The following is a 144179-nucleotide window of genomic DNA, read 5'->3' as shown; positions in this document are numbered from 1 at the left end:
TTTTCAGCCAATTTTCAGAATGTTTGAAAATTTCACTTTTTTGTGAAAATATCCAGTAAATGAGGGAATAATATGTGTGAGGGTACCCCAGGAGAGTTCCAAATGTGTATGGGTAGAATATATATCCCACGGGGGTAAAATTGAAAAAAGATGAAAAAATTTTTTTTTTGGACTTAGTCATTTTTCCGGCGTTTATCAGACTTTCAGATAGGTGAAATGTCAGTGAGCGTTCCGATTTCAGTTCCAGAGCAATTCGCCCGATAAGTCCTTCATATTTAGTCGTTTTCAGCCAATTTTCTGAATTTTTGAAAATTTCACTTTTTTGTAAAAAAATATCCACTAAATTAGGGAATAATATGTGTGAGGGTACCCCAGGAGAGTTCCAAATGTGTGTGGGTAGAATATATATCCCACAGGGGTAAAATTGAAAAAAGGTGAAAAAATTTTTTTTTTGGACTTAGTCATTTTTTCAGCGTTTATCAGACTTTCAGATAGGGGAAATGTCAGTGAGCGTTCCGATTTCAGTTCCATAGCGATTTGCCCGATGAGTCCTTCATATTTAGTTGTTTTCAGCCAATTTTCAGAATTTTTGAAAATTTCACTTTTTTGTGAAAATATCCACTAAATGAGGGAATAATATGTGTGAGGGTACGCCAGGAGAGTTCCAAACGTGTGTGGGTAGAATATATATCCCACGGGGGTAAAATTGAAAAAGGTGAAAAAAAATTTTTTTTTGACTTAGTCATTTTTCCGGCGTTTATCAGAGTTTCAGATAGAGGAAATGTCAGTGAGCGTTCCAAATTCAGTTCCAGAGCATTTCGCCCGATGAGTCCTTCATATTTAGTCGTTTTCAGCCAATTTTCAGAATTTTTGAAAATTTCACTTTTTTGTGAAAATATCCACTAAATGAGGGAATAATATGTGTGAGGGTACCCAAGGACAGTTCCAAATGTGTGTGGGTAGAATATATATCCCACGGGGGTAAAATTGAAAAAAGATGAAAACATTTTTTTTTTTACTTAGTCATTTTTCCGTCGTTTATCAGACTTTCAGATAGGGGAAATGTCAGTGAGCGTTCCGATTTCAGTTCCAGAGCGATTCGCCCGATGAGTCCTTCATATTTAGTCGTTTTCAGCCAATTTTCTGAATTTTTGAAAATTTCACTTTTTTGTAAAAAAATATCCACTAAATTAGGGAATAATATGTGTGAGGGTACCCCAGGAGAGTTCCAAATGTGTGTGGGTAGAATATATATCCCACAGGGGTAAAATTGAAAAAAGGTGAAAAAATTTTTTTTTTGGACTTAGTCATTTTTTCAGCGTTTATCAGACTTTCAGATAGGGGAAATGTCAGTGAGCGTTCCGATTTCAGTTCCATAGCGATTCGCCCGATGACTCCTTCATATTTAGTTGTTTTCAGCCAATTTTCAGAATTTTTGAAAATTTCACTTTTTTGTGAAATATCCACTAAATGAGGGAATAATATGTGTGAGGGTACCCCAGGAGAGTTCCAAATGTGTGTGGGTAGAATATATATCCCACGGGGGTAAAATTGAAAAAAGGTAAAAAAAAAATTTTTTTTGACTTTGTCATTTTTCCGGCGTTTATCAGACTTTCAGATAGGGGAAATGTCAGTGAGCGTTCCAAATTCAGTTCCAGAGCATTTCGCCCGATGAGTCCTTCATATTTAGTCGTTTTCAGCCAATTTTCAGAATTTTTGAAAATTTCACTTTTTTGTGAAAATATCCACTAAATGAGGGAATAATATGTGTGAGGGTACCCCAGGACAGTTCCAAATGTGTGTGGGTAGAATATATATCCCACGGGGGTAAAATTGAAAAAAGATGAAAACATTTTTTTTTTTACTTAGTCATTTTTCCGTCGTTTATCAGACTTTCAGATAGGGGAAATGTCAGTGAGCGTTCCGATTTCAGTTCCAGAGCGATTCGCCCGATGAGTCCTTCATATTTAGTCGTTTTCAGCCAATTTTCTGAATTTTTGAAAATTTCACTTTTTTGTAAAAAAATATCCACTAAATTAGGGAATAATATGTGTGAGGGTACCCCAGGAGAGTTCCAAATGTGTGTGGGTAGAATATATATCCCACAGGGGTAAAATTGAAAAAAGGTGAAAAAATTTTTTTTTTGGACTTAGTCATTTTTTCAGCGTTTATCAGACTTTCAGATAGGGGAAATGTCAGTGAGCGTTCCGATTTCAGTTCCATAGCGATTCGCCCGATGACTCCTTCATATTTAGTTGTTTTCAGCCAATTTTCAGAATTTTTGAAAATTTCACTTTTTTGTGAAATATCCACTAAATGAGGGAATAATATGTGTGAGGGTACCCCAGGAGAGTTCCAAATGTGTGTGGGTAGAATATATATCCCACGGGGGTAAAATTGAAAAAAGTTAAAAAAAAAATGTTTTTTGACTTTGTCATTTTTCCGGCGTTTATCACACTTTCAGATAGGGGAAATGTCAGTGAGCGTTCCGATTTCAGTTCCAGAGCAATTCGCCCGATGAGTCCTTCATATTTAGTCGTTTTCAGCCAATTTTCAGAATGTTTGAAAATTTCACTTTTTTGTGAAAATATCCACTAAATGAGGGAATAATATGTGTGAGGGTACCCCAGGAGAGTTCCAAATGTGTGTGGGTAGAATATATATCCCACGGGGGTAAAATTGAAAAAAGATGAAAAAATTTTTTTTTTGGACTTAGTCATTTTTCCGGCGTTTATCAGACTTTCAGATAGGTGAAATGTCAGTGAGCGTTCCGATTTCAGTTCCAGAGCGATTCGCCCGATGAGTCCTTCATATTTAGTCGTTTTCAGCCAATTTTCTGAATTTTTGAAAATTTCACTTTTTTGTAAAAAAATATACACTAAATTAGGGAATAATATGTGTGAGGGTACCCCAGGAGAGTTCCAAATGTGTGTGGGTAGAATATATATCCCACAGGGGTAAAATTGAAAAAAGGTGAAAAAATTTTTTTTTGGGACTTAGTCATTTTTTCAGCGTTTATCAGACTTTCAGATAGGGGAAATGTCAGTGAGCGTTCCGATTTCAGTTCCATAGCGATTCGCCCGATGACTCCTTCATATTTAGTTGTTTTCAGCCAATTTTCAGAATTTTTGAAAATTTTACTTTTTTGTGAAATATCCACTAAATGAGGGAATAATATGTGTGAGGGTACCCCAGGAGAGTTCCAAATGTGTGTGGGTAGAATATATATCCCACGGGGGTAAAATTGAAAAAAGGTAAAAAAAAAAATTTTTTTGACTTTGTCATTTTTCCGGCGTTTATCACACTTTCAGATAGGGGAAATGTCAGTGAGCGTTCCGATTTCAGTTCCAGAGCAATTCGCTCGATGAGTCCTTCATATTTAGTCGTTTTCAGCCAATTTTCAGAATGTTTGAAAATTTCACTTTTTTGTGAAAATATCCAGTAAATGAGGGAATAATATGTGTGAGGGTACCCCAGGAGAGTTCCAAATGTGTATGGGTAGAATATATATCCCACGGGGGTAAAATTGAAAAAAGATGAAAAAATTTTTTTTTTGGACTTAGTCATTTTTCCGGCGTTTATCAGACTTTCAGATAGGTGAAATGTCAGTGAGCGTTCCGATTTCAGTTCCAGAGCAATTCGCCCGATAAGTCCTTCATATTTAGTCGTTTTCAGCCAATTTTCTGAATTTTTGAAAATTTCACTTTTTTGTAAAAAAATATCCACTAAATTAGGGAATAATATGTGTGAGGGTACCCCAGGAGAGTTCCAAATGTGTGTGGGTAGAATATATATCCCACAGGGGTAAAATTGAAAAAAGGTGAAAAAATTTTTTTTCTGGACTTAGTCATTTTTTCAGCGTTTATCAGACTTTCAGATAGGGGAAATGTCAGTGAGCGTTCCGATTTCAGTTCCATAGCGATTTGCCCGATGAGTCCTTCATATTTAGTTGTTTTCAGCCAATTTTCAGAATTTTTGAAAATTTCACTTTTTTGTGAAAATATCCACTAAATGAGGGAATAATATGTGTGAGGGTACGCCAGGAGAGTTCCAAACGTGTGTGGGTAGAATATATATCCCACGGGGGTAAAATTGAAAAAGGTGAAAAAAAATTTTTTTTTGACTTAGTCATTTTTCCGGCGTTTATCAGAGTTTCAGATAGAGGAAATGTCAGTGAGCGTTCCAAATTCAGTTCCAGAGCATTTCGCCCGATGAGTCCTTCATATTTAGTCGTTTTCAGCCAATTTTCAGAATTTTTGAAAATTTCACTTTTTTGTGAAAATATCCACTAAATGAGGGAATAATATGTGTGAGGGTACCCAAGGACAGTTCCAAATGTGTGTGGGTAGAATATATATCCCACGGGGGTAAAATTGAAAAAAGATGAAAACATTTTTTTTTTTACTTAGTCATTTTTCCGTCGTTTATCAGACTTTCAGATAGGGGAAATGTCAGTGAGCGTTCCGATTTCAGTTCCAGAGCGATTCGCCCGATGAGTCCTTCATATTTAGTCGTTTTCAGCCAATTTTCTGAATTTTTGAAAATTTCACTTTTTTGTAAAAAAATATCCACTAAATTAGGGAATAATATGTGTGAGGGTACCCCAGGAGAGTTCCAAATGTGTGTGGGTAGAATATATATCCCACAGGGGTAAAATTGAAAAAAGGTGAAAAAATTTTTTTTTTGGACTTAGTCATTTTTTCAGCGTTTATCAGACTTTCAGATAGGGGAAATGTCAGTGAGCGTTCCGATTTCAGTTCCATAGCGATTCGCCCGATGACTCCTTCATATTTAGTTGTTTTCAGCCAATTTTCAGAATTTTTGAAAATTTCACTTTTTTGTGAAATATCCACTAAATGAGGGAATAATATGTGTGAGGGTACCCCAGGAGAGTTCCAAATGTGTGTGGGTAGAATATATATCCCACGGGGGTAAAATTGAAAAAAGTTAAAAAAAAAATGTTTTTTGACTTTGTCATTTTTCCGGCGTTTATCACACTTTCAGATAGGGGAAATGTCAGTGAGCGTTCCGATTTCAGTTCCAGAGCAATTCGCCCGATGAGTCCTTCATATTTAGTCGTTTTCAGCCAATTTTCAGAATGTTTGAAAATTTCACTTTTTTGTGAAAATATCCACTAAATGAGGGAATAATATGTGTGAGGGTACCCCAGGAGAGTTCCAAATGTGTGTGGGTAGAATATATATCCCACGGGGGTAAAATTGAAAAAAGATGAAAAAATTTTTTTTTTGGACTTAGTCATTTTTCCGGCGTTTATCAGACTTTCAGATAGGTGAAATGTCAGTGAGCGTTCCGATTTCAGTTCCAGAGCGATTCGCCCGATGAGTCCTTCATATTTAGTCGTTTTCAGCCAATTTTCTGAATTTTTGAAAATTTCACTTTTTTGTAAAAAAATATACACTAAATTAGGGAATAATATGTGTGAGGGTACCCCAGGAGAGTTCCAAATGTGTGTGGGTAGAATATATATCCCACAGGGGTAAAATTGAAAAAAGGTGAAAAAATTTTTTTTTGGGACTTAGTCATTTTTTCAGCGTTTATCAGACTTTCAGATAGGGGAAATGTCAGTGAGCGTTCCGATTTCAGTTCCATAGCGATTCGCCCGATGACTCCTTCATATTTAGTTGTTTTCAGCCAATTTTCAGAATTTTTGAAAATTTTACTTTTTTGTGAAATATCCACTAAATGAGGGAATAATATGTGTGAGGGTACCCCAGGAGAGTTCCAAATGTGTGTGGGTAGAATATATATCCCACGGGGGTAAAATTGAAAAAAGGTAAAAAAAAAAATTTTTTTGACTTTGTCATTTTTCCGGCGTTTATCACACTTTCAGATAGGGGAAATGTCAGTGAGCGTTCCGATTTCAGTTCCAGAGCAATTCGCTCGATGAGTCCTTCATATTTAGTCGTTTTCAGCCAATTTTCAGAATGTTTGAAAATTTCACTTTTTTGTGAAAATATCCAGTAAATGAGGGAATAATATGTGTGAGGGTACCCCAGGAGAGTTCCAAATGTGTATGGGTAGAATATATATCCCACGGGGGTAAAATTGAAAAAAGATGAAAAAATTTTTTTTTTGGACTTAGTCATTTTTCCGGCGTTTATCAGACTTTCAGATAGGTGAAATGTCAGTGAGCGTTCCGATTTCAGTTCCAGAGCAATTCGCCCGATAAGTCCTTCATATTTAGTCGTTTTCAGCCAATTTTCTGAATTTTTGAAAATTTCACTTTTTTGTAAAAAAATATCCACTAAATTAGGGAATAATATGTGTGAGGGTACCCCAGGAGAGTTCCAAATGTGTGTGGGTAGAATATATATCCCACAGGGGTAAAATTGAAAAAAGGTGAAAAAATTTTTTTTTTGGACTTAGTCATTTTTTCAGCGTTTATCAGACTTTCAGATAGGGGAAATGTCAGTGAGCGTTCCGATTTCAGTTCCATAGCGATTTGCCCGATGAGTCCTTCATATTTAGTTGTTTTCAGCCAATTTTCAGAATTTTTGAAAATTTCACTTTTTTGTGAAAATATCCACTAAATGAGGGAATAATATGTGTGAGGGTACGCCAGGAGAGTTCCAAACGTGTGTGGGTAGAATATATATCCCACGGGGGTAAAATTGAAAAAGGTGAAAAAAAATTTTTTTTTGACTTAGTCATTTTTCCGGCGTTTATCAGAGTTTCAGATAGAGGAAATGTCAGTGAGCGTTCCAAATTCAGTTCCAGAGCATTTCGCCCGATGAGTCCTTCATATTTAGTCGTTTTCAGCCAATTTTCAGAATTTTTGAAAATTTCACTTTTTTGTGAAAATATCCACTAAATGAGGGAATAATATGTGTGAGGGTACCCAAGGACAGTTCCAAATGTGTGTGGGTAGAATATATATCCCACGGGGGTAAAATTGAAAAAAGATGAAAACATTTTTTTTTTTACTTAGTCATTTTTCCGTCGTTTATCAGACTTTCAGATAGGGGAAATGTCAGTGAGCGTTCCGATTTCAGTTCCAGAGCGATTCGCCCGATGAGTCCTTCATATTTAGTCGTTTTCAGCCAATTTTCTGAATTTTTGAAAATTTCACTTTTTTGTAAAAAAATATCCACTAAATTAGGGAATAATATGTGTGAGGGTACCCCAGGAGAGTTCCAAATGTGTGTGGGTAGAATATATATCCCACAGGGGTAAAATTGAAAAAAGGTGAAAAAATTTTTTTTTTGGACTTAGTCATTTTTTCAGCGTTTATCAGACTTTCAGATAGGGGAAATGTCAGTGAGCGTTCCGATTTCAGTTCCATAGCGATTCGCCCGATGACTCCTTCATATTTAGTTGTTTTCAGCCAATTTTCAGAATTTTTGAAAATTTCACTTTTTTGTGAAATATCCACTAAATGAGGGAATAATATGTGTGAGGGTACCCCAGGAGAGTTCCAAATGTGTGTGGGTAGAATATATATCCCACGGGGGTAAAATTGAAAAAAGGTAAAAAAAAAAATTTTTTTGACTTTGTCATTTTTCCGGCGTTTATCACACTTTCAGATAGGGGAAATGTCAGTGAGCGTTCCGATTTCAGTTCCAGAGCAATTCGCTCGATGAGTCCTTCATATTTAGTCGTTTTCAGCCAATTTTCAGAATGTTTGAAAATTTCACTTTTTTGTGAAAATATCCAGTAAATGAGGGAATAATATGTGTGAGGGTACCCCAGGAGAGTTCCAAATGTGTATGGGTAGAATATATATCCCACGGGGGTAAAATTGAAAAAAGATGAAAAATTTTTTTTTCTGGACTTAGTAATTTTTCCGGCGTTTATCAGACTTTCAGATAGGTGAAATGTCAGTGAGCGTTCCGATTTCAGTTCCAGAGCAATTCGCCCGATGAGTCCTTCATATTTAGTCGTTTTCAGCCAATTTTCTGAATTTTTGAAAATTTCACTTTTTTGTAAAAAAATATCCACTAAATTAGGGAATAATATGTGTGAGGGTACCCCAGGAGAGTTCCAAATGTGTGTGGGTAGAATATATATCCCACAGGGGTAAAATTGAAAAAAGGTGAAAAAATTTTTTTTTTGGACTTAGTCATTTTTTCAGCGTTTATCAGACTTTCAGATAGGGGAAATGTCAGTGAGCGTTCCGATTTCAGTTCCATAGCGATTCGCCCGATGAGTCCTTCATATTTAGTTGTTTTCAGCCAATTTTCAGAATTTTTGAAAATTTAACTTTTTTGTGAAAATATCCACTAAATGAGGGAATAATATGTGTGAGGGTACGCCAGGAGAGTTCCAAACGTGTGTGGGTAGAATATATATCCCACGGGGGTAAAATTGAAAAAGGTGAAAAAAAATTTTTTTTTGACTTAGTCATTTTTCCGGCGTTTATCAGACTTTCAGATAGGGGAAATGTCAGTGAGCGTTCCAAATTCAGTTCCAGAGCATTTCGCCCGATGAGTCCTTCATATTTAGTCGTTTTCAGCCAATTTTCAGAATTTTTGAAAATTTCACTTTTTTGTGAAAATATCCACTAAATGAGGGAATAATATGTGTGAGGGTACCCCAGGACAGTTCCAAATGTGTGTGGGTAGAATATATATCCCACGGGGGTAAAATTGAAAAAAGATGAAAACATTTTTTTTTGACTTAGTCATTTTTCCGTCGTTTATCAGACTTTCAGATAGGGGAAATGTCAGTGAGCGTTCCGATTTCAGTTCCAGAGCGATTCGCCCGATGAGTCCTTCATATTTAGTCGTTTTCAGCCAATTTTCTGAATTTTTGAAAATTTCACTTTTTTGTAAAAAAATATCCACTAAATTAGGGAATAATATGTGTGAGGGTACCCCAGGAGAGTTCCAAATGTGTGTGGGTAGAATATATATCCCACAGGGGTAAAATTGAAAAAAGATGAAAAAAATTTTTTTTTGGACTTCGTAATTTTTACGGCGTTTATCAGACTTTCAGATAGGTGAAATGTCAGTGAGCGTTCCGATTTCAGTTCCAGAGCAATTCGCTCGATGAGTCCTTCATATTTAGTCGTTTTCAGCCAATTTTCTGAATTTTTGAAAATTTCACTTTTTTGTAAAAAAATATCCACTAAATTAGGGAATAATATGTGTGAGGGTACCCCAGGAGAGTTCCAAATGTGTGTGGGTAGAATATATATCCCACGGGGGTAAAATTGAAAAAAGGTGAAAAATTTTTTTTTTTGCACTTAGTCATTTTTTCAGCGTTTATCAGACTTTCAGATAGGGGAAATGTCAGTGAGCGTTCCGATTTCAGTTCCAGAGCGATTCGCCCGATGAGTCCTTCATATTTAGTCGTTTTCAGCCAATTTTCTGAATTTTTGAAAATTTCACTTTTTTGTAAAAAAATATCCACTAAATTAGGGAATAATATGTGTGAGGGTACCCCAGGAGAGTTCCAAATGTGTGTGGGTAGAATATATATCCCACAGGGGTAAAATTGAAAAAAGGTGAAAAAATTTTTCTTTTGGACTTAGTCATTTTTTCAGCGTTTATCAGACTTTCAGATAGGGGAAATGTCAGTGAGCGTTCCGATTTCAGTTCCATAGCGATTCGCCCGATGAGTCCTTCATATTTAGTTGTTTTCAGCCAATTTTCAGAATTTTTGAAAATTTCACTTTTTTGTGAAAATATCCACTAAATGAGGGAATAATATGTGTGAGGGTACCCCAGGAGAGTTCCAAATGTGTGTGGGTAGAATATATATCCCACGGGGGTAAAATTGAAAAAAGGTAAAAAAAATATTTTTTTTGACTTTGTCATTTTTCCGGCGTTTATCACACTTTCAGATAGGTGAAATGTCAGTGAGCGTTCCGATTTCAGTTCCAGAGCAATTCGCCCGATGAGTCCTTCATATTTAGTCGTTTTCAGCCAATTTTCTGAATTTTTGAAAATTTCACTTTTTTGTAAAAAAATATCCACTAAATGAGGGAATAATATGTGTGAGGGTACCCCAGGAGAGTTCCAAATGTGTGTGGGTAGAATATATATCCCACGGGGGTAAAATTGAAAAAAGGTGAAAAATTTTTTTTTTTGCACTTAGTCATTTTTTCAGCGTTTATCAGACTTTCAGATAGGTGAAATGTCAGTGAGCATTCCGATTTCAGTTCCAGAGCAATTCGCCCGATGAGTCCTTCATATTTAGTCGTTTTCAGCCAATTTTCTGAATTTTTGAAAATTTCACTTTTTTGTAAAAAAATATCCACTAAATGAGGGATTAATATGTGTGAGGGTACCCCAGGAGAGTTCCAAATGTGTGTGGGTAGAATATATATGCCACGGGGGTAAAATTGAAAAAAGGTAAAAAAATTTTTTGGGACTTAGTCATTTTTTCAGCGTTTATCAGACTTTCAGACAGGGGAAATGTCAGTGAGCGTTCCGATTTCAGTTCCAGAGCGATTCGCCCGATGAGTCCTTCATATTTAGTTGTTTTCAGCCAATTTCCTGAATTTTTGAAAATTTCACTTTTTTGTGAAAATATCCACTAAATGAGGTCATAATATGTGTGAGGGTACCCCAGGAGAGTTCCAAATGTGTGTGGGTAGAATATATATCCCACGGGGGTAAAATTGAAAAAAGGTGAAAATTTTTTTTTTTTGGACTTAGTCATTTTTTCAGCGTTTATCAGATTTTCAGATAGGGGAAATGTCAGTGAGTGTTCCGATTTCAGTTCCAGAGCAATTTGCCTGATGAGTCCTTCATATTTAGTCGTTTTCAGCCAATTTCCTGAATTTTTGAAAATTTCACTTTTTTGTGAAAATATCCACTAAATGAGGTCATAATATGTGTGAGGGTACCCCAGGAGAGTTCCAAATGTGTTTGGGTAGAATATATATCCCACGGGGGTAAAATTGAAAAAAGATGAAAAATTTTTTTTTTGACTTAGTCATTTTTTCAGCATTTATCAGACTTTCAGATAGGGGAAATGTCAGTGAGCATTCCGATTTCAGTTCCAGAGCGATTTGCCTGATGAGTCCTTCATATTTAATCGTTTTCAGCCAATTTTCTGAATTTTTGAAAATTTCACTTTTTTGTGAAAATATCCACTAAATGAGGGAATAATATGTGTGAGGGTACGCCAGGAGAGTTCCAAATGTGTGTGGGTAGAATATATATCCCACGGGGGTAAAATTGAAAAAGGTGAAAAAAAAATTTTTTTTGACTTAGTCATTTTTCCGGCGTTTATCAGACTTTCAGATAGGGGAATTGTCAGTGAGCATTCCAAATTCAATTCCAGAGCAATTCGCCCGATGAGTCCTTCATATTTAGTCGTTTTCAGCCAATTTTCAGAATTTTTGAAAATTTCACTTTTTTATGAAAATATCCACTAAATGAGGGAATAATATGTGTGAGGGTACCCCAGGACAGTTCCAAATGTGTGTGGGTAGAATATATATCCCACGGGGGTAAAATTGAAAAAAGATGAAAAAATTATTTTTTTGACTTAGTCATTTTTCCGTCGTTTATCAGACTTTCAGATAGGTGAAATGTCAGTGAGCGTTCCGATTTCAGTTCCAGAGCAATTCGCCCGATGAGTCCTTCATATTTAGTCGTTTTCAGCCAATTTTCTGAATTTTTGAAAATTTCACTTTTTTGTAAAAAAATATCCACTAAATGAGGGAATAATATGTGTGAGGGTACCCCAGGAGAGTTCCAAATGTGTGTGGGTAGAATATATATCCCACGGGGGTAAAATTGAAAAAAGGTGAAAATTTTTTTTTTTTGGACTTAGTCATTTTTTCAGCGTTTATCAGACTTTCAGATAGGGGAAATGTCAGTGAGCGTTCCGATTTCAGTTCCAGAGCAATTCGCCCGATGAGTCCTTCATATTTAGCCGTTTTCAGCCAATTTTCTGAATTTTTGAAAATTTCACTTTTTTGTAAAAAAATATCCACTAAATGAGGGAATAATATGTGAGAGGGTACCCCCAAGAGAGTTCCAAATGTGTGTGGGTATAATATATATGCCACGGGGGTAAAATTGAAAAAAGGTGAAAATTTTTTTTGGGACTTAGTCATTTTTTCAGCGTTTATCAGACTTTCAGATAGGGGAAATGTCAGTGAGCATTCCGATTTCAGTTCCAGAGTGATTCGCCCGATGAGTCCTTCATATTTAGTCGTTTTCAGCCAATTTTCTGAAATTTTGAAAATTTCACTTTTTTGTGAAAATATCCACTAAATGAGGGAATAATATGTGTGAGGGTACGCCAGGAGAGTTCCAAACGTGTGTGGGTAGAATATATATCCCACGGGGGTAAAATTGAAAAAGGTGAAAAAAAATTTTTTTTTGACTTAGTCATTTTTTCAGCGTTTATCAGACTTTCAGATAGGGGAAATGTCAGTGAGCATTCCGATTTCAGTTCCAGAGTGATTCGCCCGATGAGTCCTTCATATTTAGTCGTTTTCAGCCAATTTTCTGAATTTTTTAAAATTTCACTTTTTTGTAAAAAAATATCCACTAAATGAGGGAATAATATGTGAGAGGGTACCCCCAAGAGTGTTCCAAATGTGTGTGGGTATAATATATATGCCATGGGGGTAAAATTGAAAAAAGGTGAAAAATTTTTTTGGGACTTAGTCATTTTTTCAGCGTTTATCAGACTTTCAGATAGGGGAAATGTCAGTGAGCGTTCCGATTTCAGTTCCAGAGCGATTCGCCCGAAGAGTCCTTCATATTTAGTTGTTTTCAGCCAATTTTCAGAATTTTTGAAAATTTCACTTTTTTGTGAAAATATCCACTAAATGAGGGAATAATATGTGTGAGGGTACCCCAGGAGAGTTCCAAATGTGTGTGGGTAGAATATATATCCCACAGATGTAAAATTGAAAAAAGGTAAAAAAAAAATTTTTTTTGACTGTCATTTTTCCGGCGTTTATCAGACTTTCAGATAGGGGAAATGTCAGTGAGCATTTCGATTTCAGTTCCAGAGCAATTCGCCCGATGAGTCCTTCATAATTAGTCATTTTCAGCCAATTTTCAGAATGTTTGAAAATTTCACTTTTTTGTGAAAATATCCACTAAATGAGGGAATAATATGTGTGAGGGTACCCCAGGAGAGTTCCAAATGTGTGTGGGTAGAATATATATCCCACGGGGGTAAAATTGAAAAAAGATGAAAAAATTATTTTTTTGGACTTAGTCATTTTTCCGGCGTTTATCAGACTTTCAGATAGGGGAAATGTCAGTGAGCATTCCGATTTCAGTTCCAGAGTGATTCGCCCGATGAGTCCTTCATATTTAGTCGTTTTCAGCCAATTTTCAGAATTTTTGAAAATTTCACTTTTTTGTGAAAATATCCACTAAATGAGGGAATAATATGTGTGAGGGTACCCCAGGAGAGTTCCAAATGTGTGTGGGTAGAATATATATCCCACGGGGGTAAAATTGAAAAAAGGTGAAAAATATTTTTTTTTGACTTAGTCATTTTTTCAGCGTTTATCAGACTTTCAGATAGGGGAAATGTCAGTGAGCATTCCGATTTCAGTTCCAGAGCTATTTGCCTGATGAGTCCTTCATATTTAGTCGTTTTCAGCCAATTTTCTGAAATTTTGAAAATTTCACTTTTTTGTGAAAATATCCACTAAATGAGGGAATAATATGTGTGAGGGTACCCCAGGAGAGTTCCAAATGTGTGTAGGTAGAATATATATCCCACAGGGGAAAAATTGAAAAAAGGTAAAAAAAAAATTTTTTTTGACTGTCATTTATCCGGCGTTTATCAGACTTTCAGATAGGGGAAATGTCAGTGAGCGTTCCGATTTCAGTCCCAGAGCAATTCGCCCGATGAGTCCTTCATATTTAGTCATTTTCAGCCAATTTTCAGAATGTTTGAAAATTTCACTTTTTTGTGAAAATATCCACTAAATGAGGGAATAATATGTGTGAGGGTACCCCAGGAGAGTTCCAAATGTGTGTGGGTAGAATATATATCCCACGGGGGTAAAATTGAAAAAAGATGAAAAAATTTTTTTTTTTACTTAGTCATTTTTCCGTCGTTTATCAGACTTTCAGATAGGGGAAATGTCAGCGAGCGTTCCGATTTCAGTTCCAGAGCGATTCGCCCGATGAGTCCTTCATATTTAGTCGTTTTCAGCCAATTTTCAGAATGTTTGAAAATTTCACTTTTTTGTGAAAATATCCACTAAATGAGGGAATAATATGTGTGAGGGTACCCCAGGAGAGTTCCAAATGTGTGTGGGTAGAATATATATCCCACGGGGGTAAAATTGAAAAAAGATGAAAAAATTATTTTTTTGGACTTAGTCATTTTTCCGGCGTTTATCAGACTTTCAGATAGGGGAAATGTCAGTGAGCGATCCGATTTCAGTTCCAGAGCGATTCGCCCGATGAGTCCTTCATATTTAGTTGTTTTCAGCCAATTTCCTGAATTTTTGAAAATTTCACTTTTTTGTGAAAATATCCACTAAATGAGGGAATAATATGTGTGAGGGTACCCCAGGAGAGTTCCAAATGTGTTTGGGTAGAATATATATCCCACGGGGGTAAAATTGAAAAAAGATGAAAAAATTTTTTTTTTGACTTAGTCATTTTTCCGGCGTTTATCAGACTTTCAGATAGGGGAAATGTCAGTGAGCGTTCCGATTTCAGTTCCAGAGTGATTCGCCCGATGAGTCCTTCATATTTAGTCGTTTTCAGCCAATTTTCAGAATTTTTGAAAATTTCACTTTTTTGTGAAAATATCCACTAAATGAGGGAATAATATGTGTGAGGGTACCCCAGGAGAGTTCCAAATGTGTGTGGGTAGAATATATTTCCCACGGGGGTAAAATTGAAAAAAGGTGAAAAAATTTTTTTTTTGACTTAGTCATTTTTTCAGCGTTTATCAGACTTTCAGATAGGGGAAATGACAGTGAGCATTCCGATTTCAGTTCCAGAGCGATTTGCCTGATGAGTCCTTCATATTTAGTCGTTTTCAGCCAATTTTCTGAATTTTTGAAAATTTCACTTTTTTGTGAAAATATCCACTAAATGAGGGAATAATATGTGTGAGGGTACCCCAGGAGAGTTCCAAATGTGTGTGGGTAGAATATATATCCCACGGGGGTAAAATTGAAAAAAGGTGAAAAATTTTTTTTTTTGGACTTAGTCATTTTTTCAGCGTTTATCAGACTTTCAGATAGGGGAAATGTCAGTGAGCGTTCCGATTTCAGTTCCAGAGCAATTCGCCCGATGAGTCCTTCATATTTAGTCGTTTTCAGCCAATTTTCAGAATTTTTGAAAATTTCACTTTTTTGTGAAAATATCCACTAAATGAGGGAATAATATGTGTGAGGGTACCCCAGGAGAGTTCCAAATGTGTGTGGGTAGAATATATATCCCACGGGGGTAAAATTGAAAAAAGGTGAGAAAATTTTTTTTTTGGACTTAGTCATTTTTTCAGCGTTTATCAGACTTTCAGATAGGGGAAATGTCAGTGAGCGTTCCGATTTCAGTTCCAGAGCGATTTGCCTGATGAGTCCTTCATATTTAGTCGTTTTCAGCCAATTTTCTGAATTTTTGAAAATTTCACTTTTTTGTGAAAATATCCACTAAATGAGGGAATAATATGTGTGAAGGTACGCCAGGAGAGTTCCAAATGTGTGTGGGTAGATTATATATCCCACGGGGCTAAAATTGAAAAAAGGTTAAAAAAAAAAAATTTTTGACTTAGTCATTTTTCCGGCGTTTATCAAACTTTCAGATAGGGGAAATGTAAGTGAGCGTTCCAATTTCAGTTCCAGAGCAATTCGCCCGATGAGTCCTTGATATTTAGTCGTTTTCAGCCAATTTTCTGAATTTTTGAAAATTTCACTTTTTTGTAAAAAAATATCCACTAAATGAGGGAATAATATGTGTGAGGGTACCCCAGGAGAGTTCCAAATGTGTGTGGGTAGAATATATATCCCACGGGGGTAAAATTGAAAAAAGGTGAAAATTTTTTTTTTTGTCTTAGTCATTTTTCCGTCGTTTATCAGACTTTCAGATAGGGGAAATGTCAGTGAGCGTTCCGATTTCAGTTCCAGAGCGATTCGCCCGATGAGTCCTTCATATTTAGTCGTTTTCAGCCAATTTTCTGAATTTTTGAAAATTTCACTTTTTTGTAAAAAAATATCCACTAAATGAGGGAATAATATGTGTGAGGGTACCCCAGGAGAGTTCCAAATGTGTGTGGGTAGAATATATATCCCACAGGGGTAAAATTGAAAAAAGGTGAAAAATTTTTTTTTTTGGACTTAGTCATTTTTTCTGCGTTTATCAGACTTTCAGATAGGGGAAATGTCAGTGAGCGTTCCGATTTCAGTTCCATAGCGATTCGCCCGATGAGTCCTTCATATTTAGTTGTTTTCAGCCAATTTTCAGAATTTTTGAAAATTTCACTTTTTTGTGAAAATATCCACTAAATGAGGGAATAATATGTGTGAGGGTACCCCAGGAGAGTTCCAAATGTGTGTGGGTAGAATATATATCCCACGGGGGTAAAATTGAAAAAAGGTTAAAAAAATATTTTTTTTGACTTAGTCATTTTTTCAGCGTTTATCAGACTTTCAGATAGGGAAAATGTCAGTGAGCGTTCCGATTTCAGTTCCAGAGCAATTCGCCCGATGAGTCCTTCATATTTAGTCGTTTTCAGCCAATTTTCTGAATTTTTGAAAATTTCACTTTTTTGTAAAAAAATATCCACTAAATGAGGGAATAATATGTGTGAGGGTACCCCAGGAGAGTTCCAAATGTGTGTGGGTAGAATATATATCCCACGGGGGTAAAATTGAAAAAAGGTGAAAAAATTTTTTTTTTGGACTTAGCCATTTTTTCAGCGTTTATCAGACTTTCAGATAGGGGAAATGTCAGTGAGCGTTCCGATTTCAGTTCCAGAGCAATTCGCCCGATGAGTCCTTCATATTTAGTCGTTTTCAGCCAATTTTCTGAATTTTTGAAAATTTCACTTTTTTGTAAAAAAATATCCACCAAATGAGGGAATAATATGTGTGAGGGTACCCCAGGAGAGTTCCAAATGTGTGTGGGTAGAATATATATCCCACGGGGGTAAAATTGAAAAAAGGTGAAAAATTTTTTTTTTTGGACTTAGTCATTTTTTCAGCGTTTATCAGACTTTCAGATAGGGGAAATGTCAGTGAGCGTTCCGATTTCAGTTCCAGAGCAATTCGCCCGATGAGTCCTTCATATTTAGTCGTTTTCAGCCAATTTTCAGAATTTTTGAAAATTTCACTTTTTTGTGAAAATATCCACTAAATGAGGGAATAATATGTGTGAGGGTACCCCAGGAGAGTTCCAAATGTGTGTGGGTAGAATATATATCCCAGGGGGTAAAATTGAAAAAAGGTGAGAAAATTTTTTTTTTGGACTTAGTCATTTTTTCAGCGTTTATCAGACTTTCAGATAGGGGAAATGTCAGTGAGCGTTCCGATTTCAGTTCCAGAGCGATTTGCCTGATGAGTCCTTCATATTTAGTCGTTTTCAGCCAATTTTCTGAATTTTTGAAAATTTCACTTTTTTGTGAAAATATCCACTAAATGAGGGAATAATATGTGTGAAGGTACGCCAGGAGAGTTCCAAATGTGTGTGGGTAGATTATATATCCCACGGGGCTAAAATTGAAAAAAGGTTAAAAAAAAAAATTTTTTGACTTAGTCATTTTTCCGGCGTTTATCAAACTTTCAGATAGGGGAAATGTAAGTGAGCGTTCCAATTTCAGTTCCAGAGCAATTCGCCCGATGAGTCCTTGATATTTAGTCGTTTTCAGCCAATTTTCTGAATTTTTGAAAATTTCACTTTTTTGTAAAAAAATATCCACTAAATGAGGGAATAATATGTGTGAGGGTACCCCAGGAGAGTTCCAAATGTGTGTGGGTAGAATATATATCCCACGGGGGTAAAATTGAAAAAAGGTGAAAATTTTTTTTTTTGTCTTAGTCATTTTTCCGTCGTTTATCAGACTTTCAGATAGGGGAAATGTCAGTGAGCGTTCCGATTTCAGTTCCAGAGCGATTCGCCCGATGAGTCCTTCATATTTAGTTGTTTTCAGCCAATTTTCAGAATTTTTGAAAATTTCACTTTTTTGTGAAAATATCCACTAAATGAGGGAATAATATGTGTGAGGGTACCCCAGGAGAGTTCCAAATGTGTGTGGGTAGAATATATATCCCACGGGGGTAAAATTGAAAAAAGTTTAAAAAAATATTTTTTTTGACTTAGTCATTTTTTCAGCGTTTATCAGACTTTCAGATAGGGGAAATGTCAGTGAGCGTTCCGATTTCAGTTCCAGAGCAATTCGCCCGATGAGTCCTTCATATTTAGTCGTTTTCAGCCAATTTTCTGAATTTTTGAAAATTTCACTTTTTTGTAAAAAAATATCCACTAAATGAGGGAATAATATGTGTGAGGGTACCCCAGGAGAGTTCCAAATGTGTGTGGGTAGAATATATATCCCACGGGGGTAAAATTGAAAAAAGGTGAAAAATTTTTTTTTTTGGACTTAGCCATTTTTTCAGCGTTTATCAGACTTTCAGATAGGGGAAATGTCAGTGAGCGTTCCGATTTCAGTTCCAGAGCAATTCGCCCGATGAGTCCTTCATATTTAGTCGTTTTCAGCCAATTTTCAGAATTTTTGAAAATTTCACTTTTTTGTAAAAAAATATCCACTAAATGAGGGAATAATATGTGTGAGGGTACCCCAGGAGAGTTCCAAATGTGTGTGGGTAGAATATATATCCCACGGGGGTAAAATTGAAGAAAGGTGAAAAATTTTTTTTTTTGGACTTAGTCATTTTTTCAACGTTTATCAGACTTTCAGATAGGGGAAATGTCAGTGAGCATTCCGATTTCAGTTCCAGAGCGATTTGCCTGATGGGTCCTTCATATTTAGTCGTTTTCAGCCAATTTTCTGAATTTTTGAAAATTTCACTTTTTTGTGAAAATATCCACTTAATGAGGGAATAATATGTGTGAGGGTACCCCAGGAGAGTTCCAAATGTGTGTGGGTAGAATATATATCCCACGGGGGTAAAATTGAAAAAAGGTGAAAAATTTTTTTGGGACTCAGTCATTTTTTCAGCGTTTATCAGACTTTCAGATAGGGGAAATGTCAGTGAGCGTTCCGATTTCAGTTCCAGAGCGATTTGACTGATGAGTCGTTCATATTTAGTCGTTTTCAGCCAATTTTCTGAATTTTTGAAAATTTCACTTTTTTGTGAAAATATCCACTAAATGAGGGAATAATATGTGTGAGGGTATGCCAGGAGAGTTCCAAATGTGTGTGGGTAGAATATATATCCCACGGGGGAAAAATTGAAAAAAGGTGAAAAAAATTTTTTTTTGGACTTAGTCATTTTTCCGGCGTTTATCAGACTTTCAGATAGGGGAAATGTCAGTGAGCGTTCCGATTTCAGTTCCAGAGCAATTCGCCCGATGAGTCCTTCATATTTAGTCGTTTTCAGCCAATTTTCTGAATTTTTGAAAATTTCACTTTTTTGTAAAAAAATATCCACTAAATGAGGGAATAATATGTGTGAGGGTACCCCAGGAGAGTTCCAAATGTGTGTGGGTAGAATATATATCCCACGGGGGTAAAATTGAAAAAAGGTGAAAATTTTTTTTTTTTGGACTTAGTCATTTTTTCAACGTTTATCAGACTTTCAGATAGGGGAAATGTCAGTGAGCATTCCGATTTCAGTTCCAGAGCGATTTGCCTGATGGGTCCTTCATATTTAGTCGTTTTCAGCCAATTTTCTGAATTTTTGAAAATTTCACTTTTTTGTGAAAATATCCACTAAATGAGGGAATAATATGTGTGAGGGTACCCCAGGAGAGTTCCAAATGTGTGTGGGTAGAATATATATCCCACGGGGGTAAAATTGAAAAAAGGTGAAAAAATTTTTTGGGACTCAGTCATTTTTTCAGCGTTTATCAGACTTTCAGATAGGGGAAATGTCAGTGAGCGTTCCGATTTCAGTTCCATAGCGATTCGCCCGATGAGTCCTTCATATTTAGTTGTTTTCAGCCAATTTTCAGAATTTTTGAAAATTTCACTTTTTTGTGAAAATATCCACTAAATGAGGGAATAATATGTGTGAGGGTACCCCAGGAGAGTTCCAAATGTGTGTGGGTAGAATATATCTCCCACGGGGGTAAAATTGAAAAAAGTTTAAAAAAATATTTTTTTTGACTTAGTCATTTTTTCAGCGTTTATCAGACTTTCAGATAGGGGAAATGTCAGTGAGCGTTCCGATTTCAGTTCCAGAGCAATTCGCCCGATGAGTCCTTCATATTTAGTCGTTTTCAGCCAATTTTCTGAATTTTTGAAAATTTCACTTTTTTGTAAAAAAATATCCACTAAATGAGGGAATAATATGTGTGAGGGTACCCCAGGAGAGTTCCAAATGTGTGTGGGTAGAATATATATCCCACGGGGGTAAAATTGAAAAAAGGTGAAAAATTTTTTTTTTTGGACTTAGCCATTTTTTCAGCGTTTATCAGACTTTCAGATAGGGGAAATGTCAGTGAGCGTTCCGATTTCAGTTCCAGAGCAATTCGCCCGATGAGTCCTTCATATTTAGTCGTTTTCAGCCAATTTTCTGAATTTTTGAAAATTTCACTTTTTTGTAAAAAAATATCCACTAAATGAGGGAATAATATGTGTGAGGGTACCCCAGGAGAGTTCCAAATGTGTGTGGGTAGAATATATATCCCACAGGGGTAAAATTGAAAAAAGGTGAAAAATTTTTTTTTTTGGACTTAGTCATTTTTTCAACGTTTATCAGACTTTCAGATAGGGGAAATGTCAGTGAGCATTCCGATTTCAGTTCCAGAGCGATTTGCCTGATGGGTCCTTCATATTTAGTCGTTTTCAGCCAATTTTCTGAATTTTTGAAAATTTCACTTTTTTGTGAAAATATCCACTAAATGAGGGAATAATATGTGTGAGGGTACCCCAGGAGAGTTCCAAATGTGTGTGGGTAGAATATATATCCCACGGGGGTAAAATTGAAAAAAGGTGAAAAATTTTTTTGGGACTCAGTCATTTTTTCAGCGTTTATCAGACTTTCAGATAGGGGAAATGTCAGTGAGCGTTCCGATTTCAGTCCCAGAGCGATTTGACTGATGAGTCGTTCATATTTAGTCGTTTTCAGCCAATTTTCAGAATTTTTGAAAATTTCACTTTTTTGTGAAAATATCCACTAAATGAGGGAATAATATGTGTGAGGGTATGCCAGGAGAGTTCCAAATGTGTGTGGGTAGAATATATATCCCACGGGGGAAAAATTGAAAAAAGGTGAAAAAAATTTTTTTTTGGACTTAGTCATTTTTCCGGCGTTTATCAGACTTTCAGATAGGGGAAATGTCAGTGAGCGTTCCGATTTCAGTTCCAGAGCAATTCGCCCGATGAGTCCTTCATATTTAGTCGTTTTCAGCCAATTTTCTGAATTTTTGAAAATTTCACTTTTTTGTAAAAAAATATCCACTAAATGAGGGAATAATATGTGTGAGGGTACCCCAGGAGAGTTCCAAATGTGTGTGGGTAGAATATATATCCCACGGGGGTAAAATTGAAAAAAGGTGAAAAATTTTTTTTTTGGACTTAGTCATTTTTTCAACGTTTATCAGACTTTCAGGTAGGGGAAATGTCAGTGAGCATTCCGATTTCAGTTCCAGAGCGATTTGCCTGATGGGTCCTTCATATTTAGTCGTTTTCAGCCAATTTTCTGAATTTTTGAAAATTTCACTTTTTTGTGAAAATATCCACTAAATGAGGGAATAATATGTGTGAGGGTATGCCAGGAGAGTTCCAAATGTGTGTGGGTAGAATATATATCCCACGGGGGAAAAATTGAAAAAAGGTGAAAAAAATTTTTTTTTGGACTTAGTCATTTTTCCGGCGTTTATCAGACTTTCAGATAGGGGAAATGTCAGTGAGCGTTCCGATTTCAGTTCCAGAGCAATTCGCCCAATGAGTCCTTCATATTTAGTCGTTTTCAGCCAATTTTCTGAATTTTTGAAAATTTCACTTTTTTGTAAAAAAATATCCACTAAATGAGGGAATAATATGTGTGAGGGTACCCCAGGAGAGTTCCAAATGTGTGTGGGTAGAATATATATCCCACGGGGGTAAAATTGAAAAAAGGTGAAAAATTTTTTTTTTGGACTTAGTCATTTTTTCAACGTTTATCAGACTTTCAGGTAGGGGAAATGTCAGTGAGCATTCCGATTTCAGTTCCAGAGCGATTTGCCTGATGGGTCCTTCATATTTAGTCGTTTTCAGCCAATTTTCTGAATTTTTTAAAATTTCACTTTTTTGTGAAAATATCCACTAAATGAGGGAATAATATGTGTGAGGGTACGCCAGGAGAGTTCCAAATGTGTGTGGGTAGAATATATATCCCACGGGGGTAAAATTGAAAAAAGGTGAAAAATTTTTTTTTTTGGACTTGGTCATTTTTTCAGCGTTTATCAGACTTTCAGATAGGGGAAATGTCAGTGAGCATTCCGATTTCAGTTCCAGAGCGATTTGCCTGATGAGTCCTTCATATTTAGTCGTTTTCAGCCAATTTTCTGAATTTTTGAAAATTTCACTTTTTTGTGAAAATATCCACTAAATGAGGGAATAATATGTGTGAGGGTACGCCAGGAGAGTTCCAAATGTGTGTGGGTAGAATATATATCCCACGGGGGTAAAATTGAAAAAATATGAAAAAATTTTTTTTTGGACTTGGTCATTTTTCCGGCGTTTATCGCACTTTCAGTGAGGGAAAATGTCAGTGAGCGTTCCGATTTCAGCTCCAGAGCAATTCGCCCGATGAGTCCTTCATATTTAGTCGTTTTCAGCCAATTTTCAGAATTTTTGAATATTTCACTTTTTTGTGAAAATATCCACTAAATGAGGGAATAATATGTGTGAGGGTACCCCAGGAGAGTTCCAAATGTTTGTGGATAGAATATATATCCCACGGGGGTAAAATTGAAAAAAGGTGAAAAATTTTTTTTTTGGACTTAGTCATTTTTTCAGCGTTTATCAGATTTTCAGATAGGGGAAATGTCAGTGGGCGTTCCAATTTCAGTTCCAGAGCGATTCGCCCGATGAGTCCTTCATATTTAGTTGTTTTCAGCCAATTTTCAGAATTTTTGAAAATTTCACTTTTTTGTGAAAATATCCACTAAATGAGGGAATAATATGTGTGAGGGTACCCCAGGAGAGTTCCAAATGTGTGTGGGTAGAATATATATCCCACGGGGGTAAAATTGAAAAAAGGTGAAAAAATTTTTTTCTTGGACTTAGTCATTTTTTCAGCGTTTATCAGACTTTCAGATAGGGGAAATGTCAGTGAGCATTCCGATTTCAGTTCCAGAGCGATTTGCCTGATGAGTCCTTCATATTTAGTCGTTTTCAGCCAATTTTCAGAATTTTTGAAAATTTCACTTTTTTGTGAAAATATCCACTAAATGAGGGAATAATATGTGTGAGGGTACGCCAGGAGAGTTCCAAATGTGTGTGGGTAGAATATATATCCCACGGGGGTAAAATTGAAAAAAGGTTAAAAAAAAAAATTTTTTGACTTAGTCATTTTTCCGGCGTTTATCAGACTTTCAGATAGGGGAAATGTCAGTGAGCGTTCCAATTTCAGTTCCAGAGCAATTCGCCCGATGAGTTCTTCATATTTAGTCGTTTTCAGCCAATTTTCAGAATTTTTGAAAATTTCACTTTTTTGTGAAAATATCCACTAAATGAGGGAATAATATGTGTGAGGGTACCCCAGGAGAGTTCCAAATGTGTGTGGGTAGAATATATATCCCAAGGGGGTAAAATTGCAAAAAGATGAAAAATTTTTTTTTTTGTCTTAGTCATTTTTCCGTCGTTTATCAGACTTTCAGATAGGGGAAATGTCAGTGAGCGTTCCAATTTCAGTTCCAGAGCGATTCGCCCGATGAGTCCTTCATATTTAGTTGTTTTCAGCCAATTTTCAGAATTTTTGAAAATTTCACTTTTTTGTGAAAATATCCACTAAATGAGGGAATAATATGTGTGAGGGTACCCCAGGAGAGTTCCAAATGTGTGTGGGTAGAATATATATCCCACGGGGGTAAAATTGAAAAAAGGTGAAAAATTTTTTTTCTTGGACTTAGTCATTTTTTCAGCGTTTATCAGACTTTCAGATAGGGGAAATGTCAGTGAGCATTCCGATTTCAGTTCCAGAGCGATTTGCCTGATGAGTCCTTCATATTTAGTCGTTTTCAGCCAATTTTCAGAATTTTTGAAAATTTCACTTTTTTGTGAAAATATCCACTAAATGAGGGAATAATATGTGTGAGGGTACCCCAGGAGAGTTCCAAATGTGTGTGGGTATTATATATATCCCACGGGGGTAAAATTGAAAAAAGGTGAAAAAAATTTTTTTTTGGACTTAGTCATTTTTTCAGCGTTTATCAGACTTTCAGATAGGGGAAATGTCAGTGAGCGTTCCGATTTCAGTTCCAGAGCGATTTGCCTGATGAGTCCTTCATATTTAGTCGTTTTCAGCCAATTTTCTGAATTTTTGAAAATTTCACTTTTTTGTGAAAATATCCACTAAATGAGGGAATAATATGTGTGAGGGTACGCCAGGAGAGTTCCAAATGTGTGTGGGTAGAATATATATCCCACGGGGGTAAAATTGAAAAAAAGTTAAAAAAAAAAATTTTTTGACTTAGTCATTTTTCCGGCGTTTATCAGACTTTCAGATAGGGGAAATGTCAGTGAGCGTTCCAATTTCAGTTCCAGAGCGATTCGCCCGATGAGTCCTTCATATTTAGTTGTTTTCAGCCAATTTTCAGAATTTTTGAAAATTTCACTTTTTTGTGAAAATATCCACTAAATGAGGGAATAATATGTGTGAGGGTACCCCAGGAGAGTTCCAAATGTGTGTGGGTAGAATATATATCCCACGGGGGTAAAATTGAAAAAAGGTGAAAAATTTTTTTTCTTGGACTTAGTCATTTTTTCAGCGTTTATCAGACTTTCAGATAGGGGAAATGTCAGTGAGCATTCCGATTTCAGTTCCAGAGCGATTTGCCTGATGAGTCCTTCATATTTAGTCGTTTTCAGCCAATTTTCAGAATTTTTGAAAATTTCACTTTTTTGTGAAAATATCCACTAAATGAGGGAATAATATGTGTGAGGGTACCCCAGGAGAGTTCCAAATGTGTGTGGGTATTATATATATCCCACGGGGGTAAAATTGAAAAAAGGTGAAAAAAATTTTTTTTTGGACTTAGTCATTTTTTCAGCGTTTATCAGACTTTCAGATAGGGGAAATGTCAGTGAGCGTTCCGATTTCAGTTCCAGAGCGATTTGCCTGATGAGTCCTTCATATTTAGTCGTTTTCAGCCAATTTTCTGAATTTTTGAAAATTTCACTTTTTTGTGAAAATATCCACTAAATGAGGGAATAATATGTGTGAGGGTACGCCAGGAGAGTTCCAAATGTGTGTGGGTAGAATATATATCCCACGGGGGTAAAATTGAAAAAAGGTTAAAAAAAAAAATTTTTTGACTTAGTCATTTTTTCGGCGTTTATCAGACTTTCAGATAGGGGAAATGTCAGTGAGCATTCCGATTTCAGTTCCAGAGCGATTTGCCTGATGGGTCCTTCATATTTAGTCGTTTTCAGCCAATTTTCTGAATTTTTTAAAATTTCACTTTTTTGTGAAAATATCCACTAAATGAGGGAATAATATGTGTGAGGGTACGCCAGGAGAGTTCCAAATGTGTGTGGGTAGAATATATATCCCACGGGGGTAAAATTGAAAAAAGGTGAAAAATTTTTTTGGGACTCAGTCATTTTTTCAGCGTTTATCAGACTTTCAGATAGGGGAAATGTCAGTGAGCGTTCCAAATTCAGTTCCAGAGCAATTCGACCGATGAGTCCTTCATATTTAGTCGTTTTCAGCCAATTTTCAGAATTTTTGAAAATTTCACTTTTTTGTGAAAATATCCACTAAATGAGGGAATAATATGTGTGAGGGTACCCCAGGAGAGTTCCAAATGTGTGTGGGTAGAATATATATCCCACGGGGGTAAAATTGAAAAAAGATGAAAAAATTTTTTTTTTTGACTTAGTCATTTTTCCGGCGTTTATCAGACTTTCAGATAGGTGAAATGTCAGTGAGCGTTCCGATTTCAGTTCCAGAGCAATTCGCCCGATGAGTCCTTCATATTTAGTCGTTTTCAGCCAATTTTCTGAATTTTTGAAAATTTCACTTTTTTGTAAAAAAATATCCACTAAATGAGGGAATAATATGTGTGAGGGTACCCCAGGAGAGTTCCAAATGTGTGTGGGTAGAATATATATCCCACGGGGGTAAAATTGAAAAAAGGTGAAAAATTTTTTTTTTTGGACTTAGTCATTTTTTCAGCGTTTATCAGACTTTCAGATAGGGGAAATGTCAGTGAGCATTCCGATTTCAGTTCCAGAGCGATTTGCCTGATGAGTCCTTCATATTTAGTCGTTTTCAGCCAATTTTCTGAATTTTTGAAAATTTCACTTTTTTGTGAAAATATCCACTAAATGAGGGAATAATATGTGTGAGGGTACGCCAGGAGAGTTCCAAATGTGTGTGGGTAGAATATATATCCCACGGGGGTAAAATTGAAAAAAGATGAACAAATTTTTTTTTGGACTTGGTCATTTTTCCGGCGTTTATCGCACTTTCAGTGAGGGAAAATGTCAGTGAGCGTTCCGATTTCAGTTCCAGAGCAATTCGCCCGATGAGTCCTTCATATTTAGTCATTTTCAGCCAATTTTCAGAATTTTTGAATATTTCACTTTTTTGTGAAAATATCCACTAAATGAGGGAATAATATGTGTGAGGGTACCCCAGGAGAGTTCCAAATGTTTGTGGATAGAATATATATCCCACGGGGGTAAAATTGAAAAAAGGTGAAAAATTTTTTTTTTGGACTTAGTCATTTTTTCAGCGTTTATCAGATTTTCAGATAGGGGAAATGTCAGTGAGCGTTCCAATTTCAGTTCCAGAGCGATTCGCCCGATGAGTCCTTCATATTTAGTTGTTTTCAGCCAATTTTCAGAATTTTTGAAAATTTCACTTTTTTGTGAAAATATCCACTAAATGAGGGAATAATATGTGTGAGGGTACCCCAGGAGAGTTCCAAATGTGTGTGGGTAGAATATATATCCCACGGGGGTAAAATTGAAAAAAGGTGAAAAATTTTTTTTCTTGGACTTAGTCATTTTTTCAGCGTTTATCAGACTTTCAGATAGGGGAAATGTCAGTGAGCATTCCGATTTCAGTTCCAGAGCGATTTGCCTGATGAGTCCTTCATATTTAGTCGTTTTCAGCCAATTTTCAGAATTTTTGAAAATTTCACTTTTTTGTGAAAATATCCACTAAATGAGGGAATAATATGTGTGAGGGTACGCCAGGAGAGTTCCAAATGTGTGTGGGTAGAATATATATCCCACGGGGGTAAAATTGAAAAAAGGTTAAAAAAAAAATTTTTTTGACTTAGTCATTTTTCCGGCGTTTATCAGACTTTCAGATAGGGGAAATGTCAGTGAGCGTTCCGATTTCAGTTCCAGAGTGATTCGCCCGATGAGTCCTTCATATTTAGTCGTTTTCAGCCAATTTTCAGAATTTTTGAAAATTTCACTTTTTTGTGAAAATATCCACTAAATGAGGGAATAATATGTGTGAGGGTACCCCAGGAGAGTTCCAAATGTGTGTGGGTAGAATATATTTCCCACGGGGGTAAAATTGAAAAAAGGTGAAAAATTTTTTTTTTTGACTTAGTCATTTTTTCAGCGTTTATCAGACTTTCAGATAGGGGAAATGTCAGTGACCATTCCGATTTCAGTTCCAGAGCGATTTGCCTGATGAGTCCTTCATATTTAGTCGTTTTCAGCCAATTTTCTGAATTTTTGAAAATTTCACTTTTTTGTGAAAATATCCACTAAATGAGGGAATAATATGTGTGAGGGTACCCCAGGAGAGTTCCAAATGTGTGTGGGTAGAATATATATCCCACGGGGGTAAAATTGAAAAAAGATGAAAAAATTTTTTTTTTGACTTAGTCATTTTTCCGGCGTTTATCAGACTTTCAGATAGGTGAAATGTCAGTGAGCGTTCCGATTTCAGTTCCAGAGCAATTCGCCCGATGAGTCCTTCATATTTAGTCGTTTTCAGCCAATTTTCTGAATTTTTGAAAATTTCACTTTTTTGTAAAAAAATATCCACCAAATGAGGGAATAATATGTGTGAGGGTACCCCAGGAGAGTTCCAAATGTGTGTGGGTAGAATATATATCCCACGGGGGTAAAATTGAAAAAAGGTGAAAAATTTTTTTTTTTTGACTTAGTCATTTTTTCAGCATTTATCAGACTTTCAGATAGGGGAAATGTCAGTGAGCGTTCCGATTTCAGTTCCAGAGCAATTCGCCCGATGAGTCCTTCATATTTAGTCGTTTTCAGCCAATTTTCAGAATTTTTGAAAATTTCACTTTTTTGTGAAAATATCCACTAAATGAGGGAATAATATGTGTGAGGGTACCCCAGGAGAGTTCCAAATGTGTGTGGGTAGAATATATATCCCACGGGGGTAAAATTGAAAAAAGGTGAGAAAATTTTTTTTTTGGACTTAGTCATTTTTTCAGCGTTTATCAGACTTTCAGATAGGGGAAATGTCAGTGAGCGTTCCGATTTCAGTTCCAGAGCGATTTGCCTGATGAGTCCTTCATATTTAGTCGTTTTCAGCCAATTTTCTGAATTTTTGAAAATTTCACTTTTTTGTGAAAATATCCACTAAATGAGGGAATAATATGTGTGAGGGTACGCCAGGAGAGTTCCAAATGTGTGTGGGTAGAATATATATCCCACGGGACTAAAATTGAAAAAAGGTTAAAAAAAAAAATTTTTTGACTTAGTCATTTTTCCGGCGTTTATCAAACTTTCAGATAGGGGAAATGTAAGTGAGCGTTCCAATTTCAGTTCCAGAGCAATTCGCCCGATGAGTCCTTCATATTTAGTCGTTTTCAGCCAATTTTCTGAATTTTTCAAAAATTTCACTTTTTTGTAAAAAAATATCCACTAAATGAGGGAATAATATGTGTGAGGGTACCCCAGGAGAGTTCCAAATGTGTGTGGGTAGAATATATATCCCACGGGGGTAAAATTGAAAAAAGGTGAAAATTTTTTTTTTTGTCTTAGTCATTTTTCCGTCGTTTATCAGACTTTCAGATAGGGGAAATGTCAGTGAGCGTTCCGATTTCAGTTCCAGAGCGATTCGCCCGATGAGTCCTTCATATTTAGTTGTTTTCAGCCAATTTTCAGAATTTTTGAAAATTTCACTTTTTTGTGAAAATATCCACTAAATGAGGGAATAATATGTGTGAGGGTACCCCAGGAGAGTTCCAAATGTGTGTGGGTAGAATATATATCCCACGGGGGTAAAATTGAAAAAAGGTTAAAAAAATATTTTTTTTGACTTAGTCATTTTTTCAGCGTTTATCAGACTTTCAGATAGGGGAAATGTCAGTGAGCGTTCCGATTTCAGTTCCAGAGCAATTCGCCCGATGAGTCCTTCATATTTACTCGTTTTCAGACAATTTTCCGAATTTTTGAAAATTTCACTTTTTTGTGAAAATATCCACTAAATGAGGGAATAATATGTGTGAGGGTACCACAGGAAAGTTCCAAATGTGTGTGGGTAGAATATATATCCCACGGGGGTAAAATTGAAAAAAGATGAAAAAATTTTTTTTTTTTACTTAGTCATTTTTCCGGCGTTTATCAGACTTTCAGATAGGTGAAATGTCAGTGAGCGTTCCGATTTCAGTTCCAGAGCAAATCGCCCGATGAGTCCTTCATATTTAGTCGTTTTCAGTCAATTTTCTGAATTTTTGAAAATTTAACTTTTTTGTAAAAAAATATCCACTAAATGAGGGAATAATATGTGTGAGGGTACCCCAGGAGAGTTCCAGATGTGTGTGGGTAGAATATATATCCCACGGGGGTAAAATTGAAAAAAGGTGAAAAATTTTTTTTTTTGGACTTAGCCATTTTTTAAGCGTTTATCAGACTTTCAGATAGGGGAAATGTCAGTGAGCATTCCGATTTCAGTTCCAGAGCAATTCGCCCGATGAGTCCTTCATATTTAGTCGTTTTCAGCCAATTTTCTGAATTTTTGAAAATTTAACTTTTTTGTAAAAAAATATCCACTAAATGAGGGAATAATATGTGTGAGGGTACCCCAGGAGAGTTCCAGATGTGTGTGGGTAGAATATATATCCCACGGGGGTAAAATTGAAAAAAGGTGAAAAATTTTTTTTTTTGGACTTAGCCATTTTTTCAGCGTTTATCAGACTTTCAGATAGGGGAAATGTCAGTGAGCGTTCCGATTTCAGTTCCAGAGCAATTCGCCCGATGAGTCCTTCATATTTAGTCGTTTTCAGCCAATTTTCTGAATTTTTGAAAATTTCACTTTTTTGTAAAAAAATATCCACTAAATGAGGGAATAATATGTGTGAGGGTACCCCAGGAGAGTTCCAAATGTGTGTGGGTAGAATATATATCCCACGGGGGTAAAATTGAAAAAAGGTGAAAAATTTTTTTTTTTGGACTTAGTCATTTTTTCAACGTTTATCAGACTTTCAGATAGGGGAAATGTCAGTGAGCATTCCGATTTCAGTTCCAGAGCGATTTGCCTGATGGGTCCTTCATATTTAGTCGTTTTCAGCCAATTTTCTGAATTTTTGAAAATTTCACTTTTTTGTGAAAATATCCACTAAATGAGGGAATAATATGTGTGAGGGTACGCCAGGAGAGTTCCAAATGTGTGTGGGTAGAATATATATCCCACGGGGGTAAAATTGAAAAAAGGTGAAAAATTTTTTTGGGACTCAGTCATTTTTTCAGCGTTTATCAGACTTTCAGATAGGGGAAATGTCAGTGAGCGTTCCGATTTCAGTTCCAGAGCGATTTGACTGATGAGTCGTTCATATTTAGTCGTTTTCAGCCAATTTTCTGAATTTTTGAAAATTTCACTTTTTTGTGAAAATATCCACTAAATGAGGGAATAATATGTGTGAGGGTATGCCAGAAGAGTTCCAAATGTGTGTGGGTAGAATATATATCCCACGGGGGAAAAATTGAAAAAAGGTGAAAAAAAATTTTTTTTGGACTTAGTCATTTTTCCGGCGTTTATCAGACTTTCAGATAGGGGAAATGTCAGTGAGCGTTCCAAATTCAGTTCCAGAGCAATTCGACCGATGAGTCCTTCATATTTAGTCGTTTTCAGCCAATTTTCAGAATTTTTGAAAATTTCACTTTTTTGTGAAAATATCCACTAAATGAGGGAATAATATGTGTGAGGGTACCCCAGGAGAGTTCCAAATGTGTGTGGGTAGAATATATATCCCACGGGGGTAAAATTGAAAAAAGATGAAAAAATTTTTTTTTGGACTTGGTCATTTTTCCGGCGTTTATCGCACTTTCAGTGAGGGAAAATGTCAGTGAGCGTTCCGATTTCAGTTCCAGAGCAATTCGCCCGATGAGTCCTTCATATTTAGTCGTTTTCAGCCAATTTTCAGAATTTTTGAATATTTCACTTTTTTGTGAAAATATCCACTAAATGAGGGAATAATATGTGTGAGGGTACCCCAGGAGAGTTCCAAATGTTTGTGGATAGAATATATATCCCATGGGGGTAAAATTGAAAAAAGGTGAAAAATTTTTTTTTTGGACTTAGTCATTTTTTCAGCGTTTATCAGATTTTCAGATAGGGGAAATGTCAGTGAGCGTTCCAATTTCAGTTCCAGAGCGATTCGCCCGATGAGTCCTTCATATTTAGTTGTTTTCAGCCAATTTTCAGAATTTTTGAAAATTTCACTTTTTTGTGAAAATATCCACTAAATGAGGGAATAATATGTGTGAGGGTACCCCAGGAGAGTTCCAAATGTGTGTGGATAGAATATATATCCCACGGGGGTAAAATTGAAAAAAGATGAAAAAATTTTTTTTTTGACTTAGTCATTTTTCCGGCGTTCATCAGACTTTCAGATAGGTGAAATGTCAGTGAGCGTTCCGATTTCAGTTCCAGAGCAATTCGCCCGTTGAGTCCTTCATATTTAGTCGTTTTCAGCCAATTTTCTGAATTTTTAAAAATTTCACTTTTTTGTAAAAAAATATCCACCAAATGAGGGAATAATATGTGTGAGGGTACCCCAGGAGAGTTCCAAATGTGTGTGGGTAGAATATATATCCCACGGGGGTAAAATTGAAAAAAGGTGAGAAAATTTTTTTTTTGGACTTAGTCATTTTTTCAGCGTTTATCAGACTTTCAGATAGGGGAAATGTCAGTGAGCGTTCCGATTTCAGTTCCAGAGCGATTTGCCTGATGAGTCCTTCATATTTAGTCGTTTTCAGCCAATTTTCTGAATTTTTGAAAATTTCACTTTTTTGTGAAAATATCCACTAAATGAGGGAATAATATGTGTGAGGTTACGCCAGGAGAGTTCCAAATGTGTGTGGGTAGAATATATATCCCACGGGGCTAAAATTGAAAAAAGGTTAAAAAAAAAAATTTTTTGACTTAGTCATTTTTCCGGCGTTTATCAAACTTTCAGATAGGGGAAATGTAAGTGAGCGTTCCAATTTCAGTTCCAGAGCAATTCGCCCGATGAGTCCTTCATATTTAGTCGTTTTCAGCCAATTTTCTGAATTTTTGAAAATTTCACTTTTTTGTAAAAAAATATCCACCAAATGAGGGAATAATATGTGTGAGGGTACCCCAGGAGAGTTCCAAATGTGTGTGGGTAGAATATATATCCCACGGGGGTAAAATTGAAAAAAGGTGAAATTTTTTTTTTTTGTCTTAGTCATTTTTCCGTCGTTTATCAGACTTTCAGATAGGGGAAATGTCAGTGAGCGTTCCGATTTCAGTTCCATAGCGATTCGCCCGATGAGTCCTTCATATTTAGTTGTTTTCAGCCAATTTTCAGAATTTTTGAAAATTTCACTTTTTTGTGAAAATATCCACTAAATGAGGGAATAATATGTGTGAGGGTACCCCAGGAGAGTTCCAAATGTGTGTGGGTAGAATATATATCCCACGGGGGTAAAATTGAAAAAAGGTTAAAAAAATATTTTTTTTGACTTAGTCATTTTTTCAGCGTTTATCAGACTTTCAGATAGGGGAAATGTCAGTGAGCGTTCCGATTTCAGTTCCAGAGCAATTCGCCCGATGAGTCCTTCATATTTACTCGTTTTCAGACAATTTTCCGAATTTTTGAAAATTTCACTTTTTTGTGAAAATATCCACTAAATGAGGGAATAATATGTGTGAGGGTACCACAGGAAAGTTCCAAATGTGTGTGGGTAGAATATATATCCCACGGGGGTAAAATTGAAAAAAGATGAAAAAATTTTTTTTTTTTACTTAGTCATTTTTCCGGCGTTTATCAGACTTTCAGATAGGTGAAATGTCAGTGAGCGTTCCGATTTCAGTTCCAGAGCAAATCGCCCGATGAGTCCTTCATATTTAGTCGTTTTCAGCCAATTTTCTGAATTTTTGAAAATTTCACTTTTTTGTAAAAAAATATCCACTAAATGAGGGAATAATATGTGTGAGGGTACCCCAGGAGAGTTCCAAATGTGTGTGGGTAGAATATATATCCCACGGGGGTAAAATTGAAAAAAGGTGAAAAATTTTTTTTTTTGGACTTAGCCATTTTTTCAGCGTTTATCAGACTTTCAGATAGGGGAAATGTCAGTGAGCGTTCCGATTTCAGTTCCAGAGCAATTCGCCCGATGAGTCCTTCATATTTAGTCGTTTTCAGCCAATTTTCTGAATTTTTGAAAATTTCACTTTTTTGTAAAAAAATATCCACTAAATGAGGGAATAATATGTGTGAGGGTACCCCAGGAGAGTTCCAAATGTGTGTGGGTAGAATATATATCCCACGGGGGTAAAATTGAAAAAAGGTGAAAAATTTTTTTTTTGGACTTAGTCATTTTTTCAACGTTTATCAGACTTTCAGATAGGGGAAATGTCAGTGAGCATTCCGATTTCAGTTCCAGAGCGATTTCCTGATGGGTCCTTCATATTTAGTCGTTTTCAGCCAATTTTCTGAATTTTTTAAAATTTCACTTTTTTGTGAAAATATCCACTAAATGAGGGAATAATATGTGTGAGGGTACGCCAGGAGAGTTCCAAATGTGTGTGGGTAGAATATATATCCCACGGGGGTAAAATTGAAAAAAGGTGAAAAATTTTTTTGGGACTCAGTCATTTTTTCAGCGTTTATCAGACTTTCAGATAGGGGAAATGTCAGTGAGCGTTCCGATTTCAGTTCCAGAGCGATTTGACTGATGAGTCGTTCATATTTAGTCGTTTTCAGCCAATTTTCTGAATTTTTGAAAATTTCACTTTTTTGTGAAAATATCCACTAAATGAGGGAATAATATGTGTGAGGGTATGCCAGGAGAGTTCCAAATGTGTGTGGGTAGAATATATATCCCACGGGGGAAAAATTGAAAAAAGGTGAAAAAAAATTTTTTTTGGACTTAGTCATTTTTCCAGCGTTTATCAGACTTTCAGATAGGGGAAATGTCAGTGAGCGTTCCAAATTCAGTTCCAGAGCAATTCGACCGATGAGTCCTTCATATTTAGTCGTTTTCAGCCAATTTTCAGAATTTTTGAAAATTTCACTTTTTTGTGAAAATATCCACTAAATGAGGGAATAATATGTGTGAGGGTACCCCAGGAGAGTTCCAAATGTGTGTGGGTAGAATATATATCCCACGGGGGTAAAATTGAAAAAAGATGAAAAAATTTTTTTTTTTGACTTAGTCATTTTTCCGGCGTTTATCAAACTTTCAGATAGGTGAAATGTCAGTGAGCATTCCGATTTCAGTTCCAGAGCGATTTGCCTGATGGGTCCTTCATATTTAGTCGTTTTCAGCCAATTTTCTGAATTTTTTAAAATTTCACTTTTTTGTGAAAATATCCACTAAATGAGGGAATAATATGTGTGAGGGTACGCCAGGAGAGTTCCAAATGTGTGTGGGTAGAATATATATCCCACGGGGGTAAAATTGAAAAAAGATGAAAAATTTTTTTTTTGGACTTGGTCATTTTTCCGGCGTTTATCGCACTTTCAGTGAGGGAAAATGTCAGTGAGCGTTCCGATTTCAGTTCCAGAGCAATTCGCCCGATGAGTCCTTCATATTTAGTCGTTTTCAGCCAATTTTCAGAATTTTTGAATATTTCACTTTTTTGTGAAAATATCCACTAAATGAGGGAATAATATGTGTGAGGGTACCCCAGGAGAGTTCCAAATGTTTGTGGATAGAATATATATCCCACGGGGGTAAAATTGAAAAAAGGTGAAAAATTTTTTTTTTTGACTTAGTCATTTTTTCAGCGTTTATCAGATTTTCAGATAGGGGAAATGTCAGTGAGCGTTCCAATTTCAGTTCCAGAGCGATTCGCCCGATGAGTCCTTCATATTTAGTTGTTTTCAGCCAATTTTCAGAATTTTTGAAAATTTCACTTTTTTGTGAAAATATCCACTAAATGAGGGAATAACATGTGTGAGGGTACCCCAGGAGAGTTCCAAATGTGTGTGGATAGAATATATATCCCACGGGGGTAAAATTGAAAAAAGGTGAAAAATTTTTTTTTTGGACTTAGTCATTTTTTCAGCGTTTATCAGATTTTCAGATAGGGGAAATGTCAGTGAGCGTTCCAATTTCAGTTCCAGAGCGATTCGCCCGATGAGTCCTTCATATTTAGTTGTTTTCAGCCAATTTTCAGAATTTTTGAAAATTTCACTTTTTTGTGAAAATATCCACTAAATGAGGGAATAATATGTGTGAGGGTACCCCAGGAGAGTTCCAAATGTGTGTGGGTAGAATATATATCCCACGGGGGTAAAATTGAAAAAAGGTTAAAAAAAAAAATTTTTTGACTTAGTCATTTTTCCGGCGTTTATCAGACTTTCAGATAGGGGAAATGTCAGTGAGCGTTCCAATTTCAGTTCCAGAGCAATTCGCCCGATGAGTTCTTCATATTTAGTCGTTTTCAGCCAATTTTCAGAATTTTTGAAAATTTCACTTTTTTGTGAAAATATCCACTAAATGAGGGAATAATATGTGTGAGGGTACCCCAGGAGAGTTCCAAATGTGTGTGGGTAGAATATATATCCCAAGGGGGTAAAATTGCAAAAAGATGAAAAATTTTTTTTTTTGTCTTAGTCATTTTTCCGTCGTTTATCAGACTTTCAGATAGGGGAAATGTCAGTGAGCGTTCCAATTTCAGTTCCAGAGCGATTCGCCCGATGAGTCCTTCATATTTAGTTGTTTTCAGCCAATTTTCAGAATTTTTGAAAATTTCACTTTTTTGTGAAAATATCCACTAAATGAGGGAATAATATGTGTGAGGGTACCCCAGGAGAGTTCCAAATGTGTGTGGGTAGAATATATATCCCACGGGGGTAAAATTGAAAAAAGGTGAAAAATTTTTTTTCTTGGACTTAGTCATTTTTTCAGCGTTTATCAGACTTTCAGATAGGGGAAATGTCAGTGAGCATTCCGATTTCAGTTCCAGAGCGATTTGCCTGATGAGTCCTTCATATTTAGTCGTTTTCAGCCAATTTTCAGAATTTTTGAAAATTTCACTTTTTTGTGAAAATATCCACTAAATGAGGGAATAATATGTGTGAGGGTACCCCAGGAGAGTTCCAAATGTGTGTGGGTATTATATATATCCCACGGGGGTAAAATTGAAAAAAGGTGAAAAAAATTTTTTTTTGGACTTAGTCATTTTTTCAGCGTTTATCAGACTTTCAGATAGGGGAAATGTCAGTGAGCGTTCCGATTTCAGTTCCAGAGCGATTTGCCTGATGAGTCCTTCATATTTAGTCGTTTTCAGCCAATTTTCTGAATTTTTGAAAATTTCACTTTTTTGTGAAAATATCCACTAAATGAGGGAATAATATGTGTGAGGGTACGCCAGGAGAGTTCCAAATGTGTGTGGGTAGAATATATATCCCACGGGGGTAAAATTGAAAAAAGGTTAAAAAAAAAAATTTTTTGACTTAGTCATTTTTCCGGCGTTTATCAGACTTTCAGATAGGGGAAATGTCAGTGAGCGTTCCGATTTCAGTTCCAGAGCGATTCGCCCGATGAGTCCTTCATATTTAGTCGTTTTCAGCCAATTTTCTGAATTTTTGAAAATTTCACTTTTTTGTAAAAAAATATCCACTAAATGAGGGAATAATATGTGTGAGGGTACCCCAGGAGAGTTCCAAATGTGTGTGGGTAGAATATATATCCCACAGGGGTAAAATTGAAAAAAGGTGAAAAATTTTTTTTTTTGGACCTAGTCATTTTTTCTGCGTTTATCAGACTTTCAGATAGGGGAAATGTCAGTGAGCGTTCCGATTTCAGTTCCATAGCGATTCGCCCGATGAGTCCTTCATATTTAGTTGTTTTCAGCCAATTTTCAGAATTTTTGAAAATTTCACTTTTTTGTGAAAATATCCACTAAATGAGGGAATAATATGTGTGAGGGTACCCCAGGAGAGTTCCAAATGTGTGTGGGTAGAATATATATCCCACGGGGGTAAAATTGAAAAAAGGTTAAAAAAATATTTTTTTTGACTTAGTCATTTTTTCAGCGTTTATCAGACTTTCAGATAGGGGAAATGTCAGTGAGCGTTCCGATTTCAGTTCCAGAGCAATTCGCCCGATGAGTCCTTCATATTTAGTCGTTTTCAGCCAATTTTCTGAATTTTTGAAAATTTCACTTTTGTGTAAAAAAATATCCACTAAATGAGGGAATAATATGTGTGAGGGTACCCCAGGAGAGTTCCAAATGTGTGTGGGTAGAATATATATCCCACGTGGGTAAAATTGAAAAAAGGTGAAAAATTTTTTTTTTTGGACTTAGTCATTTTTTCAACGTTTATCAGACTTTCAGATAGGGGAAATGTCAGTGAGCATTCCGATTTCAGTTCCAGAGCGATTTGCCTGATGAGTCCTTCATAATTAGTCGTTTTCAGCCAATTTTCTGAATTTTTGAAAATTTCACTTTTTTGTGAAAATATCCACTAAATGAGGGAATAATATTTGTGAGGGTACGCCAGGAGTGTTCCAAATGTGTGTGGGTAGAATATATATCCCACGGGGGTAAAATTGAAAAAAGGTGAAAAATTTTTTTGGGACTCAGTCATTTTTTCAGCGTTTATCAGACTTTCAGATAGGGGAAATGTCAGTGAGCGTTCCGATTTCAGTTCCAGAGCGATTTGACTGATGAGTCGTTCATATTTAGTCGTTTTCAGCCAATTTTCTGAATTTTTGAAAATTTCACTTTTTTGTGAAAATATCCACTAAATGAGGGAATAATATGTGTGAGGGTATGCCAGGAGAGTTCCAAATGTGTGTGGGTAGAATATATATCCCACAGGGGAAAAATTGAAAAAAGGTGAAAAAAATTTTTTTTTGGACTTAGTCATTTTTCCGGCGTTTATCAGACTTTCAGATAGGTGAAATGTCAGTGAGCGTTCCGATTTCAGTTCCAGAGCAATTCGCCCGATGAGTCCTTCATATTTAGTCGTTTTCAGCCAATTTTCTGAATTTTTGAAAATTTCACTTTTTTGTAAAAAAATATCCACTAAATGAGGGAATAATATGTGTGAGGGTACCCCAGGAGAGTTCCAAATGTGTGTGGGTAGAATATATATCCCACGGGGGTAAAATTGAAAAAAGGTGAAAAAAATTTTTTTTTTTGGACTTAGTCATTTTTTCCGCGTTTATCAGACTTTCAGATAGGTGAAATGTCAGTGAGCGTTCCGATTTCAGTTCCAGAGCAATTCGCCCGATGAGTCCTTCATATTTAGTCGTTTTCAGCCAATTTTCTGAATTTTTGAAAATTTCACTTTTTTGTAAAAAAATATCCACTAAATGAGGGAATAATATGTGTGAGGGTACCCCAGGAGAGTTCCAAATGTGTGTGGGTAGAATATATATCCCACGGGGGTAAAATTGAAAAAAGGTGAAAAATTTTTTTTTTGTCTTAGTCATTTTTCCGTCGTTTATCAGACTTTCAGATAGGGGAAATGTCAGTGAGCGATCCGATTTCAGTTCCAGAGCGATTCACCCGATGAGTCCTTCATATTTAGTCGTTTTCAGCCAATTTTCTGAATTTTTGAAAATTTCACTTTTTTGTAAAAAAATATCCACTAAATGAGGGAATAATATGTGTGAGGGTACCCCAGGAGAGTTCCAAATGTGTGTGGGTAGAATATATATCCCACAGGGGTAAAATTGAAAAAAGGTGAAAAATTTTTTTTTTTGGACTTAGTCATTTTTTCTGCGTTTATCAGACTTTCAGATAGGGGAAATGTCAGTGAGCGTTCCGATTTCAGTTCCATAGCGATTCGCCCGATGAGTCCTTCATATTTAGTTGTTTTCAGCCAATTTTCAGAATTTTTGAAAATTTCACTTTTTTGTGAAAATATCCACTAAATGAGGGAATAATATGTGTGAGGGTACCCCAGGAGAGTTCCAAATGTGTGTGGGTAGAATATATATCCCACGGGGGTAAAATTGAAAAAAGGTTAAAAAAATATTTTTTTTGACTTAGTCATTTTTTCAGCGTTTATCAGACTTTCAGATAGGGGAAATGTCAGTGAGCGTTCCGATTTCAGTTCCAGAGCAATTCGCCCGATGAGTCCTTCATATTTACTCGTTTTCAGCCAATTTTCCGAATTTTTGAAAATTTCACTTTTTTGTGAAAATATCCACTAAATGAGGGAATAATATGTGTGAGGGTACCACAGGAGAGTTCCAAATGTGTGTGGGTAGAATATATATCCCACGGGGGTAAAATTGAAAAAAGATGAAAAAAATTTTTTTTTTTACTTAGTCATTTTTCCGGCGTTTATCAGACTTTCAGATAGGTGAAATGTCAGTGAGCGTTCCGATTTCAGTTCCAGAGCTATTCGCCCGATGAGTCCTTCATATTTAGTCGTTTTCAGCCAATTTTCTGAATTTTTGAAAATTTCACTTTTTTGTAAAAAAATATCCAGTAAATGAAGGAATAATATGTGTGAGGGTACCCCAGGAGAGTTCCAAATGTGTGTGGGTAGAATATATATCCCACGGGGGTAAAATTGAAAAAAGGTGAAAAATTTTTTTTTTTGGACTTAGCCATTTTTTCAGCGTTTATCAGACTTTCAGATAGGGGAAATGTCAGTGAGCGTTCCGATTTCAGTTCCAGAGCAATTCGCCCGATGAGTCCTTCATATTTAGTCGTTTTCAGCCAATTTTCTGAATTTTTGAAAATTTCACTTTTTTGTAAAAAAATATCCACTAAATGAGGGAATAATATGTGTGAGGGTACCCCAGGAGAGTTCCAAATGTGTGTGGGTAGAATATATATCCCACGGGGGTAAAATTGAAAAAAGGTGAAAAATTTTTTTGGGACTCAGTCATTTTTTCAGCGTTTATCAGACTTTCAGATAGGGGAAATGTCAGTGAGCGTTCCGATTTCAGTTCCAGAGCGATTTGACTGATGAGTCGTTCATATTTAGTCGTTTTCAGCCAATTTTCAGAATTTTTTAAAATTTCACTTTTTTGTGAAAATATCCACTAAATGAGGGAATAATATGTGTGAGGGTATGCCAGGAGAGTTCCAAATGTGTGTGGGTAGAATATATATCCCACGGGGGTAAAATTGAAAAAAGATGAAAAAATTTTTTTTTTTGACTTAGTCATTTTTCCGGCGTTTATCAGACTTTCAGATAGGTGAAATGTCAGTGAGCGTTCCGATTTCAGTTCCAGAGCGATTTGCCTGATGAGTCCTTCATATTTAGTCGTTTTCAGCCAATTTTCTGAATTTTTGAAAATGTCACTTTTTTGTGAAAATATCCACTAAATGAGGGAATAATATGTGTGAGGGTACCCCAGGAGAGTTCCAAATGTGTGTGGGTAGAATATATATCCCACGGGGGTAAAATTGAAAAAAGGTGAAAAAATTTTTTTTTTGGACTTAGTCATTTTTTCAGCGTTTATCAGACTTTCAGATAGGGGAAATGTCAGTGAGCGTTCCGATTTCAGTTCCAGAGCGATTCGCCCGATGAGTCCTTCATATTTAGTCGTTTTCAGCCAATTTTCGAAAATTTCCCTTTTTTGTGAAAATATCCACTAAATGAGGGAATAATATGTGTGAGGGTACCCCAGGAGAGTTCCAAATGTGTGTGGGTAGAATATATATCCCACGGGGGTAAAATTGAAAAAAGGTGAAACATTTTTTTTGGACTTAGTCATTTTTTCAGCGTTTATCAGACTTTCAGATAGGGGAAATGCCAATGAGCGTTCCGATTTCAGTTCCAGAGCGATTTGCCTGATGACTCCTTCATATTTAGTCGTTTTCAGCCAATTTTCTGAATTTTTGAAAATGTTACTTTTTTGTGAAAATATCCAGTAAATGAAGGAATAATATGTGTGAGGGTACCCCAGGAGAGTTCCAAATGTGTGTGGGTAGAATATATATCCCACGGGGGTAAAATTGAAAAAAGGTTAAAAAAAATTTTTTTTTGACTTACTCATTTTTCCGGCGTTTATCAGACTTTCAGATAGGGGAAATGTCAGTGAGCGTTCCAATTTCAGTTCCAGAGCAATTCGCCCGATGAGTCCTTCATATTTAGTCGTTTTCAGAAAATTTTCAGAATTTTTGAAAATTTCACTTTTTTGTGAAAATATCCACTAAATGAGGGAATAATATGTGTGAGGGTACCCCAGGAGAGTTCCAAATGTTTGTGGGTAGAATTTATATCCCACGGGGGTAAAATTGAAAAAAGGTGAAAAAATTTTTTTTTTTGACGTACTCATTTTTCCAGCGTTTATCAGACTTTCAGATAGGGGAAATGTCAGTGAGCGTTCCGATTTCAGTTCCAGAGCGATACGCCCGATGAGTCCTTCATATTTAGTCGTTTTCAGCCAATTTTCTGAATTTTTGAAAATTTCACTTTTTTGTGAAAATATCCACTAAATGAGGGAATAATATGTGTGAGGGTACCCCAGGAGAGTTCCAAATGTGTGTGGGTAGAATATATATCCCACGGGGGTAAAATTGAAAAAAGATGAAAAAATTTTTTTTTGACTTAGTCATTTTTCCGGCGTTTATCAGACTTTCAGAGAGGGGAAATGTCAGTGAGCGTTCCGATTTCAGTTCGAGAGCAATTCGCCCGATGAGTCCTTCATATTTAGTCGTTTTCAGCCAATTTTCAGAATTTTTGAAATTTTCCCTTTTTTGTGAAAATATCCACTAAATGAGGGAATAATATGTGTGAGGGTACCCCAGGAGAGTTCCAAATGTGTGTGGGTAGAATATATATCCCACGGGGGTAAAATTGAAAAAAGGTGAAAAAAAATTTTTTTTGGACTTAGTCATTTTTCCGGCGTTTATCAGACTTTCAGATAGGGGAAATGTCACTGAGCATTCCGATTTCAGTTCCAGAGCGATTCGCCCGATGAGTCCTTCATATTTAGTCGTTTTCAGCCAATTTTCTGAATATTTGAAAATTTCCCTTTTTTGTGAAAATATCCAATAAATGAGGCAATAATATGTGTGAGGGTACCCCAGGAGAGTTCCAAATGTGTGTGGGTAGAATATATATCCCATGGGGGTAAAATTGTAAAAAGGTGAAAAAAAATTTTTTTGGGGACTTAGTCATTTTTCCGGCGTTTATCAGACTTTCAGATAGGGGAAATGTCAGTGAACGTTCCGATTTCAGTTACCGAGCGATTCGCCCGATGAGTCCTTCATATTTAGTCGTTTTCAGCCAATTTTCTGAATTTTTGAAAATTTCACTTTTTTGTGAAAATATCCACTAAATGAGGGAATAATATGTGTGAGGGTACCCCAAGAGAGTTCCAAATGTGTGTGGGTAGAATATATATCTCACGGGGGTAAAATTGAAAAAAGATGAAAAATGTTTTTTTTTCACTTAGTCATTTTTCCGGCGTTTATCAGACTTTCAGAGAGGGGAAATGTCAGTGAGCGTTCCGATTTCAGTTCCAGAGCAATTCGCGCGATGAGTCCTTTATATTTAGTCATTTTTCTGCCAATTTTCTGAATATTTGAAAATTTCCCTTTTTTGTGAAAATATCCACTAAATGAGGGAATAATATGTGTGAGGGTACCCCAGGAGAGTTCCAAATGTGTGTGGGTAGAATATATATCCCACGGGGGTAAAATTGAAAAAAGGTGAAAAAAATTTTTTTTTTGGACTTAGTCATTTTTTCAGCGTTTATCAGACTTTCAGATAGGGGAAATGTCAGTGAGCGTTCCGATTTCAGTTCCAGAGCGATTTGCCTGATGACTCCTTCATATTTAGTCGTTTTCAGCCAATTTTCTGAATTTTTGAAAATTTCACTTTTTTGTGAAAATATCCACTAAATGAGGGAATAATATGTGTGAGGGTACCCCAGGAGAGTTCCAAATGTGTGTGGGTAGAATATATATCCCACGGGGGTAAAATTGAAAAAAGATGAAAACATTTTTTTTTTGACTTAGTCATTTTTCCGGCATTTATCAGACTTTCAGATAGGGGAAATGTCAGTGAGCGTTCCGATTTCAGTTCGAGAGCAATTCGCCCGATGAGTCCTTCATATTTAGTCGTTTTCAGCCAATTTTCTGAATTTTTGAAAATTTCCCTTTTTTGTGAAAATATCCACTAAATGAGGGAATAATATGTGTGACGGTACCCCAGGAGAGTTCCAAATGTGTGTGGGTAGAATATATATCCCACGGGGGTAAAATTGAAAAAAGGTGAAAAAAATTTTTTTTTTGGACTTAGTCATTTTTCCAGCCTTTATCAGACTTTCAGATAGGGGAAATGTCAGTGAGCGTTCCGATTTCAGTTCCAGAGCAATTCGCCTGATGAGTCCTTCATATTTAGTCGTTTTCAGCTAATTTTCAGAATTTTTGAAAATTTCACTTTTTTGTGAAAATATCCACTAAATGAGGGAATAATATGTGTGAGGGTACCCCAGGAGAGTTCCAAATGTGTGTGGGTAGAATATATTATATCCCACGGGGGTAAAATTGAAAAAATGTGAAAAAATTTTTTTTTTTGGACTTAGTCATTTTTTCAGTGTTTATCAGACTTTCAGATAGGGGAAATGTCAGTGAGCGTTCTGATTTCAGTTCCAGAGCGATTCGCCCGATGAGTCCTTCATATTTAGTTGTTTTCAGCCAATTTTCTGAATTTTTGAAAATTTCACTTTTTTGTGAAAATATCCACTAAATGAGGGAAAAATATGTGTGAGGGTACCCCAGGAGAGTTCCAAATGTGTGTGGGTAGAATATATATCCCACGGGGGTAAAATTGAAAAAAGGTGAAAAAAATTTTTTTTTTTTACTTAGTCATTTTTTCAGCGTTTATCAGACTTTCAGATAGGGGAAATGTCAGTGAGCGTTCCGATTTCACTTTCAGATCGATTTGCCTGATGACTCCTTCATATTTAGTCGTTTTCAGCCAATTTTCTGAATTTTTGAAAATTTCACTTTTTTGTGAAAATATCCACTAAATGAGGGAATAATATGTGTGAGGGTACCCCAGGAGAGTTCCAAATGTGTGTGGGTAGAATATATATCCCACGGGGGTAAAATTGAAAAAAGATGAAAAAATTTTTTTTTTGACTTCGTCATTTTTCGGGCATTTATCAGACTTTCAGAGAGGGGAAATGTCAGTGAGCGTTCCCATTTCAGTTCGAGAGCAATTCGCCCGATGAGTGCTTCATATTTAGTCGTTTTCAGCCAATTTTCTGAATTTTTGAAAATGTCACTTTTTTGTGAAAATATCCACTAAATGAGGGAATAATATGTGTGAGGGTACCCCAGGAGAGTTCCAAATGTGTGTGGGTAGAATATATTATATCCCACGGGGGTAAAATTGAAAAAATGTGAAAAAAAATTTTTTTTTGACTTAGTCATTTTTTCAGCGTTTATCAGACTTTCAGATAGGGGAAATGTCAGTGAGCGTTCCGATTTCAGTTCCAGAGCGATTCGCCCGATCAGTCCTTCATATTTAGACGTTTTCGGCCAATTTTCAGAATTTTTGAAAATTTCACTTTTTTGTGAAAATATCCACTAAATGAGGGAATAATATGTGTGAGGGTACCCCAGGAGAGTTCCAAATGTGTGTGGGTAGAATATATATCCCACGGGGGTAAAATTGAAAAAAGGTGAAAAAAAATTTTTTTAGACTTAGTCATTTTTCCGGCGTTTATCAGACTTTCAGATAGGGGAAATGTCAGCGAGCGTTCCGATTTCAGTTCCAGAGCGATTCGCCCGATGAGTCCTTCATATTAAGTCATTTTCAGCCAATTTTCAGAATGTTTGAAAATTTCACTTTTTTTGTGAAAATATCCACTAAATGAGGGAATAATATGTGTGAGGGTACCCCAGGAGAGTTCCAAATGTGTGTGGGTAGAATATATATCCCACGGGGGTAAAATTGAAAAAATGTGAAAAAATTTTTTTTTTTGACTTAGTCATTTTTCCGGCGTTTATCAGACTTTCAGAGAGGGGAAATGTCAGTGAGCATTCCGATTTCAGTTCCAGAGCGATTCGCCCGATGAGTCCTTCATATTTAGTCGTTTTCAGCCAATTTTCTGAATTTTTGAAAATTTCACTTTTTTGTAAAAAAATATCCACTAAATGAGGGAATAATATGTGTGAGGGTACCCCAGGAGAGTTCCAAATGTGTGTGGGTAGAATATATATCCCACGGGGGTAAAATTGAAAAAAGGTGAAAAAAAAATTTTTTAGACTTAGTCATTTTTCCGGCGTTTATCAGACTTTCAGATAGGGGAAATGTCAGCGAGCGTTCCGATTTCAGTTCCAGAGCGATTCGCCCGATGAGTCCTTCATATTAAGTCATTTTCAGCCAATTTTCAGAATGTTTGAAAATTTCACTTTTTTGTGAAAATATCCACTAAATGAGGGAATAATATGTGTGAGGGCACCCCAGGAGAGTTCCAAATGTGTGTGGGTAGAATATATATCCCACGGGGGTAAAATTGAAAAAATGTGAAAAAATTTTTTTTTTTGACTTTGTCATTTTTCCGGCGTTTATCAGACTTTCAGAGAGGGGAAATGTCAGTGAGCATTCCGATTTCAGTTCCAGAGCGATTCGCCCGATGAGTCCTTCATATTTAGTCGTTTTCAGCCAATTTTCTGAATTTTTGAAAATTTCACTTTTTTGTAAAAAAATATCCACTAAATGAGGGAATAATATGTGTGAGGGTACCCCAGGAGAGTTCCAAATGTGTGTGGGTAGAATATATATCCCACGGGGGTAAAATTGAAAAAAGTTGAAAAATTTTTTTTTTGGACTTAGTCATTTTTTCAGCGTTTATCAGACTTTCAGATAGGGGAAATGTCAGTGAGCGTTCCGATTTCAGTTCCAGAGCGATTCGCCCGATCAGTCCTTCATATTTAGACGTTTTCGGCCAATTTTCAGAATTTTTGAAAATTTCACTTTTTTGTGAAAATATCCACTAAATGAGGGAATAATATGTGTGAGAGTACCCCAGGAGAGTTCCAAATGTGTGTGGGTAGAATATATATCCCACGGGGGTAAAATTGAAAAAATCTGAAAAAAAATTTTTTTAGACTTAGTCATTTTTCCGGCGTTTATCAGACTTTCAGATAGGGGAAATGTCAGTGAGCATTCCGATTTCATTTCCAGAGCGATTCGCCCGATGAGTCCTTCATATTTAGTCGTTTTCAGCCAATTTTCAGAATTTTTGAAAATTTCACTTTTTTGTGAAAATATCCACTAAATGAGGGAATAATATGTGTGAGGGTACCCCAGGAGAGTTCCAAATGTGTGTGGGTAGAATATATATCCCACGGGGGTAAAATTGAAAAAAGATGAAAAATTTTTTTTTTTCGACTTAGTCATTTTTCCGGCGTTTATCAGACTTTCAGATAGGGGAAATGTCAGTGAGCGTTCCGATTTCAGTTCCAGAGCGATTCGCCCGATGAGTCCTTCATATTTAGTCGTTTTCAGCCAATTTTCTGAATTTTTGAAAATTTCACTTTTTTGTGAAAATATCCACTAAATGAGGGAATAATATGTGTGAGGGTACCCCCAGGAGAGTTCCAAATGTGTGTGGGTAGAATATATATCCCATGGGGGTAAAATTGAAAAAAGGTGAAAAAATTTTTTTGGACTTAGTCATTTTTTCAGCGTTTATCAGACTTTCAGATAGGGGAAATGTCAGTGAGCGTTCCGGTTTCAGTTCCAGAGCGATTCGCCCGATGAGTGCTTCATATTTAGTGATTTTCAGCCAATTTTCAGAATTTTTGAAAATTTCACTTTTTTGTGAAAATATCCACTAAATGAGGGAATAATATGTGTGAGAGTACCCCAGGAGAGTTCCAAATGTGTGTGGGTAGAATATATATCCCACTGGGGTAAAATTGAAAAAATGTGAAAAAAAAATTTTTTAGACTTAGTCATTTTTTCAGCGTTTATCAGACTTTCAGATAGGGGAAATGTCAGTGAGCATTCCGATTTCAGTTCCAGAGCGATTTGCCCGATGAGTCCTTCATATTTAGTCATTTTTAGCCAATTTTCAGAATTTTTGAAAATTTCACTTTTTTGTGAAAATATCCACTAAATGAGGGAATAATATGTGTGAGGGTACCCCAGGAGAGTTCCAAATGTGTGTGGGTAGAATATATATCCCACGGGGGTAAAATTGAACAAAGGTGAAAAATTTTTTTGGGACTTAGTCATTTTTTCAGCGTTTATCAGACTTTCAGATAGGGGAAATGTCAGTGAGCGTTCCAATTTCAGTTCCAAAGCGATTCGCCCGATGAGTCCTTCATATTTAGACGTTTTCAGCCAATTTTCAGAATTTTTGAAAATTTCACTTTTTTGTGAAAATATCCACTAAATGAGGGAATAATATGTGTGAGGGTACCCCAGGAGAGTTCCAAATGTGTGTGGGTAGAATATATATCCCACGGGGGTAAAATTGAAAAAAGGTGAAAAAAAAATTTTTTAGACTTAGTCATTTTTCCGGCGTTTATCAGATTTTCAGATAGGGGAAATGTCAGTGAGCATTCCGATTTCAGTTTCAGAGCGATTTGCCCGATGAGTCCTTCATATTTAGTCATTTTCAGCCAATTTTCTGAATTTTTTAAAATTTCACTTTTTTGTGAAAATATCCACTAAATGAGGGAATAATATGTGTGAGAGTACCCCAGGAGAGTTCCAAATGTGTGTGGGTAGAATATATATCCCATGGGGGTAAAATTGAAAAAAGGTGAAAATTTTTTTTTGGACTTAGTCATTTTTTCAGCGTTTATCAGACTTTCAGATAGGGGAAATGTCAGTGAGCGTTCCGATTTCAGTTCCAGAGCGATTCGCCCGATGAGTCCTTCATATTTAGTCATTTTCAGCCAATTTTCAGAATTTTTGAAAATTTCACTTTATTGTGAAAATATCCACTAAATGAGGGAATAATATGTGTGAGAGAACCCCAGGAGAGTTCCAAACGTGTGTGGGTAGAATATATATCCCACGGGGGTAAAATTGAAAAAATGTGAAAAAATTTTTTTTTAGACTTAGTCATTTTTCCGGCGTTTATCAGACTTTCAGATAGGGGAAATGTCAGTGAGTGTTCCGATTTCAGTTCCAGAGCAATTCGCCCGATGAGTCCTTCATATTTAGTCGTTTTCAGCCAATTTTCAGAATTTTTCAAAATTTCCCTTTTTTGTGAAAATATCCACTAAATGAGGGAATAATATGTGTGAGGGTACCCCAGGAAAGTTCCAAATGTGCATGGGTAGAATATATATCCCACGGGGGTAAAATTGAAAAAAGGTGAAAATTTTTTTTTTCACTTAGTCATTTTTTCAGCGTTTATCAGACTTTCAGATAGGGGAAATGTCAGTGAGCGTTCCGATTTCAGTTCCAGAGCGATTCGCCTGATGAGTCCTTCATATTTAGTCATTTTCAGCCAATTTTCAGAATTTTTGAAAATTTCACTTTTTTGTGAAAATATCCACTAAATGAGGGAATAATATGTGTGAGGGTACCCCAGGAGAGTTTGAAAAAAGGTAAAAAAAAAATTTTTTTTGACTTAGTAATTTTTCCGGCGTTTATCAGACTTTCAGATAGGAGAAATGTCAGTGAGTGTTCCGATTTCAGTTCCAGAGCGAGTCGCCCGATGAGTCCTTCATATTTAGTCGTTTTCAGACAATTTTCAGAATTTTTGAAAATTTCACTTTTTTGTGAAAATATCAACTAAATGAGGGAATAAATATGTGTGAGGATACCCCAGGAGAGTTCCAAATGTGTGTGAGTAGAATATATATCCCACGTGGGTAAAATTGAAAAAAGTTGAAAAAAAATTTGTTTTGGACTTGGTCATTTTTTCAGCATTTATCAGACTTTCAGATAGGGGAAATGTCAGTGAGCGTTCCGATTTCAGTTCCAGAGTGATTCACCCGATGAGTCCTTCATATTTAGTCGTTTTCAGCCAATCTTCAGAATTTTTGAAAATTTCACTTTTTTGTGAAAATATCCACTAAATGAGGGAATAATATGTGTGAGGGTACCCCAGGAGAGTTCCAAATGTGTGTGGGTAGAATATATATCCCACGGGGGTAAAAATGAAAAAAGGTGAAAAATTTTTTTTTCACTTAGTCATTTTTTCAGCGTTTATCAGACTTTCAGATAGGGGAAATGTCAGTGAGCGTTCCGATTTCAGTTCTAGAGCGATTCGCCCGATGAGTCATTCATATTTAGTTGTTTTCAGCCAATTTTTCAAAATTTCCCTTTTTTGTGAAAATATCCAATAAATGAGGGAATAATATGTGTGAGGGTACCCCAGGAGAGATCCAAATGTGTGTGGGTAAAATATATATCCCACGGGGGTAAGATTGAAAAAAGTTTAAAAAATTTTTTTTTGTGGACTTGGTCATTTTTTTAGCATTGATCAGACTTTCAGATAGGGGAAATGTCAGTGAGCGTTCTGATTTCAGTTCCAGAGTGATTCGCCCGATGAGTCCTTCATATTTAGTCGTTTTCAGCCAATTTTCAGAATTTTTGAAAATTTCACTTTTTTGTGAAAATATCCACTAAATGAGGGAATAATATGTGTGAGGGTACACCAGGAGAGTTCCAAATGTGTGTGGGTAGAATATATATCCCACGGGGTTAAAATTGAAAAAAGTTGAAAAAACATTTGTTTTGGACTTAGTCATTTTTTCAGCGTTTATCAGACTTTCAGATAGAGGAAATGTCAGTGAGCGTTCCTATTTCAATTCCAGAGCAATTCACCCGATGAGTCCTTCATATTTAGTCGTTTTCAGCCAATTTTCAGAATTTTTGAAAATTTCACTTTTTTGTGAAAATATCAACTAAATGAGGGAATAATATGTGTGAGGGTACCCCAGGAGAGTTCCAAATGTGTGTCGGTAGAAAATATATCCCACGGGGGTAAAATTGAAAAAAGTTGAAAACATTTTTTTTTTGGACTTAGTCATTTTTCTGGCGTTTATAAGACTTTCAGATAGGCGAAATGTCAGTGAGTGTTCCGATTTCAGTTCTAGAGCGAGTCGCCCGATGAGTCCTTCATATTTAGTCGTTTTCAGACAATTTTCAGAATTTTTGAAAATTTCACATTTTTGTGAAAATATCAACTAAATGAGGGAATAAATATGTGTGAGGATACCCCAGGAGAGTTCCAAATGTGTGTGGGTAGAATATATATCCCACGTGGGTAAAATTGAAAAAAGTTGAAAACAAATTTGTTTTGGACTTGGTCATTTTTTCAGCATTTATCAGACTTTCAGATAGGGGAAATGTCAGTGAGCGTTCTGATTTCAGTTCCAGAGTGATTCGCCCGATGAGTCCTTCATATTTAGTCGTTTTCAGCCAATCATCAGAATTTTTGAAAATTTCACTTTTTTGTGAAAATATCCACTAAATGAGGGAATAATATGTGTGAGGGTACCCCAGGAGAGATCCAAATGTGTGTGGGTAAAATATATATCCCACGGGGGTAAGATTGAAAAAAGTTTAAAAAAAATTTTTTGTGGACTTGGTCATTTTTTTAGCATTGATCAGACTTTCAGATAGGGGAAATGTCAGTGAGCGTTCTGATTTCAGTTCCAGAGTGATTCGCCCGATGAGTCCTTCATATTTAGTCGATTTCAGCCAATTTTCAGAATTTTTGAAAATTTCACTTTTTTGTGAAAATATCCACTAAATGAGGGAATAATATGTGTGAGGGTACACCAGGAGAGTTCCAAATGTGTGTGGGTAAAATATATATCCCACGGGGGTAAAATTGAAAAAAGTTGAAAAAAAATTTTTTTTGGACTTAGTCTTTTTTCCGGCGTTTATCAGACTTTCAGATAGAGGAAATGTCAGTGAGCGCTCCTATTTCAGTTCCAGAGCGATTCACCCGATGAGTCCTTCATATTTAGTCGTTTTCAGCCAATTTTCAGAATTTTTGAAAATTTCACTTTTTTGTGAAAATATCAACTAAATGAGGGAATAATATGTGTGAGGGTACCCCAGGAGAGTTCCAAATGAGTGTCGGTAGAATACATATCCCACGGGGGTAAAATTGAAAAAAGTTGAAAAAACATTTGTTTTGGACTTAGTCATTTTTTCAGCGTTTATCAGACTTTCAGATAAGGGAAATGTCAGCGAGTGTTCCGATTTCAGTTCCAGAGCGATTCGCCCGATGAGTCCTTCATATTTAGTCATTTTCAGCCAATTTTCAGAATTTTTTAAAATTTCACTTTTTTGTAAAAATATCTACTAAATGAGGGAATAATATGTGTGAGGGTACCCCAGGAGAGTTCCAAATGTGTGTGGGTAGAATACATATCCCACGGGGGTAAAATTGAAAAAAGTTAAAAAAACATTTGTTTTGGACTTAGTCATTTTTTCAGCGTTTATCAGACTTTCAGATAAGGGAAATGTCAGTGAGTGTTCCGATTTCAGTTCCAGAGCGATTCGCCCGATGAGTCCTTCATATTTAGTCATTTTCAGCCAATTTTCAGAATTTTTGAAAATTTCACTTTTTTGTGAAAATATCTACTAAATGAGGGAATAATATGTGGGAGGGTAGCCCAGGAGAGTTCCAAATGTGTGTGGGTAGAATACATATCCCACGGGGGTAAAATTGAAAAATGTTGAAAAAACATTTGTTTTGGACTTAGTCATTTTTTCAGCGTTTATCAGACTTTCAGATAAGGGAAATGTCAGGGAGTGTTCCGATTTCAGTTCCAGAGCGATTCGCCCGATGAGTCCTTCATATTTAGTCATTTTCAGCCAATTTTCAGAATTTTTGAAAATTTCACTTTTTTGTGAAAATATCTACTAAATGAGGGAATAATATGTGTGAGGGTACCCCAGGAGAGTTCCAAATGTGTGTGGGTAGAATATATATCCCACCGGGGTAAAATTGAAAAAAGTTGAAAAAAAAATTGTTTTGGACTTGGTCATTTTTTCAGCATTTATCAGACTTTCAGATAGGGGAAATGTCAGTGAGCGTTCCGATTTCAGTTCCAGAGTGATTCGTCCGATGAGTCCGTCATATTTAGTCGTGTTCTGCCAATTTTCAGAATTTTTGAAAATTTCACTTTTTTGTGAAAATATCAACTAAATGAGGGAATAAAATGTGTGAGGATACCCCAGGAGAGTTACAAATGTGTGTGGGTAGAAAATATATCCCACGGGGGTAAAATTGAAAAAAGTTGAAAACATTTTTTTTTTGGACTTAGTCATTTTTCCGGCGTTTATAAGACTTTCAGATAGGGGAAATGTCAGTGAGTGTTCCGATTTCAGTTCCAGAGTGAGTCGCCCGATGAGTCCTTCATATTTAGTCGTTTTCAGACATTTTTCAGAATTTTTGAAAATTTAACTTTTTTGTGAAAATATCCACTAAATGAGGGAATAATATGTGTGAGGGTACACAAGGAGAGTTCCAAATGTGTGTGGGTAGAATATATATCCCACGGGGGTAAAATTTAAAAAAGTTGAAAAAACATTTGTTTTGGACTTAGTAATTTTTTCAGCGTTTATCAGACTTTCAGATAAGGGAAATGTCAGTGAGTGTTCCCATTTCAGTTCCAGAGCGATTCGCCCGATGAGTCCTTCATATTTAGTCATATTCAGGAAATTTTCAGAATTTTTGAAAATTTCACTTTTTTGTGAAAATATCTACTAAATGAGGGAATAATATGTGGGAGGGTAGCCCAGGAGAGTTCCAAATGTGTGTGGGTAGAATATATATCCCACGGGGGTAAAATTGAAAAAAGTTGAAAAAAAAGTTTTTTTCTACTTAGTCATTTTTCCGGCGTTTATCAGACTTTCAGATAGTGGAAATGTCAGTGAGCGTTCCGATTTCAGTTCCAGAGCGATTCACCCGATGAGTCCTTCATATTTAGTCGTTTTCAGTCAATTTTCTGAATTTTTGAAAATTTCACTTTTTTGTGAAAATATCCACTAAATGAGGGAATAATATGTGTGAGGGTACCCCAGGAGAGTTCCAAATGTGTGTGGGTAGATTATATATCCCACGGGGGTAAAATTGAAAAAAGTTGAAAAAACATTTGTTTTGGACTTAGTCATTTTTCCGGCGTTTATAAGACTTTCAGATAGGGGAAATGTCAGTGAGTGTTCCGATTTCAGTTCCAGAGTGAGTCGCCCGATGAGTCCTTCATATTTAGTCGTTTTCAGACATTTTTCAGAATTTTTGAAAATTTAACTTTTTTGTGAAAATATCCACTAAATGAGGGAATAATATGTGTGAGGGTACACCAGGAGAGTTCCAAATGTGTGTGGGTAGAATATATATCCCACGGGGGTAAAATTGAACAAAGGTGAAAAATTTTTTTGGGACTTAGTCATTTTTTCAGCGTTTATCAGACTTTCAGATAGGGGAAATGTCAGTGAGCGTTCCAATTTCAGTTCCAAAGCGATTCGCCCGATGAGTCCTTCATATTTAGACGTTTTCAGCCAATTTTCAGAATTTTTGAAAATTTCACTTTTTTGTGAAAATATCCACTAAATGAGGGAATAATATGTGTGAGGGTACCCCAGGAGAGTTCCAAATGTGTGTGGGTAGAATATATATCCCACGGGGGTAAAATTGAAAAAAGGTGAAAAAAAAATTTTTTAGACTTAGTCATTTTTCCGGCGTTTATCAGATTTTCAGATAGGGGAAATGTCAGTGAGCATTCCGATTTCAGTTTCAGAGCGATTTGCCCGATGAGTCCTTCATATTTAGTCATTTTCAGCCAATTTTCTGAATTTTTTAAAATTTCACTTTTTTGTGAAAATATCCACTAAATGAGGGAATAATATGTGTGAGAGTACCCCAGGAGAGTTCCAAATGTGTGTGGGTAGAATATATATCCCATGGGGGTAAAATTGAAAAAAGGTGAAAATTTTTTTTTGGACTTAGTCATTTTTTCAGCGTTTATCAGACTTTCAGATAGGGGAAATGTCAGTGAGCGTTCCGATTTCAGTTCCAGAGCGATTCGCCCGATGAGTCCTTCATATTTAGTCATTTTCAGCCAATTTTCAGAATTTTTGAAAATTTCACTTTATTGTGAAAATATCCACTAAATGAGGGAATAATATGTGTGAGAGAACCCCAGGAGAGTTCCAAACGTGTGTGGGTAGAATATATATCCCACGGGGGTAAAATTGAAAAAATGTGAAAAAATTTTTTTTTAGACTTAGTCATTTTTCCGGCGTTTATCAGACTTTCAGATAGGGGAAATGTCAGTGAGTGTTCCGATTTCAGTTCCAGAGCAATTCGCCCGATGAGTCCTTCATATTTAGTCGTTTTCAGCCAATTTTCAGAATTTTTCAAAATTTCCCTTTTTTGTGAAAATATCCACTAAATGAGGGAATAATATGTGTGAGGGTACCCCAGGAAAGTTCCAAATGTGCATGGGTAGAATATATATCCCACGGGGGTAAAATTGAAAAAAGGTGAAAATTTTTTTTTTCACTTAGTCATTTTTTCAGCGTTTATCAGACTTTCAGATAGGGGAAATGTCAGTGAGCGTTCCGATTTCAGTTCCAGAGCGATTCGCCTGATGAGTCCTTCATATTTAGTCATTTTCAGCCAATTTTCAGAATTTTTGAAAATTTCACTTTTTTGTGAAAATATCCACTAAATGAGGGAATAATATGTGTGAGGGTACCCCAGGAGAGTTTGAAAAAAGGTAAAAAAAAAATTTTTTTTGACTTAGTAATTTTTCCGGCGTTTATCAGACTTTCAGATAGGAGAAATGTCAGTGAGTGTTCCGATTTCAGTTCCAGAGCGAGTCGCCCGATGAGTCCTTCATATTTAGTCGTTTTCAGACAATTTTCAGAATTTTTGAAAATTTCACTTTTTTGTGAAAATATCAACTAAATGAGGGAATAAATATGTGTGAGGATACCCCAGGAGAGTTCCAAATGTGTGTGAGTAGAATATATATCCCACGTGGGTAAAATTGAAAAAAGTTGAAAAAAAATTTGTTTTGGACTTGGTCATTTTTTCAGCATTTATCAGACTTTCAGATAGGGGAAATGTCAGTGAGCGTTCCGATTTCAGTTCCAGAGTGATTCACCCGATGAGTCCTTCATATTTAGTCGTTTTCAGCCAATCTTCAGAATTTTTGAAAATTTCACTTTTTTGTGAAAATATCCACTAAATGAGGGAATAATATGTGTGAGGGTACCCCAGGAGAGTTCCAAATGTGTGTGGGTAGAATATATATCCCACGGGGGTAAAAATGAAAAAAGGTGAAAAATTTTTTTTTCACTTAGTCATTTTTTCAGCGTTTATCAGACTTTCAGATAGGGGAAATGTCAGTGAGCGTTCCGATTTCAGTTCTAGAGCGATTCGCCCGATGAGTCATTCATATTTAGTTGTTTTCAGCCAATTTTTCAAAATTTCCCTTTTTTGTGAAAATATCCAATAAATGAGGGAATAATATGTGTGAGGGTACCCCAGGAGAGATCCAAATGTGTGTGGGTAAAATATATATCCCACGGGGGTAAGATTGAAAAAAGTTTAAAAAATTTTTTTTGTGGACTTGGTCATTTTTTTAGCATTGATCAGACTTTCAGATAGGGGAAATGTCAGTGAGCGTTCTGATTTCAGTTCCAGAGTGATTCGCCCGATGAGTCCTTCATATTTAGTCGTTTTCAGCCAATTTTCAGAATTTTTGAAAATTTCACTTTTTTGTGAAAATATCCACTAAATGAGGGAATAATATGTGTGAGGGTACACCAGGAGAGTTCCAAATGTGTGTGGGTAGAATATATATCCCACGGGGTTAAAATTGAAAAAAGTTGAAAAAACATTTGTTTTGGACTTAGTCATTTTTTCAGCGTTTATCAGACTTTCAGATAGAGGAAATGTCAGTGAGCGTTCCTATTTCAATTCCAGAGCAATTCACCCGATGAGTCCTTCATATTTAGTCGTTTTCAGCCAATTTTCAGAATTTTTGAAAATTTCACTTTTTTGTGAAAATATCAACTAAATGAGGGAATAATATGTGTGAGGGTACCCCAGGAGAGTTCCAAATGTGTGTCGGTAGAAAATATATCCCACGGGGGTAAAATTGAAAAAAGTTGAAAACATTTTTTTTTTGGACTTAGTCATTTTTCTGGCGTTTATAAGACTTTCAGATAGGCGAAATGTCAGTGAGTGTTCCGATTTCAGTTCTAGAGCGAGTCGCCCGATGAGTCCTTCATATTTAGTCGTTTTCAGACAATTTTCAGAATTTTTGAAAATTTCACATTTTTGTGAAAATATCAACTAAATGAGGGAATAAATATGTGTGAGGATACCCCAGGAGAGTTCCAAATGTGTGTGGGTAGAATATATATCCCACGTGGGTAAAATTGAAAAAAGTTGAAAACAAATTTGTTTTGGACTTGGTCATTTTTTCAGCATTTATCAGACTTTCAGATAGGGGAAATGTCAGTGAGCGTTCTGATTTCAGTTCCAGAGTGATTCGCCCGATGAGTCCTTCATATTTAGTCGTTTTCAGCCAATCATCAGAATTTTTGAAAATTTCACTTTTTTGTGAAAATATCCACTAAATGAGGGAATAATATGTGTGAGGGTACCCCAGGAGAGATCCAAATGTGTGTGGGTAAAATATATATCCCACGGGGGTAAGATTGAAAAAAGTTTAAAAAAAATTTTTTGTGGACTTGGTCATTTTTTTAGCATTGATCAGACTTTCAGATAGGGGAAATGTCAGTGAGCGTTCTGATTTCAGTTCCAGAGTGATTCGCCCGATGAGTCCTTCATATTTAGTCGATTTCAGCCAATTTTCAGAATTTTTGAAAATTTCACTTTTTTGTGAAAATATCCACTAAATGAGGGAATAATATGTGTGAGGGTACACCAGGAGAGTTCCAAATGTGTGTGGGTAAAATATATATCCCACGGGGGTAAAATTGAAAAAAGTTGAAAAAAAATTTTTTTTGGACTTAGTCTTTTTTCCGGCGTTTATCAGACTTTCAGATAGAGGAAATGTCAGTGAGCGCTCCTATTTCAGTTCCAGAGCGATTCACCCGATGAGTCCTTCATATTTAGTCGTTTTCAGCCAATTTTCAGAATTTTTGAAAATTTCACTTTTTTGTGAAAATATCAACTAAATGAGGGAATAATATGTGTGAGGGTACCCCAGGAGAGTTCCAAATGAGTGTCGGTAGAATACATATCCCACGGGGGTAAAATTGAAAAAAGTTGAAAAAACATTTGTTTTGGACTTAGTCATTTTTTCAGCGTTTATCAGACTTTCAGATAAGGGAAATGTCAGCGAGTGTTCCGATTTCAGTTCCAGAGCGATTCGCCCGATGAGTCCTTCATATTTAGTCATTTTCAGCCAATTTTCAGAATTTTTTAAAATTTCACTTTTTTGTAAAAATATCTACTAAATGAGGGAATAATATGTGTGAGGGTACCCCAGGAGAGTTCCAAATGTGTGTGGGTAGAATACATATCCCACGGGGGTAAAATTGAAAAAAGTTAAAAAAACATTTGTTTTGGACTTAGTCATTTTTTCAGCGTTTATCAGACTTTCAGATAAGGGAAATGTCAGTGAGTGTTCCGATTTCAGTTCCAGAGCGATTCGCCCGATGAGTCCTTCATATTTAGTCATTTTCAGCCAATTTTCAGAATTTTTGAAAATTTCACTTTTTTGTGAAAATATCTACTAAATGAGGGAATAATATGTGGGAGGGTAGCCCAGGAGAGTTCCAAATGTGTGTGGGTAGAATACATATCCCACGGGGGTAAAATTGAAAAATGTTGAAAAAACATTTGTTTTGGACTTAGTCATTTTTTCAGCGTTTATCAGACTTTCAGATAAGGGAAATGTCAGGGAGTGTTCCGATTTCAGTTCCAGAGCGATTCGCCCGATGAGTCCTTCATATTTAGTCATTTTCAGCCAATTTTCAGAATTTTTGAAAATTTCACTTTTTTGTGAAAATATCTACTAAATGAGGGAATAATATGTGTGAGGGTACCCCAGGAGAGTTCCAAATGTGTGTGGGTAGAATATATATCCCACCGGGGTAAAATTGAAAAAAGTTGAAAAAAAAATTGTTTTGGACTTGGTCATTTTTTCAGCATTTATCAGACTTTCAGATAGGGGAAATGTCAGTGAGCGTTCCGATTTCAGTTCCAGAGTGATTCGTCCGATGAGTCCGTCATATTTAGTCGTGTTCTGCCAATTTTCAGAATTTTTGAAAATTTCACTTTTTTGTGAAAATATCAACTAAATGAGGGAATAAAATGTGTGAGGATACCCCAGGAGAGTTACAAATGTGTGTGGGTAGAAAATATATCCCACGGGGGTAAAATTGAAAAAAGTTGAAAACATTTTTTTTTTGGACTTAGTCATTTTTCCGGCGTTTATAAGACTTTCAGATAGGGGAAATGTCAGTGAGTGTTCCGATTTCAGTTCCAGAGTGAGTCGCCCGATGAGTCCTTCATATTTAGTCGTTTTCAGACATTTTTCAGAATTTTTGAAAATTTAACTTTTTTGTGAAAATATCCACTAAATGAGGGAATAATATGTGTGAGGGTACACAAGGAGAGTTCCAAATGTGTGTGGGTAGAATATATATCCCACGGGGGTAAAATTTAAAAAAGTTGAAAAAACATTTGTTTTGGACTTAGTAATTTTTTCAGCGTTTATCAGACTTTCAGATAAGGGAAATGTCAGTGAGTGTTCCCATTTCAGTTCCAGAGCGATTCGCCCGATGAGTCCTTCATATTTAGTCATATTCAGGAAATTTTCAGAATTTTTGAAAATTTCACTTTTTTGTGAAAATATCTACTAAATGAGGGAATAATATGTGGGAGGGTAGCCCAGGAGAGTTCCAAATGTGTGTGGGTAGAATATATATCCCACGGGGGTAAAATTGAAAAAAGTTGAAAAAAAAGTTTTTTTCTACTTAGTCATTTTTCCGGCGTTTATCAGACTTTCAGATAGTGGAAATGTCAGTGAGCGTTCCGATTTCAGTTCCAGAGCGATTCACCCGATGAGTCCTTCATATTTAGTCGTTTTCAGTCAATTTTCTGAATTTTTGAAAATTTCACTTTTTTGTGAAAATATCCACTAAATGAGGGAATAATATGTGTGAGGGTACCCCAGGAGAGTTCCAAATGTGTGTGGGTAGATTATATATCCCACGGGGGTAAAATTGAAAAAAGTTGAAAAAACATTTGTTTTGGACTTAGTCATTTTTCCGGCGTTTATAAGACTTTCAGATAGGGGAAATGTCAGTGAGTGTTCCGATTTCAGTTCCAGAGTGAGTCGCCCGATGAGTCCTTCATATTTAGTCGTTTTCAGACATTTTTCAGAATTTTTGAAAATTTAACTTTTTTGTGAAAATATCCACTAAATGAGGGAATAATATGTGTGAGGGTACACCAGGAGAGTTCCAAATGTGTGTGGGTAGAATATATATCCCACGGGGGTAAAATTTAAAAAAGTTGAAAAAACATTTGTTTTGGACTTAGTAATTTTTTCAGCGTTTATCAGACTTTCAGATAAGGGAAATGTCAGTGAGTGTTCCCATTTCAGTTCCAGAGCGATTCGCCCGATGAGTCCTTCATATTTAGTCATATTCAGGAAATTTTCAGAATTTTTGAAAATTTCACTTTTTTGTGAAAATATCTACTAAATGAGGGAATAATATGTGGGAGGGTAGCCCAGGAGAGTTCCAAATGTGTGTGGGTAGAATATATATCCCACGGGGGTAAAATTGAAAAAAGTTGAAAAAAAAGTTTTTTTCTACTTAGTCATTTTTCCGGCGTTTATCAGACTTTCAGATAGTGGAAATGTCAGTGAGCGTTCCGATTTCAGTTCCAGAGCGATTCACCCGATGAGTCCTTCATATTTAGTCGTTTTCAGTCAATTTTCTGAATTTTTGAAAATTTCACTTTTTTGTGAAAATATCCACTAAATGAGGGAATAATATGTGTGAGGGTACCCCAGGAGAGTTCCAAATGTGTGTGGGTAGAATATATATCCCACGGGGGTAAAATTGAAAAAAGTTGAAAAAACATTTGTTTTGGACTTAGTCATTTTTTCAGCGTTTATCAGACTTTCAGATAAGGGAAATGTCAGCGAGTGTTCCGATTTCAGTTCCAGAGCGATTCGCCCGATGAGTCCTTCATATTTAGTCATTTTCAGCCAATTTTCAGAATTTTTTAAAATTTCACTTTTTTGTAAAAATATCTACTAAATGAGGGAATAATATGTGTGAGGGTACCCCAGGAGAGTTCCAAATGTGTGTGGGTAGAATACATATCCCACGGGGGTAAAATTGAAAAAAGTTAAAAAAACATTTGTTTTGGACTTAGTCATTTTTTCAGCGTTTATCAGACTTTCAGATAAGGGAAATGTCAGTGAGTGTTCCGATTTCAGCTCCAGAGCGATTCGCCCGATGAGTCCTTCATATTTAGTCATTTTCAGCCAATTTTCAGAATTTTTGAAAATTTCACTTTTTTGTGAAAATATCAACTAAATGAGGGAATAATATATGTGAGGGTACCCCAGGAGAGTTACAAATGTGTGTGGGTAGAAAATATATCCCACGGGGGTAAAATAGAAAAAAGTTGAAAACATTTTTTTTTTGGACATAGTCATTTTTCCGGCGTTTAACAGACTTTCAGATAGGGGAAATGTCAGTGAGTGTTCCGATTTCAGTTCCAGAGCGCGTCGCCCGATGAGTCCTTCATATTTAGTCGTTTTCAGCCAATTTTCAGAAATTTTTAAAATGTCACTTTTTTGTGAAAATATCTACTAAATGAGGAAATAATATGTGTGAGGGTACCCCAGGAGAGTTCCAAATGTGTGTGGGTAGAATACATATCCCACGGGGGTAAAATTGAAAAAAGTTGAAAAAACATTTGTTTTGGACTTAGTCATTTTTTCAGCGTTTATCAGACTTTCAGATAAGGGAAATGTCAGTGAGTGTTCCGATTTCAGTTCCAGAGCGATTCGCCCGATGAGTCCTTCATATTTAGTCATTTTCAGCCAATTTTCAGAATTTTTGAAAATTTCACTTTTTTGTGAAAATATCTACTAAATGAGGGAATAATATGTGTGAGGGTACCCCAGGAGAGTTCCAAATGTGTGTGGGTAGAATATATATCCCACGGGGGTAAAATTGAAAAAAGGTGAAAAAAAAATTGTTTTGGACTTGTTCATTTTTTCAGCATTTATCAGACTTTCAGATAGGGGAAATGTCAGTGAGCGTTCCGATTTCAGTTCCAGAGTGATTCTTCCGATGAGTCCTTCATATTTAGTCGTGTTCAGCCAATTTTCAGAATTTTTGAAAATTTCACTTTTTTGTGAAAATATCAACTAAATGAGGGAATAAAATGTGTGAGGATACCCCAGGAGAGTTACAAATGTGTGTGGGTAGAATATATATCCCACGGGGGTAAAATTTAAAAAAGTTGAAAAAACATTTGTTTTGGACTTAGTAATTTTTTCAGCGTTTATCAGACTTTCAGATAAGGGAAATGTCAGTGAGTGTTCCCATTTCAGTTCCAGAGCGATTCGCCCGATGAGTCCTTCATATTTAGTCATATTCAGGAAATTTTCAGAATTTTTGAAAATTTCACTTTTTTGTGAAAATATCTACTAAATGAGGGAATAATATGTGGGAGGGTAGCCCAGGAGAGTTCCAAATGTGTGTGGGTAGAATATATATCCCACGGGGGTAAAATTGAAAAAAGTTGAAAAAAAAGTTTTTTTCTACTTAGTCATTTTTCCGGCGTTTATCAGACTTTCAGATAGTGGAAATGTCAGTGAGCGTTCCGATTTCAGTTCCAGAGTGATTCGTCCCATGAGTCCTTCATATTTAGTCGTTTTCAGCCAATTTTCAGAATTTTTGAAAATTTCACTTTTTTTGTGAAAATATCCACTAAATGAGGGAATAATATGTGTCAGGGTACACCAGGAGAGTTCCAAATGTGTGTGGGTAGAATATATATCCCACGGGGGTAAAATTGAAAAAAGTTGAAAAAACATTTGTTTTGGACTTAGTCATTTTTTCAGCATTTATCAGACTTTCAGATAAGGGAAATGTCAGTGAGTGTTCCGATTTCAGTTCCAGAGCGAGTCGCCCGATGAGTCCTTCATATTTAGTCGTTTTCAGACAATTTTCAGAATTTTTGAAAATTTAACTTTTTTGTGAAAATATCCACTAAATGAGGGAATAATATGTGTGAGGGTACACCAGGAGAGTTCCAAATGTGTGTGGGTAGAATATATATCCCACGGGGGTAAAATTGAAAAAAGTTGAAAAAACATTTGTTTTGGACTTAGTCATTTTTTCAGCGTTTATCAGACTTTCAGATAAGGGAAATGTCAGTGAGTGTTCCGATTTCAGTTCCAGAGCGAGTCGCCGATGAGTCCTTCATATTTAGTCGTTTTCAGACAATTTTCAGAATTTTTGAAAATTTAACTTTTTTGTGAAAATATCCACTAAATGAGGGAATAATATGTGTGAGGGTACACCAGGAGAGTTCCAAATGTGTGTGGGTAGAATATATATCCCACGGGGGTAAAATTGAAAAAAGTTGAAAAAACATTTGTTTTGGACTTAGTCACTTTTTCAGCGTTTATCAGACTTTCAGATAAGGGAAATGTCAGTGAGTGTTCCGATTTCAGTTCCAGAGCGATTCGCCCGATGAGTCCTTCATATTTAGTCATTTTCAGGAAATTTTCTGAATTTTTGAAAATTTCACTTTTTTGTGAAAATATCTACTAAATGAGGGAATAATATGTGGGAGGGTAGCCCAGGAGAGTTCCAAATGTGTGTGGGTAGAATATATATCCCACGGGGGTAAAATTGAAAAAAGTTGAAAAAAAATTTGTTTTGGACTTGGTCATTTTTTCAGCATTTATCAGACTTTCAGATAGGGGAAATGTCAGTGAGTGTTCCGATTTCAGTTCCAGAGCGATTCGCCCGATGAGTCCTTCATATTTAGTCATTTTCAGCCAATTTTCAGAATTTTTGAAAATTTCACTTTTTTGTGAAAATATATATTAAATGAGGGAATAATATGTGTGAGGGTAGCCCAGGAGAGTTCCAAATGTGTGTGGGTAGAATATATATCCCACGGGGGTAAAATTGAAAAAAGTTGAAAAAACATTTGTTTTGGACTTATTCATTTTTCTGGCGTTTATCAGACTTTCAGATAAGGGAAATGTCAGTGAGTGTAACGATTTCAGTTCCAGAGCGATTCGCACGATGAGTCCTTCATATTTAGTAATTTTCAGCCAATTTTCAGAATTTTTGAAAATTTCACTTTTTTGTGAAAATATCTACTAAATGAGGGAATAATATGTGTGAGGGTACCCCAGGAGAGTTCCAAATGTGTGTGGGTAGAATATATATCCCACGGGGGTAAAATTGAAAAAAGTTGAAAAAACATTTGTTTTGGACTTAGTCATTTTTCCGGCATTTAACAGACTTTCAGATAGGGGAAATGTCAGTGAGTGTTCCGATTTCAGTTCCAGAGCGAATCGCCCGATGAGTCCTTCATATTTAGTCGTTTTCAGCCAATTTTCAGAATTTTTGAAAATTTCACTTTTTTTGTGAAAATATCTACTAAATCAGGGAATAATATGTGTGTGGGTACCCCAGGAGAGTTCCAAATGTGTGTGGGTAGAATATATATCCCACGGGGGTAAAATTGAAAAAGGTTGAAAAAAAATTTGTTTTGGACTTAGTCATTTTTCCGGCATTTAACAGACTTTCAGATAGGGGAAATGTCAGTGAGTGTTCCGATTTCAGTTCCAGAGCGAGTCGCCCGATGAGTCCTTCATATTTAGTCGTTTTCAGCCAATTTTCAGAATTTTCGAAAATTTCACTTTTTTGTGAAAATATCAACTAAATGAGGGAATAATATGTGTGAGGGTACCCCAGGAGAGTTCCAAATGTGTGTCGGTAGAATACATATCCCACGGGGTAAAATTGAAAAAGTTGAAAAAACATTTGTTTTGGACTTAGTCATTTTTTCAGCGTTTATCAGACTTTCAGATAGGGGAAATGTCAGTGAGTATTCCGATTTCAGTTCCAGAGCGAATCGCCCGATGAGTCCTTCATATTTAGTCGTTTTCAGCCAATTTTCAGAATTTTTGAAAATTTCACTTTTTTGTGAAAATATCTACTAAATCAGGGAATAATATGTGTGTGGGTACCCCAGGAGAGTTCCAAATGTGTGTGGGTAGAATATATATCCCACGGGGGTAAAATTGAAAAAAAATTTGTTTTGACTTAGTCATTTTTTCCGGCATTTAACAGACTTTCAGATAGGGGAAATGTCAGTGAGTGTTCCGATTTCAGTTCCAGAGCGAGTCGCCCGATGAGTCCTTCATATTTAGTCGTTTTCAGCCAATTTTCAGAATTTTCGAAAATTTCACTTTTTTTGTGAAAATATCAACTAAATGAGGGAATAATATGTGTGAGGGTACCCCAGGAGAGTTCCAAATGTGTGTGGGTAGAAAATATATACCACGGGGTAAAATTGAAAAAAGTTGAAAACATTTTTTTTTTGGACGTAGTCATTTTTCCGGCGTTTATAAGACTTTCAGATAGGGGAAATGTCAGTGAGCGTACCGATTTCAGTTCCAGAGTGATTCGCCCGATGAGTCCTTCATATTTAGTATTTTTCAGCCAATCTTCAGAATTTTTGAAAATTTCACTTTTTTGTGAAAATATCCACTAAATGAGGGAATAATATGTGTGAGGGTACCCCAGGAGAGTTCCAAATGTGTGTCGGTAGAATACATATCCCACGGGGTAAAATTGAAAAAGTTGAAAAAACATTTGTTTTGGACTTAGTCATTTTTTCAGCGTTTATCAGACTTTCAGATAAGGGAAATGTCAGTGAGTGTAACGATTTCAGTTCCAGAGCGATTCGCCCGATGAGTCCTTCATATTTAGTCATTTTCAGCCAATTTTCAGAATTTTTGAAAATTTCACTTTTTTGTGAAAATATCTACTAAATCAGGGAATAATATGTGTGTGGGTACCCCAGGAGAGTTCCAAATGTGTGTGGGTAGAATATATATCCCACGGGGGTAAAATTGAAAAAAGTTGAAAAAACATTTGTTTTGGACTTAGTCATTTTTTCAGCGTTTATCAGACTTTCAGATAAGGGAAATGTCAGTGAGTGTTCCGATTTCAGTTCCAGAGCGAGTCGCCGATGAGTCCTTCATATTTAGTCGTTTTCAGACAATTTTCAGAATTTTTGAAAATTTAACTTTTTTGTGAAAATATCCACTAAATGAGGGAATAATATGTGTGAGGGTACACCAGGAGAGTTCCAAATGTGTGTGGGTAGAATATATATCCCACGGGGGTAAAAATGAAAAAAGTTGAAAAAACATTTGTTTTGGACTTAGTCACTTTTTCAGCGTTTATCAGACTTTCAGATAAGGGAAATGTCAGTGAGTGTAACGATTTCAGTTCCAGAGCGATTCGCCGATGAGTCCTTCATATTTAGTCATTTTCAGGAAATTTTCTGAATTTTTGAAAATTTCACTTTTTTGTGAAAATATCTACTAAATGAGGGAATAATATGTGGGAGGGTAGCCCAGGAGAGTTCCAAATGTGTGTGGGTAGAATATATATCCCACGGGGGTAAAATTGAAAAAAGTTGAAAAAACATTTGTTTTGGACTTATTCATTTTTCTGGCGTTTATCAGACTTTCAGATAAGGGAAATGTCAGTGAGTGTAACGATTTCAGTTCCAGAGCGATTCGCACGATGAGTCCTTCATATTTAGTAATTTTCAGCCAATTTTCAGAATTTTTGAAAATTTCACTTTTTTGTGAAAATATCTACTAAATGAGGGAATAATATGTGTGAGGGTACCCCAGGAGAGTTCCAAATGTGTGTGGGTAGAATATATATCCCACGGGGGTAAAATTGAAAAAAGTTGAAAAAACATTTGTTTTGGACTTAGTCATTTTTCCGGCATTTAACAGACTTTCGGATAGGGGAAATGTCAGTGAGTGTTCCGATTTCAGTTCCAGAGCGAATCGCCCGATGAGTCCTTCATATTTAGTCGTTTTCAGCCAATTTTCAGAATTTTTGAAAATTTCACTTTTTTGTGAAAATATCAACTAAATGAGGGAATAATATGTGTGAGGGTACCCCAGGAGAATTCCAAATGTGTGTCGGTAGAATACATATCCCACGGGGGTAAAATTGAAAAAAGTTGAAAAAACATTTGTTTTGGACTTAGTCATTTTTTCAGCGTTTATCAGACTTTCAGATAAGGGAAATGTCAGTGAGTGTAACGATTTCAGTTCCAGAGCGATTCGCCCGATGAGTCCTTCATATTTAGTCATTTTCAGCCAATTTTCAGAATTTTTGAAAATTTCACTTTTTTTGTGAAAATATCTACTAAATCAGGGAATAATATGTGTGTGGGTACCCCAGGAGAGTTCCAAATGTGTGTGGGTAGAATATATATCCCACGGGGGTAAAATTGAAAAAGGTTGAAAAAAAATTTGTTTTGGACTTAGTCATTTTTCCGGCATTTAACAGACTTTCAGATAGGGGAAATGTCAGTGAGTGTTCCGATTTCAGTTCCAGAGCGAGTCGCCCGATGAGTCCTTCATATTTAGTCGTTTTCAGCCAATTTTCAGAATTTTCGAAAATTTCACTTTTTTGTGAAAATATCAACTAAATGAGGGAATAATATGTGTGAGGGTACCCCAGGAGAGTTCCAAATGTGTGTCGGTAGAATACATATCCCACGGGGTAAAATTGAAAAAGTTGAAAAAACATTTGTTTTGGACTTAGTCATTTTTTCAGCGTTTATCAGACTTTCAGATAAGGGAAATGTCAGTGAGTGTTCCGATTTCAGTTCCAGAGCGATTCGCCCGATGAGTCCTTCATATTTAGTCATTTTCAGCCAATTTTCAGAATTTTTGAAAATTTCACTTTTTTGTGAAAATATCTACTAAATGAGGGAATAATATGTGTGAGGGTACCCCAGGAGAGTTCCAAATGTGTGTGGGTAGAATATATATCCCACGGAGGTAAAATTGAAAAAAGTTGAAAAAACATTTGTTTTGGATTTAGTCATTTTTCTGGCGTTTATCAGACTTTCAGATAGGGGAAATGTCAGTGAGTGTTCCGATTTCAGTTCCAGAGCGAGTCGCCCGATGAGTCCTTCATATTTAGTCGTTTTCAGGCAATTTTCAGAATTTTTGAAAATTTCACTTTTTTGTGAAAATATCAACTAAATGAGGGAATAGTATGTGTGAGGGTACACCAGGAGAGTTCCAAATGTGTGTCGGTAGAATACATATCCTACGGGGGTAAAATTGAAAAAAGTTGAAAAAACATTTGTTTTGGACTTGGTCATTTTTTCAGCATCGTTTATCAGACTTTCAGATAGGGGAAATGTCAGTGAGTGTTCCGATTTCAGTTCCAGAGCGAGTCGCCCGATGAGTCCTTCATATTTAGTCGTTTTCAGCCAATTTTCAGAATTTTTGAAAATTTCACTTTTTTGTGAAAATATCCACTAAATAAGGGAATAATATGTGTGAGGGTACCCCAGGAGAGATCCAAATGTGTGTGGGTAGAATATATATCCCACGGGGGTAAGATTGAAAAAAGTTGAAAAAATTTTTTTGTGGACTTGGTCATTTTTTCAACATTTATCAGACTTTCAGATAGGGGAAATGTCAGTGAGTGTTCCGATTTCAGTTCCAGAGCGAGTCGGCCGATGAGTCCTTCATATTTAGTTGATTTCAGACAATTTTCAGAATTTTTGAAAATTTCACTTTTTTGTGAAAATATCAACTAAATGAGGGAATAATATGTGTGATTGCACCCGAGGAGAGTTCCAAATGTGTGTCGGTAGAATATATATCCCACGGGGGTAAAATTGAAAAAAGTTGAAAAAACATTTGTTTTGGACTTAGTCATTTTTTCAGCGTTATCAGACTTTCAGATAAGGGAAATGTCAGTGAGTGTTCAGATTTCAGTTCCAGAGCGATTCGCCCGATGAGTCCTTCATATTTAGTCACTTTCAGCCAATTTTCAGAATTTTTGAAAATTTCACTTTTTTGTGAAAATATCTACTAAATGAGGGAATAATATGTGTGCGGGTACCCCAGGAGAATACCAAATGTGTGTGGGTAGAATATATATCCCACGGGGGTAAAATTGAAAAAAGTTGAAAAAAAAATTGTTTTGGACTTGTTCATTTTTTCAGCATTTATCAGACTTTCAGATAGGGGAAATGTCAGTGAGCGTTCCGATTTCAGTTCCAGAGTGATTCGTCCGATGAGTCCTTCATATTTAGTCGTGTTCAGCCAATTTTCAGAATTTTTGAAAATTTCACTTTTTTGTGAAAATATCAACTAAATGAGGGAATAAAATGTGTGAGGATACCCCAGGAGAGTTACAAATGTGTGTGGGTAGAAAATATATCCCACGGGGGTAAAATTGAAAAAAGTTGAAAACATTTTTTTTTGGACTTAGTCATTTTTCCGGCGTTTATAAGACTTTCAGATAGGGGAAATGTCAGTGAGTGTTCCGATTTCAGTTCCAGAGTGAGTCGCCCGATGAGTCCTTCATATTTAGTCGTTTTCAGACATTTTTCAGAATTTTTGAAAATTTAACTTTTTTGTGAAAATATCCACTAAATGAGGGAATAATATGTGTGAGGGTACACCAGGAGAGTTCCAAATGTGTGTGGGTAGAATATATATCCCACGGGGGTAAAATTTAAAAAAGTTGAAAAAACATTTGTTTTGGACTTAGTAATTTTTTCAGCGTTTATCAGACTTTCAGATAAGGGAAATGTCAGTGAGTGTTCCCATTTCAGTTCCAGAGCGATTCGCCCGATGAGTCCTTCATATTTAGTCATATTCAGGAAATTTTCAGAATTTTTGAAAATTTCACTTTTTTGTGAAAATATCTACTAAATGAGGGAATAATATGTGGGAGGGTAGCCCAGGAGAGTTCCAAATGTGTGTGGGTAGAATATATATCCCACGGGGGTAAAATTGAAAAAAGTTGAAAAAAAAGTTTTTTTCTACTTAGTCATTTTTCCGGCGTTTATCAGACTTTCAGATAGTGGAAATGTCAGTGAGCGTTCCGATTTCAGTTCCAGAGCGATTCACCCGATGAGTCCTTCATATTTAGTCGTTTTCAGTCAATTTTCTGAATTTTTGAAAATTTCACTTTTTTGTGAAAATATCCACTAAATGAGGGAATAATATGTGTGAGGGTACCCCAGGAGAGTTCCAAATGTGTGTGGGTAGAATATATATCCCACGGGGGTAAAATTGAAAAAAGTTGAAAAAACATTTGTTTTGGACTTAGTCATTTTTTCAGCGTTTATCAGACTTTCAGATAAGGGAAATGTCAGTGAGTGTTCCGATTTCAGTTCCAGAGCGAGTCGCCCGATAAGTACTTCATATTTAGTCATTTTCAGACAATTTTCAGAATTTTTGAAAATTTCACTTTTTTGTGAAAATATCAACTAAATGAGGGAATAATATGTGTGAGGGTACCCCAGGAGAGTTCCAAATGTGTGTGGGTAGAATATATATCCCACGGGGGTAAGATTGAAAAAAGTTTAAAAAAAATTTGTTTTGGACTTGGTCATTTTTTCAGCATTTATCAGACTTTCAGATAGGGGAAATGTCAGTGAGCGTTCCGATTTCAGTTCCAGAGCGAGTCGCCCGATAAGTCCTTCATATTTAGTCATTTTCAGACAATTTTCAGAATTTTTGAAAATTTCACTTTTTTGTGAAAATATCAACTAAATGAGGGAATAATATATGTGAGGGTACCCCAGGAGAGTTACAAATGTGTGTGGGTAGAAAATATATCCCACGGGGGTAAAATAGAAAAAAGTTGAAAACATTTTTTTTTTGGACATAGTCATTTTTCCGGCGTTTAACAGACTTTCAGATAAGGGAAATGTCAGTGAGTGTTCCGATTTCAGTTCCAGAGCGATTCGCCTGATGAGTCCTTCATATTTAGTCATTTTCAGGAAATTTTCTGAATTTTTGAAAATTTCACTTTTTTGTGAAAATATCTACTAAATGAGGGAATAATATGTGTGAGGGTACCCCAGGAGAGTTCCAAATGTGTGTGGGTAGAATATATATCCCACGGGGGTAAAATTGAAAAAAGTTGAAAAAAAATTTGTTTTGGACTTGTTCATTTTTTCAGCATTTATCAGACTTTCAGATAGGGGAAATGTCAGTGAGCGTTCCGATTTCAGTTCCAGAGTGATTCGTCCCATGAGTCCTTCATATTTAGTCGTTTTCAGCCAATTTTCAGAATTTTTGAAAATTTCACTTTTTTTGTGAAAATATCCACTAAATGAGGGAATAATATGTGTGAGGGTACACCAGGAGAGTTCCAAATGTGTGTGGGTAGAATATATATCCCACGGGGGTAAAATTGAAAAAAGTTGAAAAAACATTTGTTTTGGACTTAGTCATTTTTTCAGCGTTTATCAGACTTTCAGATAAGGGAAATGTCAGCGAGTGTTCCGATTTCAGTTCCAGAGCGATTCGCCCGATGAGTCCTTCATATTTAGTCATTTTCAGCCAATTTTCAGAATTTTTGAAAATTTCACTTTTTTGTGAAAATATCCACTAAATGAGGGAATAATATGTGTGAGGGTACACCAGGAGAGTTCCAAATGTGTGTGGGTAGAATATATATCCCACGGGGGTAAAATTGAAAAAAGTTGAAAAAACATTTGTTTTGGACTTAGTCATTTTTTCAGCGTTTATCAGACTTTCAGATAAGGGAAATGTCAGTGAGTGTTCCGATTTCAGTTCCAGAGCGATTCGCCTGATGAGTCCTTCATATTTAGTCATTTTCAGGAAATTTTCTGAATTTTTGAAAATTTCACTTTTTTGTGAAAATATCTACTAAATGAGGGAATAATATGTGGGAGGGTAGCCCAGGAGAGTTCCAAATGTGTGTGGGTAGAATATATATCCCACGGGGGTAAAATTGAAAAAAGTTGAAAAAACATTTGTTTTGGACTTAGTCATTTTTCTGGCGTTTATCAGACTTTCAGATAGGGGAAATTTCAGTGAGTGTTCCGATTTCAGTTCCAGAGCGAGTCGCCCGATGAGTCCTTCATATTTAGTCGTTTTCAGCCAATTTTCAGAATTTTTGAAAATTTCACTTTTTTGTGAAAATATCAACTAAATGAGGGAATAATATGTGTGAGGGTACCCCAGGAGAGTTCCAAATGTGTGTCGGTAGAATACATATCCCACGGGGGTAAAATTGAAAAAAGTTGAAAAGACATTTGTTTTGGACTTAGTCATTTTTTCAGCGTTTATCAGACTTTCAAATAAGGGAAATGTCAGTGAGTGTTCCGATTTCAGTTCCAGAGCGATTCTCCCGATGAGTCCTTCATATTTAGTCATTTTCAGCCAATTTTCAGAATTTTTGAAAATTTCACTTTTTTGTGAAAATATCTACTAAATGAGGGAATAATATGTGTGAGGGTACCCCAGGAGAGTTCCAAATGTGTGTGGGTAGAATATATATCCCACGGGGGTAAAATTGAAAAAAGTTGAAAAAAAATTTGTTTTGGACTTGTTCATTTTTTCAGCATTTATCAGACTTTCAGATAGGGGAAATGTCAGTGAGCGTTCCGATTTCAGTTCCAGAGTGATTCGTCCCATGAGTCCTTCATATTTAGTCGTTTTCAGACAATTTTCAGAATTTTTGAAAATTTAACTTTTTTGTGAAAATATCCACTAAATGAGGGAATAATATGTGTGAGGGTACACCAGGAGAGTTCCAAATTTGTGTCGGTAGAATACATATCCCACGGGGTAAAATTGAAAAAGTTGAAAAAACATTTGTTTTGGACTTAGTCATTTTTTCAGCGTTTATCAGACTTTCAGATAAGGGAAATGTCAGTGAGTGTTCCGATTTCAGTTCCAGAGCGATTCGCCCGATGAGTCCTTCATATTTAGTCATTTTCAGCCAATTTTCAGAATTTTTGAAAATTTCACTTTTTTGTGAAAATATCTACTAAATGAGGGAATAATATGTGTGAGGGTACCCCAGGAGAGTTCCAAATGTGTGTGGGTAGAATATATATCCCACGGAGGTAAAATTGAAAAAAGTTGAAAAAACATTTGTTTTGGATTTAGTCATTTTTCTGGCGTTTATCAGACTTTCAGATAGGGGAAATGTCAGTGAGTGTTCCGATTTCAGTTCCAGAGCGAGTCGCCCGATGAGTCCTTCATATTTAGTCGTTTTCAGGCAATTTTCAGAATTTTTGAAAATTTCACTTTTTTGTGAAAATATCAACTAAATGAGGGAATAGTATGTGTGAGGGTACACCAGGAGAGTTCCAAATGTGTGTCGGTAGAATACATATCCTACGGGGGTAAAATTGAAAAAAGTTGAAAAAACATTTGTTTTGGACTTGGTCATTTTTTCAGCATCGTTTATCAGACTTTCAGATAGGGGAAATGTCAGTGAGTGTTCCGATTTCAGTTCCAGAGCGAGTCGCCCGATGAGTCCTTCATATTTAGTCGTTTTCAGCCAATTTTCAGAATTTTTGAAAATTTCACTTTTTTGTGAAAATATCCACTAAATAAGGGAATAATATGTGTGAGGGTACCCCAGGAGAGATCCAAATGTGTGTGGGTAGAATATATATCCCACGGGGGTAAGATTGAAAAAAGTTGAAAAAAATTTTTTGTGGACTTGGTCATTTTTTCAACATTTATCAGACTTTCAGATAGGGGAAATGTCAGTGAGTGTTCCGATTTCAGTTCCAGAGCGAGTCGGCCGATGAGTCCTTCATATTTAGTTGATTTCAGACAATTTTCAGAATTTTTGAAAATTTCACTTTTTTGTGAAAATATCAACTAAATGAGGGAATAATATGTGTGATTGCACCCGAGGAGAGTTCCAAATGTGTGTCGGTAGAATATATATCCCACGGGGGTAAAATTGAAAAAAGTTGAAAAAACATTTGTTTTGGACTTAGTCATTTTTTCAGCGTTATCAGACTTTCAGATAAGGGAAATGTCAGTGAGTGTTCAGATTTCAGTTCCAGAGCGATTCGCCCGATGAGTCCTTCATATTTAGTCATTTTCAGCCAATTTTCAGAATTTTTGAAAATTTCACTTTTTTGTGAAAATATCTACTAAATGAGGGAATAATATGTGTGCGGGTACCCCAGGAGAATACCAAATGTGTGTGGGTAGAATATATATCCCACGGGGGTAAAATTGAAAAAAGTTGAAAAAAAAATTGTTTTGGACTTGTTCATTTTTTCAGCATTTATCAGACTTTCAGATAGGGGAAATGTCAGTGAGCGTTCCGATTTCAGTTCCAGAGTGATTCGTCCGATGAGTCCTTCATATTTAGTCGTGTTCAGCCAATTTTCAGAATTTTTGAAAATTTCACTTTTTTGTGAAAATATCAACTAAATGAGGGAATAAAATGTGTGAGGATACCCCAGGAGAGTTACAAATGTGTGTGGGTAGAAAATATATCCCACGGGGGTAAAATAGAAAAAAGTTGAAAACATTTTTTTTTTGGACATAGTCATTTTTCCGGCGTTTAACAGACTTTCAGATAAGGGAAATGTCAGTGAGTGTTCCGATTTCAGTTCCAGAGCGATTCGCCTGATGAGTCCTTCATATTTAGTCATTTTCAGGAAATTTTCTGAATTTTTGAAAATTTCACTTTTTTGTGAAAATATCTACTAAATGAGGGAATAATATGTGTGAGGGTACCCCAGGAGAGTTCCAAATGTGTGTGGGTAGAATATATATCCCACGGGGGTAAAATTGAAAAAAGTTGAAAAAAAATTTGTTTTGGACTTGTTCATTTTTTCAGCATTTATCAGACTTTCAAATAAGGGAAATGTCAGTGAGTGTTCCGATTTCAGTTCCAGAGCGATTCTCCCGATGAGTCCTTCATATTTAGTCATTTTCAGCCAATTTTCAGAATTTTTGAAAATTTCACTTTTTTGTGAAAATATCTACTAAATGAGGGAATAATATGTGTGAGGGTACCCCAGGAGAGTTCCAAATGTGTGTGGGTAGAATATATATCCCACGGGGTAAAATTGAAAAAAGTTGAAAAAAAATTTGTTTTGGACTTGTTCATTTTTTCAGCATTTATCAGACTTTCAGATAGGGGAAATGTCAGTGAGCGTTCCGATTTCAGTTCCAGAGTGATTCGTCCCATGAGTCCTTCATATTTAGTCGTTTTCAGACAATTTTCAGAATTTTTGAAAATTTAACTTTTTTGTGAAAATATCCACTAAATGAGGGAATAATATGTGTGAGGGTACACCAGGAGAGTTCCAAATGTGTGTGGGTAGAATATATATCCCACGGGGGTAAAATTGAAAAAAGTTGAAAAAACATTTGTTTTGGACTTAGTCATTTTTTCAGCGTTTATCAGACTTTCAGATAAGGGAAATGTCAGTGAGTGTTCCGATTTCAGTTCCAGAGCGAGTCGCCCGATGAGTCCTTCATATTTAGTCGTTTTCAGACAATTTTCAGAATTTTTGAAAATTTAACTTTTTTGTGAAAATATCCACTAAATGAGGGAATAATATGTGTGAGGGTACACCAGGAGAGTTCCAAATGTGTGTGGGTAGAATATATATCCCACGGGGGTAAAATTGAAAAAAGTTGAAAAAACATTTGTTTTGGACTTAGTCATTTTTTCAGCGTTTATCAGACTTTCAGATAAGGGAAATGTCAGTGAGTGTTCCGATTTCAGTTCCAGAGCGATTCGCCCGATGAGTCCTTCATATTTAGTCATTTTCAGGAAATTTTCTGAATTTTTGAAAATTTCACTTTTTTGTGAAAATATCTACTAAATGAGGGAATAATATGTGGGAGGGTAGCCCAGGAGAGTTCCAAATGTGTGTGGGTAGAATATATATCCCACGGGGGTAAAATTGAAAAAAGTTGAAAAAAAATTTGTTTTGGACTTGGTCATTTTTTCAGCATTTATCAGACTTTCAGATAGGGGAAATGTCAGTGAGTGTTCCGATTTCAGTTCCAGAGCGATTCGCCCGATGAGTCCTTCATATTTAGTCATTTTCAGCCAATTTTCAGAATTTTTGAAAATTTCACTTTTTTGTGAAAATATATATTAAATGAGGGAATAATATGTGTGAGGGTAGCCCAGGAGAGTTCCAAATGTGTGTGGGTAGAATATATATCCCACGGGGGTAAAATTGAAAAAAGTTGAAAAAACATTTGTTTTGGACTTATTCATTTTTCTGGCGTTTATCAGACTTTCAGATAAGGGAAATGTCAGTGAGTGTAATGATTTCAGTTCCAGAGCGATTCGCACGATGAGTCCTTCATATTTAGTAATTTTCAGCCAATTTTCAGAATTTTTGAAAATTTCACTTTTTTGTGAAAATATCAACTAAATGAGGGAATAATATGTGTGAGGGTACCCCAGGAGAATTCCAAATGTGTGTCGGTAGAATACATATCCCACGGGGGTAAAATTGAAAAAAGTTGAAAAAACATTTGTTTTGGACTTAGTCATTTTTTCAGCGTTTATCAGACTTTCAGATAAGGGAAATGTCAGTGAGTGTAACGATTTCAGTTCCAGAGCGATTCGCCCGATGAGTCCTTCATATTTAGTCATTTTCAGCCAATTTTCAGAATTTTTGAAAATTTCACTTTTTTTGTGAAAATATCTACTAAATCAGGGAATAATATGTGTGTGGGTACCCCAGGAGAGTTCCAAATGTGTGTGGGTAGAATATATATCCCACGGGGGTAAAATTGAAAAAGGTTGAAAAAAAATTTGTTTTGGACTTAGTCATTTTTCCGGCATTTAACAGACTTTCAGATAGGGGAAATGTCAGTGAGTGTTCCGATTTCAGTTCCAGAGCGAGTCGCCCGATGAGTCCTTCATATTTAGTCGTTTTCAGCCAATTTTCAGAATTTTCGAAAATTTCACTTTTTTGTGAAAATATCAACTAAATGAGGGAATAATATGTGTGAGGGTACCCCAGGAGAGTTCCAAATGTGTGTCGGTAGAATACATATCCCACGGGGTAAAATTGAAAAAGTTGAAAAAACATTTGTTTTGGACTTAGTCATTTTTTCAGCGTTTATCAGACTTTCAGATAGGGGAAATGTCAGTGAGTATTCCGATTTCAGTTCCAGAGCGAATCGCCCGATGAGTCCTTCATATTTAGTCGTTTTCAGCCAATTTTCAGAATTTTTGAAAATTTCACTTTTTTGTGAAAATATCTACTAAATCAGGGAATAATATGTGTGTGGGTACCCCAGGAGAGTTCCAAATGTGTGTGGGTAGAATATATATCCCACGGGGGTAAAATTGAAAAAAGTTGAAAAAAAATTTGTTTTGACTTAGTCATTTTTTCCGGCATTTAACAGACTTTCAGATAGGGGAAATGTCAGTGAGTGTTCCGATTTCAGTTCCAGAGCGAGTCGCCCGATGAGTCCTTCATATTTAGTCGTTTTCAGCCAATTTTCAGAATTTTCGAAAATTTCACTTTTTTTGTGAAAATATCAACTAAATGAGGGAATAATATGTGTGAGGGTACCCCAGGAGAGTTCCAAATGTGTGTGGGTAGAAAATATATACCACGGGGTAAAATTGTAAAAAGTTGAAAACATTTTTTTTTTGGACGTAGTCATTTTTCCGGCGCTTATAAGACTTTCAGATAGGGGAAATGTCAGTGAGCGTACCGATTTCAGTTCCAGAGTGATTCGCCCGATGAGTCCTTCATATTTAGTATTTTTCAGCCAATTTTCAGAATTTTTGAAAATTTCACTTTTTTGTGAAAATATCCACTAAATGAGGGAATAATATGTGTGAGGGTACCCCAGGAGAGTTCCAAATGTGTGTCGGTAGAATACATATCCCACGGGGTAAAATTGAAAAAGTTGAAAAAACATTTGTTTTGGACTTAGTCATTTTTTCAGCGTTTATCAGACTTTCAGATAAGGGAAATGTCAGTGAGTGTAACGATTTCAGTTCCAGAGCGATTCGCCCGATGAGTCCTTCATATTTAGTCATTTTCAGCCAATTTTCAGAATTTTTGAAAATTTCACTTTTTTGTGAAAATATCTACTAAATCAGGGAATAATATGTGTGTGGGTACCCCAGGAGAGTTCCAAATGTGTGTGGGTAGAATATATATCCCACGGGGGTAAAATTGAAAAAAGTTGAAAAAACATTTGTTTTGGACTTAGTCATTTTTTCAGCGTTTATCAGACTTTCAGATAAGGGAAATGTCAGTGAGTGTTCCGATTTCAGTTCCAGAGCGAGTCGCCGATGAGTCCTTCATATTTAGTTGATTTCAGACAATTTTCAGAATTTTTGAAAATTTCACTTTTTTGTGAAAATATCAACTAAATGAGGGAATAATATGTGTGATTGCACCCGAGGAGAGTTCCAAATGTGTGTCGGTAGAATATATATCCCACGGGGGTAAAATTGAAAAAAGTTGAAAAAACATTTGTTTTGGACTTAGTCATTTTTTCAGCGTTATCAGACTTTCAGATAAGGGAAATGTCAGTGAGTGTTCCGATTTCAGTTCCAGAGCGATTCGCCCGATGAGTCCTTCATATTTAGTCATTTTCAGCCAATTTTCAGAATTTTTGAAAATTTCACTTTTTTGTGAAAATATCTACTAAATGAGGGAATAATATGTGTGCGGGTACCCCAGGAGAGTTCCAAATGTGTGTGGGTAGAATATATATCCCACGGGGGTAAAATTGAAAAAAGTTGAAAAAAATTTTTTTTGGACTTAATCATTTTTTCAGCGTTTAGCAGACTTTCAGATAGGGGAAATTTCATTGAGCGTTCCGATTTCAGTTCCAGAGCGATTCGCCCGATGAGTGCTTCATATTTAGTCGTTTTCAGCCAATTTTCTGAATTTTTGAAAATATCACTTTTTTGGGAAAATATCCACTAAATGAGGGAATAATATGTGTGAGGGTACCCCAGGAGAGTTCCAAATGTGTGTGGGTAGAATATATATCCCACGGGGGTAAAATTGAAAAAAGGTGAAAAAATTTTTTTTTTGGACTTAGTCATTTTTTCAGCGTTTATAAGACTTTCAGATAGGGGAAATGTCAGTGAGCGTTCCGATTTCAGTTCCAGAACAATTCGCCCTATGAGTCCTTCATATTTAGTCGTTTTCAGCCAATTTTCTGAATTTTTGAAAATTTCACTTTTTTGTGAAAATATCCACTAAATGAGGGAATAGTATGTGTGAGGGTACCCCAGGAGAGTTCCAAATGTGTGTGGGTAGAATATATATCCCACGGGGGTAAAATTGAAAAAAGGTGAAAAAATTTTTTTTTTGCACTTAGTCATTTTTTCAGCATTTATCAGACTTTCAGATAGGGGAAATGTCAGTGAGCATTCCGATTTCAGTTCCAGAACAATTCGCCCGATGAGTCCTTCATATTTAGTCGTTTTCAGCCAATTTTCAGAATTTTTGAAAATTTCACTTTTTTGTGAAAATATCCACTAAATGAGGGAATACTATGTGTGAGGGTACCCCAGGAGAGTTCCAAATGTGTGTGGGTAGAATATATATCCCACGGGGGTAAAATTGAAAAAAGGTGAAAAAATTTTTTTTTTTGCACTTAGTCATTTTTTCTGCGTTTATCAGACTTTCAGATAGGGGAAATGTCAATGAGCGTTCCGATTTCAGTTCCAGAGCGATTCGCCCAATGAGTCCTTCATATTTAGTCGTTTTCAGCCAATTTTCTGAATTTTTGAAAATGTCACTTTTTTGTGAAAATATTCACTAAATGAGGGAATAATATGTGTGCGGGTACCCCAGGAGAGTTCCAAATGTGTGTGGGTAGAATATATATTCCACGGGGGTAAAATTGAAAAAAGGTGAAAAATTTTTTTTTTTGCACTTAGTCATTTTTTCAGCGTTTATCAGACTTTCAGATAGGGGAAATGTCAGTGAGCGTTCCGATTTCAGTTCCAGAGCGATTTGCCCGATGAGTCCTTCATATTTAGTGGTTTTCAGCCAATTTTCAGAATTTTTGAAAATTTCACTTTTTTGTGAAAATATCCACTAAATGAGGGAATAATATGTGTGAGGGTACCCCAGGAGAGTTCCAAATGTGTGTGGGTAGAATATATATCCCACGGGGGTAAAATTGAAAAAAGGTTAAACATTTTTTTTTTTGGACTTAGTCATTTTTTCAGCGTTTATCAGACTTTCAGATAGGGGAAATGTCAGTGAGCCCTCCGATTTCAGTTCCAGCGCGATTCGCCCGATGAGTCCTTCATATTCAGTCGTTTTCAGCCAATTTTCTGAATTTTTGAAAATGTCACTTTTTTGTGAAAATATCCACTAAATGAGGGAATAATATGTGTGAGGGTACCCCAGGAGAGTTCCAAATGTGTGTGGGTAGAATATATATCCCACGGGGGTAAAATTGAAAAAAGTTGAAAAAATTTTTTTTTGGACTTAATCATTTTTTCAGCGTTTAGCAGACTTTCAGATAGGGGAAATTTCATTGAGCGCTCCGATTTCAGTTCCAGAGCGTTTCGCCCGATGAGTCCTTTATATTTAGTCGTTTTCAGCCAATTTTCAGAATTTTTGAAAATGTCACTTTTTTGTGAAAATATCCACTAAATGAGGGAATAATATGTGTGCGGGTACCCCAGGAGAGTTCCAAAATGTGTGTGGGTAGAATATATATCCCACGGGGGTAAAATTGAAAAAAGGTTAAAAATTTTTTTTTTTAGACTTAGTCATTTTTTCAGCGTTTATAAGACTTTCAGATAGGGGAAATGTCAGTGAGCGTTCCGATTTCAGTTCCAGAACAATTCGCCCGATGAGTCCTTCATATTTAGTCGTTTTCAGCCAATTTTCAGAATTTTTGAAAATTTCACTTTTTTGTGAAAATATCCACTAAATGAGGGAATAATGTGTGTGAGGGTACCCCACGAGTGTTCCAAATGTGCGTGGGTAGAATATATATCCCACGGGGGTAAAATTGAAAAAAGTTGAAAAATTTTTTTTTTTTACTTAGTAATTTTTTCAGCATTTATCAGACTTTCAAATAGGGGAAATGTCAGTGAGCATTCCGATTTCAGTTCCAGAGCGATTCGCCCGATGAGTCCTTCATATTTAGTCGTTTTCAGCCAATTTTCATAATTTTTGAAAATGTCACTTTTTTGTGAAAATATCCACTAAATGAGGGAATAATATGTGTGAGGGTACCCCAGGAGAGTTCCAAATGTGTGTGGGTAGAATATATATCCCACGGGGGTAAAATTGAAAAAAGGTTAAAAATTTTTTTTTTTGGACTTAGTCATTTTTTCAGCGTTTATCAGACTTTCAGATAGGGGAAATGTCAATGAGCGTTCCGATTTCAGTTCCAGAGCGATTCGCCCAATGAGTCCTTCATATTTAGTCGTTTTCAGCCAATTTTCTGAATTTTTGAAAATGTCACTTTTTTGTGAAAATATTCACTAAATGAGGGAATAATATGTGTGAGGGTACCCCAGGAGAGTTCCAAATGTGTGTGGGTAGAATATATATCCCACGGGGGTAAAATTGAAAAAAGTTGAAAAAATTTTTTTTTGGACTTAATCATTTTTTCAGCGTTTAGCAGACTTTCAGATAGGGGAAATTTCATTGAGCGCTCCGATTTCAGTTCCAGAGCGTTTCGCCCGATGAGTCCTTTATATTTAGTCGTTTTCAGCCAATTTTCAGAATTTTTGAAAATGTCACTTTTTTGTGAAAATATCCACTAAATGAGGGAATAATATGTGTGCGGGTATCCCAGGAGAGTTCCAAATGTGTGTGGGTAGAATATATATCCCACGGGGGTAAAATTGAAAAAAGGTGAAAAATTTTTTTTTTTGGACTTAGTCATTTTTTCAGCGTTTATCAGACTTTCAGATAGGGGAAATGTCAGTGAGCGTTCCGATTTCAGTTCCAGAGCGATTCGCCCGATGAGTCCTTCATATTTAGTGGTTTTCAGCCAATTTTCAGAATTTTTGAAAATTTCACTTTTTTTGTGAAAATATCCACTAAATGAGGGAATAATGTGTGTGAGGGTACCCCACGAGTGTTCCAAATGTGCGTGGGTAGAATATATATCCCACGGGGGTAAAATTGAAAAAAGTTGAAAAATTTTTTTTTTTTACTTAGTCATTTTTTCAGCATTTATCAGACTTTCAAATAGGGGAAATGTCAGTGAGCATTCTGATTTCAGTTCCAGAGCGATTCGCCCGATGAGTCCTTCATATTTAGTCGTTTTCAGCCAATTTTCAGAATTTTTGAAAATGTCACTTTTTTGTGAAAATATCCACTAAATGAGGGAATAATATGTGTGAGGGTACCCCAGGAGAGTTCCAAATGTGTGTGGGTAGAATATATATCCCACGGGGGTAAAATTGAAAAAAGGTGAAAAATTTTTTTTTTTGGACTTAGTCATTTTTTCAGCGTTTATCAGACTTTCAGATAGGGGAAATGTCAGTGAGCGTTCCGATTTCAGTTCCAGAGCGATTCGCCCGATGAGTCCTTCATATTTAGTGGTTTTCAACCAATTTTCAGAATTTTTGAAAATTTCACTTTTTTGTGAAAATATCCACTAAATGAGGGAATAATGTGTGTGAGGGTACCCCACGAGTGTTCCAAATGTGCGTGGGTAGAATATATATCCCACGGGGGTAAAATTGAAAAAAGTTGAAAAATTTTTTTTTTTTACTTAGTCATTTTTTCAGCATTTATCAGACTTTCAAATAGGGGAAATGTCAGTGAGCATTCCGATTTCAGTTCCAGAGCGATTCGCCCGATGAGTCCTTCATATTTACTCGTTTTCAGCCAATTTTCAGAATTTTTGAAAATGTCACTTTTTTGTGAAAATATCCACTAAATGAGGGAATAATATGTGTGAGGGTACCCCAGGAGAGTTCCAAATGTGTGTGGGTTGAATATATATCCCACGGGGGTAAAATTGAAAAAAGGTTAAAAATTTTTTTTTTTGGACTTAGTCATTTTTTCAGCGTTTATCAGACTTTCAGATAGGGGAAATGTCAATGAGCGTTCCGATTTCAGTTCCAGAGCGATTCGCCCAATGAGTCCTTCATATTTAGTCGTTTTCAGCCAATTTTCTGAATTTTTGAAAATGTCACTTTTTTGTGAAAATATTCACTAAATGAGGGAATAATATGTGTGCGGGTACCCCAGGAGAGTTCCAAATGTGTGTGGGTAGAATATATATCCCACGGGGGTAAAAATGAATAAAGGTGAAAAATTTTTTTTATTGGACTTAGTCATTTTTTCAGCGTTTATAAGACTTTCAGATAGGGGAAATGTCAGTGAGCGTTCCGATTTCAGTTCCAGAACAATTCGCCCGATGAGTCCTTCATATTTAGTCGTTTTCAGCCAATTTTCAGAATTTTTGAAAATTTCACTTTTTTGTGAAAATATCCACTAAATGAGGGAATACTATGTCTGAGGGTACCCCAGGAGAGTTCCAAATGTGTGTGGGTAGAATATATATCCCACGGGGGTAAAATTGAAAAAAGGTTAAAAATTTTTTTTTTTGGACTTAGTCATTTTTTCAGCGTTTATCAGACTTTCAGATAGGGGAAATGTCAATGAGCGTTCCGATTTCAGTTCCAGAGCGATTCGCCCGATGAGTCCTTCATATTTAGTCGTTTTCAGACAATTTTCAGAATTTTTGAAAATTTCACTTTTTTGTGAAATTATCCACTAAATGAGGGAATAATATGTGTGAGGGTACCCCAGGAGTGTTCCAAATGTGCGTGGGTAGAATATATATCCCACGGGGGTAAAATTGAAAAAAGTTGAAAAATTTTTTTTTTTTACTTAGTCATTTTTTCAGCATTTATCAGACTTTCAGATAGGGGAAATGTCAGTGAGCGTTCCGATTTCAGTTCCAGAGCGATTCGCCCGATGAGTCCTTCATATTTAGTCGTTTTCAGCCAATTTTCAGAATTTTTGAAAATGTCACTTTTTTGTGAAAATATCCACTAAATGAGGGAATAATATGTGTGAGGGTACCCCAGGAGAGTTCCAAATGTGTGTGGGTAGAATATATATCCCACGGGGGTAAAATTGAAAAAAGGTTAAACATTTTTTTTTTTGGACTTAGTCATTTTTTCAGCGTTTATCAGACTTTCAGATAGGGGAAATGTCAGTGAGCCCTCCGATTTCAGTTCCAGCGCGATTCGCCCGATGAGTCCTTCATATTGAGTCGTTTTCAGCCAATTTTCTGAATTTTTGAAAATGTCACTTTTTTGTGAAAATATCCACTAAATGAGGGAATAATATGTGTGAGGGTACCCCAGGAGAGTTCCAAATGTGTGTGGGTAGAATATACATCCCACGGGGGTAAAATTGAAAAAAGTTGAAAAAATTTTTTTTTGGACTTAATCATTTTTTCAGCGTTTAGCAGACTTTCAGATAGGGGAAATTTCATTGAGCGCTCCGATTTCAGTTCCAGAGCGTTTCGCCCAATGAGTCCTTCATATTTAGTCGTTTTCAGCCAATTTTCAGAATTTTTGAAAATGTCACTTTTTTGTGAAAATATCCACTAAATGAGGGAATAATATGTGTGCGGGTACCCCAGGAGAGTTCCAAAATGTGTGTGGGTAGAATATATATCCCACAGGGGTAAAATTGAAAAAAGGTTAAAAATTTTTTTTTTTAGACTTAGTCATTTTTTCAGCGTTTATAAGACTTTCAGATAGGGGAAATGTCAGTGAGCGTTCCGATTTCAGTTCCAGAACAATTCGCCCGATGAGTCCTTCATATTTAGTCGTTTTCAGCCAATTTTTAGAATTTTTGAAAATTTCACTTTTTTGTGAAAATATCCACTAAATGAGGGAATAATGTGTGTGAGGGTACCCCACGAGTGTTCCAAATGTGCGTGGGTAGAATATATATCCCACGGGGGTAAAATTGAAAAAAGTTGAAAAATTTTTTTTTTTTACTTAGTAATTTTTTCAGCATTTATCAGACTTTCAAATAGGGGAAATGTCAGTGAGCATTCCGATTTCAGTTCCAGAGCGATTCGCCCGATGAGTCCTTCATATTTAGTCGTTTTCAGCCAATTTTCATAATTTTTGAAAATGTCACTTTTTTGTGAAAATATCCACTAAATGAGGGAATAATATGTGTGAGGGTACCCCAGGAGAGTTCCAAATGTGTGTGGGTAGAATATATATCCCACGGGGGTAAAATTGAAAAAAGGTTAAAAATTTTTTTTTTTGGACTTAGTCATTTTTTCAGCGTTTATCAGACTTTCAGATAGGGGAAATGTCAATGAGCGTTCCGATTTCAGTTCCAGAGCGATTCGCCCAATGAGTCCTTCATATTTAGTCGTTTTCAGCCAATTTTCTGAATTTTTGAAAATGTCACTTTTTTGTGAAAATATTCACTAAATGAGGGAATAATATGTGTGCGGGTATCCCAGGAGAGTTCCAAATGTGTGTGGGTAGAATATATATCCCACGGGGGTAAAATTGAAAAAAGGTGAAAAATTTTTTTTTTTGGACTTAGTCATTTTTTCAGCGTTTATCAGACTTTCAGATAGGGGAAATGTCAGTGAGCATTCTGATTTCAGTTCCAGAGCGATTCGCCCGATGAGTCCTTCATATTTAGTGGTTTTCAGCCAATTTTCAGAATTTTTGAAAATTTCACTTTTTTTGTGAAAATATCCACTAAATGAGGGAATAATGTGTGTGAGGGTACCCCACGAGTGTTCCAAATGTGCGTGGGTAGAATATATATCCCACGGGGGTAAAATTGAAAAAAGTTGAAAAATTTTTTTTTTTTACTTAGTCATTTTTTCAGCATTTATCAGACTTTCAAATAGGGGAAATGTCAGTGAGCATTCTGATTTCAGTTCCAGAGCGATTCGCCCGATGAGTCCTTCATATTTAGTCGTTTTCTGCCAATTTTCAGAATTTTTGAAAATGTCACTTTTTTGTGAAAATATCCACTAAATGAGGGAATAATATGTGTGCGGGTACCCCAGGAGAGTTCCAAATGTGTGTGGGTAGAATATATATCCCACGGGGGTAAAATTGAAAAAAGGTGAAAAATTTTTTTTTTTGGACTTAGTCATTTTTTCAGCGTTTATCAGACTTTCAGATAGGGGAAATGTCAGTGAGCGTTCCGATTTCAGTTCCAGAGCGATTCGCCCGATGAGTCCTTCATATTTAGTGGTTTTCAACCAATTTTCAGAATTTTTGAAAATTTCACTTTTTTGTGAAAATATCCACTAAATGAGGGAATAATGTGTGTGAGGGTACCCCACGAGTGTTCCAAATGTGCGTGGGTAGAATATATATCCCACGGGGGTAAAATTGAAAAAAGTTGAAAAATTTTTTTTTTTTACTTAGTAATTTTTTCAGCATTTATCAGACTTTCAAATAGGGGAAATGTCAGTGAGCATTCCGATTTCAGTTCCAGAGCGATTCGCCCGATGAGTCCTTCATATTTAGTCGTTTTCAGCCAATTTTCAGAATTTTTGAAAATGGCACTTTTTTGTGAAAATATCCACTAAATGAGGGAATAATATGTGTGAGGGTACCCCAGGAGAGTTCCAAATGTGTGTGGGTAGAATATATATCCCACGGGGGTAAAATTGAAAAAAGGTTAAAAATTATTTTTTTTGGACTTAGTCATTTTTTCAGCGTTTATCAGACTTTCAGATAGGGGAAATGTCAATGAGCGTTCCGATTTCAGTTCCAGAGCGATTCGCCCGATGAGTCCTTCATATTTAGTCGTTTTCAGCCAATTTTCAGAATTTTTGAAAATGTCACTTTTTGTGAAAATATCCACTAAATGAGGGAATAATATGTGTGAGGGTACCCCAGGAGAGTTCCAAATGTGTGTGGGTAGAATATATATCCCACGGGGGTAAAATTGAAAGAAGGTTAAAAATTATTTTTTTTGGACTTAGTCATTTTTTCAGCGTTTATCAGACTTTCAGATAGGGGAAATGTCAATGAGCGTTCCGATTTCAGTTCCAGAGCGATTCGCCCAATGAGTCCTTCATATTTAGTCGTTTTCAGCCAATTTTCTGAATTTTTGAAAATGTCACTTTTTTGTGAAAATATTCACTAAATGAGGGAATAATATGTGTGCGGGTACCCCAGGATAGTTCCAAATGTGTGTGGGTAGAATATATATCCCACGGGGGTAAAATTGAAAAAAGGTGAAAAATTTTTTTTTTTGGACTTAGTCATTTTTAGAGCGTTTATCAGACTTTCAGATAGGGGAAATGTCAGTGAGCGTTCCGATTTCAGTTCCAGAGCGATTCGCCCGATGAGTCATTCATATTTAGTGGTTTTCAGCCAATTTTCAGAATTTTTGAAAATTTCACTTTTTTGTGAAAATATTCACTAAATGAGGGAATAATATGTGTGCGGGTACCCCAGGTGAGTTCCAAATGTGTGTGGGTAGAATATATATCCCACGGGGGTAAAAATGAATAAAGGTGAAAAATTTTTTTTATTGGACTTAGTCATTTTTTCAGCGTTTATAAGACTTTCAGATAGGGGAAATGTCAGTGAGCGTTCCGATTTCAGTTCCAGAACAATTCGCCCGATGAGTCCTTCATATTTAGTCGTTTTCAGCCAATTTTCAGAATTTTTGAAAATTTCACTTTTTTGTGAAAATATCCACTAAATGAGGGAATACTATGTGTGAGGGTACCCCAGGAGAGTTCCAAATGTGTGTGGGTAGAATATATATCCCACGGGGGTAAAATTGAAAAAAGGTGAAAAAATTTTTTTTTTTGCACTTAGTCATTTTTTCAGCGTTTATCAGACTTTCAGATAGGGGAAATGTCAATGAGCGTTCCGATTTCAGTTCCAGAGCGATTCGCCCAATGAGTCCTTCATATTTAGTCGTTTTCAGCCAATTTTCTGAATTTTTGAAAATGTCACTTTTTTGTGAAAATATCCACTAAATGAGGGAATAATATGTGTGAGGGTACCCCAGGAGAGTTCCAAATGTGTGTGGGTAGAATATATATCCCACGGGGGTAAAATTGAAAAAAGGTTAAAATTTTTTTTTTTTGGACTAAGTCATTTTTTCAGCGTTTATCAGACTTTCAGATAGGGGAAATGTCAATGAGCGTTCCGATTTCAGTTCCAGAGCGATTCGCCCGATGAGTCCTTCATATTTAGTCGTTTTCAGACAATTTTCAGAATTTTTGAAAATTTCCCTTTTTTGTGAAATTATCCACTAAATGAGGGAATAATATGTGTGAGGGTACCCCAGGAGTGTTCCAAATGTGCGTGGGTAGAATATATATCCCACGGGGGTAAAATTGAAAAAAGTTGAAAAATTTTTTTTTTTTACTTAGTCATTTTTTCAGCATTCATCAGACTTTCAGATAGGGGAAATGTCAGTGAGCGTTCCGATTTCAGTTCCAGAGCGATTCGCCCGATGAGTCCTTCATATTTAGTCGTTTTCAGCCAATTTTCAGAATTTTTGAAAATGTCACTTTTTTGTGAAAATATCCACTAAATGAGGGAATAATATGTGTGAGGGTACCCCAGGAGAGTTCCAAATGTGTGTGGGTAGAATATATATCCCACGGGGGTAAAATTGAAAAAAGGTTAAACATTTTTTTTTTTGGACTTAGTCATTTTTTCAGCGTTTATCAGACTTTCAGATAGGGGAAATGTCAGTGAGCCCTCCGATTTCAGTTCCAGCGCGATTCGCCCGATGAGTCCTTCATATTCAGTCGTTTTCAGCCAATTTTCTGAATTTTTGAAAATGTCACTTTTTTGTGAAAATATCGACTAAATGAGGGAATAATATGTGTGAGGGTACCCCAGGAGAGTTCCAAATGTGTGTGGGTAGAATATACATCCCACGGGGGTAAAATTGAAAAAAGGTGAAAAAATTTTTTTTTGGACTTAATCATTTTTTCAGCGTTTAGCAGACTTTCAGATAGGGGAAATTTCATTAAGCGCTCCGATTTCAGTTCCAGAGCGTTTCGCCCAATGAGTCCTTCATATTTAGTCGTTTTCAGCCAATTTTCAGAATTTTTGAAAATGTCACTTTTTTGTGAAAATATCCACTAAATGAGGGAATAATATGTGTGCGGGTACCCCAGGAGAGTTCCAAAATGTGTGTGGGTAGAATATATATCCCACGGGGGTAAAATTGAAAAAAGGTTAAAAATTTTTTTTTTTAGACTTAGTCATTTTTTCAGCGTTTATAAGACTTTCAGATAGGGGAAATGTCAGTGAGCGTTCCGATTTCAGTTCCAGAACAATTCGCCCGATGAGTCCTTCATATTTAGTCGTTTTCAGCCAATTTTCAGAATTTTTGAAAATTTCACTTTTTTGTGAAAATATCCACTAAATGAGGGAATAATATGTGTGCGGGTACCCCAGGAGAGTTCCAAAATGTGTGTGGGTAGAATATATATCCCACGGGGGTAAAATTGAAAAAAGGTTAAAAATTTTTTTTTTTAGACTTAGTCATTTCTTCAGCGTTTATAAGACTTTCAGATAGGGGAAATGTCAGTGAGCGTTCCGATTTCAGTTCCAGAACAATTCGCCCGATGAGTCCTTCATATTTAGTCGTTTTCAGCCAATTTTCAGAATTTTTGAAAATTTCACTTTTTTGTGAAAATATCCACTAAATGAGGGAATAATGTGTGTGAGGGTACCCCACGAGTGTTCCAAATGTGCGTGGGTAGAATATATATCCCACGGGGGTAAAATTGAAAAAAGTTGAAAAATTTTTTTTTTTTACTTAGTCATTTTTTCAGCATTTATCAGACTTTCAAATAGGGGAAATGTCAGTGAGCATTCTGATTTCAGTTCCAGAGCGATTCGCCCGATGAGTCCTTCATATTTAGTCGTTTTCAGCCAATTTTCAGAATTTTTGAAAATGTCACTTTTTTGTGAAAATATCCACTAAATGAGGGAATAATATGTGTGAGGGTACCCCAGGAGAGTTCCAAATGTGTGTGGGTAGAATATATATCCCACGGGGGTAAAATTGAAAAAAGGTGAAAAAATTTTTTTTTTGCACTTAGTCATTTTTTCAGCGTTTATCAGACTTTCAGATAGGGGAAATGTCAATGAGCGTTCCGATTTCAGTTCCAGAGCGATTCGCCCAATGAGTCCTTCATATTTAGTCGTTTTCAGCCAATTTTCTGAATTTTTGAAAATGTCACTTTTTTGTGAAAATATTCACTAAATGAGGGAATAATATGTGTGCGGGTACCCCAGGAGAGTTCCAAATGTGTGTGGGTAGAATATATATCCCACGGGGGTAAAATTGAAAAAAGGTGAAACATTTTTTTTTTTGGACTTAGTCATTTTTTCAGCGTTTATCAGACTTTCAGATAGGGGAAATGTCAGTGAGCGTTCCGATTTCAGTTCCAGAGCGATTCGCCCGATGAGTCCTTCATATTTAGTGGTTTTCAACCAATTTTCAGAATTTTTGAAAATTTCACTTTTTTGTGAGAATATCCACTAAATGAGGGAATAATGTGTGTGAGGGTACCCCACGAGTGTTCCAAATGTGCGTGGGTAGAATATATATCCCACGGGGGTAAAATTGAAAAAAGTTGAAAAATTTTTTTTTTTTACTTAGTAATTTTTTCAGCATTTATCAGACTTTCAGATAGGGGAAATGCCAATGAGCGTTCCGATTTCAGTTCCAGAGCGATTCGCCCAATGAGTCCTTCATATTTAGTCGTTTTCAGCCAATTTTCTGAATTTTTGAAAATGTCACTTTTTTGTGAAAATATTCACTAAATGAGGGAATAATATGTGTGCGGGTACCCCAGGAGAGTTCCAAATATGTGTGGGTAGAATATATATCCCACGGGGGTAAAATTGAAAAAAGTTGAAAAATTTTTTTTTTGGACTTAATCATTTTTTCAGCGTTTAGCAGACTTTCAGATAGGGGAAATTTCATTGAGCGTTCCGATTTCAGTTCCAGAGCGATTCGCCCGATGAGTCCATCATATTTAGTCGTTTTCAGCCAATTTTCTGAATTTTTGAAAATATCACTTTTTTGGGAAAATATCCACTAAATGAGGGAATAATATGTGTGAGGGAACCCCAGGAGAGTTCCAAATGTGTGTGGGTAGAATATATATCCCACGGGGGTAAAATTGAAAAAAGGTGAAAAATTTTTTTTTTTGGACTTAGTCATTTTTTCAGCGTTTATCAGACTTTCAGATAGGGGAAATGTCAGTGAGCGTTCCGATTTCAGTTCCAGAGCGATTCGCCCGATGAGTCCTTCATATTTAGTGGTTTTCAGCCAATTTTCAGAATTTTTGAAAATTTCACTTTTTTATGAAAATATCCACTAAATGAGGGAATAATATGTGTGAGGGTACCCTAGGAGAGTTCCAAATGTGTGTGGGTAGAATATATATCCCACGGGGGTAAAATTGAAAAAAGGTTAAAAATTTTTTTTTTTGGACTTAGTCATTTTTTCAGCGTTTATCAGACTTTCAGATAGGGGAAATGTCAATGAGCGTTCCAATTTCAGTTCCAGAGCGATTCGCCCGATGAGTCCTTCATATTTAGTCGTTTTCAGCCAATTTTCTGAATTTTTGAAAATATAACTTTTTTGGGAAAATATCCACTAAATGAGGGAATAATATTTGTGAGGGTACCCCAGGAGAGTTCCAAATGTGTGTGGGTAGAATATATATCCCACGGGGGTAAAATTGAAAAAAGGTGAAAAAATTTTTTTTTTTGCACTTAGTCATTTTTTCAGCGTTTATCAGACTTTCAGATAGGGGAAATGCCAATGAGCGTTCCGATTTCAGTTCCAGAGCGATTCGCCCAATGAGTCCTTCATATTTAGTCGTTTTCAGCCAATTTTCTGAATTTTTGAAAATGTCACTTTTTTGTGAAAATATTCACTAAATGAGGGAATAATATGTGTGCGGGTACCCCAGGAGAGTTCCAAATATGTGTGGGTAGAATATATATCCCACGGGGGTAAAATTGAAAAAAGTTGAAAAATTTTTTTTTTGGACTTAATCATTTTTTCAGCGTTTAGCAGACTTTCAGATAGGGGAAATTTCATTGAGCGTTCCGATTTCAGTTCCAGAGCGATTCGCCCGATGAGTCCATCATATTTAGTCGTTTTCAGCCAATTTTCTGAATTTTTGAAAATATCACTTTTTTGGGAAAATATCCACTAAATGAGGGAATAATATGTGTGAGGGAACCCCAGGAGAGTTCCAAATGTGTGTGGGTAGAATATATATCCCACGGGGGTAAAATTGAAAAAAGCTTAAAAATTTTTTTTTTTGGACTTAGTCATTTTTTCAGCGTTTATCAGACTTTCAGATAGGGGAAATGTCAGTGAGCCCTCCGATTTCAGTTCCAGCGCGATTCGCCCGATGAGTCCTTCATATTCAGTCGTTTTCAGCCAATTTTCTGAATTTTTGAAAATGTCACTTTTTTGTGAAAATATCCACTAAATGAGGGAATAATATGTGTGAGGGTACCCCAGGAGAGTTCCAAATGTGTGTGGGTAGAATATATATCCCACGAGGGTAAAATTGAAAAAAGTTGAAAAAATTTTTTTTTGGACTTAATCATTTTTTCAGCGTTTAGCAGACTTTCAGATAGGGGAAATTTCATTGAGCGCTCCGATTTCAGTTCCAGAGCGTTTCGCCCGATGAGTCCTTCATATTTAGTCGTTTTCAGCCAATTTTCTGAATTTTTGAAAATATAACTTTTTTGGGAAAATATCCACTAAATGAGGGAATAATATGTGTGAGGGTACCCCAGGAGAGTTCCAAATGTGTGTGGGTAGAATATATATCCCACGGGGGTAAAATTGAAAAAAGGTTAAAAATTTTTTTTTTTAGACTTAGTCATTTTTTCAGCGTTTATAAGACTTTCAGATAGGGTAAATGTCAGTGAGCGTTCCGATTTCAGTTCCAGAACAATTCGCCCGATGAGTCCTTCATATTTAGTCGTTTTCAGCCAATTTTCAGAATTTTTGAAAATTTCACTTTTTTGTGAAAATATCCACTAAATGAGGGAATAATGTGTGTGAGGGTACCCCACGAGTGTTCCAAATGTGCGTGGGTAGAATATATATCCCACGGGGGTAAAATTGAAAAAAGTTGAAAAATTTTTTTTTTTTACTTAGTCATTTTTTCAGCATTTATCAGACTTTCAAATAGGGGAAATGTCAGTGAGCATTCTGATTTCAGTTCCAGAGCGATTCGCCCGATGAGTCCTTCATATTTAGTCGTTTTCAGCCAATTTTCAGAATTTTTGAAAATGTCACTTTTTTGTGAAAATATCCACTAAATGAGGGAATAATATGTGTGAGGGTACCCCAGGAGAGTTCCAAATGTGTGTGGGTAGAATATATATCCCACGGGGGTAAAATTGAAAAAAGGTTAAAAATTTTTTTTTTTGGACTTAGTCATTTTTTCAGCGTTTATCAGACTTTCAGATAGGGGAAATGTCAATGAGCGTTCCGATTTCAGTTCCAGAGCGATTCGCCCAATGAGTCCTTCATATTTAGTCGTTTTCAGCCAATTTTCTGAATTTTTGAAAATGTCACTTTTTTGTGAAAATATTCACTAAATGAGGGAATAATATGTGTGCGGGTACCCCAGGAGAGTTCCAAATATGTGTGGGTAGAATATATATCCCACGGGGGTAAAATTGAAAAAAGTTGAAAAATTTTTTTTTTGGACTTAATCATTTTTTCAGCGTTTAGCAGACTTTCAGATAGGGGAAATTTCATTGAGCGTTCCGATTTCAGTTCCAGAGCGATTCGCCCGATGAGTCCATCATATTTAGTCGTTTTCAGCCAATTTTCTGAATTTTTGAAAATATCACTTTTTTGGGAAAATATCCACTAAATGAGGGAATAATATGTGTGAGGGAACCCCAGGAGAGTTCCAAATGTGTGTGGGTAGAATATATATCCCACGGGGGTAAAATTGAAAAAAGCTTAAAAATTTTTTTTTTTGGACTTAGTCATTTTTTCAGCGTTTATCAGACTTTCAGATAGGGGAAATGTCAGTGAGCCCTCCGATTTCAGTTCCAGCGCGATTCGCCCGATGAGTCCTTCATATTCAGTCGTTTTCAGCCAATTTTCTGAATTTTTGAAAATGTCACTTTTTTGTGAAAATATCCTCTAAATGAGGGAATAATATGTGTGAGGGTACCCCAGGAGAGTTCCAAATGTGTGTGGGTAGAATATATATCCCACGAGGGTAAAATTGAAAAAAGTTGAAAAAATTTTTTTTTGGACTTAATCATTTTTTCAGCGTTTAGCAGACTTTCAGATAGGGGAAATTTCATTGAGCGCTCCGATTTCAGTTCCAGAGCGTTTCGCCCGATGAGTCCTTCATATTTAGTCGTTTTCAGCCAATTTTCTGAATTTTTGAAAATATAACTTTTTTGGGAAAATATCCACTAAATGAGGGAATAATATGTGTGAGGGTACCCCAGGAGAGTTCCAAATGTGTGTGGGTAGAATATATATCCCACGGGGGTAAAATTGAAAAAAGGTGAAAAATTTTTTTTTTTGCACTTAGTCATTTTTTCAGCGTTTATCAGACTTTCAGATAGGGGAAATGCCAATGAGCGTTCCGATTTCAGTTCCAGAGCGATTCGCCCAATGAGTCCTTCATATTTAGTCGTTTTCAGCCAATTTTCTGAATTTTTGAAAATGTCACTTTTTTGTGAAAATATTCACTAAATGAGGGAATAATATGTGTGCGGGTACCCCAGGAGAGTTCCAAATGTGTGTGGGTAGAATATATATCCCACGGGGGTAAAATTGAAAAAAGGTGAAAAATTTTTTTTTTTGGACTTAGTCATTTTTTCAGCGTTTATCAGACTTTCAGATAGGGGAAATGTCAGTGAGCGTTCCGATTTCAGTTCCAGAGCGATTCGCCCGATGAATCCTTCATATTTAGTGGTTTTCAACCAATTTTCAGAATTTTTGAAAATTTCACTTTTTTGTGAAAATATCCTCTAAATGAGGGAATAATGTGTGTGAGGGTACCCCACGAGTGTTCCAAATGTGCGTGGGTAGAATATATATCCCACGGGGGTAAAATTGAAAAAAGTTGAAAAATTTTTTTTTTTTACTTAGTAATTTTTTCAGCATTTATCAGACTTTCAAATAGGGGAAATGTCAGTGAGCATTCCGATTTCAGTTCCAGAGCGATTCGCCCGATGAGTCCTTCATATTTAGTCGTTTTCAGCCAATTTTCAGAATTTTTGAAAATGTCACTTTTTTGTGAAAATATCCACTAAATGAGGGAATAATATGTGTGAGGGTACCCCAGGAGAGTTCCAAATGTGTGTGGGTAGAATATATATCCCACGGGGGTAAAATTGAAAAAAGGTTAAAAATTTTTTTTTTTGGACTTAGTCATTTTTTCAGCGTTTATCAGACTTTCAGATAGGGGAAATGTCAATGAGCGTTCCGATTTCAGTTCCAGAGCGATTCGCCCAATGAGTCCTTCATATTTAGTCGTTTTCAGCCAATTTTCTGAATTTTTGAAAATGTCACTTTTTTGTGAAAATATCCACTAAATGAGGGAATAATATTTGTGAGGGTACCCCAGGAGAGTTCCAAATGTGTGTGGGTAGAATACATATCCCACGGGGGTAAAATTGAAAAAAGGTGAAAAATTTTTTTTTTTAGACTTAGTCATTTTTTCAGCGTTTATAAGACTTTCAGATAGGGGAAATGTCAGTGAGCATTCCGATTTCAGTTCCAGAACAATTCGCCCGATGAGTCCTTCATATTTTGTCGTTTTCAGCCAATTTTCAGAATTTTTGAAAATTTCACTTTTTTGTGAAAATATCCACTAAATGAGGGAATACTATGTGTGAGGGTACCCCAGGAGAGTTCCAAATGTGTGTGGGTAGAATATATATCCCACGGGGGTAAAATTGAAAAAAGGTGAAAAAATTTTTTTTTTTGCACTTAGTCATTTTTTCAGCGTTTATCAGACTTTCAGATAGGGGAAATGCCAATGAGCGTTCCGATTTCAGTTCCAGAGCGATTCGCCCAATGAGTCCTTCATATTTAGTCGTTTTCAGCCAATTTTCTGAATTTTTGAAAATATCACTTTTTTGGGAAAATATCCACTAAATGAGGGAATAATATGTGTGAGGGAACCCCAGGAGAGTTCCAAATGTGTGTGGGTAGAATATATATCCCACGGGGGTAAAATTGAAAAAAGCTTAAAAATTTTTTTTTTTGGACTTAGTCATTTTTTCAGCGTTTATCAGACTTTCAGATAGGGGAAATGTCAGTGAGCCCTCCGATTTCAGTTCCAGCGCGATTCGCCCGATGAGTCCTTCATATTCAGTCGTTTTCAGCCAATTTTCTGAATTTTTGAAAATGTCACTTTTTTGTGAAAATATCCACTAAATGAGGGAATAATATGTGTGAGGGTACCCCAGGAGAGTTCCAAATGTGTGTGGGTAGAATATATATCCCACGAGGGTAAAATTGAAAAAAGTTGAAAAAATTTTTTTTTGGACTTAATCATTTTTTCAGCGTTTAGCAGACTTTCAGATAGGGGAAATTTCATTGAGCGCTCCGATTTCAGTTCCAGAGCGTTTCGCCCGATGAGTCCTTCATATTTAGTCGTTTTCAGCCAATTTTCTGAATTTTTGAAAATATAACTTTTTTGGGAAAATATCCACTAAATGAGGGAATAATATGTGTGAGGGTACCCCAGGAGAGTTCCAAATGTGTGTGGGTAGAATATATATCCCACGGGGGTAAAATTGAAAAAAGGTGAAAAATTTTTTTTTTTGCACTTAGTCATTTTTTCAGCGTTTATCAGACTTTCAGATAGGGGAAATGCCAATGAGCGTTCCGATTTCAGTTCCAGAGCGATTCGCCCAATGAGTCCTTCATATTTAGTCGTTTTCAGCCAATTTTCTGAATTTTTGAAAATGTCACTTTTTTGTGAAAATATTCACTAAATGAGGGAATAATATGTGTGCGGGTACCCCAGGAGAGTTCCAAATGTGTGTGGGTAGAATATATATCCCACGGGGGTAAAATTGAAAAAAGGTGAAAAATTTTTTTTTTTGGACTTAGTCATTTTTTCAGCGTTTATCAGACTTTCAGATAGGGGAAATGTCAGTGAGCGTTCCGATTTCAGTTCCAGAGCGATTCGCCCGATGAATCCTTCATATTTAGTGGTTTTCAACCAATTTTCAGAATTTTTGAAAATTTCACTTTTTTGTGAAAATATCCACTAAATGAGGGAATAATGTGTGTGAGGGTACCCCACGAGTGTTCCAAATGTGCGTGGGTTGAATATATATCCCACGGGGGTAAAATTGAAAAAAGTTGAAAAATTTTTTTTTTTTACTTAGTAATTTTTTCAGCATTTATCAGACTTTCAAATAGGGGAAATGTCAGTGAGCATTCCGATTTCAGTTCCAGAGCGATTCGCCCGATGAGTCCTTCATATTTAGTCGTTTTCAGCCAATTTTCAGAATTTTTGAAAATGTCACTTTTTTGTGAAAATATCCACTAAATGAGGGAATAATATGTGTGAGGGTACCCCAGGAGAGTTCCAAATGTGTGTGGGTAGAATATATATCCCACGGGGGTAAAATTGAAAAAAGGTTAAAAATTTTTTTTTTTGGACTTAGTCATTTTTTCAGCGTTTATCAGACTTTCAGATAGGGGAAATGTCAATGAGCGTTCCGATTTCAGTTCCAGAGCGATTCGCCCAATGAGTCCTTCATATTTAGTCGTTTTCAGCCAATTTTCTGAATTTTTGAAAATGTCACTTTTTTGTGAAAATATCCACTAAATGAGGGAATAATATTTGTGAGGGTACCCCAGGAGAGTTCCAAATGTGTGTGGGTAGAATACATATCCCACGGGGGTAAAATTGAAAAAAGGTGAAAAATTTTTTTTTTTAGACTTAGTCATTTTTTCAGCGTTTATAAGACTTTCAGATAGGGGAAATGTCAGTGAGCATTCCGATTTCAGTTCCAGAACAATTCGCCCGATGAGTCCTTCATATTTTGTCGTTTTCAGCCAATTTTCAGAATTTTTGAAAATTTCACTTTTTTGTGAAAATATCCACTAAATGAGGGAATACTATGTGTGAGGGTACCCCAGGAGAGTTCCAAATGTGTGTGGGTAGAATATATATCCCACGGGGGTAAAATTGAAAAAAGGTGAAAAAATTTTTTTTTTTGCACTTAGTCATTTTTTCAGCGTTTATCAGACTTTCAGATAGGGGAAATGCCAATGAGCGTTCCGATTTCAGTTCCAGAGCGATTCGCCCAATGAGTCCTTCATATTTAGTCGTTTTCAGCCAATTTTCTGAATTTTTGAAAATGTCACTTTTTTGTGAAAATATTCACTAAATGAGGGAATAATATGTGTGCGGGTACCCCAGGAGAGTTCCAAATATGTGTGGGTAGAATATATATCCCACGGGGGTAAAATTGAAAAAAGTTGAAAAATTTTTTTTTTGGACTTAATCATTTTTTCAGCGTTTAGCAGACTTTCAGATAGGGGAAATTTCATTGAGCGTTCCGATTTCAGTTCCAGAGCGATTCGCCCGATGAGTTCATCATATTTAGTCGTTTTCAGCCAATTTTCTGAATTTTTGAAAATATCACTTTTTTGGGAAAATATCCACTAAATGAGGGAATAATATGTGTGAGGGAACCCCAGGAGAGTTCCAAATGTGTGTGGGTAGAATATATATCCCACGGGGGTAAAATTGAAAAAAGCTTAAAAATTTTTTTTTTTGGACTTAGTCATTTTTTCAGCGTTTATCAGACTTTCAGATAGGGGAAATGTCAGTGAGCCCTCCGATTTCAGTTCCAGCGCGATTCGCCCGATGAGTCCTTCATATTCAGTCGTTTTCAGCCAATTTTCTGAATTTTTGAAAATGTCACTTTTTTGTGAAAATATCCACTAAATGAGGGAATAATATGTGTGAGGGTACCCCAGGAGAGTTCCAAATGTGTGTGGGTAGAATATATATCCCACGAGGGTAAAATTGAAAAAAGTTGAAAAAATTTTTTTTTGGACTTAATCATTTTTTCAGCGTTTAGCAGACTTTCAGATAGGGGAAATTTCATTGAGCGCTCCGATTTCAGTTCCAGAGCGTTTCGCCCGATGAGTCCTTCATATTTAGTCGTTTTCAGCCAATTTTCTGAATTTTTGAAAATATAACTTTTTTGGGAAAATATCCACTAAATGAGGGAATAATATGTGTGAGGGTACCCCAGGAGAGTTCCAAATGTGTGTGGGTAGAATATATATCCCACGGGGGTAAAATTGAAAAAAGGTGAAAAATTTTTTTTTTTGCACTTAGTCATTTTTTCAGCGTTTATCAGACTTTCAGATAGGGGAAATGCCAATGAGCGTTCCGATTTCAGTTCCAGAGCGATTCGCCCAATGAGTCCTTCATATTTAGTCGTTTTCAGCCAATTTTCTGAATTTTTGAAAATGTCACTTTTTTGTGAAAATATTCACTAAATGAGGGAATAATATGTGTGCGGGTACCCCAGGAGAGTTCCAAATGTGTGTGGGTAGAATATATATCCCACGGGGGTAAAATTGAAAACAGGTGAAAAATTTTTTTTTTTGGACTTAGTCATTTTTTCAGCGTTTATCAGACTTTCAGATAGGGGAAATGTCAGTGAGCGTTCCGATTTCAGTTCCAGAGCGATTCGCCCGATGAATCCTTCATATTTAGTGGTTTTCAACCAATTTTCAGAATTTTTGAAAATTTCACTTTTTTGTGAAAATATCCACTAAATGAGGGAATAATGTGTGTGAGGGTACCCCACGAGTGTTCCAAATGTGCGTGGGTAGAATATATATCCCACGGGGGTAAAATTGAAAAAAGTTGAAAAATTTTTTTTTTTTACTTAGTAATTTTTTCAGCATTTATCAGACTTTCAAATAGGGGAAATGTCAGTGAGCATTCCGATTTCAGTTCCAGAGCGATTCGCCCGATGAGTCCTTCATATTTAGTCGTTTTCAGCCAATTTTCAGAATTTTTGAAAATTTCACTTTTTTGTGAAAATATCCACTAAATGAGGGAATAATATGTGTGAGGGTACCCTAGGAGAGTTCCAAATGTGTGTGGGTAGAATATATATCCCACGGGGGTAAAATTGAAAAAAGGTTAAAAATTTTTTTTTTTGGACTTAGTCATTTTTTCAGCGTTTATCAGACTTTCAGATAGGGGAAATGTCAATGAGCGTTCCAATTTCAGTTCCAGAGCGATTCGCCCGATGAGTCCTTCATATTTAGTCGTTTTCAGCCAATTTTCTGAATTTTTGAAAATATAACTTTTTTGGGAAAATATCCACTAAATGAGGGAATAATATTTGTGAGGGTACCCCAGGAGAGTTCCAAATGTGTGTGGGTAGAATACATATCCCACGGGGGTAAAATTGAAAAAAGTTGACAAATTTTTTTTTTTTACTTAGTAATTTTTTCAGCATTTATCAGACTTTCAAATAGGGGAAATGTCAGTGAGCATTCCGATTTCAGTTCCAGAGCGATTCGCCCGATGAGTCCTTCATATTTAGTCGTTTTCAGCCAATTTTCAGAATTTTTGAAAATGTCACTTTTTTGTGAAAATATCCACTAAATGAGGGAATAATATGTGTGAGGGTACCCCAGGAGAGTTCCAAATGTGTGTGGGTAGAATATATATCCCACGGGGGTAAAATTGAAAAAAGGTTAAAAATTTTTTTTTTTGGACTTAGTCATTTTTTCAGCGTTTATCAGACTTTCAGATAGGGGAAATGTCAATGAGCGTTCTGATTTCAGTTCCAGAGCGATTCGCCCAATGAGTCCTTCATATTTAGTCGTTTTCAGCCAATTTTCTGAATTTTTGAAAATGTCACTTTTTTGTGAAAATATTCACTAAATGAGGGAATAATATGTGTGCGGGTACCCCAGGATTGTTCCAAATGTGTGTGGGTAGAATATATATCCCACGGGGGTAAAATTGAAAAAAGGTGAAAAATTTTTTTTTTTGGACTTAGTCATTTTTTCAGCGTTTATCAGACTTTCAGATAGGGGAAATGTCAGTGAGCGTTCCGATTTCAGTTCCAGAGCGATTCGCCCGATGAGTCCTTCATATTTAGTGGTTTTCAGCCAATTTTCAGAATTTTTGAAAATTTCACTTTTTTGTGAAAATATCCACTAAATGAGGGAATAATATGTGTGAGGGTACCCTAGGAGAGTTCCAAATGTGTGTGGGTAGAATATATATCCCACGGGGGTAAAATTGAAAAAAGGTTAAAAATTTTTTTTTTTGGACTTAGTCATTTTTTCAGCGTTTATCAGACTTTCAGATAGGGGAAATGTCAATGAGCGTTCCAATTTCAGTTCCAGAGCGATTCGCCCGATGAGTCCTTCATATTTAGTCGTTTTCAGCCAATTTTCTGAATTTTTGAAAATATAACTTTTTTGGGAAAATATCCACTAAATGAGGGAATAATATTTGTGAGGGTACCCCAGGAGAGTTCCAAATGTGTGTGGGTAGAATACATATCCCACGGGGGTAAAATTGAAAAAAGGTTAAAAATTTTTTTTTTTAGACTTAGTCATTTTTTCAGCGTTTATAAGACTTTCAGATAGGGGAAATGTCAGTGAGCGTTCCGATTTCAGTTCCAGAACAATTCGCCCGATGAGTCCTTCATATTTAGTCGTTTTCAGCCAATTTTCAGAATTTTTGAAAATTTCACTTTTTTGTGAAAATATCCACTAAATGAGGGAATAATGTGTGTGAGGGTACCCCACGAGTGTTCCAAATGTGCGTGGGTAGAATATATATCCCACGGGGGTAAAATTGAAAAAAGTTGAAAAATTTTTTTTTTTTACTTAGTCATTTTTTCAGCATTTATCAGACTTTCAAATAGGGGAAATGTCAGTGAGCATTCTGATTTCAGTTCCAGAGCGATTCGCCCGATGAGTCCTTCATATTTAGTCGTTTTCAGCCAATTTTCAGAATTTTTGAAAATGTCACTTTTTTGTGAAAATATCCACTAAATGAGGGAATAATATGTGTGAGGGTACCCCAGGAGAGTTCCAAATGTGTGTGGGTAGAATATATATCCCACGGGGGTAAAATTGAAAAAAGGTTAAAAATTTTTTTTTTTGGACTTAGTCATTTTTTCAGCGTTTATCAGACTTTCAGATAGGGGAAATGTCAATGAGCGTTCCGATTTCAGTTCCAGAGCGATTCGCCCAATGAGTCCTTCATATTTAGTCGTTTTCAGCCAATTTTCTGAATTTTTGAAAATGTCACTTTTTTGTGAAAATATTCACTAAATGAGGGAATAATATGTGTGCGGGTACCCCAGGAGAGTTCCAAATATGTGTGGGTAGAATATATATCCCACGGGGGTAAAATTGAAAAAAGTTGAAAAATTTTTTTTTTGGACTTAATCATTTTTTCAGCGTTTAGCAGACTTTCAGATAGGGGAAATTTCATTGAGCGTTCCGATTTCAGTTCCAGAGCGATTCGCCCGATGAGTCCATCATATTTAGTCGTTTTCAGCCAATTTTCTGAATTTTTGAAAATATCACTTTTTTGGGAAAATATCCACTAAATGAGGGAATAATATGTGTGAGGGAACCCCAGGAGAGTTCCAAATGTGTGTGGGTAGAATATATATCCCACGGGGGTAAAATTGAAAAAAGCTTAAAAATTTTTTTTTTTGGACTTAGTCATTTTTTCAGCGTTTATCAGACTTTCAGATAGGGGAAATGTCAGTGAGCCCTCCGATTTCAGTTCCAGCGCGATTCGCCCGATGAGTCCTTCATATTCAGTCGTTTTCAGCCAATTTTCTGAATTTTTGAAAATGTCACTTTTTTGTGAAAATATCCTCTAAATGAGGGAATAATATGTGTGAGGGTACCCCAGGAGAGTTCCAAATGTGTGTGGGTAGAATATATATCCCACGAGGGTAAAATTGAAAAAAGTTGAAAAAATTTTTTTTTGGACTTAATCATTTTTTCAGCGTTTAGCAGACTTTCAGATAGGGGAAATTTCATTGAGCGCTCCGATTTCAGTTCCAGAGCGTTTCGCCCGATGAGTCCTTCATATTTAGTCGTTTTCAGCCAATTTTCTGAATTTTTGAAAATATAACTTTTTTGGGAAAATATCCACTAAATGAGGGAATAATATGTGTGAGGGTACCCCAGGAGAGTTCCAAATGTGTGTGGGTAGAATATATATCCCACGGGGGTAAAATTGAAAAAAGGTGAAAAATTTTTTTTTTTGCACTTAGTCATTTTTTCAGCGTTTATCAGACTTTCAGATAGGGGAAATGCCAATGAGCGTTCCGATTTCAGTTCCAGAGCGATTCGCCCAATGAGTCCTTCATATTTAGTCGTTTTCAGCCAATTTTCTGAATTTTTGAAAATGTCACTTTTTTGTGAAAATATTCACTAAATGAGGGAATAATATGTGTGCGGGTACCCCAGGAGAGTTCCAAATGTGTGTGGGTAGAATATATATCCCACGGGGGTAAAATTGAAAAAAGGTTAAAAATTTTTTTTTTTGGACTTAGTCATTTTTTCAGCGTTTATCAGACTTTCAGATAGGGGAAATGTCAATGAGCGTTCCAATTTCAGTTCCAGAGCGATTCGCCCGATGAGTCCTTCATATTTAGTCGTTTTCAGCCAATTTTCTGAATTTTTGAAAATATAACTTTTTTGGGAAAATATCCACTAAATGAGGGAATAATATTTGTGAGGGTACCCCAGGAGAGTTCCAAATGTGTGTGGGTAGAATACATATCCCACGGGGGTAAAATTGAAAAAAGGTTAAAAATTTTTTTTTTTAGACTTAGTCATTTTTTCAGCGTTTATAAGACTTTCAGATAGGGGAAATGTCAGTGAGCGTTCCGATTTCAGTTCCAGAACAATTCGCCCGATGAGTCCTTCATATTTAGTCGTTTTCAGCCAATTTTCAGAATTTTTGAAAATTTCACTTTTTTGTGAAAATATCCACTAAATGAGGGAATAATGTGTGTGAGGGTACCCCACGAGTGTTCCAAATGTGCGTGGGTAGAATATATATCCCACGGGGGTAAAATTGAAAAAAGTTGAAAAATTTTTTTTTTTTACTTAGTCATTTTTTCAGCATTTATCAGACTTTCAAATAGGGGAAATGTCAGTGAGCATTCTGATTTCAGTTCCAGAGCGATTCGCCCGATGAGTCCTTCATATTTAGTCGTTTTCAGCCAATTTTCAGAATTTTTGAAAATGTCACTTTTTTGTGAAAATATCCACTAAATGAGGGAATAATATGTGTGAGGGTACCCCAGGAGAGTTCCAAATGTGTGTGGGTAGAATATATATCCCACGGGGGTAAAATTGAAAAAAGGTTAAAAATTTTTTTTTTTGGACTTAGTCATTTTTTCAGCGTTTATCAGACTTTCAGATAGGGGAAATGTCAATGAGCGTTCCGATTTCAGTTCCAGAGCGATTCGCCCAATGAGTCCTTCATATTTAGTCGTTTTCAGCCAATTTTCTGAATTTTTGAAAATGTCACTTTTTTGTGAAAATATTCACTAAATGAGGGAATAATATGTGTGCGGGTACCCCAGGAGAGTTCCAAATATGTGTGGGTAGAATATATATCCCACGGGGGTAAAATTGAAAAAAGTTGAAAAATTTTTTTTTTGGACTTAATCATTTTTTCAGCGTTTAGCAGACTTTCAGATAGGGGAAATTTCATTGAGCGTTCCGATTTCAGTTCCAGAGCGATTCGCCCGATGAGTCCATCATATTTAGTCGTTTTCAGCCAATTTTCTGAATTTTTGAAAATATCACTTTTTTGGGAAAATATCCACTAAATGAGGGAATAATATGTGTGAGGGAACCCCAGGAGAGTTCCAAATGTGTGTGGGTAGAATATATATCCCACGGGGGTAAAATTGAAAAAAGCTTAAAAATTTTTTTTTTTGGACTTAGTCATTTTTTCAGCGTTTATCAGACTTTCAGATAGGGGAAATGTCAGTGAGCCCTCCGATTTCAGTTCCAGCGCGATTCGCCCGATGAGTCCTTCATATTCAGTCGTTTTCAGCCAATTTTCTGAATTTTTGAAAATGTCACTTTTTTGTGAAAATATCCTCTAAATGAGGGAATAATATGTGTGAGGGTACCCCAGGAGAGTTCCAAATGTGTGTGGGTAGAATATATATCCCACGAGGGTAAAATTGAAAAAAGTTGAAAAAATTTTTTTTTGGACTTAATCATTTTTTCAGCGTTTAGCAGACTTTCAGATAGGGGAAATTTCATTGAGCGCTCCGATTTCAGTTCCAGAGCGTTTCGCCCGATGAGTCCTTCATATTTAGTCGTTTTCAGCCAATTTTCTGAATTTTTGAAAATATAACTTTTTTGGGAAAATATCCACTAAATGAGGGAATAATATGTGTGAGGGTACCCCAGGAGAGTTCCAAATGTGTGTGGGTAGAATATATATCCCACGGGGGTAAAATTGAAAAAAGGTGAAAAATTTTTTTTTTTGGACTTAGTCATTTTTTCAGCGTTTATCAGACTTTCAGATAGGGGAAATGCCAATGAGCGTTCCGATTTCAGTTCCAGAGCGATTCGCCCAATGAGTCCTTCATATTTAGTCGTTTTCAGCCAATTTTCTGAATTTTTGAAAATGTCACTTTTTTGTGAAAATATTCACTAAATGAGGGAATAATATGTGTGCGGGTACCCCAGGAGAGTTCCAAATGTGTGTGGGTAGAATATATATCCCACGGGGGTAAAATTGAAAAAAGGTGAAAAATTTTTTTTTTTGGACTTAGTCATTTTTTCAGCGTTTATCAGACTTTCAGATAGGGGAAATGTCAGTGAGCGTTCCGATTTCAGTTCCAGAGCGATTCGCCCGATGAATCCTTCATATTTAGTGGTTTTCAACCAATTTTCAGAATTTTTGAAAATTTCACTTTTTTGTGAAAATATCCTCTAAATGAGGGAATAATGTGTGTGAGGGTACCCCACGAGTGTTCCAAATGTGCGTGGGTAGAATATATATCCCACGGGGGTAAAATTGAAAAAAGTTGAAAAATTTTTTTTTTTTACTTAGTAATTTTTTCAGCATTTATCAGACTTTCAAATAGGGGAAATGTCAGTGAGCATTCCGATTTCAGTTCCAGAGCAATTCGCCCGATGAGTCCTTCATATTTAGTCGTTTTCAGCCAATTTTCAGAATTTTTGAAAATGTCACTTTTTTGTGAAAATATCCACTAAATGAGGGAATAATATGTGTGAGGGTACCCCAGGAGAGTTCCAAATGTGTGTGGGTAGAATATATATCCCACGGGGGTAAAATTGAAAAAAGGTTAAAAATTTTTTTTTTTGGACTTAGTCATTTTTTCAGCGTTTATCAGACTTTCAGATAGGGGAAATGTCAATGAGCGTTCCGATTTCAGTTCCAGAGCGATTCGCCCAATGAGTCCTTCATATTTAGTCGTTTTCAGCCAATTTTCTGAATTTTTGAAAATGTCACTTTTTTGTGAAAATATCCACTAAATGAGGGAATAATATTTGTGAGGGTACCCCAGGAGAGTTCCAAATGTGTGTGGGTAGAATACATATCCCACGGGGGTAAAATTGAAAAAAGGTGAAAAATTTTTTTTTTTAGACTTAGTCATTTTTTCAGCGTTTATAAGACTTTCAGATAGGGGAAATGTCAGTGAGCATTCCGATTTCAGTTCCAGAACAATTCGCCCGATGAGTCCTTCATATTTTGTCGTTTTCAGCCAATTTTCAGAATTTTTGAAAATTTCACTTTTTTGTGAAAATATCCACTAAATGAGGGAATACTATGTGTGAGGGTACCCCAGGAGAGTTCCAAATGTGTGTGGGTAGAATATATATCCCACGGGGGTAAAATTGAAAAAAGGTGAAAAAATTTTTTTTTTTGCACTTAGTCATTTTTTCAGCGTTTATCAGACTTTCAGATAGGGGAAATGCCAATGAGCGTTCCGATTTCAGTTCCAGAGCGATTCGCCCAATGAGTCCTTCATATTTAGTCGTTTTCAGCCAATTTTCTGAATTTTTGAAAATATCACTTTTTTGGGAAAATATCCACTAAATGAGGGAATAATATGTGTGAGGGAACCCCAGGAGAGTTCCAAATGTGTGTGGGTAGAATATATATCCCACGGGGGTAAAATTGAAAAAAGCTTAAAAATTTTTTTTTTTGGACTTAGTCATTTTTTCAGCGTTTATCAGACTTTCAGATAGGGGAAATGTCAGTGAGCCCTCCGATTTCAGTTCCAGCGCGATTCGCCCGATGAGTCCTTCATATTCAGTCGTTTTCAGCCAATTTTCTGAATTTTTGAAAATGTCACTTTTTTGTGAAAATATCCACTAAATGAGGGAATAATATGTGTGAGGGTACCCCAGGAGAGTTCCAAATGTGTGTGGGTAGAATATATATCCCACGAGGGTAAAATTGAAAAAAGTTGAAAAAATTTTTTTTTGGACTTAATCATTTTTTCAGCGTTTAGCAGACTTTCAGATAGGGGAAATTTCATTGAGCGCTCCGATTTCAGTTCCAGAGCGTTTCGCCCGATGAGTCCTTCATATTTAGTCGTTTTCAGCCAATTTTCTGAATTTTTGAAAATATAACTTTTTTGGGAAAATATCCACTAAATGAGGGAATAATATGTGTGAGGGTACCCCAGGAGAGTTCCAAATGTGTGTGGGTAGAATATATATCCCACGGGGGTAAAATTGAAAAAAGGTGAAAAATTTTTTTTTTTGCACTTAGTCATTTTTTCAGCGTTTATCAGACTTTCAGATAGGGGAAATGCCAATGAGCGTTCCGATTTCAGTTCCAGAGCGATTCGCCCAATGAGTCCTTCATATTTAGTCGTTTTCAGCCAATTTTCTGAATTTTTGAAAATGTCACTTTTTTGTGAAAATATTCACTAAATGAGGGAATAATATGTGTGCGGGTACCCCAGGAGAGTTCCAAATGTGTGTGGGTAGAATATATATCCCACGGGGGTAAAATTGAAAAAAGGTGAAAAATTTTTTTTTTTGGACTTAGTCATTTTTTCAGCGTTTATCAGACTTTCAGATAGGGGAAATGTCAGTGAGCGTTCCGATTTCAGTTCCAGAGCGATTCGCCCGATGAATCCTTCATATTTAGTGGTTTTCAACCAATTTTCAGAATTTTTGAAAATTTCACTTTTTTGTGAAAATATCCACTAAATGAGGGAATAATGTGTGTGAGGGTACCCCACGAGTGTTCCAAATGTGCGTGGGTTGAATATATATCCCACGGGGGTAAAATTGAAAAAAGTTGAAAAATTTTTTTTTTTTACTTAGTAATTTTTTCAGCATTTATCAGACTTTCAAATAGGGGAAATGTCAGTGAGCATTCCGATTTCAGTTCCAGAGCGATTCGCCCGATGAGTCCTTCATATTTAGTCGTTTTCAGCCAATTTTCAGAATTTTTGAAAATGTCACTTTTTTGTGAAAATATCCACTAAATGAGGGAATAATATGTGTGAGGGTACCCCAGGAGAGTTCCAAATGTGTGTGGGTAGAATATATATCCCACGGGGGTAAAATTGAAAAAAGGTTAAAAATTTTTTTTTTTGGACTTAGTCATTTTTTCAGCGTTTATCAGACTTTCAGATAGGGGAAATGTCAATGAGCGTTCCGATTTCAGTTCCAGAGCGATTCGCCCAATGAGTCCTTCATATTTAGTCGTTTTCAGCCAATTTTCTGAATTTTTGAAAATGTCACTTTTTTGTGAAAATATCCACTAAATGAGGGAATAATATTTGTGAGGGTACCCCAGGAGAGTTCCAAATGTGTGTGGGTAGAATACATATCCCACGGGGGTAAAATTGAAAAAAGGTGAAAAATTTTTTTTTTTAGACTTAGTCATTTTTTCAGCGTTTATAAGACTTTCAGATAGGGGAAATGTCAGTGAGCATTCCGATTTCAGTTCCAGAACAATTCGCCCGATGAGTCCTTCATATTTTGTCGTTTTCAGCCAATTTTCAGAATTTTTGAAAATTTCACTTTTTTGTGAAAATATCCACTAAATGAGGGAATACTATGTGTGAGGGTACCCCAGGAGAGTTCCAAATGTGTGTGGGTAGAATATATATCCCACGGGGGTAAAATTGAAAAAAGGTGAAAAAATTTTTTTTTTTGCACTTAGTCATTTTTTCAGCGTTTATCAGACTTTCAGATAGGGGAAATGCCAATGAGCGTTCCGATTTCAGTTCCAGAGCGATTCGCCCAATGAGTCCTTCATATTTAGTCGTTTTCAGCCAATTTTCTGAATTTTTGAAAATGTCACTTTTTTGTGAAAATATTCACTAAATGAGGGAATAATATGTGTGCGGGTACCCCAGGAGAGTTCCAAATATGTGTGGGTAGAATATATATCCCACGGGGGTAAAATTGAAAAAAGTTGAAAAATTTTTTTTTTGGACTTAATCATTTTTTCAGCGTTTAGCAGACTTTCAGATAGGGGAAATTTCATTGAGCGTTCCGATTTCAGTTCCAGAGCGATTCGCCCGATGAGTTCATCATATTTAGTCGTTTTCAGCCAATTTTCTGAATTTTTGAAAATATCACTTTTTTGGGAAAATATCCACTAAATGAGGGAATAATATGTGTGAGGGAACCCCAGGAGAGTTCCAAATGTGTGTGGGTAGAATATATATCCCACGGGGGTAAAATTGAAAAAAGCTTAAAAATTTTTTTTTTTGGACTTAGTCATTTTTTCAGCGTTTATCAGACTTTCAGATAGGGGAAATGTCAGTGAGCCCTCCGATTTCAGTTCCAGCGCGATTCGCCCGATGAGTCCTTCATATTCAGTCGTTTTCAGCCAATTTTCTGAATTTTTGAAAATGTCACTTTTTTGTGAAAATATCCACTAAATGAGGGAATAATATGTGTGAGGGTACCCCAGGAGAGTTCCAAATGTGTGTGGGTAGAATATATATCCCACGAGGGTAAAATTGAAAAAAGTTGAAAAAATTTTTTTTTGGACTTAATCATTTTTTCAGCGTTTAGCAGACTTTCAGATAGGGGAAATTTCATTGAGCGCTCCGATTTCAGTTCCAGAGCGTTTCGCCCGATGAGTCCTTCATATTTAGTCGTTTTCAGCCAATTTTCTGAATTTTTGAAAATATAACTTTTTTGGGAAAATATCCACTAAATGAGGGAATAATATGTGTGAGGGTACCCCAGGAGAGTTCCAAATGTGTGTGGGTAGAATATATATCCCACGGGGGTAAAATTGAAAAAAGGTGAAAAATTTTTTTTTTTGCACTTAGTCATTTTTTCAGCGTTTATCAGACTTTCAGATAGGGGAAATGCCAATGAGCGTTCCGATTTCAGTTCCAGAGCGATTCGCCCAATGAGTCCTTCATATTTAGTCGTTTTCAGCCAATTTTCTGAATTTTTGAAAATGTCACTTTTTTGTGAAAATATTCACTAAATGAGGGAATAATATGTGTGCGGGTACCCCAGGAGAGTTCCAAATGTGTGTGGGTAGAATATATATCCCACGGGGGTAAAATTGAAAACAGGTGAAAAATTTTTTTTTTTGGACTTAGTCATTTTTTCAGCGTTTATCAGACTTTCAGATAGGGGAAATGTCAGTGAGCGTTCCGATTTCAGTTCCAGAGCGATTCGCCCGATGAATCCTTCATATTTAGTGGTTTTCAACCAATTTTCAGAATTTTTGAAAATTTCACTTTTTTGTGAAAATATCCACTAAATGAGGGAATAATGTGTGTGAGGGTACCCCACGAGTGTTCCAAATGTGCGTGGGTAGAATATATATCCCACGGGGGTAAAATTGAAAAAAGTTGAAAAATTTTTTTTTTTTACTTAGTAATTTTTTCAGCATTTATCAGACTTTCAAATAGGGGAAATGTCAGTGAGCATTCCGATTTCAGTTCCAGAGCGATTCGCCCGATGAGTCCTTCATATTTAGTCGTTTTCAGCCAATTTTCAGAATTTTTGAAAATTTCACTTTTTTGTGAAAATATCCACTAAATGAGGGAATAATATGTGTGAGGGTACCCTAGGAGAGTTCCAAATGTGTGTGGGTAGAATATATATCCCACGGGGGTAAAATTGAAAAAAGGTTAAAAATTTTTTTTTTTGGACTTAGTCATTTTTTCAGCGTTTATCAGACTTTCAGATAGGGGAAATGTCAATGAGCGTTCCAATTTCAGTTCCAGAGCGATTCGCCCGATGAGTCCTTCATATTTAGTCGTTTTCAGCCAATTTTCTGAATTTTTGAAAATATAACTTTTTTGGGAAAATATCCACTAAATGAGGGAATAATATTTGTGAGGGTACCCCAGGAGAGTTCCAAATGTGTGTGGGTAGAATACATATCCCACGGGGGTAAAATTGAAAAAAGTTGACAAATTTTTTTTTTTTACTTAGTAATTTTTTCAGCATTTATCAGACTTTCAAATAGGGGAAATGTCAGTGAGCATTCCGATTTCAGTTCCAGAGCGATTCGCCCGATGAGTCCTTCATATTTAGTCGTTTTCAGCCAATTTTCAGAATTTTTGAAAATGTCACTTTTTTGTGAAAATATCCACTAAATGAGGGAATAATATGTGTGAGGGTACCCCAGGAGAGTTCCAAATGTGTGTGGGTAGAATATATATCCCACGGGGGTAAAATTGAAAAAAGGTTAAAAATTTTTTTTTTTGGACTTAGTCATTTTTTCAGCGTTTATCAGACTTTCAGATAGGGGAAATGTCAATGAGCGTTCTGATTTCAGTTCCAGAGCGATTCGCCCAATGAGTCCTTCATATTTAGTCGTTTTCAGCCAATTTTCTGAATTTTTGAAAATGTCACTTTTTTGTGAAAATATTCACTAAATGAGGGAATAATATGTGTGCGGGTACCCCAGGATTGTTCCAAATGTGTGTGGGTAGAATATATATCCCACGGGGGTAAAATTGAAAAAAGGTGAAAAATTTTTTTTTTTGGACTTAGTCATTTTTTCAGCGTTTATCAGACTTTCAGATAGGGGAAATGTCAGTGAGCGTTCCGATTTCAGTTCCAGAGCGATTCGCCCGATGAGTCCTTCATATTTAGTGGTTTTCAGCCAATTTTCAGAATTTTTGAAAATTTCACTTTTTTGTGAAAATATCCACTAAATGAGGGAATAATATGTGTGAGGGTACCCTAGGAGAGTTCCAAATGTGTGTGGGTAGAATATATATCCCACGGGGGTAAAATTGAAAAAAGGTTAAAAATTTTTTTTTTTGGACTTAGTCATTTTTTCAGCGTTTATCAGACTTTCAGATAGGGGAAATGTCAATGAGCGTTCCAATTTCAGTTCCAGAGCGATTCGCCCGATGAGTCCTTCATATTTAGTCGTTTTCAGCCAATTTTCTGAATTTTTGAAAATATAACTTTTTTGGGAAAATATCCACTAAATGAGGGAATAATATTTGTGAGGGTACCCCAGGAGAGTTCCAAATGTGTGTGGGTAGAATACATATCCCACGGGGGTAAAATTGAAAAAAGGTGAAAAATTTTTTTTTTTAGACTTAGTCATTTTTTCAGCGTTTATAAGACTTTCAGATAGGGGAAATGTCAGTGAGCATTCCGATTTCAGTTCCAGAACAATTCGCCCGATGAGTCCTTCATATTTTGTCGTTTTCAGCCAATTTTCAGAATTTTTGAAAATTTCACTTTTTTGTGAAAATATCCACTAAATGAGGGAATACTATGCGTGAGGGTACCCCAGGAGAGTTCCAAATGTGTGTGGGTAGAATATATATCCCACGGGGGTAAAATTGAAAAAAGGTGAAATATTTTTTTTTTTTGCACTTAGTCATTTTTTCAGCGTTTATCAGACTTTCAGATAGGGGAAATGCCAATGAGCGTTCCGATTTCAGTTCCAGAGCGATTCGCCCAATGAGTCCTTCATATTTAGTCGTTTTCAGCCAATTTTCTGAATTTTTGAAAATGTCACTTTTTTGTGAAAATATTCACTAAATGAGGGAATAATATGTGTGCGGGTACCCCAGGAGAGTTCCAAATATGTGTGGGTAGAATATATATCCCACGGGGGTAAAATTGAAAAAAGTTGAAAAATTTTTTTTTTGGACTTAATCATTTTTTCAGCGTTTAGCAGACTTTCAGATAGGGGAAATTTCATTGAGCGTTCCGATTTCAGTTCCAGAGCGATTCGCCCGATGAGTCCATCATATTTAGTCGTTTTCAGCCAATTTTCTGAATTTTTGAAAATATCACTTTTTTGGGAAAATATGCACTAAATGAGGGAATAATATGTGTGAGGGAACCCCAGGAGAGTTCCAAATGTGTGTGGGTAGAATATATATCCCACGGGGGTAAAATTGAAAAAAGCTTAAAAATTTTTTTTTTTGGACTTAGTCATTTTTTCAGCGTTTATCAGACTTTCAGATAGGGGAAATGTCAGTGAGCCCTCCGATTTCAGTTCCAGCGCGATTCGCCCGATGAGTCCTTCATATTCAGTCGTTTTCAGCCAATTTTCTGAATTTTTGAAAATGTCACTTTTTTGTGAAAATATTCACTAAATGAGGGAATAATATGTGTGCGGGTACCCCAGGAGAGTTCCAAATGTGTGTGGGTAGAATATATATCCCACGGGGGTAAAATTGAAAAAAGGTGAAAAATTTTTTTTTTTGGACTTAGTCATTTTTTCAGCGTTTATCAGACTTTCAGATAGGGGAAATGTCAGTGAGCGTTCCGATTTCAGTTCCAGAGCGATTCGCCCGATGAATCCTTCATATTCAGTCGTTTTCAGCCAATTTTCTGAATTTTTGAAAATGTCACTTTTTTGTGAAAATATCCACTAAATGAGGGAATAATATGTGTGAGGGTACCCCAGGAGAGTTCCAAATGTGTGTGGGTAGAATATATATCCCACGGGGGTAAAATTGAAAAAAGGTGAAAAATTTTTTTTTTTGCACTTAGTCATTTTTTCAGCGTTTATCAGACTTTCAGATAGGGGTAATGCCAATGAGCGTTCCGATTTCAGTTCCAGAGCGATTCGCCCAATGAGTCCTTCATATTTAGTCGTTTTCAGCCAATTTTCTGAATTTTTGAAAATGTCACTTTTTTGTGAAAATATTCACTAAATGAGGGAATAATATGTGTGCGGGTACCCCAGGAGAGTTCCAAATATGTGTGGGTAGAATATATATCCCACGGGGGTAAAATTGAAAAAAGTTGAAAAAATTTTTTTTTGGACTTAATCATTTTTTCAGCGTTTAGCAGACTTTCAGATAGGGGAAATTTCATTGAGCGTTCCGATTTCAGTTCCAGAGCGATTCGCCCGATGAGTCCTTCATATTTAGTCGTTTTCAGCCAATTTTCTGAATTTTTGAAAATATCACTTTTTTGGGAAAATATCCACTAAATGAGGGAATAATATGTGTGCGGGTACCCCAGGAGAGTTCCAAATGTGTGTGGGTAGAATATATATCCCACGGGGGTAAAATTGAAGAAAGGTGAAAAATTTTTTTTTTTGGTCTTAGTCATTTTTTCAGCGTTTATCAGACTTTCAGATAGGGGAAATGTCAATGAGCGCTCCGATTTCAGTTCCAGAGCGATTCGCCCAATGAGTCCTTCATATTTAGTCGTTTTCAGCCAATTTTCAGAATTTTTGAAAATGTCACTTTTTTGTGAAAATATTCACTAAATGAGGGAATAATATGTGTGCGGGTACCCCAGGAGAGTTCCAAATGTGTGTGGGAAGAATATATATCCCACGGGGGTAAAATTGAAAAAAGTTGAACAAATTTTTTTTTGGACTTAATCATTTTTTCAGCGTTTAGCAGACTTTCAGATAGGGGAAATGTCAGTGAGCGTTCCGATTTCAGCTCCAGAGCGATTCGCCCGATGAGTCCTTCATATTTAGTCGTTTTCAGCCAATTTTCAGAATTTTTGAAAATTTCACTTTTTTGTGAAAATATCCACTAAATGAGGGAATAATATGTGTGCGGCTACCCCAGGAGAGTTCCAAATGTGTGTGGGTAGAATATATATCCCACGGGGGTAAAATTGAAAAAAGTTGAAAAAAATTTTTTTTGGACTTAATCATTTTTTCAGCGTTTAGCAGACTTTCAGATAGGGGAAATTTCATTGAGCGTTCCGATTTCAGTTCCAGATCGATTCGCCCGATGAGTCCTTCATGTTTAGTCGTTTTCAGCCAATTTTCAGAATTTTTGAAAATTTCACTTTTTTGTGAAAATATCCACTAAATGAGGGAATAATATGTGTGCGGGTACCCCAGGAGAGTTCCAAATGTGTGTGGGTAGAATATATATCCCACGGGGGTAAAATTGAAAAAAGTTGAAAAAATTTTTTTTTGGACTTAATCATTTTTTCAGCGTTTAGCAGACTTTCAGATAGGGTAAATTTCATTGAGCGTTCCGATTTCAGTTCCAGAGCGATTCGCCCGATGAGTCCTTCATATTTAGTCGTTTTCAGCCAATTTTCAGAATTTTTGAAAATTTCACTTTTTTGTGAAAATATCCACTAAATGAGGGAATAATATGTGTGAGGGTACCCCAGGAGTGTTCCAAATGTGCGTGGGTAGAATATATATCCCACGGGGGTAAAATTGAAAAAAGTTGAAAAATTTTTTTTTTTTACTTAGTCATTTTTTCAGCATTTATCAGACTTTCAGATAGGGGAAATGTCAGTGAGCGTTCCGATTTCAGTTCCAGAGCGATTCGCCCGATGAGTCCTTCATATTTAGTCGTTTTCAGCCAATTTTCAGAATTTTTGAAAATGTCACTTTTTTGTGAAAATATCCACTAAATGAGGGAATAATATGTGTGAGGGTACCCCAGGAGAGTTCCAAATGTGTGTGGGTAGAATACATATCCCACGGGGGTAAAATTGAAAAAAGTTGAAAAAATTTTTTTTTGGACTTAATCATTTTTTCAGCGTTTAGCAGACTTTCAGATAGGGGAAATTTCATTGAGCCCTCCGATTTCAGTTCCAGAGCGTTTCGCCCGATGAGTCCTTCATATTTAGTAGTTTTCAGCCAATTTTCTGAATTTTTGAAAATATAACTTTTTTGGGAAAATATCCACTAAATGAGGGAATAATATGTGTGAGGGTACCCCAGGAGAGTTCCAAATGTGTGTGGGTAGAATATATATCCCACGGGGGTAAAATTGAAAAAAGGTGAAAAATTTTTTTTTTTAGACTTAGTCATTTTTTCAGCGTTTATTAGACTTTCAGATAGGGGAAATGTCAGTGAGCGTTCCGATTTCAGTTCCAGAACAATTCGCCCGATGAGTCCTTCATATTTAGTCGTTTTCAGCCAATTTTCCGAATTTTTGAAAATTTCACTTTTTTGTGAAAATATCCACTAAATGAGGGAATACTATGTGTGAGGGTACCCCAGGAGAGTTCCAAATGTGTGTGGGTAGAATATATATCCCACGGGGGTAAAATTGAAAAAAGCTTAAAAATTTTTTTTTTTGGACTTAGTCATTTTTTCAGCGTTTATCAGACTTTCAGATAGGGGAAATGTCAGTGAGCGTTCCGATTTCAGTTCCAGAGCGATTCGCCCGATGAGTCCTTCATATTTAGTCGTCTTCAGCCAATTTTCAGAATTTTTGAAAATTTCACTTTTTTGTGAAAATATCCACTAAATGGGGGAATAATATGTGTGCGGGTACCCCAGGAGAGTTCCAAATGTGTGTGGGTAGAATATAAATCCCACGGGGGTAAAATTGAAGAAAGGTGAAAAATTTTTTTTTTTGGACTTAGTCATTTTTTCAGCGTTTATCAGACTTTCAGATAGGCGAAATTTCATTGAGCATTCCGATTTCAGTTCCAGAGCCATTCGCCCGATTAGTCCTTCATATTTAGTCGTTTTCAGCCAATTTTCTGAATTTTTGAAAATATCACTTTTTTGGGAAAATATCCACTAAATGAGGGAATAATATGTGTGAGGGTACCCCAGGAGAGTTCCAAATGTGTGTGGGTAGAATATATATCCCACGGGGGTAAAATTGAAGAAAGGTGAAAAATTTTTTTTTTTTGCACTTAATCATTTTTTCAGCGTTTAGCAGACTTTCAGATAGGGGAAATTTCATTGAGCGTTCCGATTTCAGTTCCAGAGCGATTCGCCCTATGAGTCCTTCATATTTAGTCGTTTTCAGCCAATTTTCTGAATTTTTGAAAATATCACTTTTTTGGGAAAATATCCACTAAATGAGGGAATAATATGTGTGAGGGAACCCCAGGAGAGTTCCAAATGTGTGTGGGTAGAATATATATCACACGGGGGAAAAATTGAAAAAAGGTTAAAAAATTTTTTTTTTGGACTTAGTCATTTTTTCAGCGTTTATCAGACTTTCAGATAGGGGAAATGTCAATGAGCGTTCCGATTTCAGTTCCAGAGCGATTCACCCGTTGAGTTCTTCATATTTAGTGGTTTTCAGCCAATTTTCAGAATTTTTGAAAATTTCACTTTTTTGTGAAAATATCCACTAAATGAGGGAATACTATGTGTGAGGGTACCCCAGGAGAGTTCCAAATGTGTGTGGGTAGAATATATATCCCACGGGGGTAAAATTGAAAAAAGCTTAAAAATTTTTTTTTTTGGACTTAGTCATTTTTTCAGCGTTTATCAGACTTTCAGATAGGGGAAATGTCAGTGAGCGTTCCGATTTCAGTTCCAGAGCGATTCGCCCGATGAGTCCTTCATATTTAGTCGTCTTCAGCCAATTTTCAGAATTTTTGAAAATTTCACTTTTTTGTGAAAATATCCACTAAATGGGGGAATAATATGTGTGCGGGTACCCCAGGAGAGTTCCAAATGTGTGTGGGTAGAATATAAATCCCACGGGGGTAAAATTGAAGAAAGGTGAAAAATTTTTTTTTTTGGACTTAGTCATTTTTTCAGCGTTTATCAGACTTTCAGATAGGCGAAATTTCATTGAGCATTCCGATTTCAGTTCCAGAGCCATTCGCCCGATTAGTCCTTCATATTTAGTCGTTTTCAGCCAATTTTCTGAATTTTTGAAAATATCACTTTTTTGGGAAAATATCCACTAAATGAGGGAATAATATGTGTGAGGGTACCCCAGGAGAGTTCCAAATGTGTGTGGGTAGAATATATATCCCACGGGGGTAAAATTGAAGAAAGGTGAAAAATTTTTTTTTTTTACTTAGTCATTTTTTCAGCATTTATCAGACTTTCAGATAGGGGAAATGTCAGTGAGCGTTCCGATTTCAGTTCCAGAGCGATTCGCCCGATGAGTCCTTCATATGTAGTCGTTTTCAGCCAATTTTCAGAATTTTTGAAAATTTCACTTTTTTGTGAAAATATCCACTAAATGAGGGAATAATATGTGTGCGGCTACCCCAGGAGAGTTCCAAATGTGTGTGGGTAGAATATATATCCCACGGGGGTAAAATTGAAAAAAGGTGAAAAAATTTTTTTTTTGGACTTAGACATTTTTTCAGCGTTTATCAGACTTTCAGATAGGGGAAATGTCAATGAGCGTTCCGATTTCAGTTCCAGAGCGATTCGCCCGATGAGTCCTTCATATTTAGTCGTTTTCAGCCAATTTTCAGAATTTTTGAAAATTTCACTTTTTTGTGAAAATATCCACTAAATGAGGGAATACTATGTGTGAGGGTACCCCAGGAGAGTTCCAAATGTGTGTGGGTAGAATATATATCCTACGGGGGTAAAATTGATAAAAGGTGAAAAAATTTTTTTTTTTGCACTTAATCATTTTTTCAGCGTTTAGCAGACTTTCAGATAGGGGAAATTTCATTGAGCGTTCCGATTTCAGTTCCAGAGCGATTCGCCCTATGAGTCCTTCATATTTAGTCGTTTTCAGCCAATTTTCAAAATTTTTGAAAATGTCACTTTTTTGTGAAAATATCCACTAAATGAGGGAATACTATGTGTGAGGGTAACCCAGGAGAGTTCCAAATGTGTGTGGGTAGAATATATATCCCACGGGGGTAAAATTGAAAAAAGGTGAAAAAAATTTTTTTTTGCACTTAGTCATTTTTTCAGCGTTTAGCAGACTTTCAGATAGGGGAAATTTCATTGAGCATTCCGATTTCAGTTCCAGAGCGATTCGCCCGATGAGTCCTTCATATTTAGTCGTTTTCAGCCAATTTTCTGAATTTTTGAAAATATCACTTTTTTGGGAAAATATCCACTAAATGAGGGAATAATGTGTGTGAGGGTACCCCAGGAGAGTTCCAAATGTGTGTGGGTAGAATATATATCCCACGGGGGTAAAATTGAAAAAAGGTGAAAAATTTTTTTTTTTAGACTTAGTCATTTTTTCAGCGTTTATAAGACTTTCAGATAGGGGAAATGTCAGTGAGCGTTCCGATTTCAGTTCCAGAACAATTCGCCCGATGAGTCCTTCATATTTAGTCGTTTTCAGCCAATTTTCAGAATTTTTGAAAATTTCACTTTTTTGTGAAAATATCCACTAAATGAGGGAATACTATGTGTGAGGGTACCCCAGGAGAGTTCTCAATGTGTGTGGGTAGAATATATATCCCACGGGGGTAAAATTGAAGAAAGGTGAAAAATTTTTTTTTTTGGACTTAGTCATTTTTTCAGCGTTTATCAGACTTTCAGATAGGGGAAATTTCATTGAGCATTCCGATTTCAGTTCCAGAGCCATTCGCCCGATGAGTCCTTCATATTTAGTCGTTTTCAGCCAATTTTCTGAATTTTTGAAAATATCACTTTTTTGTGAAAATATCCACTAAATGAGGGAATAATATGTGTGCGGGTACCCCAGGAGAGTTCCAAATGTGTGTGGGTAGAATATATATCCCACGGGGGTAAAATTGAAGAAAGGTGAAAAATTTTTTTTTTTTACTTAGTCATTTTTTCAGCATTTATCAGACTTTCAGATAGGGGAAATGTCAGTGAGCGTTCCGATTTCAGTTCCAGAGCGATTCGCCCGATGAGTCCTTCATATTTAGTCGTTTTCAGCCAATTTTCAGAATTTTTGAAAATTTCACTTTTTTGTGAAAATATCCACTAAATGAGGGAATAATATGTGTGCGGCTACCCCAGGAGAGTTCCAAATGTGTGTGGGTAGAATATATATCCCACGGGGGTAAAATTGAAAAAAGTTGAAAAAAATTATTTTTGGACTTAATCATTTTTTCAGCGTTTAGCAGACTTTCAGATAGGGGAAATTTCATTGAGCGTTCCGATTTCAGTTCCAGATCGATTCGCCCGATGAGTCCTTCATATTTAGTCGTTTTCAGCCAATTTTCAGAATTTTTGAAAATTTCACTTTTTTGTGAAAATATCCACTAAATGAGGGAATAATGTGTGTGAGGGTACCCCAGGAGAGTTCCAAATGTGAGTGGGTAGAATATATATCCCACGGGGGTAAAATTGAAAAAAGGTGAAAAAATTTTTTTTTTGGACTTAGACATTTTTTCAGCGTTTATCAGACTTTCAGATAGGGGAAATGTCAATGAGCGTTCCGACTTCAGTTCCAGAGCGATTCGCCCGATGAGTCCTTCATATTTAGTCGTTTTCAGCCAATTTTCAGAATTTTTGAAAATTTCACTTTTTTGTGAAAATATCCACTAAATGAGGGAATACTATGTGTGAGGGTACCCCAGGAGAGTTCCAAATGTGTGTGGGTAGAATATATATCCTACGGGGGTAAAATTGATAAAAGGTGAAAAAATTTTTTTTTTTGCACTTAATCATTTTTTCAGCGTTTAGCAGACTTTCAGATAGGGGAAATTTCATTGAGCGTTCCGATTTCAGTTCCAGAGCGATTCGCCCTATGAGTCCTTCATATTTAGTCGTTTTCAGCCAATTTTCTGAATTTTTGAAAATATCACTTTTTTGGGAAAATATCCACTAAATGAGGGAATAATATGTGTGAGGGAACCCCAGGAGAGTTCCAAATGTGTGTGGGTAGAATATATATCACACGGGGGAAAAATTGAAAAAAGGTTAAAAAATTTTTTTTTTGGACTTAGTCATTTTTTCAGCGTTTATCAGACTTTCAGATAGGGGAAATGTCAATGAGCGTTCCGATTTCAGTTCCAGAGCGATTCACCCGTTGAGTTCTTCATATTTAGTGGTTTTCAGCCAATTTTCAGAATTTTTGAAAATTTCACTTTTTTGTGAAAATATCCACTAAATGAGGGAATAATGTGTGTGAGGGTACCCCAGGAGAGTTCCAAATGTGTGTGGGTAGAATATATATCCCACGGGGGTAAAATTGAAAAAAGGTGAAAAATTTTTTTTTTTGGACTTAGTCATTTTTTCAGCATTTATCAGACTTTCAGATAGTGGAAATGTCAGTGAGCGTTCCGATTTCAGTTCCAGAGTGCTTCGCCCGATGATTCCTTCATATTTAGTGGTTTTCAGCCAATTTTCAGAATTTTTGAAAATTTCACTTTTTTGTGAAAATATCCACTAAATGAGGGAATACTATGTGTGAGGGTACCCCAGGAGAGTTCCAAATGTGTGTGGGTAGAATATATATCCCACGGGGGTAAAATTGAAAAAAGTTGCAAAAATTTTTTTTTGGACTTAATCATTTTTTCAGCGTTTAGCAGACTTTCAGATAGGGGAAATGTCAGTGAGCGTTCCGATTTCAGTTCCAGAGCGATTCACCCGATGAGTCCTTCATATTTAGTCGTTTTCAGCCAATTTTCAGAATTTTTGAAAATTTCACTTTTTTGTGAAAATATCCACTAAATGAGGGAATAATATGTGTGCGGGTACCCCAGGAGCGTTCCAAATGTGTGTGGGTAGAATATATATCCCACGGGGGTAAAATTGAAAAAAGTTGAAAAAATTTATTTTTGGACAATCATTTTTTCAGCGTTTAGCAGACTTTCAGATAGGGGAAATGTCAGTGAGCGTTCCGATTTCAGTTCCAGAGCGATTCGCCCGATGAGTCCTTCATATTTAGTCGTTTTCAGCCAATTTTCAGAATTTTTGAAAATTTCACTTTTTTGTGAAAATATCCACTAAATGAGGGAATAATATGTGTGCGGCTACCCCAGGAGAGTTCCAAATGTGTGTGGGTAGAATATATATCCCACGGGGGTAAAATTGAAAAAAGTTGAAAAAATTTTTTTTTGGACTTAATCATTTTTTCAGCGTTTAGCAGACTTTCAGATAGGGGAAATTTCATTGAGCGTTCTGATTTCAGTTCCAGAGCGATTCGCCCGATGAGTCCTTCATATTTAGTCGTTTTCAGCCAATTTTCTGAATTTTTGAAAATATCACTTTTTTGGGAAAATATCCACTAAATGAGGGAATAATATGTGTGAGGGTACCCCAGGAGAGTTCCAAATGTGTGTGGGTAGAATATATATCCCACGGGGGTAAAATTGAAAAAAGGTGAAAAATTTTTTTTTTTGTACTTAATCATTTTTTCAGCGTTTAGCAGACTTTCAGATAGGGGAAATTTCATTGAGCGTTCCGATTTCAGTTCCAGAGCGATTCGTCCTATGAGTCCTTCATATTTAGTCGTTTTCAGCCAATTTTCTGAATTTTTGAAAATATCACTTTTTTGGGAAAATATCCACTAAATGAGGGAATAATGTGTGTGAGGGTACCCCAGGAGAGTTCCAAATGTGAGTGGGTAGAATATATATCCCACGGGGGTAAAATTGAAGAAAGGTGAAATATTTTTTTTTTTGGACTTAGTCATTTTTTCAGCGTTTATCAGACTTTCAGATAGGGGAAATGTCAGTGAGCCTTCCGATTTCAGTTCCAGCGCGATTCGCCCGATGAGTCCTTCATATTCAGTCGTTTTCAGCCAAATTTCAGAATTTTTGAAAATTTCACTTTTTTGTGAAAGTATCCACTAAATGAGGGAATAATATGTGTGAGGGTACCCCAGGAGTGTTCCAATTGTGCGTGGGTATAATATATATCCCACGGGGGTAAAATTGAAAAAAGTTGAAAAAATTTTTTTTTTTACTTAGTCATTTTTTCAGCATTTATCAGACTTTCAGATAGGGGAAATGTCAGTGAGCATTCCGATTTCAGTTCCAGAGCGATTCGCCCGATGAGTCCTTCATATTTAGTCGTTTTCAGCCAATTTTCAGAATTTTTGAAAATTTCACTTTTTTGTGAAAATATCCACTAAATGAGGGAATAATGTGTGTGAGGGTACCCCAGGAGAGTTCCAAATGTGAGTGGGTAGAATATATATCCCACGGGGGTAAAATTGAAAAAAGGTGAAAAAATTTTATTTTTGGACTTAGTTATTTTTTCAGCGTTTATCAGACTTTCAGATAGGGGAAATGTCAATGAGCGTTCCGATTTCAGTTCCAGAGCGATTCGCCCAATGAGTCCTTCATATTTAGTCGTTTTCAGCCAATTTTCAGAATTTTTGAAAATTTCACTTTTTTGTGAAAATATCCACTAAATGAGGGAATACTATGTGTGAGGGTACCCCAGGAGAGTTCCAAATGTGTGTGGGTAGAATATATATCCTACGGGGGTAAAATTGATAAAAGGTGAAAAAATTTTTTTTTTGCACTTAATCATTTTTTCAGCGTTTAGCAGACTTTCAGATATGGGAAATGTCAGTGAGCGTTCCGATTTCAGTTCCAGAGCGATTCGCCCGATGAGTCCTTCATATTTAGTCGTTTTCAGCCAATTTTCAGAATTTTTGAAAATTTCACTTTTTTGTGAAAATATCCACTAAATGAGGGAATACTATGTGTGAGGGTACCCCAGGAGAGTTCCAAATGTGTGTGGGTAGAATATATATCCCACGGGGGTAAAATTGAAAAAAGTTGAAAAAATTTTTTTTTGGACTTAATCATTTTTTCAGCGTTTAGCAGACTTTCAGATAGGGGAAATGTCAGTGATCGTTCCGATTTCAGTTCCAGAGCGATTCGCCCGATGAGTCCTTCATATTTAGTCGTTTTCAGCCAATTTTCAGAACTTTTGAAAATTTCACTTTTTTGTGAAAATATCCACTAAATGAGGGAATAATATGTGTGCGGGTACCCCAGGAGCGTTCCAAATGTGTGTGGGTAGAATATATATCCCACGGGGGTAAAATTGAAAAAAGTTGAAAAAATTTTTTTTTGTACAATCATTTTTTCAGCGTTTAGCAGACTTTCAGATAGGGGAAATGTCAGTGAGCGTTCCGATTTCAGTTCCAGAGCGATTCGCCCGATGAGTCCTTCATATTTAGTCGTTTTCAGCCAATTTTCAGAATTTTTGAAAATTTCACTTTTTTGTGAAAATATCCACTAAATGAGGGAATAATATGTGTGCGGCTACCCCAGGAGAGTTCCAAATGTGTGTGGGTAGAATATATATCCCACGGGGGTAAAATTGAAAAAAGTTGAAAAAATTTTTTTTTGGACTTAATCATTTTTTCAGCGTTTAGCAGACTTTCAGATAGGGGAAATTTCATTGAGCGTTCTGATTTCAGTTCCAGAGCGATTCGCCCGATGAGTCCTTCATATTTAGTCGTTTTCAGCCAATTTTCTGAATTTTTGAAAATATCACTTTTTTGGGAAAATATCCACTAAATGAGGGAATAATATGTGTGAGGGTACCCCAGGAGAGTTCCAAATGTGTGTGGGTAGAATATATATCCCACGGGGGTAAAATTGAAAAAAGGTGAAAAATTTTTTTTTTTGTACTTAATCATTTTTTCAGCGTTTAGCAGACTTTCAGATAGGGGAAATTTCATTGAGCGTTCCGATTTCAGTTCCAGAGCGATTCGTCCTATGAGTCCTTCATATTTAGTCGTTTTCAGCCAATTTTCTGAATTTTTGAAAATATCACTTTTTTGGGAAAATATCCACTAAATGAGGGAATAATGTGTGTGAGGGTACCCCAGGAGAGTTCCAAATGTGAGTGGGTAGAATATATATCCCACGGGGGTAAAATTGAAGAAAGGTGAAAAATTTTTTTTTTTGGACTTAGTCATTTTTTCAGCGTTTATCAGACTTTCAGATAGGGGAAATGTCAGTGAGCCTTCCGATTTCAGTTCCAGCGCGATTCGCCCGATGAGTCCTTCATATTCAGTCGTTTTCAGCCAAATTTCAGAATTTTTGAAAATTTCACTTTTTTGTGAAAGTATCCACTAAATGAGGGAATAATATGTGTGAGGGTACCCCAGGAGTGTTCCAATTGTGCGTGGGTATAATATATATCCCACGGGGGTAAAATTGAAAAAAGTTGAAAAAATTTTTTTTTTTACTTAGTCATTTTTTCAGCATTTATCAGACTTTCAGATAGGGGAAATGTCAGTGAGCATTCCGATTTCAGTTCCAGAGCGATTCGCCCGATGAGTCCTTCATATTTAGTCGTTTTCAGCCAATTTTCAGAATTTTTGAAAATTTCACTTTTTTGTGAAAATATCCACTAAATGAGGGAATAATGTGTGTGAGGGTACCCCAGGAGAGTTCCAAATGTGAGTGGGTAGAATATATATCCCACGGGGGTAAAATTGAAAAAAGGTGAAAAAATTTTATTTTTGGACTTAGTTATTTTTTCAGCGTTTATCAGACTTTCAGATAGGGGAAATGTCAATGAGCGTTCCGATTTCAGTTCCAGAGCGATTCGCCCAATGAGTCCTTCATATTTAGTCGTTTTCAGCCAATTTTCAGAATTTTTGAAAATTTCACTTTTTTGTGAAAATATCCACTAAATGAGGGAATACTATGTGTGAGGGTACCCCAGGAGAGTTCCAAATGTGTGTGGGTAGAATATATATCCTACGGGGGTAAAATTGATAAAAGGTGAAAAAATTTTTTTTTTGCACTTAATCATTTTTTCAGCGTTTAGCAGACTTTCAGATATGGGAAATGTCAGTGAGCGTTCCGATTTCAGTTCCAGAGCGATTCGCCCGATGAGTCCTTCATATTTAGTCGTTTTCAGCCAATTTTCAGAATTTTTGAAAATTTCACTTTTTTGTGAAAATATCCACTAAATGAGGGAATACTATGTGTGAGGGTACCCCAGGAGAGTTCCAAATGTGTGTGGGTAGAATATATATCCCACGGGGGTAAAATTGAAAAAAGTTGAAAAAATTTTTTTTTGGACTTAATCATTTTTTCAGCGTTTAGCAGACTTTCAGATAGGGGAAATGTCAGTGATCGTTCCGATTTCAGTTCCAGAGCGATTCGCCCGATGAGTCCTTCATATTTAGTCGTTTTCAGCCAATTTTCAGAACTTTTGAAAATTTCAGTTTTTTGTGAAAATATCCACTAAATGAGGGAATAATATGTGTGCGGGTACCCCAGGAGCGTTCCAAATGTGTGTGGGTAGAATATATATCCCACGGGGGTAAAATTGAAAAAAGTTGAAAAAATTTTTTTTTGTACAATCATTTTTTCAGCGTTTAGCAGACTTTCAGATAGGGGAAATGTCAGTGAGCGTTCCGATTTCAGTTCCAGAGCGATTCGCCCGATGAGTCCTTCATATTTAGTCGTTTTCAGCCAATTTTCAGAATTTTTGAAAATTTCACTTTTTTGTGAAAATATCCACTAAATGAGGGAATAATATGTGTGCGGCTACCCCAGGAGAGTTCCAAATGTGTGTGGGTAGAATATATATCCCACGGGGGTAAAATTGAAAAAAGTTGAAAAAATTTTTTTTTGGACTTAATCATTTTTTCAGCGTTTAGCAGACTTTCAGATAGGGGAAATTTCATTGAGCGTTCCGATTTCAGTTCCAGAGCGATTCGCCCGATGAGTCCTTCATATTTAGTCGTTTTCAGCCAATTTTCTGAATTTTTGAAAATATCACTTTTTTGGGAAAATATCCACTAAATGAGGGAATAATATGTGTGAGGGTACCCCAGGAGAGTTCCAAATGTGTGTGGGTAGAATATATATCCCACGGAGGTAAAATTGAAAAAAGGTGAAAAATTTTTTTTTTGCACTTAATCATTTTTTCAGCGTTTAGCAGACTGTCAGATAGGGGAAATTTCATTGAGCGTTCCGATTTCAGTTCCAGAGCGATTCGTCCTATGAGTCCTTCATATTTAGTCGTTTTCAGCCAATTTTCTGAATTTTTGAAAATATCACTTTTTTGGGAAAATATCCACTAAATGAGGGAATAATGTGTGTGAGGGTACCCCAGGAGAGTTCCAAATGTGAGTGGGTAGAATATATATCCCACGGGGGTAAAATTGAAGAAAGGTGAAAAATTTTTTTTTTTGGACTTAGTCATTTTTTCAGCGTTTATCAGACTTTCAGATAGGGGAAATGTCAGTGAGCATTCCGATTTCAGTTCCAGAGCGATTCGCCCGATGAGTCCTTCATATTTAGTCGTTTTCAGCCAATTTTCAGAATTTTTGAAAATTTCACTTTTTTGTGAAAATATCCACTAAATGAGGGAATAATGTGTGTGAGGGTACCCCAGGAGAGTTCCAAATGTGAGTGGGTAGAATATATATCCCACGGGGGTAAAATTGAAAAAAGGTGAAAAAATTTTATTTTTGGACTTAGTTATTTTTTCAGCGTTTATCAGACTTTCAGATAGGGGAAATGTCAATGAGCGTTCCGATTTCAGTTCCAGAGCGATTCGCCCGATGAGTCCTTCATATTTAGTCGTTTTCAGCCAATTTTCAGAATTTTTGAAAATTTCACTTTTTTGTGAAAATATCCACTAAATGAGGGAATAATATGTGTGAGGGAACCCCAGGAGAGTTCCAAATGTGTGTGGGTAGAATATATATCCCACGGGGGTAAAATTGAAAAAAGGTTAAAAAGTTTTTTTTTTGGACTTAGTCATTTTTTCAGCGTTTATCAGACTTTCAGATAGGGGAAATGTCAATGAGCGTTCCGATTTCAGTTCCAGAGCGATTCGCCCGATGAGTCCTTCATATTTAGTGGTTTTCAGCCAATTTTCAGAATTTTTGAAAATTTCACTTTTTTGTGAAAATATCCACTAAATGAGGGAATAATGTGTGTGAGGGTACCCCAGGAGAGTTCCAAATGTGAGTGGGTAGAATATATATCCCACGGGTGTAAAATTGAAAAAAGGTGAAAAAATTTTTTTTTTGGACTTAGTCATTTTTTCAGCGTTTATCAGACTTTCAGATAGTGGAAATGTCAATGAGCGTTCCGATTTCAGTTCCAGAGCGATTCGCCCGATGAGTCCTTCATATTTAGTCGTTTTCAGCCAATTTTCAGAATTTTTGAAAATTTCACTTTTTTGTGAAAATATCCACTAAATGAGGGAATACTATGTGTGAGGGTACCCCAGGAGAGTTCCAAATGTGTGTGGGTAGAATATATATCCTACGGGGGTAAAATTGATAAAAGGTGAAAAAATTTTTTTTTTGCACTTAATCATTTTTTCAGCGTTTAGCAGACTTTCAGATAGGGGAAATTTCATTGAGCGTTCCGATTTCAGTTCCAGAGCGATTCGCCCTATGAGTCCTTCATATTTAGTCGTTTTCAGCCAATTTTCTGAATTTTTGAAAATATCACTTTTTTGGGAAAATATCCACTAAATGAGGGAATAATATGTGTGAGGGAACCCCAGGAGAGTTCCAAATGTGTGTGGGTAGAATATATATCCCACGGGGGTAAAATTGAAAAAAGGTTAAAAATTTTTTTTTTTGGACTTAGTCATTTTTTCAGCGTTTATCAGACTTTCAGATAGGGGAAATGTCAGTGAGCGTTCCGATTTCAGTTCCAGAGCGATTCGCCCGATGAGTCCTTCATATTTAGTCGTCTTCAGCCAATTTTCAGAATTTTTGAAAATTTCACTTTTTTGTGAAAATATCCACTAAATGAGGGAACAATATGTGTGCGGGTACCCCAGGAGAGTTCCAAATGTGTGTGGGTAGAATATATATCCCACGGGGGTAAAATTGAAGAAAGGTGAAAAATTTTTTTTTTTGGACTTAGTCATTTTTTCAGCGTTTATCAGACTTTCAGATAGGGGAAATGTCAGTGAGCCTTCCGATTTCAGTTCCAGCGCGATTCGCCCGATGAGTCCTTCATATTCAGTCGTTTTCAGCCAAATTTCTGAATTTTTGAAAATTTAACTTTTTTGTGAAAATATCCACTAAATGAGGGAATAATATGTGTGAGGGTACGCCAGGAGTGTTCCAAATGTGCGTGGGTATAATATATATCCCACGGGGGTAAAATTGAAAAAAGTTGAAAAAATTTTTTTTTTTACTTAGTCATTTTTTCAGCATTTATCAGACTTTCAGATAGGGGAAATGTCAGTGAGCGTTCCGATTTCAGTTCCAGAGCGATTCGCCCGATGAGTCCTTCATATTTAGTCGTTTTCAGCCAATTTTCTGAATTTTTGAAAATATCACTTTTTTGGGAAAATATCCACTAAATGAGGGAATAATATGTGTGAGGGAACCCCAGGAGAGTTCCAAATGTGTGTGGGTAGAATATATATCCCACGGGGGTAAAATTGAAAAAAGATTAAAAAGTTTTTTTTTTGGACTTAGTCATTTTTTCAGCGTTTATCAGACTTTCAGATAGGGGAAATGTCAATGAGCGTTCCGATTTCAGTTCCAGAGCGATTCGCCCGATGAGTCCTTCATATTTAGTGGTTTTCAGCCAATTTTCAGAATTTTTGAAAATTTCACTTTTTTGTGAAAATATCCACTAAATGAGGGAATAATGTGTGTGAGGGTACCCCAGGAGAGTTCCAAATGTGAGTGGGTAGAATATATATCCCACGGGGGTAAAATTGAAAAAAGTTGAAAAATTTTTTTTTTGGACTTAATCATTTTTTCAGCGTTTAGCAGACTTTCAGATAGGGGAAATTTCATTGAGCATTCCGATTTCAGTTCCAGAGCGATTCGCCCGATGAGTCCTTCATATTTAGTCGTTTTCAGCCAATTTTCTGAATTTTTGAAAATATCACTTTTTTGGGAAAATATCCACTAAATGAGGGAATAATATGTGTGAGGGTACCCCAGGAGAGTTCCAAATGTGTGTGGGTAGAATATATATCCCACGGGGGTAAAATTGAAAAAAGGTAAAAAATTTTTTTTTTGGACTTAGTCATTTTTTCAGCGTTTATCAGACTTTCAGATAGGGGAAATGTCAGTGAGCGTTCCGATTTCAGTTCCAGAGTGATTCTCCCGATGAGTCCATCATATTTAGTCGTTTTCAGCCAATTTTCAGAATTTTTGAAAATGTCATTTTTTTGTGAAAATATCCACTAAATGAGGGAATAATATGTGTGAGGGTACCCCAGGAGAGTTCCAAATGTGTGTGGGTAGAATATATATCCCACGGGGGTAAAATTGAAAAAAGGTGAAAAATTTTTTTTTTGGACTTAGTCATTTTTTCAGCGTTTGTCAGACTTTCAGATAGGGGAAATGTCAGTGAGCATTCTGATTTCAGTTCCAGAGCGATTCGCCCGATGAGTCCTTCATATTTAGTCGTTTTCAGCCAATTTTCAGAATTTTTGAAAATTTCACTTTTTTGTGAAAATATCCACTAAATGAGGGAATAATATGTGTGCGGGTACCCCAGGAGAGTTCCAAATGTGTGTGGGTAGAATATATATCCCACGGGGGTAAAATTGAAAAAAGTTGAAAAAAATTTTTTTTGGACTTAATCATTTTTTCAGCGTTTAGCAGACTTTCAGATAGGGGAAATTTCATTGAGCGTTCCGATTTCAGTTCCAGAGCGATTCGCCCGATGAGTCCTTCATATTTAGTCGTTTTCAGCCAATTTTCTGAATTTTTGAAAATATCACTTTTTTGGGAAAATATCCACTAAATGAGGGAATAATATGTGTGAGGGAACCCCAGGAGAGTTCCAAATGTGTGTGGGTAGAATATATATCCCACGGGGGTAAAATTGAAAAAAGGTTAAAAAATTTTTTTTTTGGACTTAGTCATTTTTTCAGCGTTTATCAGACTTTCAGATAGGGGAAATGTCAGTGAGCGTTCCGATTTTAGTTCCAGAGCGATTCGCCCGATGAGTCCTTCATATTTAGTCGTCTTCAGCCAATTTTCAGACTTTTTGAAAATTTCACTTTTTTGTGAAAATATCCACTAAATGAGGGAATAATATGTGTGAGCGTACCCCAGAAGTGTTCCAAATGTGCGTGGGTAGAATATATATCCCACGGGGGTAAAATTGAAAAAAGTTGAAAATTTTTTTTTTTTACTTAGTCATTTTTTCAGCATTTATCAGACTTTCAGATAGGGGAAATGTCAGTGAGCGTTCCGATTTCAGTTCCAGAGCGATTCGCCCGATGAGTCCTTCATATTTAGTCGTTTTCAGCTAATTTTCTGAATTTTTGAAAATATCACTTTTTTGGGAAAATATCCACTAAATGAGGGAATAATATGTGTGAGGGTACCCCAGGAGAGTTCCAAATGTGTGTGGGTAGAATATATATCCCACTGGGGTAAAATAGAAAAAAGGTGAAAAAATTTTTTTTTTGTACTTAGTCATTTTTTCAGCGTTTATCAGACTTTCAGATAGGGGAAATGTCAATGAGCGTTCCGATTTCAGTTCCAGAGCGATTCGCCCGATGAGTCCTTCATATTTAGTCGTTTTCAGCCAATTTTCTGAATTTTTGAAAATGTCACTTTTTTGTGAAAATATCCACTAAATGAGGGAATAATATGTGTGAGGGTACCCCAGGAGAGTTCCAAATGTGTGTGGGTAGAATATATATCCCACGGGGGCAAAATTGAAAAAAGTTGAAAAATTTTTTTTTTTTACTTAGTCATTTTTTCAGCATTTATCAGACTTTCAGATAGGGGAAATGTCAGTGAGCGTTCCGATTTCAGTTCCAGAGCGATTCGCCCGATGAGTCCTTCATATTTAGTCGTTTTCAGCCAATTTTCAGAATTTTTGAAAATTTCACTTTTTTGTGAAAATATCCACTAAATGAGGGAATAATATGTGTGCGGGTACCCCAGGAGAGTTCCAAATGTGTGTGGGTAGAATATATATCCCACGGGGGTAAAATTGAAAAAAGATGAAAAAAATTTTTTTTTTGCACTTAGTCATTTTTTCTGCGTTTATCAGGCTTTCAGATAGGGGAAATGTCAATGAGCGTTCCGATTTCAGTTCCAGAGCGATTCGCCCAATGAGTCCTTTATATTTAGTCGTTTTCAGCCAATTTTCTGAATTTTTGAAAATGTCACTTTTTTGTGAAAATATTCACTAAATGAGGGAATAATATGTGTGCGGGAACCCCAGGAGAGTTCCAAATGTGTGTGGGTAGAATATATATCCCACGGGGGTAAAATTGAAAAAAGTTGAAAAAAATTTTTTTTGGACTTAATCATTTTTTCAGCGTTTAGCAGACTTTCAGATAGGGGAAATTTCATTGAGCGTTCCGATTTCAGTTCCAGAGCGATTCGCCCGATGAGTCCTTCATATTTAGTCGTTTTCAGCCAATTTTCTGAATTTTTGAAAATATCACTTTTTTGGGAAAATATCCACTAAATGAGGGAATAATATGTGTGAGGGAACCCCAGGAGAGTTCCAAATGTGAGTGGGAAGAATATATATCCCACGGGGGTAAAATTGAAAAAAGGTGAAAAAAATTTTTTTTTGGACTTAGTCATTTTTTCAGCGTTTAGCAGATAGGGGAAATTTCAGTGAGCGTTCCGATTTCAGTTCCAGAGCGATTCACCCGATGAGTCCTTCATATTTAGTCGTTTTCAGCCAATTTTCTGAATTTTTGAAAATATCACTTTTTTGGGAAAATATCCACTAAATGAGGGAATAATATGTGTGAGGGTACCCCAGGAGAGTTCCAAATGTGTGTGGGTAGAATATATATCCCACGGGGGTAAAATTGAAAAAAGGTGAAAAATTTTTTTTTTTGGACTTAGTCATTTTTTCAGCGTTTATAAGACTTTCAGATAGGGGAAATGTCAGTGAGTGTTCCGATTTCAGTTCCAGAACAATTCGCACGATGAGTCCTTCATATTTAGTCGTTTTCAGCCAATTTTCAGAATTTTTGAAAATTCACTTTTTTGTGAAAATATCCACTAAATGAGGGAATACTATGGGTGAGGGTACCCCAGGAGAGTTCCAAATGTGTGTGGGTAGAATGTATATCCCACGGGCGTAAAATTGAAAAAAGTTGAAAACATTTTTTTTTGGACTTAATCATTTTTTCAGCGTTTAGCAGACTTTCAGATAGGGGAAATTTCATTGAGCGTTACGATTTCAGTTCCAGAGCGATTCGCCCGATGAGTCCTTCATATTTAGTCGTTTTCAGCCAATTTTCTGAATTTTTGAAAATATCACTTTTTTGGGAAAATATCCACTAAATGAGGGAATAATATGTGTGAGGGTACCCCAGGAGAGTTCCAAATGTGTGTGGGTAGAATATATATCCCACGGGGGTAAAATTGAAAAAAGGTGAAAAATTTTTTTTTTTAGACTTAGTCATTTTTTCAGCGTTTATAAGACTTTCAGATAGGGGAAATGTCAGTGAGCCTTCCGATTTCAGTTCCAGCGCGATTCGCCCGATGAGTCCTTCATATTCAGTGGTTTTCAGCCAATTTTCTGAATTTTTGAAAATTTCACTTTTTTGTGAAAATATTCACTAAATGAGGGAATAATATGTGTGAGGGTACCCAGGAGTGTTCCAAATGTGCGTGGGTAGAATATATATCCCACGGGGGTAAAATTGAAAAAAGGTGAAAAAATTTTTTTTTGGACTTAATCATTTTTTCAGCGTTTATCAGACTTTCAGATAGGGGAAATATCAGTGAGCGTTCCGATTTCAGTTCCAGAGCGATTCGCCCGATGAGTCCGGTCATATTTAGTCGTTTTCAGGCAATTTTCAGAATTTTTGAAAATTTCACTTTTTTGTGAAAATATCCACTAAATGAGGGAATATTGTGTGTGAGGGTACCCCAGGAGAGTTCCAAATGTGAGTGGGTAGAATATATATCCCACGGGGTAAAATTGAAAAAAGGTGAAAAAATTTTTTTTTTGGACTTAGTCATTTTTTCAGTGTTTATCAGACTTTCAGATAGGGGAAATGTCAATGAGCGTTCCGATTTCAGTTCCAGAGCGATTCGCCCGATGAGTCCTTCATATTTAGTTGTTTTCAGCCAATTTTCTGAATTTTTGAAAATGTCACTTTTTTGTGAAAATATCCACTAAATGAGGGAATACTATGTGTGAGGGTACCCCAGGAGAGTTCCAAATGTGCGTGGGTAGAATATATATCCCACGGGGGTAAAATTGAAAAAAGTTGAAAAAATTTTTTTTTTTACTTAGTCATTTTATCAGCATTTATCAGACTTTCAGATAGGGGAAATGTCAGTGAGCGTTCCGATTTCAGTTCCAGAGCGATTCGCCCGAGGAGTCCTTCATATTTAGTGGTTTTCAGCCAATTTTCAGAATTTTTGAAAATTTCACTTTTTTGTGAAAATATCCACTAAATGAGGGAATAATGTGTGTGAGGGTACCCCAGGAGAGTTCCAAATGTGAGTGGGTAGAATATATATCCCACTGGGGTAAAATTGAAAAAAGGGAAAAAAATTTTTTTTTTGGACTTAGTCATTTTTTCAGCGTTTATCAGACTTTCAGATAGGGGAAATGTCAATGAGCGTTCCGATTTCAGTTCCAGAGCGATTCGCCCGATGAGTCCTTCATATTTAGTCGTTTTCAGCCAATTTTCAGAATTTTTGAAAATATCACTTTTTTGGGAAAATATCCACTAAATGAGGGAATAATATGTGTGAGGGTACCCAGGAGAGTTCCAAATTTGTGTGGATAGAATATATATCCCACGGGGGTAAAATTGAAAAAAGGTGAAAAATTTTTTTTTTTGGACTTAGTCATTTTTTCAGCGTTTATAAGACTTTCAGATAGGGGAAATGTCAGTGAGTGTTCCGATTTCAGTTCCAGAACAATTCGCACGATGAGTCCTTCATATTTAGTCGTTTTCAGCCAATTTTCAGAATTTTTGAAAATTCACTTTTTTGTGAAAATATCCACTAAATGAGGGAATACTATGTGTGAGGGTACCCCAGGAGAGTTCCAAATGTGTGTGGGTAGAATATATATCCCACGGGGGTAAAATTGAAAAAAGGTGAAAAAATTTTTTTTTTGCACTTAATCATTTTTTCAGCGTTTAGCAGACTTTCAGATAAGGGAAATTTCATTGAGCGTTCCGATTTCAGTTCCAGAGCGATTCGCCCGATGAGTCCTTCATATTTAGTCATTTTCAGCCAATTTTCTGAATTTTTGAAAATATCACTTTTTTGGGAAAATATCCACTAAATGAGGGAATAATATGTGTGAGGGTACCCCAGGAGAGTTCCAAATGTGTGTGGGTAGAATATATATCCCACGGGGGTAAAATTGAAAAAAGGTGAAAAAATTTTTTTATTGGACTTAGTCATTTTTTCAGCGTTCATAAGACTTTCAGATAGGGGAAATGTCAATGAGCGTTCCGATTTCAGCTCCAGAGCGATTCGCCCAATGAGTCCTTCATATTTAGTCGTTTTCAGCCAATTTTCTGAATTTTTGAAAATGTCACTTTTTTGTGAAAATATTCACTAAATGAGGGAATAATATGTGTGCGGGTACCCCAGGAGAGTTCCAAATGTGTGTGGGTAGAATATATATCCCACGGGGGTAAAATTGAAAAAAGTGGAAAAAATTTTTTTTTGGACTTAATCATTTTTTCAGCGTTTAGCAGACTTTCAGATAGGGGAAATTTCATTGAGCGTTCCGATTTCGGTTCCAGAGCGATTCGCCCGATGAGTCCTTCATATTTAGTCGTTTTCAGCCAATTTTCTGAATTTTTGAAAATATCACTTTTTTGGGAAAATATACACTAAATGAGGGAATAATATGTGTGAGGGTACCCCAGGAGAGTTCCAAATGTGTTTGGGTAGAATATATATCCCACGGGGGTAAAATTGAAAAAAGGTGAAAAATTTTTTTTTTTGGACTTAGTCATTTTTTCAGCGTTTATCAGACTTTCAGATAGGGGAAATGTCAATGAGCGTTCCGATTTCAGTTCCAGAGCGATTCGCCCGATGAGTCCTTCATATTTAGTTGTTTTCAGCCAATTTTCTGAATTTTTGAAAATGTCACTTTTTTGTGAAAATATCCACTAAATGAGGGAATACTATGTGTGAGGGTACCCCAGGAGAGTTCCAAATGTGCGTGGGTAGAATATATATCCCACGGGGGTAAAATTGAAAAAAGTTGAAAAAAATTTTTTTTGGACTTAGTCATTTTTTCAGCGTTTATCAGACTTTCAGATAGGGGAAATGTCAGTGAGCGTTCTGATTTCAGTTTCAGCGCGATTCGACCGATGAGTCCTTCATATTCAGACGTTTTCAGCCAATTTTCTGAATTTTTGAAAATTTCACTTTTTTGTGAAAATATCCACTAAATGAGGGAATAGTATGTGTGAGGGTACCCCAGGAGTGTTCCAAATGTGCGTGGGTAGAATATATATCCCACGGGGGTAAAATTGAAAAAAGTTGAAAAAATTTTTTTTTGTACTTAATTATTTTTTCAGCGTTTATCAGACTTTCAGATAGGGGAAATATCAGTGAGCTTTCCGATTTCAGTTCCAGAGCGATTCGCTCGATGAGTCCTTCATATTTAGTCGTTTTCATCCAATTTTCAGAATTTTTGAAAATTCACTTTTTTGTGAAAATATCCACTAAATGAGGGAATACTATGTGTGAGGGTACCCCAGGAGAGTTCCAAATGTGTGTGGGTAGAATATATATCCCACGGGGGTAAAATTGAAAAAAGGTGAAAAAATTTTTTTATTGGACTTAGTCATTTTTTCAGCATTTATCAGACTTTCAGATAGGGGAAATGTCAATGAGCGTTCCGATTTCAGCTCCAGAGCGATTCGCCCGATGAGTCCTTCATATTTAGTCGTTTTCAGCCAATTTTCTGAATTTTTGAAAATGTCACTTTTTTGTGAAAATATTCACTAAATGAGGGAATAATATGTGTGCGGGTACCCCAGGAGAGTTCCAAATGTGTGTGGGTAGAATATATATCCCACGGGGGTAAAATTGAAAAAAGTGGAAAAAATTTTTTTTTGGACTTAATCATTTTTTCAGCGTTTAGCAGACTTTCAGATAGGAGAAATGTCAATGAGCGTTCCGATTTCAGTTCCAGAGCGATTCGCCCGATGAGTCCGTCATATTTAGTCATTTTCAGCAAATTTTCTGAATTTTTGAAAATTTCACTTTTTTGTGAAAATATCCACTAAATGAGGGAATAATATGTGTGAGGGTACCCCAGGAGTGTTCCAAATGTGCGTGGGTAGAATATATATCCCACGGGGGTAAAATTGAAAAAAGTTGAAAAAATTTTTTTTTGTACTTAATTATTTTTTCAGCGTTTATCAGACTTTCAGATAGGGGAAATATCAGTGAGCGTTCCGATTTCAGTTCCAGAGCGATTCGCCCGATGAGTCCTTCATATTTAGTCGTTTTCAGCCAATTTTCTGAATTTTTGAAAATTTCACTTTTTTGTGAAAATATCCACTAAATGAGGGAATAATATGTGTGAGGGTACCCCAGGAGAGTTCCAAATGTGCGTGGGTAGAATATATATCCCACGGGGGTAAAATTGGAAAAAGTTGAAAAAATTTTTTTTTGGACTTAGTCATTTTTTCAGCGTTTATCAGACTTTCAGATAGGGGAAATGTCAGTGAGCGTTCCGATTTCAGTTTCAGCGCGATTCGACCGATGAGTCCTTCATATTCAGACGTTTTCAGCCAATTTTCTGAATTTTTGAAAATTTCACTTTTTTGTGAAAATATCCACTAAATGAGGGAATAGTATGTGTGAGGGTACCCCAGGAGTGTTCCAAATGTGCGTGGGTAGAATATATATCCCACGGGGGTAAAATTGAAAAAAGTTGAAAAAATTTTTTTTTGTACTTAATTATTTTTTCAGCGTTTATCAGACTTTCAGATAGGGGAAATATCAGTGAGCGTTCCGATTTCAGTTCCAGAGCGATTCGCTCGATGAGTCCTTCATATTTAGTCGTTTTCAGCCAATTTTCTGAATTTTTGAAAATTTCACTTTTTTGTGAAAATATCCACTAAATGAGGGAATAATATGTGTGAGGGTACCCCAGGAGAGTTCCAAATGTGCGTGGGTAGAATATATATCCCACGGGGGTAAAATTGAAAAAAGGTGAAAATTTTTTTTTATGGACTTAGTCATTTTTTCAGCGTTTATCAGACTTTCAGATAGGAGAAATGTCAATGAGCGTTCCGATTTCAGTTCCAGAGCGATTCGCCCGATGAGTCCGTCATATTTAGTCGTTTTCAGCAAATTTTCTGAATTTTTGAAAATTTCACTTTTTTGTGAAAATATCCACTAAATGAGGGAATAATATGTGTGAGGGTACCCCAGGAGTGTTCCAAATGTGCGTGGGTAGAATATATATCCCACGGGGGTAAAATTGAAAAAAGTTGAAAAAAATTTTTTTTGTACTTAATTATTTTTTCAGCGTTTATCAGACTTTCAGATAGGGGAAATATCAGTGAGCGTTCCGATTTCAGTTCCAGAGCGATTCGCCCGATGAGTCCTTCATATTTAGTCGTTTTCAGCCAATTTTCTGAATTTTTGAAAATTTCACTTTTTTGTGAAAATATCCACTAAATGAGGGAATAATATGTGTGAGGGTACCCCAGGAGTGTTCCAAATGTGCGTGGGTAGAATATATATCCCACGGGGGTAAAATTGAAAAAAGTTGAAAAATTTTTTTTTTGTACTTAATTATTTTTTCAGCGTTTATCAGACTTTCAGATAGGGGAAATATCAGTGAGCGTTCCGATTTCAGTTCCAGAGCGATTCGCCCGATGAGTCCGTCATATTTAGTCGTTTTCAGCCAATTTTCTGAATTTTTGAAAATTTCACTTTTTTGTGAAAATATCCACTAAATGAGGGAATAATATGTGTGAGGGTACCCCCGGAGTGTTCCAAATGTGCGTGGGTAGAATATATATCCCACGGGTGTAAAATTGAAAAAAGGTGAAAAAATTTTTTTTTGGACTTAATAATTTTTTCAGCGTTTATCAGACTTTCAGATAGGGGAAATGTCAATGAGCGTTCCGATTTCAGTTCCAGAGCGATTCGCCCGATGAGTCCGTCATATTTAGTAGTTTTCAGCCAATTTTCTGAATTTTTGAAAATTTCACTTTTTTGTGAAAATATCCACTAAATGAGGGAATAATATGTGTGAGGGTAAGCCAGGAGTGTTCCAAATGTGCGTGGGTAGAATATAAATCCCACGGGGGTAAAATTGAAAAAAGTTGAAAAAATTTTTTTTTGTACTTAATTATTTTTTCAGCGTTTATCAGACTTTCAGATAGGGGAAATATCAGTGAGCGTTCCGATTTCAGTTCCAGAGCGATTCGCCCGATGAGTCCTTCATATTTAGTCGTTTTCAGCCAATTTTCTGAATTTTTGAAAATTTCACTTTTTTGTGAAAATATCCACTATATGAGGGAATAATATGTGTGAGGGTACCCCAGGAGAGTTCCAAATGTGTGTGGGTAGAATATATATCCCACGGGCGTAAAATTGAAAAAAGGTGAAAAAATTTTTTTTTGGACTTAATCATTTTTTCAGCGTTTATCAGACTTTCAGATAGGGGAGATATCAATGAGCGTTCCGATTTCAGTTCCAGAGCGATTCGCCCGATGAGTCCTTCATATTTAGTCGTTTTCAGCCAATTTAATGAATTTTTGAAAATATCACTTTTTTGTGAAAATATCCACTAAATGAGGGAATAATATGTGTGAGGGTACCCCAGGAGAGTTCCAAATGTGTGTGGGAAGAATATGTATCCCACGGGGGTAAAATTGAAAAAAGGTGAAAAAATTTTTTTTTTGGACTTACTCATTTTTTCAGCGTTTATCAGACTTTCAGATAGGGGAAATGTCAATGAACGTTCAGATTTCAGTTCCAGAGCGATTCGCCCGATGAGTCCTTCATATTTAGTCGTTTTCAGCCAATTTTCTGAATTTTTGAAAATTTCACTTTTTTGTGAAAATATCCAGTAAATGAGGGAATAATATGTGTGAGGGTACCCCAGGAGAGTTTCAAATGTGTGTGGGTAGAATATATATCCCATGGGGGTAAAATGGAAGAAAGGTAAAAAATTTTTTTTTTTGGACTTAGTCATTTTTTCAGCGTTTATCAGACTTTCAGATAGGGGAAATATCAGTGAGCGTTCCGATTTCAGTTCCAGAGCGATTCACCCGATGAGTCCGTCATATTTAGTCGTTTTCAGGCAATTTTCTGAATTTTTGAAAATTTCACTTTTTTGTGAAAATATCCACTAAATGAGGGAATAATATGTGTGAGGGTACCCCAGGAGTGTTCCAAATGTGCGTGGGTAGAATATATATCCCACGGGGGTAAAATTGAAAAAAGGTGAAAAAATTTTTTTTTGGACTTAATCATTTTTTCAGCGTTTATCAGACTTTCAGATAGAGGAAATATCAATGAGCGTTCCGATTTCAGTTCCAGAGCGATTCGCCCGATGAGTCCTTCATATTTAGTCGTTTTCAGCCAATTTTCTGAATTTTTGAAAATTTCACTTTTTTGTGAAAATATCCAGTAAATGAGGGAATAATATGTGTGAGGGTACCCCAGGAGAGTTCCAAATGTGTGTGGGTAGAATATATATCCCACGGGGGTAAAATTGAAGAAAGGTAAAAAATTTTTTTTTTTGGACTTAGTCATTTTTTCAGCGTTTATCAGACTTTCAGATAGGGGAAATGTCAGTGAGCGTTCCGATTTCAGTTCCAGAGCGATTCTCCCGATGAGTCCTTTATATTTAGTCGTTTTCAGTCAATTTTCTGAATTTTTGAAAATTTCACTTTTTTGTGAAAATATCCACTAAATGAGGGAATAATATGTGTGAGGGTACCCCAGGAGTGTTCCAAATGTGCGTGGGTAGAATATATATCCCACGGGGGTAAAATTGAAAAAAGGTGAAAAAATTTTTTTTTGGACTTAATCATTTTTTCAGCGTTTATCAGACTTTCAGATAGGGGAAATATCAATGAGCATTCCGATTTCAGTTCCAGAGCGATTCGCCCAATGAGTCCTTCATATTTAGTCGTTTTCAGCCAATTTTCTGATTTTTTGAAAATTTCACTTTTTTGTGAAAATATCCAGTAAATGAGGGAATAATATGTGTGAGGGTACCCCAGGAGAGTTCCAAATGTGTGTGGGTAGAATATATATCCCACGGGGGTAAAATTGAAGAAAGGTAAAAAATTTTTTTTTTTGGACTTAGTCATTTTTTCAGCGTTTATCAGACTTTCAGATAGGGGAAATGTCAGTGAGCGTTCCGATTTCAGTTCCAGAGCGATTCGCCCGATGAGTCCTTTATATTTAGTCGTTTTCAGTCAATTTTCTGAATTTTTGAAAATTTCACTTTTTTGTGAAAATATCCACTAAATGAGGGAATAATATGTGTGAGGGTACCCCAGGAGTGTTCCAAATGTGCGTGGGTAGAATATAAATCCCACGGGCGTAAAATTGAAAAAAGTTGAAAAAATTTTTTTTTGTACTTAATTATTTTTTCAGCGCTTATCAGACTTTCAGATAGGGGAAATATCAGTGAGCGTTCCGATTTCAGTTCCAGAGCGATTCGCCCGATGAGTCCTTCATATTTAGTCGTTTTCAGCCAATTTTCTGAATTTTTGAAAATTTCACTTTTTTGTGAAAATATCCACTATATGAGGGAATAATATGTGTGAGGGTACCCCAGGAGAGTTCCAAATGTGTGTGGGTAGAATATATATCCCACGGGCGTAAAATTGAAAAAAGGTGAAAAAATTTTTTTTTGGACTTAATCATTTTTTCAGCGTTTATCAGACTTTTAGATAGGGGAGATATCAATGAGCGTTCCGATTTCAGTTCCAGAGCGATTCGCCCGATGAGTCCTTCATATTTAGTCGTTTTCAGCCAATTTTCTGAATTTTTGAAAATATCACTTTTTTGTGAAAATATCCACTAAATGAGGGAATAATATGTGTGAGGGTACCCCAGGAGAGTTCCAAATGTGTGTGGGAAGAATATGTATCCCACGGGGGTAAAATTAAAAAAAGGTGAAAAATTTTTTTTTTTGGACTTAGTCATTTTTTCAGCGTTTATCAGACTTTCAGATAGGGGAAATGTCAATGAACGTTCAGATTTCAGTTCCAGAGCGATTCGCCCGATGAGTCCTTCATATTTAGTCGTTTTCAGCCAATTTTCTGAATTTTTGAAAATTTCACTTTTTTGTGAAAATATCCAGTAAATGAGGGAATAATATGTGTGAGGGTACCCCAGGAGAGTTTCAAATGTGTGTGGGTAGAATATATATCCCATGGGGGTAAAATGGAAGAAAGGTAAAAAATTTTTTTTTTTGGACTTAGTCATTTTTTCAGCGTTTATCAGACTTTCAGATAGGGGAAATATCAGTGAGCGTTCCGATTTCAGTTCCAGAGCAATTCGCCCGATGAGTCCTTCATATTTAGTCGTTTTCAGCCAATTTTCTGAATTTTTGAAAATTTCTCTTTTTTGTGAAAATATCCACTATATGAGGGAATAATATGTGTGAGGGTACCCCAGGAGAGTTCCAAATGTGTGTGGGTAGAATATATATCCCACTGGGGTAAAACTGAAGAAAGGTAAAAAATTTTTTTTTTTGGACTTAGTCATTTTTTCAGCGTTTATCAGACTTTCAGATAGGGGAAATGTCAGTGAGCGTTCCGATTTCAGTTCCAGAGCGATTCACCCGATGAGTCCGTCATATTTAGTCGTTTTCAGGCAATTTTCTGAATTTTTGAAAATTTCACTTTTTTGTGAAAATATCCACTAAATGAGGGAATAATATGTGTGAGGGTACCCCAGGAGTGTTCCAAATGTGCGTGGGTAGAATATATATCCCACGGGGGTAAAATTGAAAAAAGGTGAAAAAATTTTTTTTTGGACTTAATCATTTTTTCAGCGTTTATCAGACTTTCAGATAGGGGAAATATCAATGAGCGTTCCGATTTCAGTTCCAGAGCGATTCGCCCGATGAGTCCTTCATATTTAGTCGTTTTCAGCCAATTTTCTGATTTTTTGAAAATTTCACTTTTTTGTGAAAATATCCACTATATGAGGGAATAATATGTGTGAGGGTACCCCAGGAGAGTTCCAAATGTGTGTGGGTAGAATATATATCCCACGGGCGTAAAATTGAAAAAAGGTGAAAAAATTTTTTTTTGGACTTAATCATTTTTTCAGCGTTTATCAGACTTTCAGATAGGGGAGATATCAATGAGCGTTCCGATTTCAGTTCCAGAGCGATTCGCCCGATGAGTCCTTCATATTTAGTCGTTTTCAGCCAATTTTCTGAATTTTTGAAAATATCACTTTTTTTGTGAAAATATCCACTAAATGAGGGAATAATATGTGTGAGGGTACCCCAGGAGAGTTCCAAATGTGTGTGGGAAGAATATGTATCCCACGGGTGTAAAATTAAAAAAAGGTGAAAAATTTTTTTTTTTGGACTTAGTCATTTTTTCAGCGTTTATCAGACTTTCAGATAGGGGAAATGTCAGTGAGCGTTCCGATTTCAGTTCCAGAGCGATTCACCCGATGAGTCCGTCATATTTAGTCGTTTTCAGGCAATTTTCTGAATTTTTGAAAATTTCACTTTTTTGTGAAAATATCCACTAAATGAGGGAATAATATGTGTGAGGGTACCCCAGGAGTGTTCCAAATGTGCGTGGGTAGAATATATATCCCACGGGGGTAAAATTGAAAAAAGGTGAAAAAATTTTTTTTTGGACTTAATCATTTTTTCAGCGTTTATCAGACTTTCAGATAGGGGAAATATCAATGAGCGTTCCGATTTCAGTTCCAGAGCGATTCGCCCGATGAGTCCTTCATATTTAGTCGTTTTCAGCCAATTTTCTGATTTTTTGAAAATATCACTTTTTTGTGAAAATATCCACTAAATGAGGGAATAATATGTGTGAGGGTACCCCAGGAGAGTTCCAAATGTGTGTGGGAAGAATATGTATCCCACGAGGGTAAAATTGAAAAAAGGTGAAAAAATTTTTTTTTTGGACTTAGTCATTTTTTCAGCGTTTATCAGACTTTCAGATAGGGGAAATGTCAATGAACGTTCAGATTTCAGTTCCAGAGCGATTCGCCCGATGAGTCCTTCATATTTAGTCGTTTTCAGCCAATTTTCTGAATTTTTGAAAATTTCACTTTTTTGTGAAAATATCCACTATATGAGGGAATAATATGTGTGAGGGTACCCCAGGAGAGTTCCAAATGTGTGTGGGTAGAATATATATCCCACTGGGGTAAAACTGAAGAAAGGTAAAAAATTTTTTTTTTTGGACTTAGTCATTTTTTCAGCGTTTATCAGACTTTCAGATAGAGGAAATGTCAGTGAGCGTTCCGATTTCAGTTCCAGAGCGATTCACCCGATGAGTCCGTCATATTTAGTCGTTTTCAGGCAATTTTCTGAATTTTTGAAAATTTCACTTT

The sequence above is a fragment of the Phyllobates terribilis genome, unplaced genomic scaffold (assembly GCF_046119375.1).
Source record: "Phyllobates terribilis strain yellow unplaced genomic scaffold, ASM4611937v1 Scaffold_13__5_contigs__length_258822181, whole genome shotgun sequence".
NCBI classification, from domain to species: Eukaryota; Metazoa; Chordata; class Amphibia; order Anura; family Dendrobatidae; genus Phyllobates; species Phyllobates terribilis.
Note: the sequence above shows the minus strand (reverse complement) of the source record.